Source organism: Bufo bufo, chromosome 2, assembly GCF_905171765.1.
Source record: "Bufo bufo chromosome 2, aBufBuf1.1, whole genome shotgun sequence".
NCBI classification, from domain to species: domain Eukaryota; kingdom Metazoa; phylum Chordata; class Amphibia; order Anura; family Bufonidae; genus Bufo; species Bufo bufo.
In genome coordinates, this window is record NC_053390.1 from 130,646,188 (window position 1) to 130,790,366 (window position 144,179).

At 44.4% G+C, this 144,179-nt stretch overlaps 1 protein-coding gene across 1 annotated transcript; it reads left to right on the forward strand.

The window, feature by feature from the left end:
• The first annotated feature begins 1,368 nt into the window (after window positions 1-1,368).
• On the forward strand, window positions 1,369-119,302 carry LOC120992503 (saccharopine dehydrogenase-like oxidoreductase). The gene is made up of 12 exons (XM_040421518.1): window positions 1,369-1,610; window positions 6,064-6,173; window positions 16,257-16,337; window positions 26,858-26,987; window positions 28,444-28,493; window positions 43,602-43,732; window positions 56,439-56,556; window positions 77,690-77,809; window positions 85,257-85,313; window positions 113,069-113,180; window positions 113,736-113,817; window positions 119,086-119,302. The coding sequence occupies exons 1-12, from the start codon at window positions 1,412-1,414 to the stop codon at window positions 119,189-119,191; spliced, it is 1,296 nt and encodes a 431-aa protein (XP_040277452.1). The 5' UTR covers window positions 1,369-1,411; the 3' UTR covers window positions 119,192-119,302.
• Window positions 119,303-144,179: the final 24,877 nt, after the last annotated feature.

A 144,179-nucleotide genomic window follows, 5' to 3' on the forward strand; every position in this document is an offset into this window, starting at 1 on the left:
AAGCAAATTACATGAACAATTGCAGTTAACATAGTTTTATGCACATTTGTGGAGGACATAATATAAATTACATCTGATGACATTATAAAGGCTCTTAGGAGATACTATTGGGGTAGAGGCGTGTAGTAACACAACTGTGGGGTGTTACACCAGACAACCCCTTTAATACATAGAAAAGGTCCGTCTGGTGTATGGGAAATAGACAGTTCACTGTGAGCAGGCTAAACTCCATGCCTGAAGAGGACCTCACCAGCAGGAAAACCTCTCTGTAGATATCACATAGAAAAGGTCCATCTGGGGTATGGGAAATAGACAGTACACTGTGGGCAGGCTAAACCTCATGCATGAAGAGGACCTCACCAGCAGGAAAACTTCTCTGTAGATATCACATAGAAAAGGTCCATCTGGGGTATGGGAAATAGACAGTACACTGTGGGCAGGCTAAACCCCATGCCTGAAGAGGACCTCCCCAGCAGGAAAACCTCTCTGTAGATAACACATGGAAAAGGTCTGTCTGGGGTATGGGAAATAGACAGCACACTGTGAGCAGGCTAAACCCCATGCCTGAAGAGGACCTCACCTAGCAGGGAAACTTCTCTGTAGATAACACATGGGAAAGGTCTGTCTGGGGTATGGGAAATAGACAGTACACTGTGGGCAGGCTAAACCCCATGCCTGAAGAGGACCTCACCTAGCAGGGAAACTTGTCTGTAGATAACACATGGAAAAGGTCTGTCTAGGGTATGGATCCCATTAGTAAAAAGAAACATAGAATGTGTCGGCAGATAAGAACCATTTGGCCCATCTAGTCTGCCCAATATACTGAATACTATGGATAGCCCCTGGCCCTATCTTATATGAAGGATGGCCTTATGCCTATCCCATGCATGCTTAAACCCCTTCACTGTATTTGCAGCTACCACTTCTGCAAGAAGGCTATTCCATGCATCCACTACTCTCTCAGTAAAGTAATACTTCCTGATTTTACTTTTAAACCTTTGCCCTTCTAATTTAAAACTATGTCCTCTTGTAGCAGTTTTTCTTCTTTTAAATATTCCCTCCTCTTTTACCTTGTTGATTCCCTTTATGTATTTAAAAGTTTCTATCATATCCCCTCTGTCTCGTCTTTCTTCCAAGCTATACATGTTAAGGTCCTTTAACCTTTCCAGGTCCGTAGCAGGCATGGGAAATAGACAGCTGCTGTACAGTCGATTATTTCACATGCCTGGTAAGGACAAGGTCCATATCGTGCATGGAGTTTAGACACAACCACTCTGCAAGGGGCGGGAGGAAGCAGTCACATGATCTCATGACATCATGCCCTCCAAGAAGCTAATACATTCTAGGCTTTACCATTGCCTCAGTGTGTAGCTGTCCCTCACCAGTCGTTCACGCGCCATCCGCTGTCACTATGGCGACCCGAGTCTCAAACCGGCCATACCACATAGTGGTCTTCGGGGCTTCTGGCTTCACAGGGCAGTTCGTTGTGGAGAAAGTGGCCCGGGCGGCTGACGGGGAAGACTTCAGGGGCCAAGAGCTCCGCTGGGCTGTAGCTGGTCGGAGCCAGAAGAAGCTGGAGGAGGTGCTGAGCTGGGCGGCCGAGAGACTGGGTGAGTGCGGGGACATAGCGATAGGAAGCGGGGACATGGGGGACATAGCTGGAGGAAGCGGGGACATGGGGGACATAGCGGTAGGAAGCCCCCCACAAGCTGTGTCGCTGCTCTTCTTCTGGTGTGGGACTACAAGTCTCAGCATGCTATGGCAGTCAGTTTGTATCAGGGAGTCTCCCTCTATTAGATAGAGGCTCCCTGACACATGTGAAACAATATATCCCAGGAAGGTTTACTGATAGCAGAGCAGAGAGATGAGAGAAGTGACAGGACAGAGTTTAGATTACAGGTTGAATTAACTCTTTAGGGTCAAATTGGCTTCTCAAGGAGATCTATATGTTAAAGGCATCCCTTCTTCTGTCTCATTCAGTAGCTATAGAACTATTGAGAGAGATGGATTTTTTTAAATACATTTACACATTTAACCCTCCATTTTAATTATATTATTTACCCCCGTGTTAAATTCACCCCCCCCCCCTCCTGGATGCTTTAATCATATACATAAATAGGATAATTTGGGGCAGGGTATGGCTACTTTCACACTTGCGTTCGGAGCGGATCCGTCTGGTGTCTGCACAGACGGATCCGCTCCTCTAATGCAAATGATGGTATCCGTTGAGAACGGATCCGTCTGCATTATCTTTCACAAAAAAATGTGAAAGTTAGTCTGACGGATCCGTCCAGACTTTGCATTGAAAGTCAATGGGGGACGGATCCGTTTGAAAATTGCACCATATTGTGTCATCTTCAAACGGATCCGTCCCCATTGACTTACATTGTAAGTCTGGACGGATCCGTTTGGCTCCGCACGGCCAAGCGGACACCCGAACGCTGCAAGCTGCGTTCGGGTGTCCGCCTGCTGAGCGGCCAAGCGGAGCCAGACTGAGGCATTCTGAGCGGATCCGCATCCACTCAGAATGCATTGGGGCTGTACGGATCCGTTCGGGGCCGCTTGTGAGAGCCTTCAAACGGAGCTCACAAGCGGAACCCCGAACGCAAGTGTGAAAGTAGCCTAATGAGCTCAGTCCTCCACACCATAGAGCAAAGTGTGCAGATACTGCATATGTTTGGAAAATGTAATAAAAAGTTTGTGAAAGAAAAAAAAAAAAGAAAACCTCCCTGAAATGGGTTTTTGCAGGTTGGGATGTCTGTTGTATACACTCTGCAGTGGATGGGCCATGGTTTGCGCTCCTGCGGATCCGCCACATTAAGTTTCCCCGACAGAATCTGTGGCAAATACTGTCACTTAGTCGCCGCAGATTTCCAGTTCTGAACGGGGCTGAAGTTGGTTTCTTATTCGTCAGTTTCTTATTCACATAATTTCAATTTTTTGTGGGGGTTTTTTAAGTATTTTGAGGAAACCTTAGGCTACTTTCACACTTGCGGCAGAGGAATCTGGCAGGCAGATCCGTCGCCGGAACTGCCTGCTGGATCCGGCAAAACGTATGCCAACTGATTGCATTTTAAGACTCATTAGGATCCTGATCCGTCTCACAAATGTATTGCAAGAACGGATCCGTCTGTCCATTTGTCATACGGACAAACGGATCCCTTACGATTTTTTTCCCCATTTTTTTCTGTCTGCGCATGCGCAGACCGGAGGGACGGATGCAGCGTTCCGGTACTTCGAATGCTGGATCCGGCACTAATACATTGCTATGTAAAAAAATGCCGTATCCAGCATTCCGGCAAGTGTTCAGTTTTTTTGGCCGGAGATAAAAGCGTAGCATGCTGCGGTATTATCTCCGTCCTGATCAGTCAAAAAGACTGAACTGAAGACATCCTGATGCATCCTGAACGGATTACTCTCCATTCAGAATGCATGGGAATGAAACTGATCAGTTCTTTTCCGGTATAGAGCCCCTAGGACGGACCTCTATGCCGGAAAAGATACAGTGGAGGTCAGCCTGGCCTGAACAGGTTCTGGGCATGAAAACTGGCATCAAAGTGGGCGGACGGACACTTTTCACTGATTTGAATAAGTAACTGATGTTTTTAAGGGGTTAAATGAATTCTGGCCAGTGATCTCACACTGCCAACATACAGAGGGTGATGCCCTGCATCAGATACAGTGGAGTTCAGCCTGGCCAGAACAGGTTCTGGGCATGAAAACTGGCATCAAAGTGGGAAGGCCAGTTTTCATGCCCAGAACCATTTCGGGTCAGGCTGAACATCATTGTATCTGATGGAGAACATCACCCTCTATATGTTGGCAGTGCGAGATCACTGGCCCAAATTCATTTAACCCCTTAAAAATATCAGTTACATATTCAATTATGTGAAAAGTGTTCGTCCGTCCACTTTGATGCCATTTTTTATGCCCAGAACCATTTCAGGCCAGGCTGAACTGTACTGTATCTGATACAGGACATCACCCTCTGTATGTTGGCAGTGCGAGATCACTGGCCCGAATTCATTTACTTCCTTAAATCAGACTTTTTTTTTTGCCCACTTTGATGCCCTTTTTTTGTATTCTAACGTCGCTTTCAACTGATGTACGTTAAGCACGGCTCACTGCAACTTTTTCTGTTACTGTTGATAAGGTTTCCTCCAAATTCTTTAAAAAAATAAAAAAAATACAAATGATGTGAAAAAGGCCCCTTGCAGACGAGCGTGAGCGGATTAGGTCCAGATGCGTTGCGAATGCGTTCAGTGAAAAATGCGCGATTTCACAAACAAGTTCATTCAGTTTTGTATGTGATCGCGCTCAGTTGTTAAGTTTTTATCGCGCGGGTGCAATACGTTTTGATGTGTTTTGCACGCACGTGATAAAAAACGGAATGTATGCAAACAACATCTCTAAGGGCACTTTCACACTAGCGTCACGGACCTCCCGCAGGCTATTCCGGTGGGTGAATCCTGCTGCTAGTGAACGCATGCCCCCAGACAACTGCTCTGACCCCATTGACAATAATGGGGGAGGGGTGGAGTCCCGACGGCAACGTACTTTTATTCCGGCGTCCTCTCGGCATGTACTGCCATTATTGTCAATGGGGCCAGAGCGGTAGTCCAGGGGCACGCGTTCACTAGCGGCAGGACGGATCCGACAGGCTGTTCATCCTCTGGAACAGCCTGCTGGAGGTCCGTGCCGCTCGTGTGAAACTAGCCTTAGCAATCATCCATAAAAAACACATCGCATCCGCACTTGCTTGCGGATGCGATTTTCATGCAGCCCCATTCACTTCTATGGGGCCAGCGTTGCGTGAAAAATGGAGAATAAAGAACATGCTGCGATTTTCATGCAACGCACAAGTGATGCGTGAAAGCCAACGCACATGTACACAGACCCATTGAAATGAATGGGTCCGGATTCCGTGCGGGCGCAGTGCATTCGCATCATGCATTGCACCCGCGTGGAATACTCGCTCGTCTGCAAGGGGCCTAAAAAACGGACTAATAAGACACCAACTTCAACTTCAAACCACACTAACATCAGCCTCGTCTGTCCTGATGAATGTGAACGGAGTTCCTGAAACCCCATCCACTTTCATTGGATTTTGTGGCAGAATCCGCATTGAAATCCAGCTCAGTTGTGACTTGTGTGAACATAGGCTTCATCCTAGGATCATGCATTAGGCGCCCACCAAACAACTTCTGAAAGACATTGTGTCCCTCCAGGGCAATGGGCAGAAGAACCTACCTCAGCAAAGGTTTAAAGGGGGGAACTCCAGGTTTTGTGGGGGTGTCTGTCTATTATCTGTCAGGCTGGGCCATCTCCGCTATAAGATGAGGTGAGCCTCGCCTGGCGCCTCTCTTCAGACTGCTCCTGTCACTTCTCTTGGAGAGGATAGATCAGAAGAGCCAGTTCTCATCAGGATTTCCCCTGACTGCAGAGTGGATCCTGTGGATGGTATGTAGGGGTCGTCCCAACCATCCTGGCACAGGGAACGTCCGGCCTGTGCCCTTCCTACGGCAGGAATCGTGCTCAGACTATAGGAACATTTATGGGGGAGACGAGTGGATAGAGTAGCTGACAGCTTCTCAGTCCTTGCAGACAGGGCACCTACCCATTGATTTTAATGTGGTTGTTCTGGTTTTCCACTGACCCACAACAACATGCACTACAGCCATTGAAGTCCGTGAAAAACCACTGACACAACATGGATGGCTTCCGTGTTTCATGGACCATTGCTACAGTTGGAGATGCTCTGGAAATGACTTTTCAGCCTAGCAGTGTTTGAGGAATACGGATTACGCGCGGCGGGCAAAAAACAGACACACGGACCAAACACGGATTGCGGTATGCATGTGGCCTCCTAGTTATGGGCAGCTTTCCCCTCAGTCCTGTAGAAGACTCATAACACATTGTGATACCACAGAAAAGCTTACCGAGTGTCAAACTCAGCTCTGATCATTTTAACCTATTGCTTGCCAGTTGCCAGTCTAGTCTTTGTAACCCTGTGAGAAGTCTTGATTCCAGTACCAGTCACTGTGTCTGTCTATTCATTTGTAGGAAAGCCTCAACTGAAGTCCATTGACATTATAATCTCTGACATTAGTGACGTCCCCTCCCTCGATGTCATGTGTAAGAAGGCTTCCGTTGTTCTCGACTGTGTGGGTCCAGTAAGTATCATACGGCTATACGACGCCAGTCACTGCCACCATTGTCTTCTATCTCTCATACCAAATCCTTTTCTGCTCTGATGACATGGTGCTACCAAAAGCTGAAAACATGATTCCGCCTAAGGCTACTTTCACACTAGCGTTTTTCTTGGATCTATGCTAAACTGACCCCTCTTCAGAGAAAGACGCGCCTACTTGCTGGCACCAGACTTTTAACCTGTAGCCGGCCCCTCCCCTCCCGGCCTCAGGGAGGGGTCCACTCCCCCTCTTCTGGGCTGGCAGCAAATGACCCACAAAACCCTTTAGGGTTCATAGCTCCAGACCAGAGGGTCATAGGGAGATGGTACTGGAACCAATAGACCTGCCTGGGTTCCGGCTACAAGTAGAGCCCAAACCTGGTACCGTTATGTGGTTTCTATGGGGAGATATGGATATCTCTCTACCCTGACCTCGTCTCATTAAACAAAGACCATGGGAACGTACCTCGTGGCCACCGGGACACAAATATGTATCCGGTTTGCGCCTGCGATGGCCAGGCGGTTCATAATTCCTTATGAAAGGTAGGTGCCAACATGTCTGGGAGGTCTCATTAATCCTGGGCAAGGGCAGATACCCCCTGCTGGGGGTTTTCCTGCAATATTCCGTTGGCTCCAAACTGGTGGAGGTGAGGTGTGACCTTCTCCTTGAAGCCTGGACCCCCTGGGGGGGGGGGGGGAGGGTGGAAACTAATTGCATGTACACTGAACATGCCAAGAGGTGCATCAGATGACAAACAGGCCTGGGGCTTTGAAGCAGGGCCCTCCTGTGGAGTTCACTACCTCCGCTATCTGTCAGCACATGGGGGTGTGAGGACATGGCTGACAGTAAATATTAATCCATATTCCTCACATCCATCAAAAATGCCCTGCTGCAGCACTATTTTTACCGATAAGTGACTTAACCCTGATGCACCTCATTATATAGTCAGCGCAGTCCATCGGGTGGTATGGATGTCCTCCATATAATATATCCAGCGCTGATGTTATTTAGTTTTTTTCTGTTCCTGAGACGGTACAGAAAAACAGTAATATGGCCGACAATAATGCCACAAAAAAAATAGTCAGTCCGACAGCTAAAGTCTATTGTGATCTGCCCTTTTGTGTGGAGAATATACAGTCAGGTCCATAAATATTGGGACATCGACACAATTCTAACATTTCTGGCTTTATACACCACCACAATGGATTTGAAATGAAATGAACAAGATGTGCTTTAACTGCAGACTGTCAGCGTTAATTTGAGGGTATTTACATCCAAATCAGGTGAACGGTGTAGGAATTACAACAGTTTGTATATGTGCCTCCCACTTGTTAAGGAACCAAAAAATAATGGGACAGAATAATAATCATAAATCAAACTTTCACTTTTTAATACTTGGTTGCTAATAATTTGCAGTCAATTGCAGCCTGAAGTCTGGAACGCATAGACATCACCAGATGCTGGGTTTCATGCCTGGTGATGTTCTGCCAGGCCTCTACTGCAACTGTCTTCTGTTCCTGCTTGTTCTTGGGGCATTTTCCCTTCAGTTTTGTCTTCAGCAAGTGAAATGCATGCTCAATCGGATTCAGGTCAGGTAATTGACTTGGCCATTGCATAACATTCCACTTCTTTCTCTTAAAAAACTCTTTGGTTGCTTTTGCAGTATGCTTTGGGTCATTGTCTATCTGCACTGTGAAGCGCCGTCCAATGAGTTCTGAAGCATTTGGCTGAATATGAGCAGATAATATTGCCCGAAACACTTCAGAATTCATCCTGCTGCTTTTGTCAGCAGTCACATCATCAATAAATACAAGAGAACCAGTTCCATTGGCAGCCATACATGCCCACGCCATGACACTACCACCACCATGCTTCACTGATGAGGTGGTATGCTTAGGATCATGAGCAGTTCCTTTCCTTCTCCATACTCTTCTCTTCCCATCTTGGTCTCATCTGTCCATAGGATGTTGTTCCAGAACTGTGAAGGCTTTTTTAGATGTCGTTTGGTAAACTCTAATCTGGCCTTCCTGTTTTTGAGGCTCACCAATGGTTTACATCTTGTGGTGAACCCTCTGTATTCATTCTGGTGAAGTCTTCTCTTGATTGTTGACTTTGACACACATACACCTACCTCCTGGAGAGTGTTCTTGATCTGGTCAACTGTTGTGAAGGGTGTTTTCTTCACCAGGGAAAGAATTCTTCGGTCATCCACCTATAGTTGTTTTCCGTGGTCTTCCGGGTCTTTTGGTGTTGCTGAGCTCACCGGTGCGTTCCATTTTTTTAAGAATGTTCCAAACAGTTGTTTTGGCCACGCCTAATGTTTGCTATATCTCTGATGGGTTTGTTTTGTTTTTTCAGTCTAATGATGGCTTGCTTCACTGATAGTGACAGCTCTTTGGATCTCATCTTGAGAGTTAACAGCAACAGATTACAAATGCAAATAGCACGCTTGAAATGAACTCTGGGCCTTTTATCTGCTCATTGTAATTGCGATAATGAGGGAATAACACACACCTGGCCATGGAACAGCTGAGAAGCCAATGGTCCCATTACTTTTTATTGATCTATTTATGTACTGTAGGTACAAACAGTCTAATTTTTACTCCACTCCAGGGCTAGCTTATTTTATTCAACAGTTTTGAGGGGTAAAGTGCTAATTTTTTTGCATTAACCACCTCAGCTCCCCTAGCTTAAAGGGATTCTGTCACCAGGTTTCACCCCTGTCAGCTAAACATATGCTGATGTTCAGGGCCTCATCACGATTCCTAATGTGGGCTTATAAATGTGATCTGTAGCCTTATTTTGCTAAAAAAAAACAGCTTTTACTAACCTGTCACTCAAAGAAATAAGGTGCCTAAGGGGATGTCAGGGGATGTCAACGGATGCAAGGTGCCCGCCGCACCCACCGCCATTCATGCCCAGCGCCGCCTTTCCAGACTTCTGCGCCGCCTCCTAATCCTCTGTGCCGCCTCTCGCTCTCCCTCCTGCTGTAAGATCTCGCGCGTGCGCACAGGGCTCTGCCTGATGCGCCCGTGCGGACTTCTCCATTTGGCTTCTTACAGCGAAGTGCGCATGCGCCGGCACTTCGCACAACCCCCTGTATGACCTGCACTCTGGCGCCAGCCTCTCAGAGCCCTGTGCGCACGAGCGAGATCTTACAGCAGGAGGAGGGGGGAGGGAGGGAGAGCGAGAGGCGGCACAGAGGATTAGGAGGCGGCGCAGAAGTCTGGAAAGGCGGCGCTGGGCACGAACGGCGGTGGGTTCGGCGGGCACCTTGCATCCCTTGACATCCCCTGACATCCTCTTGGGCACCTTATTTCTTTGAGTGACAGGTTAGTAAAAGCAGTTTTTTAGCAAAATAAGGCTACAGATCACATTTATAAGCCCACATTAGGAATCGTGATGAGGCCCTGAACATCAGCATATGTTTAGCTGACAGGGGTGAAACCTGGTGACAGAATCCCTTTAAACCCCCTTAATGACCAGACCACTTTTTACAATTCTGCACTACACTACTTTCACGGTTTATTGCTCGGTCATACAACTTACCACCCAAATAAATTTTACCTCATTTTCTTCTCACTAATAGAGCTTTCATTTGGTGGTATTTTATTGCTGCTGACATTTTTACTTTTTTTGATATTAATCGAAATTGACCGAAATGTTTGCAAATTTTTCTTTCACTTTCTGTTGTAAAATTTTTCAAATAAAACTACATTTATATATAAATTTTTCTCTAACTTTATTGTTCTACATGTCTTTGATTAAAAAAAAATGCAATAAGTGTATATTTATTGGTTTACGCAAAGGTTATAGCGTTTACAAACTATGGTACAAAAATGTGAATTTCCGCATTTTTAAGCAGCTCTGACTTTCTGAGCACCTGTCATGTTTCCTGAGGTTCTACAATGCCCAGTCAGTAGAAACACCCCACAAATGACCCAATTTCGGAAAGTAGACACCCTAAGGTATTCGCTGATGGGCATAGTGAGTTCATGGAAGTTTTTATTTTTTATCCCAAGTTAGCGGAAAATGATATATATATTTTTTTCTTACAAAGTCTCATAGTCCACTAACTTGCGACAAAAAATAAAATTTTACATGAACTCGCCATGCCCCTCACGAAATACCTTGGGTTGTCTTCTTTCCAAAATGGGGTCACTTGTGGGGTATTTATACTGCCCTGGCATTTTAGGGGACCTAAAGTGTGAGAAGTAGTTTGGAATCCAAATGCGTAAAAAATGCCCTGTGAAATCGGAAAGATACTCATTGGAATTTGGGCCCCTTTGCGCACCTAGGCTGCAAAAAAGTGTCACACATGTATAAAATACACCCCAAAATGCATTGCCCTACTTCTCCTGAGTACGGCGATACCACATGTGTGACACTTTTTTGCAGCCTAGGTGCGCAAAGGGGCCCAAATTCCAATGAGTATCTTTCCGATTTCACAGGGCATTTTTTAGGCATTTGGATTCCAAACTACTTCTCACGCTTTAGTGCCCCTAAAATGCCAGGGCAGTATAAATACCCCACATGTGACCCCATTTTGGAAAAAAGACACCCCAAGGTATTTCGTGAGGGGCATGGCGAGTTCATGTAAAAAAATATTTTTTTGTCACAAGTTAGTGGAATATGAGACTTTGTAAGAAAAAAAAAAAATAATCATTTTCCGCTAACTTGTGCCAAAAAATAAAATATTCTAGGAACTCTCCATGCCCCTCACGGAATACCTTGGGGTGTCTTCTTTCCAAAATGGGGTCACTTGTGGGGTATTTATACTGCCCTGGCATTTTAGGGGACCTAAAGCGTGAGAAGTAGTTTGGAATCCAAATGCCTAAAAAATGCCCTGTGGAATCGGAAAGATACTCATTGGAATTTGGGCCCCTTTGCGCACCTAGGCTGCAAAAAAGTGTCACACATGTGGTATCGCCGTACTCAGGAGAAGTAGGGCAATGTATTTTGGGGTGTATTTTTACATATACCCATGCTGGGTGAGAGAAATATCGCTGTAAAAGACAACTTTTCCCATTTTTCTTATACAAAGTTGTCATTTTACAGAGATATTTCTCTCACCCACATGGGTATATATAAAAATACACACCAAAACGCATTGCCCTACTTCTCCTGAGTACGGAGATACCCCATGTGTGACACTTTTTTGCAGCCTAGGTGTGCAAAGGGGCCCAAATTCCAATGAGTACCTTTTAGGAGGGCATTTTTAGACATTTGGATTCCAGACTTCTTCTCACGCTTTAGGGCCCCTAAAATGCCAGGGCAGTATAAATACCCCACATGTGACCCCATTTTGGAAAGAAGACACCCCAAGGTATTCCGTGAGGGGCATGGTGAGTTCATAAAAGATTTTTTTTTTTGGCACAAGTTAGCGGAAATTGATTATTTTTTTTTTTGTTTATTCTCACAAAGTCTCCCTTTCCGCTAACTTGGGACAAAAAGTTCAATCTTTCATGGACTCAATATGCCCCTCAGCGAATACCTTGGGGTGTCTTCTTTCCAAAATGGGGTCATTTGTGGGGTGTTTGTACTGTCCTGGCATTTGAGGGTCTCCACAATCATTACATGTATGGCCAGCATTAGGAGTTTCTGCTATTCTCCTTATATTGAGCATACGGGTAATGAGATTATTTTTTTTTCCTTCAGCCTCTGGGCTGAAAGAAAAAATGAACGGCACAGATTTCTTCATTCGCATCGATCAATGTGGATGAAAAAATCTCTGCCAAAAAAAAAAAAAGTAGGGGAAAGGTGTCTGCCAGGACATAGGAGCTCCGCCCAACATCCAAACCCACTCAGCCCGTATGCCCTGGCAAACCCAGATTTCTCCATTCACATCAATCGATGTGGATGAATAAATCATTGCCAGAATTTTTTTATTTATTTTTTATATACAAAGTGTTTGCCAAAGCATATGAACACCGCCCCTCAGCTCATAAGCCTCGGCAAACGTATCTTTTTTACTGCAGAGGAGAAATCTCATCTTGCAGCGCCGCATACACCGACTTTTGTGTAATCTGACAGCAGCGCAATTCTTCTGTCAGAATGCACATCAGTGCTGCAGCTGGTTCATCGGTTGGTCCACCTAGAAGGTAAAAAAACAAGACAAAAAAAAAAAAACAGGCCACAACGCAATCAATTTATTAACATTAACTTTATATAACATTTGAAACAGAATATTAACTTTTATAAACTTTATTGAACTTTTTGTGATTTTTTTTTTTTTTTTTTTTTACACCTTTATAGGACAAACCTCTCCTTCCCCATGGGACAATGTGCAAAGTGCAAATCACCCAGAGATGTGGCGAAGTACATTATGCACTTTGTCCCAGGTGAAAGGAGAGGTTTGCAGCAGCTCTGTGTGAAAGGGCCCTAATAGCCCTGTGTGCCTGTCCTGTGAGATGCAATCCCTATACTAAGTGTACCTGTGTGTGGTACTTCCGGAAACACCCCCCTAAGCATAGGGCAGGGTGGTCAGGGCAGTCAGGACAGAAATAGCGGGTGTCACGCCTTATTCCACTCCTGCTACAGACACGACATCTTTTTCGGGGTGACGGTTGGTTTGAGGTACCAGCAACGACATTGGGGAAATGTCGCTCGTGTAGACGGCTCACTACACTGGTGGATGGGGCCACGGAACCTCCTGAATACAGGAGGTTCTTGATGATCTCTTCCTGAAATTTGAGGAAGGATCTTGTTCTCCCAGCCTTACTGTAGAGAACAAAACTATTATATACAGCCAATTGAATTAAATATACAGACACCTTCTTATACCAGCGTCTGGTCCTGCGGGAGAGTAAATAAGGAGCCAACATCTGGTCATTGAAGTCCACCCCTCCCATGAGAAAATTATAGTCGTGGACCAAGAGGGGATTTTCAATGACTCCAGTTGCTCGTTCAATTTGGATTGTCGTGTCTGCGTGAATGGAGGAGAGCATGTAAACGTCACGCTTGTCTCTCCATTTCACCGCGAGCAGTTCTTCGTTACACAAGGCAGCCCTCTCCCCCCTTGCAAGACGGGTGGTAACGAGCCATTGGGGGAAGCGCGGTGCCACAGCAGCCAATCTGTTCTAGAAACAAATGCCCGAAGAGGGGCACACTTGTGTAGAAATTGTCCACCCCCACCCCCCGGGCCCACACCAGGCTACAGACAGTGTCAATTCATATATTTAGTCCAGCCCCCAGACTCTTATGAATTAACTTCTATGAGGGAACTGGCCACCATGCTACACAATAAGTGATGTGGATGCATGTGTGACCGTGGAGTGACAGTCTATGGCATGACACATCACATGCCTGCCTGCTCTTGGAATTTTTGCATATTGGTTTTTGAAGCATACATTCATAAAGCGCCAGTTTATCATCAGGCCTCATGACTACTTTATTTTAAATAGACTTTTGGTTGATGTCTGCTGCATATTTTTACTAAGTATTTTTTGAAAATGTGCAGTGGGTAGGTACCAATTACGAGTCTTTTTAAAACATGTTTTTTCCATATGGTGTCAAACAACTAAATAGGTATTGCTCAAGGTAAAGGATTGGTTTAGGAATGATATGGCTGGTATATTTTTTTTCAAACCCTGGTGTGTCTACTAGATAAAGTCTAAAAAAATAATCTACGGCCCTGCTCTACGGGCCTGTCTGTGCGGTGGCTGCGACGGGGAAACTACTGCACGTGCCAACGTACCAGCTTCAACTGCCCTTCTGGTGCTCGCCACTTCACCATGTTCTACGGCAGTGCTGGTACTAGGTCCAGGGAGGGCTGCGCTGCTGGTGTATGCCTCACCACGTAATCCGACAGCGCCAGCCCCACTCTGCTGCCCTTGAAGCGGATCCTGCGCAACCTGTGGTCTAGCAACACTGGGCCGGGTACGCCTGGTGGTATCAGGGACCTCAACCTCATCGTCCGAACTTTGGGTCAGACTGCCACTGCTTTCTACAGGTTCGTATTCTGACCCGCTAGATTCGTCAGATGAGGGTTCCCATTCCTCATCCGACTGGGTCAGAATCCTGAAGGCCTCTTCTGGAAAATACCCCTTCCTTGCCAATTGGTCAACTAAATTTAGGTGGTATTCCCTGAGACTACCCAAGAAAATAAGCAAGCCTGTCTTACAAATGGGAGGCTAGCGAAGTACCGGAGGCCGCTGCGGTTGATAAAAAATATCAAAACTGATTTTTTTTATCGCCGCAGCGCTTGTAAAGTGATTGTGCAGTGATAAAAAAATAATAATAATTTTTGTCACTGCGGCGGGACGGGCGTGGGTGAACGCACGTGTGGGCGACCGATCAGGCCTGATCGGGCAAACACTGCGTTTTGGGTGGAGGGCGAGCTAAGGTGACACTAATACTATTATAGATCTGACTGTGATCAGTTCTGATCACTTACAGATACTATAAAAGTACCAATGCTGATTAGCGATACTGCGGTGCGGTGCGGTGGGCTGGGCGCTAACTGAAGCTAACTACCAAAGGGGCCTAAACTAATCTAAACCTAACAGTCAATACTGGTGGGAAAAAAAAAAGTGACAGTTTACACTGATCACTTTTTTCCCTTTCACTAGTAATTGACAGGGGTGATCAAGGGGTTAATTGGGGTGATGGGGGGGGGCGTGATCTGGGGCTAAATGTGTAGTGTTTGGTGTACTCACAGTGATGTGTGCTCTCTGCTGGGACCAACCGACGAAAAGGACCAGCAGAGAGCACAGAAGCCATTTAACACTTTATATTTATAAATATAATGTGTTAAATGGCTTGTGATTCGATTTTTTGAAAGTCACCAACCTGCCAGCGACGATCATTGGCTGGCAGGCTGGTGACGAACTCCTCCTGTAACTTTTGCCGGCCCACATTGCGCATGCGCGGGCCGGCTATGCGCGTAATCTCGCGTCTCGCGAGATGACGCGCCGATGCGTCTACGAGAAGCAAACCGACCGCCCGCAGGACGCATCCCTGCGCTAGGCGGTCGGGAGGAGGTTAAAATTCGTACTCAGGGAGACATGCAACTTTTCTCAGCAGCTATTTTTCATGCGCAAATATATTAGACCAACCTAAGTGAATATGAACCTTACTGAAAAAGAACCACCAGAGGTCAGACTAAGCGCTCATGGCCCTTGCCCATATTGTGGCCTGCAAACACCCATTGGCTTCAATGGGTCCACAATCTGCAAGATAAGGAACGGTGCGGAGGCACGGATTGGAAGCTCATGGAAGCACTACGAAACATGTTCTATTTTTTTGTGGTGCGGAACGTTTTGTTGTGGGATACCACTCAGAAAACGTAGTCTTCAGGAAGAATCCGGTTTATTGCAGCTAGCTGGGAGCATTAACGGCTTCAATCGCTCAAAGGAAAAGGGGGAGAGGCCCACACTCATCTTATACACATAACCATCTCAACCCAAACTCTCTCTTCCACCTTATTGGATATATCAATGCATGGTGTGCTTTCTCCGTGTTTATTCTACCCAACATCTGCTATCTATTACCAAAACATTCTTCATCCTGTCTAATCTATAGCCCCTCACCCAAGTGAGTGCTACCCCACCTTTGGAATGTGTACCCACACATAAGATCTGGGAATGTAGTGTCTGGCATAATCAGGTGGAATTATACTAAATATTTTTCATTTTCTCCTTCAGTATCTTGCGGATCTCAGACCCATTCAAGTGAATGGCTCTGCATCCGCAAATGGCACTTGGTCGGTACCCGTCGATAAATGTGCCCTATTGTGTAAGTGTGAGCTGCAGGAGGGACCTCCAAGTAGGTGAGAAGTGAGTGTCGTTACCTGAGCCGGTCCCTTAGCCGTCGCCTGTGTTGCTTCTAGCTCCTCGTCCCTTATGTTATAAAGGACATATTGTTCACAGTGTGATGTATATTTCCACTTATGAAGAAGAAAATAATAATTGCAGTGAAGACGCCTGACTTTCCTCTTTCATTTTACATCTTTATTGCTGATAAAAAGACACGGGAAGCCGTCCAGAATCCATGGATTATGTTCTATTGATTTCTTAGACATGATGAAGGATCTGGCTTCTGAATGTACGTTTTCTGTTCTTTTAGTACAGATTTTATGGTGAACCTGTGGTAAAGGCCTGCGTTGAGAATGGAGCGCACTTTGTTGATATCAGTGGAGAACCCCAGGTAAGATTTACCAGTCTCTTCATACACTCCTATGTACTTGTGTGCTTTAGGCTATTTTCTGTCTCTAACCAAGCAATAAATGTGGATTTATGACCTGTGTCCCAAACACTCCGGATATGAGGGCAAACAACGCAGCTGGTAGGTAGCAGGGTATGTCTAATTAGGAGCAAATAGACTATCCTGCACTGCACAGTGTTACTTGTACTTATGTGTACGTTACAATATAGGAGAGACATTGTAACAAATGTGGATTTACTAGCTCCATACCAGTGATATTGTACATTGAATCTCACCTATATTACAATTATCCTGTTTATCGTCGATCTATCTACAACTTGGAGCTTTTTTCGACGTAACAGGCTTGTGCAATCTAGCAAGGACATCCACAAGTGTTAACCTACGGGCTATATATCAGAGTGGATATATGGTTGCCCATCTTGGCATTTAATCTTATTTTATGTGATTTTATTTTTGATATTTTAACTGTATTATTGTGTGACATTCCTGTATTTAAGTGGACATCCGTGTAATAAATTCCATATATTCCCATATAGCGAGTGCCTTTCTCCTATCCATTTTTCTGTCTTCATATACTATTGTCTATCCTCATGATCTTATTGGTATCATGATCAGTATCTTATTGGTGGGGGTCTGACACCCGGGACCCTCGCCGATCAGCTGTTCGAGAAGGCATCAGCATTCACATTAGCGCCGCGGCCTTCTCCCTGCTTTCTCTGCATTTGCCTCTTAATAAATTGAGTGCATTTCTGGCACCCTGTTCAGCCAGAGTAAATCCAATGGGCTGTGATACGCCCTCATGCCAAGCTCCATCCCTTTTATCTCCATTTTAGAAAAGTGGTAAGAAGCTCTAAAAGTCGCAAGTATGGTTTGCGCCATAATTAGCGACTTGTGACCATACTCTTACTCACACACCTATCATGAATGAGGGGCATGGATGCTTGGTATTCTGAAGGCTGGCTTTTATAAGGTGGTGGTGTGATGCTGTCTAATAGCCCATTGATCACACCCGTACTGCTAGTTATGTGCAGCACCAGGGGCGCTGCTAGGGTCTCAAAAGATCCAGGGCCCAACCCCATTGCATATTGCCCAATTCTCTAAGTTGACCGATGCCCCCCCCCCCTTCCCCCCCCCCCCCCCCACAAACACTAGCACTGAAGACATTTTGCTGTACTCTCTATACAGCAGCACATACCTTTCACATCCAGGTGAAATTATGCTTTGGTACCAGGGTGGGGTAAGAGGGGATTGACCCCAGCATGAATATTATTTATGTATATGCTCATGGGGTAATTTTTTGCTTAGGTATCAAAGGAGTCTTCCAGGAAGACCTCCAGAATAAAGGAGCGTGGATGTGGTGTATGTAAGAAGCTCCCTTCTGCCTGGGCAAAACCTATATGTCAAGTTTGTATGAGCAAGTTAATGGAGGAGGAAACTCCGTCTTTAAAGGGCTTCTGTCACCCCACTAGACTGTTTTTTTTTGTTACTTATAATCCCTATACTGCAATTTATGCATACATACTGTAATTAATCATTTTAGTTCAGCAGATTCTGTTAGAAACGTACTTTTAAAATATGCAAATTACCTTGCTACCAGCAAGTAGGGCGGCTACTTGCTGGTAGCAGCCGCATCCTCCTATCCTAAAGACGCCCCCTCCGCATGTTGATCGACAGGGCCAGCGGACGGGATCTTTCTCTGCTGGCCCTGTTTGCATTCAAAATCTGGCGCCTGCGCCGTACCTGTCTTCAGTCGGCGCAGGCGCACTGAGAGGAGGACGCTCGCTCGGCCGCTCCTTCCTCAATGCGCCTGCGCCGGGTGTAGATGTGACGTCATCGGCGCAGGCGCATTGAGGATGGAGCGGCCGAAGGAGCGTCCGCCTCTCAGTGCGCCTGCGCCGACTGAATACCGTTATGGCATAGGCGCGAGATCTTGATAGCAGACAGGACCAGCAGAGAAAGATCCCGTCCGCTGGCCCTGTCAATCAACATGCGGAGGGGGCGTCTTTAGGATAGGAGGATGCGGCTGCTACCAGCAAGTAGCCGCCCTACTTGCTGGTAGCAAGGTAATTTGCATATTTTAAAAGTCTGTTTTTAACAGAATCTGCTGAAGCAAAATGATTAATTACAGTATGTATGCATAAATCGCAGTATAGGGATTATAAGTAGTGATGAGCGGCAGGGGTCATATTCGAATTCGCAAATATTTTGTAGAATATTCGTCGAATATTCGCAAATTCTCGATTTTTTTTTTTTTTTTTTTTTTTTTTTTTTTTTTTTTTACTCGAAAAATCGGAAAGGTAATGATTGTGTAATATGCGAATTTTCGTAATTCGAATTTTCAGATTCAAATTTTTATTGTGAATTTTCAACTTACAACTATTAGACAAAGAAGATTATAGCACTATATTAGCTAAATTGCTCTATATTCGATTTTTTTCGAATATTCGCTATATTGCTATAACTTAATTTTTTCTAATATTCGTAATATTCTAAAACAAGAATATATAGCAATATAGCGAATATTCGAAAAAAACTAATATAGAGCAAAATTCGCAAACACTACTACTCCTAAAGTCAAGTATATTGCAGCCTTCTTATTGGCCCAAAAGCTAGAAGCAGTGAGGGATCATGTGTACTGATAAAAAAAAAAAAAAAAAAAAAAAAAAAAGGGAAAAAATAAATTTGAATATTCGTAATTCCGAATATATATAACTATATTAGAAATATTCGCAAATTTTCGAAGTACCTATATTCGCGATAAAAATTCGAAATTCGAATATTCGTGATCAACACTAATTATAAGTAAAAAAAAAAACAAAAAAAAAACATTTTAGTGGGGTGACAGAAGCCCTTTAATGGACAGCATTAAACAAATGATACGTGAGTAAGGCCTCATGCACACGACCGTATTTTTTTGCGGTCCGCAAAAATGGCTTCCGTTTTTCCGTGATCCGTGACCGTTTTTTCATCCGTGGGTCTTCCTTCATTTTTGGAGGATCCACGGACATGAAAAAAAAGTCGTTTTGGTGTCCGCCTGGCCGTGCGGAGCCAAACGGATCCGTCCTGAATTACAATGCAAGTCAATGGCGACGGATCCGTTTGACGTTGACACAATATGGTGCAATTTCAAACGGATCCGTCCCCCATTGACTTTCAATGTAAAGTCAGGAGTTAATATACCATAGGATCGGAGTTTTCTCCAATCCGATGGTATATTTTAACTTGAAGCGTCCCCATCACCATGGGAACGCCTCTATGTTAGAATATACCGTCGGATTTGAGTTACATCGTGAAACCCAAATCCGACAGTATATTCTAACACAGAGGCGTTCCCATGGTGATGGGGACGCTTCAGGTTAGAATATACTAAAAGAACTGTGTACATGACTGCCCCCTGCTGCCTGACAGGTGCTGCCAGGCAGCAGGGGGCAGCCCCCCCCCCTGTAGTTAACTCATAGGTGGCCAGTGGGCCCCCCCTCCCTCCCCTGTAGTTAACTCGTTGGTGGCCAGTGCGGCCGGCCCCCCTCCCTCCCCTGTAGTTAACTCATTGGTGGCCAGTGGGCCCCCCCTCCCTCCCCTGTAGTTAACTCATTGGTGGCCAGTGGGCCCCCCCCTCCCTCCCCTGTAGTTAACTCGTTGGTGGCCAGTGGGCCCCCCCTCCCTCCCCTGTAGTTAACTCGTTGGTGGCCAGTGGGCCTTCTCCCCTCCCTCCCCCTCCTAATTAAAATCTCCATCCTATCATTGGTGGCAGCGGAGTGTACCGATCGGAGTCCCAGTTTAATCGCTGGGGCTCCGATCGGTAACCATGGCGCTACTGCAGTCCCGGTTGCCATGGTTACTTAGCAATTTGTAGAACCATTATACTTACCTGCCTGCGAGCTGCGATGTCTGCTTCCGGCCGGGCGCTCCTCCTACTGGTAAGTGACAGGTCATGTCACTTACCAGTAGGAGGAGCTCCCGGCCGGACGCAGACCTCGCAGCTCGCAGGCAGGTAAGTATAATGGTTCTACAAATTGCTAAGTAACCATGGCAACCGGGACTTCAGTAGCGTCCTGGTTGCCATGGTTACCGATCGGAGCCCCAGCGATTAAACTGGGACTCCGATCGGTACACTCCGCTGCCACCAATGATAGGATGGAGATTTTAATTAGGAGGGGGAGGGAGGGGAGAAGGCCCACTGGCCACCAACGAGTTAACTACAGGGGAGGGAGGGGGGGGGCCCACTGGCCACCAACGAGTTAACTACAGGGGAGGGAGGGGGGGGGGCCACTGGCCACCAACGAGTTAACTACAGGGGAGGCTGCCCCCTGCTGCCTGGCAGGGGGCAGTCATGTACACAGTTCTTTTAGTATATTCTAACCTGAAGCGTCCCCATCACCATGGGAACGCCTCTGTGTTAGAATATACTGTCGGTTCTGAGTTTTCACGAAGTGAAAACTCAGCTATGAAAAAGCTTTTATGCAGACGGATCTTCGGATCCGTCTGTATAAAAACTAACCTACGGCCACGGATCACGGACACGGATGGCAATCTTGTGTGCATCCGTGTTCTTTCACGGACTCATTGACTTGAATGGGTCCGTGAACCGTTGTCCGTCAAAAAAATAGGACAGGTCATATTTTTTTGACGGACAGGATACACGGATCACGGTCTCGGCTGCAAAACGGTGCATTTTCCGTTTTTTTTTTTCCACGGACCCATTGAAAGTCAATGGGTCCGCGAAAAAAAACGGAAAACGGCACAACGGCCACGGATGCACACAACGGTCGTGTGCATGAGGCCTAAGTCAGAGGCTCGGTTAGCGGTTTGATAAAGCACCGTCCCGGGACTTCTTCCACTGCTGCTAAGGACTCCCCCTCCAGTGACAGTGAGATACTTTTGGGTCTGGAGGAAGAAGGAGAATGGGGGTCATCAGACGATTCTTCTGAAGACGAGGCCACAGGGAGACCACTTTTCCATGTGGAGAACATTAGCTCCTTGGTAAAGGCGGTTAGGGCTACGAAGGGGTTGGAGGATCAGAAGCCACAGCATTCAGTTCAGGATTCAATGTTTGAAGGATTAGGCCCAAAGAAGAGGAAAATATTTGATGTGCATAAGAACATTCATGAGCTGATTGCTAGAGAATGGAAAAGACCGGATAGGAAATTTTTTGTTCCCTCTTCAGTTAAGCGGAAGTATCCGTTCGATGAGGAATTGTCTGCCCCTTGGGATAGCGTCCCAAAACTGGATGCCCCTGTAGTAAAAATGTCCAAAAAAGCTGCGCTCCCCTTTGAGCACATGGGTTTACTCAAGGACCCAATGGACAGAAGGGCAGAAGTGTATTTAAAGAAAAATTGGGAAGCCTCTGCGCCAACTTTTAGACCTGCCATTGCTGCTACATCTGTTGCTAGGTCCATGAAAGTGTGGATGGGGGAGCTAGAGGCTCACATTAAAGGGGGTACCCCTAGGGAGCAATTGCTTTTTTCCTTTCCTGTTATAAACAACGCCTTGGATTTCTTAGCTGATGCTTCTGCGGATACCTTTAGATTTTCCGTTAGGGCCTCTGCCTTATCCAACTCTTCCCGGCGGGCTATTTGGTTAAAGGGCTGGAAAGGAGACGCCAGTTCCAAGGCAAAACTGTGCGCTATCCCTTGTCAGGGAGAATTCTTGTTTGGGCCTGTTCTTGAGGATTTATTGGTAAAAGGCTTCAGACAAGAAAAAGGGCTTTCCCTCTGATAGTCAGCCACCCAAAAGATCCTTCCGTCCCAGATTTAACAATGGGTCCTTTAAGAGGAAAGAAAGAGCTTGACAGTTTGCAGGTCCAAACAAAAAGAATAGGGGTTTTATTTTTTCCGGGTCAGATGCCTCAAAAAAGCAATCCCAATGACGCCAGGGCTCCTGTTGGGGGTCGTCTGTCCCTCTTTGTACACCAATGGCAGAGGATCTCCAACAGCCCCTGGATAAAGTCTGTAATAGGGGAGGGCTTAAAACTAAAGTTCCAGAGTGTTCCAGAGGGAAGATTTCCGGTCAGATCCTGTAAAACATTCTGCCATAGTTTCAGAAGTTTTTTCCCTAATACAGAAAAAAGTGCTAGTAAGTGTTCCATAGCAGGAATGGAAAGAAGGATTTTATTCAACTCTCTTTCTGGTCAAAAAACCAAATGGCTTGTTTCGGACCATAATAAACTTGAAGTGTTTGAACCAATTTTTGCAGTACGAGAGGTTTTGTATGGAGTCCATCAGATCGGTAGTGAACAATCTTTACCCGGGCTGCTTCATGACCACAATAGACCTGAGAGATACATACTACCATGTCCCCATTCAGCCCAGCCACCACAGGTTTCTAAGGGTAGCGGTCCAGTTAGAGAAGATAATTCTACATCTTCAGTTCCGAGCATTACCATTCGGGCTCTCTCAGGCTCCGAGGGTCTTTACAAAGATTATTTCAGAGATGATGGCCCATGTCAGGGAGCAGGACATCATCATTATACCATACCTGAACGATTTTCTACTGGTGGCCCGGTCAGATCAGATTCTCCTGGGTCAGATTGCCTGGTTGAGGGAGGTTCTAGAGAGGCTGGGTTGGGAAATAAACTTAGAAAAATCCAGTTTATACCCAAGCCAGAGATGCAGTTTTCTGGCAATGATTCTGGACTCCACTTCCCAGAAATGCCTACTACCCCTGCAGAAAGCCTTACTGATCAGGTCAAGAGTTCAGCTTCTTCATTCGTCCACGTCATTCACCATAAGAGAGGCCATGTCGGTACTGGGTCTCATGACATCCGCCATTCCAGGAGTGGAATCGGCCCAGTATCATTCAAGGTCTCTTCAGCTAAAGATCCTGCAGCACTGGGACAAGAGTCTCCCCTCTCTGGAGATGGAGATGTCTCTATCCTCCCAGACCCTAGATTCCTTTGACTGGTGGATGGATTTAAAGAACTTACAGAGGGAAGTTCCTTGGACCAGGGAGGTGGTTCTCCCCTTAACCACGGATGCAAGCCTGTCCGGTTGGGGAGCCCATGTGGAGTCCATGCTGTTGCAGGGCAATTGGGACAGCAGTTCTCTTTCCCAGTCGCACAATTTCAGGAAGTTGGACGCGATCAGGATAGCCTTGATACAGAGTCTTCCAATCATCAGGGGCAGAAATCTAAAAATGTATTCGGACAACACGACAGCAGTGGCTTATATCAACTTACAGGGAGGGGCAAGAGCTCAGGGCCTAATGTCTCTAACTTATCAGACTTTCAAACTAGCAGAAACTTCTCTATTATCTCTTTCTGCAGTTCACCTAAGAGGTTCAGACAATAAGATAGCAGACTACCTCAGTCGTCATTGTCTGTACCAGGGAGAATGGTCCCTAGATCAGAGGATTTTCAACAAAGTAGCAGCTTTGTGGGGTACCCCGGAGATAGATCTCTTTGCCACCAGGTCAAACAGAAAAGTAGAGGTCTTCTTTTCTCTTTCTCCGGAGGAGCATCCGAGAGCGGTGGATGCTCTGGCCCAGTCTTGGAAGCAGGGTCTTCTATATGCCTTTCCCCCACTAAAGCTGCTTCCAAGGGTCCTCAAAAAGATCAGAGAGGAGGACGCCACGGTAATAGTGATAGCTCCCTTTTGGCCGAGAAGGGTTTGGTTTTCCAGGCTCTGCAAAATGTCAATAGCAACACCTTGGGTACTTCCAAAATCCCAGGAGCTTCTATCTCAGGGTCCAGTTTTTCACCCAGAGGTGAGAAATCTGCACCTGACTGTCTGGTTATTGTAAAGGAGATTTTAAAGAGTAGGGGTCTCTCTGAGGAAGTAGTAGACACTCTTCCGAGAATTACTTTAGGATTTGGAGGACCTTTTTTAGATTCGCCAAAAGGCCTGTGGATGTTCTAGAGACGCCCGACATCCCGCTTGTGTTGGATTTCCTACAAGAAGGGTGGAAGAAATGACTTAGTCCTAGCACTTTGAGGGTCCAGGTTTCAGCCTTAAGCGCCTTATTTAAGTTTAAGTTAGCAGTTCATCCTTGGATTAAAAGATTTATAATAGCAGTGTCTAAATTATCTCTGGTATGTAAAAATAGAGTACCCCCTGGGATTTAAACTTGGTCCTCTCTGCTCTCACTTCTGACCCTTTCGAGCCTATTGATAAAATCTCCCTGAAGTTGCTCACCCTTAAGCTTGCCATCCTACTGGCCATTACTTGGCTAGAAGGGTCAGTGAGATTGCTGCCTTTTCGGTTGACCCTCCCTATTTGATGATTCTGGAGGATCGGGTTGTGATTTTGCCTGATCTTTCTTTTTTACCAAATGTCTCTTCACGTTTTCAGGAGATAGTGTTATCTTCCTTCTGTGCTTCCCCAAAAAATAAGGAGTCTGAATACCACTGCTTGGATGTTAGGAGGTCTATCCTGCAATATAATTCAGATAGCCTTGGGCTACAAAACTTCAGTTTCTGGTCAATTAAAGTGTAACATTTATTTCTTTATTTAAAAATAATGCGAAACAGGAGAAAAAAAGAAGAAATAACGCTTTTAAAATTTAAAGGTGCTATGTGGATACAAGCGGCAGAGAGATGGAGTTGTTACACCCATATGCCTCCTTTAAATGTATTCTTTTCCCTCTATTTCCTTTTGTCAACACTAAATGTATCACATATTGGAGGATCACCTGACCAGTCGCTTTAGGATAATTCCCTATCTACACCACATTTGATGCGACTGTTGCCACTAAAGTGTCTAAATATGGAGAGTCTGCAGGTGCTCTCCACTAAGACACAATATCCCTCATGCACCTAATTTAAAAAAACACAAAGTATAGCTCCCCCAACATGTTTCACCACTGCTGTGGCTTCATTAGGGGATGGAGCTACTGTCAACGGTAGACAATGGTTGACAGTAGCTCCATCCCCTGATGAAGCCACAGCAGTGGTGAAAGTGTTGACAAAAGGAACTAGAGGGAAAAGAATACATTTAAAGGAGGCATATGGGTGTAACAACTCCATCTCTCTGCCGCTTGTATCCACTTAGCACCTTTACATTTTAAAAGCGTTATTTCTTCTTTTTTTCTCCTGTTTCGCATTATTTTTAAATTAAAGAAATAAATGTTACGCTTTAGGCTACTTTCACACTAGCGTTCGGAGCGGATCCATCAGACGGATTCACTCCGATAATGCAGACGTTTGCATCCGTTCAGAACGGATCCGTCTGCATTATAACTTAGAAAATTTTCTAAGTCTGAAAGTAGCCTGAGCGGATCCGTTCAGACTTTACATTGAAAGTCAATGGGGAACGGATCCGCTTGAAGATTGAGCCATATAGTGTCATCTTCAAGCGGATCCGTCCCCATTGACTTCCATTATAAGTCTGGACGTATCCGCTCGCCTCCGCACAGCCAGGCGGACACCCGAACGCTGCAAGCAGCGTTCAGGTGTCCGCTCACTGAGCGGAGCGGAGGCTGAGCGCTGGCAGGCGGATGCATTCTCAGTGGATCCGCCTCCACTGAGAATGCATTAGGGCCAGACGGATGCGTTCGGGGCCGCTCGTGAGCCCCTTCAAACGGAGCTCACGAGCGGACACCCGAACGCTAGTGTGAAAGTAGCCTTAATTGACCAGAAACTGGACTCTTGTAGCCCAAGGCTATCTGAATTATATTATTTGTTAAATATCCCGGGTCCAAAGGGTCTTGAAATATAACTATCCTGCAATATCTACAGGTCTTGGATATTCTCCTCACGTTTGTTAATTTTGTTTCAGGGAGCAAGGAAAGGATTGTCCGCCTCCTCTCAGTCTATTGCTAGGTGGATTAGACAGGCCATTTCCTTAGCCTACTCTTCTAAAGAGGTTATTCCACCCTCGGGAGTTGGGGCTCATTCTACGAGATCAGTCTCCATATCATGGGCAGAGAACACTTCAGCCTCTATAGAGCAGATCTGTAAGGCAGCTACCTGGAGCTCTCCACATACATTTTTTAGGCACTATAGACTTCAGTTACCTTCTAATGAAGGTCTTTCATTTGGTAGTAAAGTACTTCAGGCTGTGGTCCCACCCTAGACAAATTCTTGCCTATTCTCCAGGGGTGCTGTCATAGGCGAGAAAGAATGATTAGATTCCACTTACCGGTAATCGGTTTTCTTTGAGCCTATGACAGCACCCGGTTAATTCCTGACCCTAGAAAGCTTCCGTAGAGGGGTATGTGTGTATGTGTGTGTAGGTATATGTGTGTGTATGTGTATGTGTATATATATATATATATATATATATATATATATATATATATATAGAAAGAAAAAAAGAAATAATAATAGAGATATTAGGATATGTTGTTCCTGTCCTGAGGAGGTGGAGGCGGTCTCTCCAGGGGTGCTGTCATAGGCTCAAAGAAAACTGATTACCGGTAAGTGTAATCTAATCATTCTCAACCTATATGTGAGATGTACATGGCAAGTGCAGTATAAACACAGCATTATGCTGACCATGGCATTCTGCTTCTATAAGTATTGTATTGTAGTGTGAATTTCCTGTTTAATAATTCTGTCTTCTCCACAGTTTCTTGAGTCAATGTACATGAAGTATGACAGGCAGGCAGCAGACAATGGGGTCTATGTTGTTGGAAGCAGTGGATTTGACTCCATTCCTGCTGATTTAGGGGTTTTATTCACCAGGAACAGTATACAAGGTACTAATAATGTGTTACATTTTGGTTTCATAAATTAGATGGACCCTTCATCAGAAAAGTTTTTTTTTTTTTTTTTGTAAACTCAATATTTATAGATTGTTTTTCTGCTATAAGGGGAGTTTTACCTCTAAGGTAATTCTCATTGTAATAATATGTGGAGAATGACAACCCTGTTGTTCTCTTGATTGGTGCAGATAAGGATGCCCACAGAAGAACCTTGCATTGATTAGTATAATGTGACAGCCACACTACTGGGATAGCAGAGGGGAGGTGCTGTGCTCTAATTCAGTCTCTTATATATGGACTGACTTATGGCTTACAAGAGTGTTAAACATGTTATCTAAGAGATAGTCAGACCTCCAGATGTGGCAGACCTCCACAGTTGATAATACCCACCTGGTCCCCGTCGCTGGATTTGGTCTGTGTGGCTGCAGCTCTGGTACTTCCACTCCCTGTGACACAAGTGGAGCACGTCGCCCCTGTGTCTGGCTGCGGCAGTCACATGTCTCCTGGTTGACGGATGTTGATGCCGGCGCAAAAGGGAGTGGAAGTACCGGAGTGGGAGCAACAAGGACCAATTCCAGCGGCGGGGACCAGGGAGCATCATGAACTGTGCAGGTCTGCCACGTCTGGAGTTCTGATGATCTCTTGGATAACCCCTTTAAGTGAGACTCTGCCATGCTAAAAGTCCAGACAAAGAGGAAGTATCAGACACTGGACAGGAACTAGTATACATGGAGCGAGATCAAAAAATTATATCCTAAAGACCATCTACTGTTTTTTATGGAAAAAATATTCCCATGGGGGTTATTAATATGTGGTGACATGTTTTAATGGAAGCGTCCCTTTAGTTAGCTGATAATTATTTGTAATAAAGTTTCCATTGTTTCTTTTCTAAAAAATTAAACCTAATACCGTAGGTGACCTATGTATGCTTTTGTGCGGTAAAATTCTGGACTCCAGGCCAGGCCCTATTAACATTTTGAGGACACAACAATTGACTATTTTTTACCCCCCCCTACCTTCCTTCCCAGACACATAACTTTTTTATTTTTCCAATCACATAGCCATATGAGGGCTTGTTTTTAGCAGGACAAGTTGCACTTTCTAATTTCACCATTTACTTTTGCATATAACGTAATGGGAAGCTGGAAAAAATCCAAGTTGGAAAAGAGACAATTGGCCCATAGTTTTATGGGTTTGATTTCTACAGCATTTGAATTGCGGCAAAACTGACCTATTACCTGTGTTCTCTGGAACACGTAAAAAAAAGTTTGTTCTTTGCATTGTCACATTCTGACTCCCATAACTTTATATATTTCCATCCACGGAACTGTTTGAAGGCTCTCTTTATTTTGGAGTGATAGTTTTTATGTTACTGCGTACATTGCTTGCAAGGTCAGTGGAATGTGGATAATTCTAAAGAAATGTAAGGATTTTTTTTTCTGATTCTCAGGAACCCTGACAGCTGTACAGAGTTTTTTGTCTTTCAAGTCTGGAACAGAGGTTAGTTTCATTGATTTATTTGATTACTTATTAAAATAAACAATGCCATTGATGTATAGACGGGGAAATATTTCTCTTGGAAAGGGCAAGAAATCTTTGATGCAGATTTACTAATCCTATAGATCAGTGGTGGCGAACCTATGGCACAAGTGCCAAAGGGGGCACTCAGAGCCCTATCTGTGGGCACCCAGGCCCTGGAAAAAGTCTATAATGTACCAATATGCCTTAGAATTTTCCTGCCATTCATCAGCGCAGGGCGCACTATGAGCAGTACAGGCACTGAATGTAGGCAGGCTATTATTGATAAAGTACATGGAATATATACTATATTGGACTGCAGTATTCAGGTTAAATTGCCGTGTTGGCACTTTGCGATTAATACATGGGTTTTGGGTTGCAGTTTGGGCACTCGGTCTCTAAAAGGTTCACCATCAATGCTATAGATGGTGTAAACGTGCAGAAGCGGTCTAGACATGCGACAAACTTATTACAGCGGCTCTGGCTGGATGAGAAATTGGGTGCAGGGGATAGACACTTTTGTTTAGCTTTATACTATTTATTGGTTGGTTTAGTTTGAGACAGAATTTTATGCCAGAATTGTGGTGCAATCTTGGTTACAATTTAGTTCATGCCCCTTTACCCCAAATCCACTTCAAAGTATTGTAATGCGCTGTAAAGGGGATCAGACCCCCCCCCCCCCAAAAAAAATTTAAATAGGGAAAATAAGTAGACATATTAGGTATCGCCGCATCCGTGTCGACGGGCTCTATAAAAATATCACATGACCTAACCCCTCAGGTAAACACCATAAAAAAAAGAATAAACAGTGCAAAAAATAACATTTTTTGTCACCTTAAATCGCCAAGTGCAACACCAAGCAATCAAAAAAGCATATGCCCCCCAAAATAGTACCAATCTAACCGTCACCTCATCCCACAAAAAATGAGCCCCTACCTAAGACAATGACCCCAAAAATAAAAAAACTCTATGGCTCTCAGACTATGGAGACACTAAAACATGATTTTTTTTTTTTTTGTTTCAAAAATGCTTTTATTGTGTTAAATGTATAAAAAATTTAAAAATTAGACATATTAGGTATCCCCGGGTCCGTAACAACCTGCTATATAAAAATACTACATGACCTAACCCCTCCGGTGAACATTAAAATAATAAAATAAAAACGGTGTAAAAAAAAACATTTTTTTGTCACCTTACATCACAAAAAGTGTAATACAAAGTGATCAAAAAGTCATACACACCCCAAAATAGTACCAAACTGTCATCTAATCCCGCAAAAAATTTGATCCTACCTAAGACAATCACCCAAAAAATAAAAAAAACTAGGGCTCGCAGAATATGTCTGTGGATTGAGGCTTCAGTGGCTGAAATAATATCAACTATTGGTATGGTTCTTGGTGTGATTGCAAAATTCAACCCTTTGTGTGAAGGAGGCCATCTACGTAAAAATGGAGAAGCCAAGCTTAAATAGAGGCGGGGGGGGGGGGGGTTAAACATCTATTGTCTGCCACATACAATGCTGTCTTGACACCTTTTTCTGGGAAGTATTTATCACCTACTGACTCCAATTAGGATAATGGAATCAACACCTTTGACCCCATGCTGGGTATAATGACCTCTGACCCCATGCTGGGTATAATTACCAGATGTTGATTCAGTTACATATTTATTCCCAGAGAATTCTTGTACAGTCACTCAGAATTGAGAAAGCTTGTTGGAAGAACGAGTGAAACGTTTTCAAGAAATCTACAGTACGTCCAGTTGTCTTGATTTATTCTTTACAGATATAAATAAACATAAAATAAAGTATACATATTAGGTATCGCCACGTCCGTAAGAACCTGCTGTATAAAAATATCACATGAACTAACCCCTCAGGTAAACACCGTAAAAATTTTTTTAATAAAAACTGTAAAAAACGCTATTTTTTGTCACCTTACATCACAAAAAGTGTTATAACAAGCAACCAAAAATCATATGTACCCTAAAATAGTACCAACAAAACTGCCACCTTATCCCGTAGTTGCCAAAATGGGGTCCTTTTTTGGAGTTTCTACTCTAGGGGTGCATCAGGGGGGTCCTCAAATGTGACATTGCAGCTTAAAATTATCTCAGTGAAATCTGCCCTCCAAAAACCATATGGCGTTCCTTTCCTTCTGCGCCCTGCCGTGTGCCCATATAGCAGTTTACGACCACATATGGGCTGTTTCTGTACACTACAGAATCAGGGCAATAAATATTGAGTTATACAGTATATATATATATATATATATATATATATATATATATTTAGTATCATTGTATTTTTCTTCTCTTCTACATTTTGTCTTTTGAACATAGCACTTTTTATTCCATTCTACCACTTAAGATATTTCCACTCTTCATATTATTCTTATCCCTTATTTTCGAGTATCATTATTATTGAGTTTTATCAAACCCTCGCTTTTAATACCTACAAAAATCCCCCCCCTTTGAGTACAAATTGTACATGTATATACTTTTTTGTTATAATTTATGTTTCTTGTAGACTTGATAGAGGGGTCCTGCGCACCCCGAAACGCGTTGTCTCTCAATAATCCCGTACTTGTCAAATCCGGTTGTGATTTGCGCCTCACGTCCACCAGCTCGTCAGACCACAAAAGTCGTGACGGGCACCGTCAGTATTTCTAGTAATTAACGAAGTGGCGACTTTGCCCTCGCCCTTGGTTCTTTTGGACACGGCAGCTCCAACCTGATACCTAGTTAATCCAGCGGACCTTCATCACAGTTGCACCCAATCGGTGCAACCTAAACAGGTGAGCAGCACATATTCACCTTAAATTGAAGAACGCTGTTTCATCTTTACCTATTTACCCTATGAGCGCCTTTCTCATTCTGTGGCCACATATAGGCAGAGAAAGAGTCAGGCCGTTCTGAAGGGGTGGTAGGGGTCGGGAAGTTGGAGAAGGTGGGTGCGATTACGTCAAAGGACGCACCAGAGTTGGTTGAGTGGCTCACTCAGCCTTACGCTTCTGCACCCTCCTCATCCTCTGTTATCTGCCCCCTTCTCCCTCTCTGCCGTGTGCACCCTCAAAGACACCACCACCACCATAGCCCCTCCACTCGAGTCAGAGGAATTATTTTCCCATCCATTACCAGACCTTGCCAAAAATGGCTGTGCATCGATATCCGATGAGGAAGAGGAGGTAGCAACGGCCGCCACCCAGCGGTATGACGACAGTACCCAGATCAGCCCAAGGAGAGTGGTCCCCACTGTTACTGCCTACTCCGAGATCTCTAATGTCAGTGGTGGTGAAGGTGACGACGACGACATGTCGATGGACGTCACTTGGGTGCCTACAAGAGAGGAAGAGGAGAGGAGTTCAGAGGTAGAGACAGAGCAGCAGATAGGGAGGAGAAGGAGGAAAAGCAGGCAGAACTTGCCATCCACCATGCACGGTCACATCTGGCGCTCCAAGGACACCGGCACATGGCTCCGCAATGTGGACTTTTTTTAACGTGTCAGCTGCTGACAATAGTGTTACCATCATGGATGTCCAAAAAATAAAAAAATGGAGACAGCACGTCCAAAAGGTGGAATTTTATTCCAGATGCAACATTTTGGCTTAGTGATAGCCTTTTTCAAGCATAGTGTTACCATTTTGTCAATAGTGTTACCATCTGCAGCCTGTGCTGTCAACGCATAAGTCTCGGTAAGCCCAACACTCACCTAGGGACGACCACCTTAAGAAGGCACCTGGCCTCCCATTACCGAGCCAACTGGGAGCAACTCCGTCAGAACCTACAAAGCCACACTCCCGGCGCTCCACGTCCTGCCTCTTCTCCTTCTCCTCTGATTTGTCCTCCAAATGTTCGAGCGTAAAAAGTTGATGACGCTGGATAACCCTCTTACCCAATGGCTGACCGATGGCTTGTCGGAACAGCTAGCCCACCAGCTACTGCCATATAAACTGGTGGACCCGGACGCCTTTACAAAATTTGTGGCCATTGGTACACCGCAATGGAAGGTCTCCGGAAAGAAATATTTCTCCCAGAAGGGCATCCCAGAACTATATGGCCACGTTCAGCGGCAATTGAATATATCTCTGGCACACAGTGTCGGTGCCAAGATACATCTGACCACAGACTCGTGGTCTAGCAAACACAGGCAGGGAAGGTACATAACTTTTACTGCCCACTGGGTTAACCTTCTGATGGCCGTCAAGCATGTAATCCGTGGCATCCATGTGGATTTGGTGTTACCGCCATGGATTGCATGCAGGCCTGCCTCTTCTTCTACTCCATCCTCCGTCTCCTCCTTGGCTGACTCCTCCTTTTCCACTGCTACCACCTCTTCTGCTGCACACCTCAAGCTCCCCAGAACCTATTCGATGTGCCATGTGAGACGTTGCCATGCTGTGCTGTGGCTGTTGGACCTGGAAGCCAAGAACCACACCGGTCCTGTGCTGCTTTCAGCTCTGCGATCACAGGCCGATCAGTGGCTAACCCCACTCAATTTAACAGTTGGTAAAGTGGCGTGCGACAATGGTGTCAATCTGCTGAGGGCGCTGAAACAGGGCAAAATGACACACGTGCCGTGCATGGCACACATCCTGAACTTAGTTGTGCAGAGATTCATTGCCAAATACCCTGGGGTCCAGGACGTCTTACGGTAGGCCAGGAAAATCTCTGGCCATTTTAGAAGATCTTACACGGCCATGGCTTTTAGGCCTTTACTCCCATGACCTAAAATATCACTTTTCTAGGCTCCAGCAGGGCACATTTTTGAGAGTTTCCCTTTACGACGCATAAAAATGGCCCCTGATTAAAATACATATTTTTTGTGGGAATTTTTGCCATTTATCCTCCTCTGGTATGTCACTGTCCATGTTGTGGGACTATTTGTGCACTTTAAGTATTTGGTGGCTACAAATATGACCTGAAGGTTTTTCAGGTTCGCCTGCCATTAAAGTGAATGAGGCCCGCCGCGAATGTGTGGTTCGCAAACATTTGATCGCAATCGCGCTTTCGGAAACGTCCCAGGCCGATGTTCGTCCATCACTAATAGGGAATGGTTAAAGGGATTCTGTCACCAAGTTTTAGGCTATAGAGATACGGACATGCACAGCTAGATCGCCGCTAGCATGTCCGCAATATTCCTGTCCTATAGGGCTGTGTGCTTTTATTTTCTTTAAAAAAGGATTTTAGAGATATGTAAATTAGTCTTGTAAGGTGCCCAAGGGTCTGTACGAACCTTCCTGGTGCCCAGCCACGCCCGCCTGTGAAGGAGCCCAGCACCGCCTATGTCCTCCGAATCTCCTCCTTTCGTCACGATAGATTGCCGTAATCTCGCGATGCGCAGTTCCTTCCCTGAGGCTGATGCCAGCACAGGGAAGGAACACTATACCGGCACTGCGCAAGCGCGAGCTCGCGGCAATCTATCGGTGACGAAAGGAGGAGATTCGGAGGACATAAGCGGTGCTGGGCTCCTTCACAGGCGGGCGTGGCTGGGCACCAGGAAGGTTCGTACAGACCCTTGGGCACCTTACAAGACTAATTTACATAACTCTAAAATCCTTTTTTAAAGAAAATAAAAGCACACAGCCCTATAGGACAGGTATATTGCGGACATGCTAGCGGCGATCTAGCCGTGCATGTCCGCAGCTCTATAGTAGGGATCGACCGATATTAATTTTTTAGGACCGATACCGATAATCTGTGAACTTTCAGGCCGATAGCCGATAATTTATACCGATATTCAGTTTTTGTTTTTTTTTTAGAAAAAAAAAAATCCTACACAAATCTGCTGTTAAATTAACATGTTTATTGTTAACATTTAGATTTTTTTGTAAATCTTTCTTTTTCATTGGTGATACTAGTCAAATACAACAAATTGTACCACTTCTTTTTCTTTAAATATCAGTCAAAAGGTAACAACTAACAAGAAAGAACAACAATGTTCAAATGTGGACATCACCTGATTCACCTCCCACCACCACAGGTTGACATGTTTCAAACTGTAGCGTTCTTAGGCTACTTTCACACTTGCGGCAGAGAAATCCGGTAGGCAGTTCCGTCGCCAGTTTTTTTGGCCGGAGATAAAACCGTAGCATGCTGCGGTTTTATCTCTGTCCTGATCAGTCAAAAAGATTGAACTGAAGACATCCTGATGCATCCTGAACGGATTGCTCTCAATTCAGAATGCATTAGGATAAAACTGATTAGTTCTTTTCTGGTATAGAGCCCCTGTGATGGAACTCTATGCCGGAAAAGAAAAACGAAAGTGTGAAAGTAGCCTAAGTTGTAACCTCCTGGACATTCGAAACATGTCAACCTGTTATGGTGGGAGGTGATGTCCACAAGATGAAACCTGTGATATGAAATTAAAAATAAATACAATGCAAGTGCAACGGTAAATTTTTCCAGTGCTGGAATTTATCCTTTCACATTTATGTGCCGAGAGCCCGCCTTGGTACACAATGAGAGAATATTTAGAATTTCTTCAATACTTCCAGTTGAGAAGGAGTACATTGTAGTGCAGAAAGCACAACATTTCTGCATGCTCTCCTGTTAAACGGCTTCTGTTCCTTTCGTAGATTGCTGAGACTTCACTAAAAACACGCTCACTAGGTACAGAGGAGGGTGGAGAGCAAAGGTATCTTCTGGCATAAGAAGCAAGGGTTTTAAAGCGTGCCTCATTTTCTTTCCACCACTCAAGTGGATTGTCCTTTCTATTGATCACTGGTTCTTTCAAATAAAGATGAAGCTCATCATCAAGGCAGATTTTTGGTATAGTTAGAGAATCCTCTACATGAGGCCCCAATAAAACGCTGAACATGGCATCAACTTGGCCATGTTTAAGCCTTTTTTCCATGTGTTTCCTTTTTGGGAATTTGTATGTTTCTGTGGCATCATCAACCTGCTCTTCCAGACTAGTAGTACTAGTAGTAGGCTCTTCCAGACTAGTAACATCAGGCTCTTCCAGATGTGACCTTTCTAGAACCTGCACCTCCTTTTGCATATCTTCTGTCAGCCATTCTTTTGCCTTGCTCAATACATTATCAGAAGAGAAAGCATGATGTTTGAATCGAGGATCTAAAAGACATGCCAACACTACGTTTATATTCTCTTCATACTTCAAAAAACGTTTGTTGAGGCTTTCCTTCATGACCTCCCTAAGCGTTTTAATGCCTCGTGTAGTGGGCCCTTCATTCTCTTGAAGAAGCATCTTCAGCACTCTCACACATGGAATGACGGATGACACACTTGAGTCGTTATGGCTAACCTCTAGGGTCACTTCCTCTATTGGGAGGAGGGTCTGAATCAGATTTGCTACAATCTCCCACTGATCAGCATTAGGGCAGGAATATCCTCCATGTTCACCGGCGTAGATGCTAAGAGCTCGCTTCTGTTCCAGCATTCTTTGTAGCATATGGAGTGTGGAGTTCCACCGTGTTGGAACAGCCTGAATCAGGCTGTTTTGGGGCAGGCCAAGGTCTGACTGAATGCACCTCAGTCGGTGCTTGGCAATGAATGAATGGTGGAAATGACTTGCGCACTTCTTTAGCATTGCAATTATGTCGATCACAGCTCTCTGGCTTGACAGACCATCATTTACTACAAGTTGCAGGGTGTGTGCCATGCAGCTGAGATCTGACACTTCAGCAAGCTTCATTCCTTTCACCATGTTTGCTCCGCTGTCTCGAAGCACAAGCATCACTCGATCTTTGGTTATCCCCCAGTCATCAAGCATGCCTAGAAACATTTCTTTAATGTACTCGCCAGTGTGGGATCCTTGCATCACCTTTGTGTTCAACACCAACTGCCTTTTTGTCCATCCATTATCAATGAAGTGACACGTAAGACTCATTAGTGATTCTGTTGATCCAGACCAGCAGTCGGTAGTGAATGAGAGTGAATTGCCAGCGTTCTCTGGCTGTAACATTGTTTTCACTTTCTGAACCACCTTGTGATGAATCTTTGGCAGCATTTCCGTTCTGTAAAACTTTTCATTTTTCAGCGTGTACCTTGGCTCAACTATGGACATCAAGCGCTTAAAGCCAGAGTCAGACACCATTGTAAATGGCTGGTTATCAGTAACCATCATCTCTGTGATTGCTCTGTCCAGAAGTTGGGATCTTTCATCGGAATTTTGCCACTTTGTGTGTTTCTGAAATAGGTCTTTTATTTTTGGCTGGAGTAAAGTTGGTGTTTGAGATGATTCCCTTTCTTTTTCTGCGTTATTAAATAATTCAACATGATTAATTCTTAGATGGGTCCAAAGATTTGATGTATTCTTTGTTTTTGCAGTTGCAGATCCCATGCTCACATTGATTTTGCATGTGTTGCACATTGCCCGTCCTGGGGAGGGTTGACTAAAATAGTCCCAGACTATACTTTTATTTTTTCTTTGTGCATCCACCTGCATTGAAAGAAGAGGGTAACATGACTACTAGTGCTATTAGCCTTTTAGGAACAGTACAGATTAAGGAACAGCGCGCAAGAAATATGTGGAATTGAGGGGGGAGTAAAATATATATAGAACAATAAAAGCTTGTGAGGTGGAGTGTATGATGTAGTATATGAGCTGAGGTGTGTGTGTATATATATATATATAACACTGTAGTCTGTAACTGTATATGTATAATATAATGAGGTATACTATATTAAATATATATATACCTCACATATACAGTGTGTTAAACCTCATACTACATCATACACTTCTTAGGCTTCATGGCATGCACACATAGCTGTTTTGGTCCGCATCCAAGCCGCATTTTTGGCAGCTCAGATGCATACCCATTAACTTCAATGGGGCCGCAAAAGATGCAGACAGCACTCCGTGTTCTGTCCGCATCCGTTGCTACCTTCCATGGCCCCGCGAAAAAAATATATAACCTGTCCTATTGTCTGCGCTTTGCGGACAAGAATAGGCAGTTATATTAAAGGCTGAGTGTCCGTGCCGTTCCGCAAATTGCAGAACGTGCACAGACGCCATCCGTGTTTTGCGGACCACAAAACACACCAAGGTCGTGTACATGAGGCCTTATACATACCTCATATTACACATATACAGTGTATAATACCTCGCTCAAGTCATAACTACATCATACTCTCCTTAAAGTCCTTATATACCTGATAATAGTATACATAATATATGTGTGTTATATATATATATATATATATACCTCATAGTCATACTATTATACATATACTGTGTGTATTATATACCTCATATTCATACTACATCATACACACATTATAGTATGTAATTGTAATGTGTGTATGATGTAGTATGAGGTATATAATACATATATAACACACTGTATATGTATAATAGCATGAGGTATATATAACACAACTATGTATAGGTATACTATTATCAGGTATATAAAGACTCTAAGGAGTGTATGATGTAGTATGAGCGAGGTATATGATATAATATAACACACTGTATGTGTGTAATATAATGAGGTATAGGAGTCCTTATATATACCTCATTATATTACACACATACAGTGTTATATATCATATACCTCGCTCATACTATTATCATACACTCCTTAGAGTCCTTATATACCTGATAATAGTATACCATCATATACTGTGTTATATACCTCATATAACACATATACAGTGTGTTATATGTATTATATATACCTCATACTACATCATACACGCATTACAATACAATTACATACTATATAATGTGGCACTGTGTATGATGTAGCACGGTCGAGGTATAGAATACATGATATAACACACTGTATAATAGTATATGAGCCTGAGGTATATAAGGTGATTCAGATCGTAGGAAAAATATGACGGCGCACGTATTTATTTTACCATGGCACAACTGTATATGGAGTCTAGACTAGACTGTAATGGTGGCAGCCGCAGGCACTCTGGTTCTCGCCTCTGCCCAACACTGTGACCGCCTCCAATGACGTCAGCGTCTGCTACGGAGTTCCGTTCGGCACGTTGAAGGCAGACACGCCCACAAGCGTAGTCTCTCCTGTAGTCCCGCGATAGTTGGCACTGGCAGCCGAAAGACATGGCCGGACTGACTTCGGACGGGCACATGCAGCGGGCGGCGGGCAGAGGGTGGCGGGCGGCGTAAGCATTATCGGTGGTATCGGCAGTTTAGATGCCGATACCGATAACTTGCAAAAACATGAATATCGGCCGATAATATCGGCCAAACCGATAATCGGTCGATCCCTACTCTATAGCCTAAAACTTGGTGACAGAATCCCTTTAAAGAACAGAGAGCAGCCAGAAACATAAAATGTTGTAAAATGTTTGCGCAAAAAAGTGAGACTTTGTATACCAAAAAACTGGTGTACAAGTTTTTATGATACCCTGGAAACGTGGTAGCAAATGTGATTAACACTGTCACTACTAGAGTTTTTTTCGTTTTTGCGTTTTAATTTTTATTCCGTTTCCTTGAGTCACTCTTTTATATTTCCATTGTTTGAGGGCTTATTTTTTGCAGGAAAAGTTGAAATTTTTAATGCCAACATTAATTGTGGCATAAAATGTAGTGGGAAGTGGTAGAAAAATTCCAAATAGGGTGGAATTGGAAAAATAACGCAATTCCTCCACTGTTTTACGGATTTTGCTCTCACAGCGTTTTGTTTGTGGCAAAACTGACCCATTCCCTTTATTCTCTGGGTCAGTACGATTACAACGAAACCCCATATGTGCAGGTTTTTTTATGTCTAAATAGTGTAATAATAAATGTAAACTTGGAAAAAAAATTTTTTTTATATCACCATATTCTGACCCCCATAACTTTTATATACTTATGTATACTGAGCTGTGTGGGGGCTCATTTTCTTGCAGGACAATCCGTAGTTTTTATTGATACCATTTTAGACTGTGTGTGACTTTTTGATCACATTTTATTACATTTTTTGGATCAAGAAAAGCAATGAAAAAATGACAAATCGGTCATTTTGACCCTTTTTTTCATTACGCCATTTTCCGTATTGGAAATAATTTTTTAGGTTTTGATAGTACGGGTGTTTTCGGTTGCGGTGATACCCAGGAAGTTTATATTTATTGTTATTTAGGTATTTTTTTTATTATACGTAAAGGGTGGTGATTTAAACTTTTTTTTTTTTTTTTTTTTTATATGTTTTAAAATATTCAGTTTTTTTATTTTTCAATTTGTGCTATCAGGGATTTTTAAAATGAGTTTTGGACTGCAGATTGTACATTTCTTATCCTGGCCTGCCATCTGTTTGCCAAAATAACAATTGCAGCATGAACACTATAAGCCTCGCCAGCGAGACTTACAGTGTTCAACGCAACTACCGATGCCCACATTGGCCACATGGGGCATCGATAGCCCAGAAACGCAAGCTTTTGGGTTTTTGCGCATTTAGATGCCGTGATCTCACTTGATCACGGCTTGGCATTATTGCCGATTACAGTAATTAGCCGCAGGTCTCTGCTCTATGAAACAGCGGAGACCTGCCGGCCATGTACAGCGCTGGAGCAATTTGGAGCAATTTTTTATGATAGCATTTTACTCATTTTGGACTAAAAATCATTTTTTAAATTAGTCTTTATTAAAACAATTTTAGCAGTTTTTGTAATGCATGCGGTTAAAAATTTGTAGACTGTCCCTCCTGAGTTCTGTCAGCTGACGGCGTATGTGAAACCTTGTCTCTGATCTCCTGAACTCATAAACACTCATTATAGCTAAACTCTTATCAAACTGATAAGAATATGACTTAACCACCTCCGGACCGCTGTACGCACAGACGCGTCATGGAGGTGGTTGATTCATTCCTCCTGGACGCGCCGGCGCGTCCTCTCGCGATAGCCGAGATTTCCTGTGAACGCGCGCACACAGGCGCGCGCGCTCACAGGAACGGAAGGTAAGAAAGTGGATCTCCAGCCTGCCAGCGGCGATCGTTCGCTGGCAGGCTGGAGATGTGATTTTTTTTAACCCCTAACAGGTATATTAGACGCTGTTTTGATAACAGCGTCTAATATACCTGCTACCTGGTCCTCTGGTGGTCCCCTTTGTTTGGATCGACCACCAGAGGACACAGGTAGCTCAGTAAAGTCCCACCAAGCACCACACTACACTACACCCCCCCCCCGTCACTTATTAACCCCTTATTCACCCTTGATCACTCCTGATCACCCCATATAGACTCCCTGATCACCCCCCTGTCATTGATTACCCCCCTGTCATTGATCACCCCCCTGTAAAGCTCCATTTAGACGTCCGCATGATTTTTACGGATCCACTGATAGATGGATCGGATCCGCAAAACGCACACGGACGTCTGAATGGAGCCTTGCAGGGGCGTGATCAATGACTGTGGTGATCACCCCATATAGACTCCCTGATCACCCCCCTGTCATTGATTACCCCCCTGTCATTGATCACACCCCTGTAAAGCTCCATTCAGACGTCCGCATGATCTGATCCATCTATCAGTGGATCCGTAAAAATCATGCGGACGTCTGAATGGAGCTTTACAGGGGTGTGATCAATGACAGCGGGGTAATCAATGACAGGGGGTTGATCAGGGAGTCTATATGGGGTGATCACCACAGTCATTGCTCACGCCCCTGTAAGGCTCCATTCAGATGTCCGTATGCGTTTTGCGGATCTGATCCATCTATCAGTGGATCCGTAAAAATCATGCGGACGTCTGAATGGAGCTTTACAGGGGTGTGATCAATGACAGGGGGGTAATCAATGACAGGGGGGTGATCAGGGAGTCTATATGGGGTGATCACCACAGTCATTGATCACGCCCCTGCAAGGCTCCATTTAGACGTCCGCATGATTTTTACGGATCCACTGATAGATGGATCGGATCCGCAAAACGCACACGGACGTCTGAATGGAGCCTTGCAGGGGCGTGATCAATGACTGTGGTGATCACCCCATATAGACTCCCTGATCACCCCCCTGTCATTGATTACCCCGCTGTCATTGATCACACCCCTGTAAAGCTCCATTCAGACGTCCGCATGATTTTTACGGATCCACTGATAGATGGATCAGATCCGCAAAACGCATACGGACATCTGAATGGAGCCTTACAGGGGCGTGAGCAATGACTGTGGTGATCACCCCATATAGACTCCCTGATCACCCCCCTGTCATTGATTACCCCCCTGTCATTGATCACACCCCTGTAAAGCTCCATTCAGACGTCCGCATGATTTTTACGGATCCACTGATAGATGGATCGGATCCGCAAAACGCACACGGACGTCTGAATGGAGCCTTACAGGGGCGTGATCAATGACTGTGGTGATCACCCCATATAGACTCCCTGATCACCCCCCTGTCATTGATCACACATTTTTTTTTACCCAAACATTTTTTTTTTATCAAAGACATGTAGAACAATAAATTTAGAGCAAAATTTATATATGGATCTCGTTTTTTTTTGCAAAATTTTACAACTGAAAGTGAAAAATGACATTTTTTTGCAAAAAAATCGTTAAATTTCGATTAATAACAAAAAAAGTAAAAATGTCAGCAGCAATGAAATACCAGCAAATGAAAGCTCTATTAGTGAGAAGAAAAGGAGGTAAAATTCATTTGGGTGGTAAGTTGCATGACCGAGCAATAAACGGTGAAAGTAGTGTAGGTCAGAAGTGTAAAAAGTGGCCTGGTCTTTCAGGGTGTTTAAGCACTGGGGGCTGAGGTGGTTAAAGGGGTTGTCTGGGCTTTTACTATAGATGACCTATCCTTAGGATAGGTCATCAATATCAGATCGGCGGGGGGTCCGACACCCAGCACCCCCCGTGATTAGCTGCATGAGGAGACTGAGAGCACAGTGCGCACATGCCATCTCCATTCTCCTTTCGTGTCCGCTGCTGGCTCCTCAGTGCGCACCGTCTCCTCATACAGCTGATTGGACCCTGCCCCTCTGATACTGATGACCTATCCTGAGGTTAGCTCATCAATGGTAAAAGCCTGGACAACCCCTATAAGTGTTTGGGGTCAGGAGATCAGAAATTAGGCTTCAACTGACAGAACTCAGGAGGGCCAGTCTCCAAAACCTGCATGTATGTAACTGCATGTATCACAAAAACTGCTGAAAATGTTTTTAATAAAGACCAATTAAAAAATAATAATCTTGCCCAAAATAAATAAAATGCAATCCTAAATAAATTGTCCATAGCATTTAAAGGGGTTATCCCACTAATTTAAAAAAAAATCTTTTATGGAAACCATTATTTTAGCTTTATCAATGGAAGAAATGTTGCTCACTAGTGTAATTTTCACCCTTATTTGCAGCTGTTTATTTCTTTACTTTTTGTGGGTGGGCAGCAGCTCATCACATGTGACAATCAAGCACCTTCATCTCCCAGGAGTGCAGGCAGCTTTTGTTAACCCCTTCTCACGTCTTCCTCTCCTGCATAGAACATGGTGATACCATTAATAAATTAAGCACTATCTTATGCAGTGTCCTCCCTCAGTTTTCTCTTCCACTGTCTAGGAAGAGATATAGCCGCATTCTTCTATGAATTTAGAAGCAGGGCTGAGTGAATGAAAGGTGTCTGGACCGCTTCACCTGGTTTACTGTGAGATTGCTACACCAGTAGGAAGGGTGCAGGGAAGATACTGAGCATGTCTAGTCCACTAATGAATGCAGGAGAAGGTGGACCAGAATGTCAGCCACATGAGAAACAGCAGGGGGCAATAATACTTTATTTTAAATGGCCTATTCAAAGCGTATTGATGCTTTTTGTAGGATTACCCCTTTAACTAACCTTGTCGTAAAAGCTAATAACTACCTAAAATCGTGTGGCCATTGCCTGGCGCAGGTGGACATAGTTTTCATATGTGCCTATATATAGATAGATAACTATTCTAAAGAGAAGTTCTATCTGTTAGGACCATGATGTAGCATAGTAAGGCTAGGGCTCCATGGTGAATTTAGGTTGCAGTAAAATTGCAGGTTAATGTGCAATTGTTTTCTTCTGAAATATTGTGATTGTTGCGCATAGTATTGGGAAACATTGAAGTTGCAGGAACCCATGACTGGAGCCCGAGCATTAATTCTGTAGTAAATAAATCACTCACCACGCATACATTGTCATTCTTGGTGTCTTATATAGGGTACTTGTCTTCATGAAGGCACCTGGCAGTCTGCTGTTCATGGAGCCGCAGATCTGAAAAATGTGAAGAACCTAAGAAAGAAATTAGCCTTCAAGCCACTTCCTGTTATTGGTAAAAAGTTAAACATAAGGTAAGTCACTTATTTATCCAAAGCTTTATTTAGTGCATAATTGTAGAACCGGGTGCATTTATTTTCTTTGTTATGCAGCGAAGTCTCCTGTGTGAGTATAAAGCCCGTTTACTTCATTTCATGAAAGAAGGGCTAAATAATTCATCAGGCACTCTTGGTCTAATATTAATCGTTCTGCTCTAAACGTAACTGGTACTATGTCCGCAATATCGTTTTCAGTTTCTCATATTAACCCATTCAACCCCCATGACGTACCTGTACATTAGTGGCTTGTATGGATGGGCTGCTGTGCTGAACCCCCTCCATACTCGGCAAGTGCTGGCTGTACACTGGTCATTTAACCACTCAGATGCTGTGTTCAACAGCGATCGCTGCATCTGTGAGGTTAGGCAGAGGGATGCGGCTCCCTCTGCATTCCTTTCAGATCCCCCGCAGTGAAATCGCGGGCCTACAGCCTGGGCACTGCTGAAGCTTCCCAAGCCTGTCATAGAGCCTTTCATCGTAATTTGCTTGCTGAGCTGTTCACAAGGCACAGCTCAGCAGGTAGAGTGGAAGAATCTCCTTAACCCTTTCGTGACCGGGCCCAAAAAGTCCTGAATGTCTAGGCAACTTTTTGTCATTTTGTGCACATGGTGGTTTAGTGATCGTAGCTTTTTTATTTGTTTGTTTGACTACGAAAATAATTTTTGAGATGTATATATTTTTTTCTTACTTGATACTTAGGACTTTTGATTAGAATGTTTTTTAGAGGTTTAATTTGGAGGAAAACCGTTAATTATTATTAAAAAGTAATTTTTGTTTTAATTATAGCTTTTTATTTCTTAAATATTAAAACTGACACAAAAATGTATTATTGAAATAGGTTCCCTATTTTGTGACGATCGTTTTCATATATAACATGTATAGGTTTGAGTGAACGGGGCGACTATAATGACTGCATTTTTAATATATTTTTTTTTACATTTTTTATTAGTATTTTTTATTTTTACTTATATTTTACATTTTTTTGGCACATATGTCCCCCAGGAGGTTTTTTTTCAATGTTTCCACTGTAACTGGGGCATCCATAGGAGCCCCAGTTACAGGGGAAAACAGCCCCTTGTGGGGGCATGACACACAGGCAGAGCTGATCAGGGTCTCCTTAGACCCTGCAGCTCTGCTCCTGCTCCAGACACCCCCCGGCTGTCACGTGACCGCCGAGACTAACAGAGGAAGCCGCACTAGTCTGCTGCTTCCTGCTCCCTCCACGATGTGCTCAGGTACCGCTCTCCTGCTGGCACAGGAGAAGACAGAAGCGGTAATAAACCGCTCCTGTCTTCTCCTCAGGGTCCCTGCTTTGTCTGTCAGCCGGGAACTGACCTGCTCCTGCTAGATTGCAGGAGCTTTAATCCCAGCACTGATCAGCACTGGGATTAAAGCGTTACCTGCATGTGTATATACGTACTAGCTGCACGGGGCATGTGCAGATAGGACATATATACACAGTTGTGAAGGGGTTAATCATAATAGATTTCTATTATGGTGAATAGGACAAAGGATCAAAAGATCCCAGGTTCTAAGGGGTGTGAAAGTTAAAAAAAATAATTTTGAAATGCAAACAAATTTAAAGTTTAAATCACCACTTTTCCTGTTTTTACATATAAAAATATATAAACAAAATAATATAAACATGTATTGCCACATCAAAAAATTTCAAAACTATTAAAATATGAAAACCTGTGCGATTCACCATTTTTTGGTTATGTTATCCCCTACAAAAATTGAATAAAAGTGATGAAAATGTTGTATGTACCCCAAAAATTATATCAATAAAAACGACAGTTCGTCCCGTAAAAAACAAGCCCTCATACAGCTCCGTGGATGGAAATATAAAAAAGTTATGGCCGTCAGATAATGGCGATGCAAAGAAAATTTTGATTATTTGCCTGAAAGCAGAGAGTCACACTGGACCAGCACTCCTGTCCGCCCTGAACGCACAGGTGGATCAGTGGCTGACTCCGCACCAACTGGAGATCGGCAAAGTGGTGTGTGACAACGGAAGCAATTTGTTGGCGGCATTGAATTTGGGCAAGTTGACACATGTGCCGTGCATGGCACATGTGTTGAATCTGATCGTACAACGCTTTGTGCATAAGTACCCGGGCTTACAGGACGTCCTCAAGCAGGCCAGGAAGGTGTGTGGCCATTTCAGGCGTTCTTACACGACCATGGCGCACTTTTCCGATATTCAGCGGCAAAACAACATGCCAGTGAGGCACTTGATTTGTGACAGCCCGACACGTTGGAATTCAACACTCCTAATGTTTGATCGCCTGCTCCAACAAGAAAAAGCTGTCAACGAGTATTTGTATGACCGGGGTGCTAGGACAGCCTCTGCAGAGCTGGGTATTTTTTTTGCCACGTTAATGGACGCTCATGCGCAATGCATGTAGGCTCATGCATCCTTTTAAGGTGGTGACAAACCTGGTCAGTCAAACCCAAGGCAACAAGGCGACCTCATCCCATATGCGTTTTTTTCTGGAGCGTGCCCTGCGAAGAGTGCTGGATCAGGCCGTAGATGAGCATGAAGAGGAAGAGTTGTGGTCACCATCACCACCAGAAGCAGCCTTGTCGTCGTTGATTGCTGGACCTGCGGCAACGCAGAGAGAGGAGTCTGAAGAAGAGGAGTCAGAGGAGGAAGGTGGCTTTGAGGAGGTGGAAGACCAACCACAGCAGGCGTCCCAGGGGGCTTGTTGTCACCTTTCGGGGACCCTTGGTGTTTTACGTGGCTGGTTGGAGGAAGAGACCTTCAATGACGTCAGTGAGGAGAAGGAACAGGACATGGCTAGCTTGGTATCCAACCTTGTGCAAATGGGGAGTTTGCGTTTGTGCAAATGGACTGTTTGCGGTTGTTTGCAGTGCGTTAAATGGGGAGTTTGGTCTGTCAGAGTTTGGTCTGTCACTGTTAAGCGGGCGTAACCCTTACACTACCTGATCGATACAACATCATACCTGATCGTATGCACACACTGGATGTTTTAAAGCACGTTATTCCAAAACAATTTAGGAATATTAGGTGATTTATGCCGTTTATGGATTAAAACCAGACTCGGCGTCAACTACGTAATTTTCCATGGGAGTTTTGCCATGGATCCCCCTCCGGCATGCCACAGTCCAGGTGTTAGTCCCCTTGAAACAACTTTTCCATCACTATTGTGGCCAGAAAGAGTCCCTGTGGGTTTTAAAATTCGCCTGCCTATTGAAGTCTATGGCGGTTTGCCCGTTCGCGAACATTTGCGGAAATTCCCATTCGCGAACAGAAAATTTTATGTTCGTGACATCTCTATTGATGAGCAGAACAATGAAAAGTTAATATTATAACTTCATACACGATTACTCACATATAATTCCACAATCAATATAATATAAAGTGCAAGTGCCAGCAGGCAACTCAATTAATACAAGTCTCCCCACTATGTGTCATAATCAGCAATGTTCAGCACCCCATTGTACATATATAATATAAAGATGAGCGAACTAGTTTGGGATTCGGTCCGAACTTCTGAGAGAGTACAGTATTGTAGACAAGACGATGCCCCTCTGGAATTCTGGGAAAGATATTTAAATTAGCTTTCCTAAACCTATCTGACGCCGTCAGATGTTGGACATGATCATTTGCATATATTTTACCCAGAAATCCAGAGGGGCGTTGTCTAGCCTACAATAGTCGCCACGCACATCAGCCGGTCTCCATAATAGAAATAGTACTCACCCAGAGGTTCACCCTGATGACTTGTAACTAAAAATGCTGGCTGTTCCCATCTGCTTTTCTCTGATTAAAGGGGTTATCCAAGACTATAAAATGCACCCCATATGCCTGGGTCCCTCACATTGAATATACTTACCTTGCTCCCCATACCGCTGCTGCAGCTTCTCCCCATGCGTGGATGAAAATATCTGGTGCCGGGGGGCAGGAGCAGCTAATGGCAGGCTGTGACGGGGACGAGCCTCCTTAGCATCATCCGCTATGCTAGGGAGGCTCGTCCCTGTCCCTGCCTGCCATTGGCTGCTCCCGCCGACACCAGATGTTTTCATACATGCGCGGGGACCAGGAGCGGGCCCAGGCATATGGGGTGCATTTTATAGCCTTTAAGGGCTTTTGTCCAGAAAGAACTAGTTGCAGATGTGAGGCTGGCTTAGCTAATTTTCTAGCTTTGTTAGAATAGTTTGTTTAAAAAGGCAGGAAAGCATCTCTGCCAATCCACTGTGTGAAAATAATGCAGCGCTCATTGCTGCTGTGTTCTTACTGTTTACCTACTGTTTGTGCACCAGCAAGTAAGTATAATTATAACTCCTTCTTATTCACCTAAAGATACATAATCAGTATAGCAGAGACAGACAGCATCTTCAGCGACTTTATTTCACTATTTTGGATCAACTTCATATAAAGACACTCCAAAGTAACATTTAACTATAAGTGAGACAAGAGACGCTCTCAGTGAAACATGCAAACTAGTTCTCTTTCTAGAAAGACAACCAGAATATCTTGAGAGAGACTTGTCTTACTTGGTTGACTTGCCTTGTGGAGTTCTTTGGGGTGCTCATTATCATTAGGGAGACTAAAAAATAAACACGCGTATCATATGCCAGGCGACAGTACACTTGGTTTCTAGGAAGAGTATATGCAAATCACATATCTTAATTCAGCTGGCATGTGAAAATATTAGCTTTCTTTTCTGCTTTGGAAGAAAAGCTAATTTGAATATTTTTCCCAGAAAACCAAAGGTATGCAAATTAGTTTGCCTAACAAAAAAAAACAAAGAGCTGATATTCTATCTAATGCAAGAAGAATTAAGATATGCAATTTGCGATATATTGTTCCTCGAAACCAATTGAAGTGTCGCCAGGCATACATTACTCATGCGTTTTTTTTGGTCTCCCTCGTGATAAAGAGCACCCTAAAAAACTCTACAAGGCAAGTCAACCAAGTAAGACCCGACCAAACAAATGGCTACCGCTGATTGCTTGGAATTTCTTCAGATCAGACATTCCATCAATGGGTTATGTAGATCCTGTATAAGGCTACTTAACACTAGCGTTTTGCTGGATATGGCAGGATTCAGCAAAAACTCTTCAGTTACTGATAATACAACCATCTGCATCCGTTATGAATGGATCCAGTTGTATTATCTTTAAAGGGGTTGTCAGGGTTCAGAGCTGAACCTGGACATACCTCAATTTTCACCCCGTCAACCCCACCGGACTTGAGCATCGGAGCAGTTCATTCTCCGATGCTCTCCTTTGCCCTGCACTAAAACGCGCAGGGTAAAGGCATTTTTTGGAGATCCGGTGACATACCAGGGCTCTCCATGGGGCTGCCAGGAAGCCCGGTGATGTCACCGGCACTGATGGGCAGAAGTTTCCGCCCGGCAGTGTGTTATTGAAATCAAAAGAGACCTTGCCCTGCGCGATTTAGGGCAGGGAAAGGGAGCGCATTGGAGCATGAGATGCTCCGATGCTAGCCTCAGGGAGGCTGTCTAGGTGAAAATAAGGGTATGTCCGGGTTCAGCTCTGAACCCGGACAACCCTTTTAACATAGCCAAGACGGATCCATCGTGAGCTGCATTGAAAGTAAATGGTGGACGGATCCGTTTTCTATTGTATCAAATTGTGTCAAAGAAAACTGATCCGTCTTGCTCCTCATCCCAGGATGGAAAGAAAACCGCAGCATGCTACAGTTTGCTCTCCGGTATGAGAACGGAGCAGAATGCATTTTGGAGCATTCCTTTCGGTTCAGTTCCGTTTTGTCCCCATTGATGATGAATGGGGACAAAACTGAAGCATTTTTTTTTCGGTATTAAGACCCTATGACAGATCTCAATACCGGAAAATAGAAACGCTAGTGTGAAAGTAGCCTAATACTGAAGTAGTAATAGTCTTAATGTGGTGCCAAACTCCGGGGGTCCAAGGGTCACATCATCTGGTTTGAGCAACTTTGATAATTTCCCCTGGACTGTACTTGGTTTGGATGACATGGATTTGTACTGCCTCGGCCTCTCCAACACTTGCTTTACAGAACCTTTTGCCAGTTTACATGCCTCAGCGAGAGCCTTTAATTCCATCTCTTGTGCTGACACGGAGGGTGGTAGTGGTTCTTTCTTTATCACCTCTGTCAGGGTAGTAATTGCATATCCGGTCTTGTAGACCCCCTCATGATGGTATCTGGAACCATCTACAAAAAGCTAACCTATCTGGGTTAGGTAAAAAGCAGCTGACTCTCCTCATCCAGGGGTACAGAGAGGAATGCATTTGCTAAATCAATCACAGTAAGGCCTCCTGCACACGACCGTATGGCTTTTTCAGTGTTTTGTGGTCCGTTTTTCACTGATCCGTTGTTCCGTTTTTTGTTTCCGTTGTGTTTCCGTTTCTGTTCCATTTTTCCGTTCCGTTTTTCCATATGGCATATACAGTATACAGTAATTAAATAGATAAAATTGAGATGGGCATAACATTTTCAATAGATGGTTCCGCAAAAAACGGAACGGAAACGGAAGACATACAGATGCATTTCCGTATGTGTTCCGTTTTTTTGCGGACCCATTGACTTGAATGGAGCCACGGAATGTGATTTGCGGGCAATAATAGGGCATGTTCTATCTTTAAACGGAACGGAAAACCAGAAATACGGAAACGGAATGCATACAGAGTACATTCAGTTTTTTTTTTGCGGAACCATTGAAATGAATGGTTCCGTATACGGAACGCAAAAAACGGCCAGTAAACGGGGGGAAAAAACGGTCGTGTGCAGGAGGCCTAAACCAGACAGCAGTGTGAGTTATTTGTGAGAGTAAGGTGTGAGGATTTGGGACAACTGAAGTGTCAGCTTCTGTGATGTCATTTATAGCCCTAAGGTCATGAACCATCACATAAATCACAGGTTGACCCTTGACCGTCTTTTTCTTAACTGGGGACATGGGTGTATTGTAAGGAGAAACACACTTTCACAATCCCCCCCTTCCCCGCCCTCAAATACTGCTGAATCTGAATGTCTAAACTTTGCATTTGAGGCAGAGTGAGTGGGTATTGCTTCAGCTTTGGCTTAGCACTCCCTGGCAGCCCTTATTTTTACAGTAGTCACTGGCATCCGACAGACATCTGTTTTGTCAGCTGCCCACAATGAGGAAGGTACTGCAGTTAGTACGTCATTATTGACAGGTTCATTATTATGGTGTAGACCACCATAAAGAACTACACACATAGTGTTTAAAATAGCATTGCTAAGTGAGCTAGTGACTGTAATCTGTGCATCTGAGCCTTACTGAATAACTGCCTGTATAGCTGAGAGGACGTCTGCTCCTAGTAAATTTACAGGACAAGTATCTGAGACTAAAAATGGTGTCACTAGCTGTTTGTCATGAACTTTAACTCACCTTACTATCACAAATCGATTTGTTTGCCGCCAGGTTCAGCTAGCCTTACCAGCAGAGCTGAGCAACAAGAATAGATCTGTCAGTGCAACATACAGGCTTATTTATAACCTTATATTCTTATCTGTTAATGGCCCCTGGATCCTTCCCTAACTGTCTACTGCAGTAAGCCTATTTTACTTTGCATTCTGTATTCAGAATGCTATTAAAGTAAAATAGCGCTGGAGGGGTTAAAAAATAAATAAAAATTTAACTCACCTTAATCCACTTGATCGCGGAGCCCGGCATCTCCTTCTGTCTCGTTTGCTGAACAGGACCTGTGGTGAGCATTCATTACAGGAACAGGACCTTTGATGACGTCACTCCGGTCATCACATGATCCATCACATGATCTTTTACCATGGTGATGGATCATGTGATGACCGGAGTGACGTCACCACAGGTCCTGTTCAGCAAAGGAGACAGAAGGAGATGCCGGGCTCCGCGATCAAGTGGATTAAGGTGAGTTAAATTGTTTTTTTTTTGTTTTTTTAACCCCTCCAGCGCTATTTTACTTTGCATTCTGTATTTAGAATGCTATTATTTTCCCTTATAACCATTTTCCCTTTATAAACGCATTACAATGTTTTGCACTCGCGCGGAAAAATCGCGCGTGTTCCCGCAACGCACCCGCACATTTTCCCGCAACGCCCGTGTGAAAGAGGCCTTAGACATACACACAAACCCACAGACAATGGAGTTCATAAATCCCACAGAATCAACAAGATAACAATATCTGGACAGCAGCTAATACAAGGGGGAAGGCACAGTAAGAATCAAAGGTCTTACTCACCGGTGAAATGTGCGATTCCCTGTTGTCCTATTAGCCGCAGTCCTCAGTTGATTGTCACCTTGAATGCTGCTGGGATCCCGGACGAGCCCCCAATGAAGTTAATGCAAATATTTTCAATATGCTAAAGTAAGGATAACATTATTGTCTGTAGGTGCCAAATTAAAGTTAAAATCTCCTTCAGGGGGAACTTAAGGAGAGTTACCTTCGACTCCTGCATGCCGGATGGTTTATTTATAGCAACAAAGCCTGGGTTTACCCCTTTACAGTCTAAATTTTCTATTCAACACTTTACGATATGTGTCATAAGAATGGGATGTCTTAGCAGAATCCAAGCTGTATACAGAGAATGACCTAAAGAGGACTATATTTAAAATAAGGTCACTTGGCCAAAACTGCTGACATAACACAGCTGACAGCAGCAAAACTTGAGTTCATACATCTTCAAAATCAATCAAAATGTATTTACTTTCCCACATCATATCTGAAATACTTCTAACGTCAGTCTTCACTAAGATTTGTATGATTGGTATTTTGTCAGTACAGAAAACGGTCCTGTAAGGTTTTGTATAACAGTACCCATAATAAATGCAAAACTGAACGATGAGGGGCACACCTAACAATACAAAGAGGAGTGCAGGCCTGGTATCAAAAAAGACAAGCATAAACTAAACTAGAGAAAGAAATACCATAACACAGCCGCACCTCCAAGCATAAAACATGATTTATTAAGACATGATTAAAACCATGGATTCATGGAACAGGCCCCACTGATGGGTAAGATAATGTACTACAATACATCCGAAGTCACAATGCAATGAACAATTCTGCCACAAAATAACAGTGAAATGCCTGCAACTCATGGATGAAATACTTATCATGCAACACAGTCGTAGCACATGGAAAGTCAGAAGCCCATCAGTGAGGAGAGCAGAAAGCCCTTACGCGTATCGCTAGTGCAAAGACTAGCTTCCTCAGAGGTCCATATGAATCCGAATGACTGTTTCAACATTTTTATAATCAACATAATTACTTCATAATTAAACAAAGCTGTGGTCGAACCTATCAAAAAATCTCTCCTAGGGGGGGGAGCCAGAAAAGGGGCGGCAGATGGTGTGTGTTACCCGGAGACTCCCTGGTGCATGGTCGCGCGCAGATGCAAATGCCGGTGTGAGCCGGCGTGTGGTAAAAGCAAGTGTGCCTGCGCAAGATGGCGCCCAAACCGGAAGTCGGCGGCACGATGCGCTCCAAGGACCGGAAACGCATCCCAGCGCCGACGTCACCCTCGGCCGCCAGCCCGCGCCAATACATCCAATGGAACGCAGACAGACAAGGGGCGCATTGGAGCGCAGTGGAGCGCAAAGGGCAAAGGTGAATATTGTTAATACAAACATTACCATAGAGCCATTTAGTATCTATCAATAAACAGATCGATAACAAGAAACAAGATAAATATTAACATAATTTAGTGTTGTGGATCGATCACAAGAGGGCAATTACATGATCATACATACAATATAGTTTTAAATAGACATCCGACATATCCAAATTGTGGGCCATAATAGACCCCCAGCCAGAGCAGTAATGCATACACGTGTCAGACAGTACATGGTCAATAGTGACTACATGATTAGATATAAATAGGCCATTGGGCCGTGATCGACCTGCCAGCAGGCACAGTAATTTATAAGAAATCAAGACACATTATGATTAGACACAAAAGAATAAAAATATATAAATAAACATGTGCATAAGCAGATGGTGCCCTCAATGACAGTATTCCTAATTGGCTTAGTTTGTACAATTGTATACCCCAAACCATATCTTGCACCCCCAATAACTGTTGCCCCGAGTCCAAAAATGAAAAATGATAAAGAATAAACGTTGAAAAATACAGAGATACATATCAAGGGACTCAAGGTTTCAGCGAACCAAGGGATGGGGGACCATGCACCGAGGATAAAGTGGGCCACGCAAGCAGGCGCAAAAAAATATGAAGAGGACCAGCACACACACATCTACATGCTGGATACATATGCAATAGACAATTAATTCATTCGAGCAGAGTAGACAGTTAATTAGTTCGGGAAAAAGTGCACACCATTACAATATTATAGGTAATTCCATAAAATGTCCAAGATATAGACAGTACCATAGGTAAAAAGGGTGTCCCACTAGGGTTGAATATACTCCAGTGGCCAGGGGTAATTAAACCCATAAGTACCCATAATAAATGGCAAACAAAGTGTCTACTCATCGGATTCTTGTAAAAGTTAAAATGATTTAGCATTTTCTTTCTGGCATTTACAAAATAGAGTGCCATGAAATGTGTTACAGAAAAAATATTTCTATAAAATTAGCCTTCACATTGCTGGGAGTCACTGTAGTTGTGTGTGTGTGTGTGTGTGTGTGTTTTTAAATGCATAGGTGCAATTTTGTGTTGTACCCCTTGATTACTTATTTAACCCCTTCGCTACCAGCGCTGTACAAACAAGGCGCGTGCAGAGGGCATCATGGCCGGCAGGTCTCCACTGTTTCAAAAAGCACGCAGTCATTAAAGCCTTTAGATGCTGTGATCAAGTGAAATCACGACATCTAAAAGGTGAAAAACCCGGAAGCTCGCACTTCCCAGCTTCTTACTGGCATTCTCTGCGGCCAATGAGGATGCAGGTAATTGATTTTAATGTGATGGGTCTCACTAATGAGACCCAGGGCATTAAGCTGCAATTCTTATTTTGATCAGCAGGTGGCAGACCACCATAAGAAATGAGCAATAACAATTAAAGGGAACCTGTCACCTCCTAAATGCATGTAAACCTGCCAGCAGTACCTTAGAGTAGCCCGCAGTGTGATACTAATCATACTTTTCATCCTGCAGTCCGATGCTGCATAAGGTCAGAAAACAACCTTTTATCCTCCTTCCGCGCTAATTTGCATGTCAGCTTGAAGTCAAGGGGACAGCGGCATCCTTGCTTCAAGTCAAGGTAACCACGCCCCCTCTTGCCTTTGAGTGACAACCCGCAATTTGGCTTCGCTTTCCTAAGTCTCACGCATGCGCGGTGCCCTCTATTTTACTGGGCGATGAGGTATTGCTGGCTGGTTTACATGCATTTAGGAGGGGACAGGTTCCCTTTAATAGATGTAAAAAAATCCAAGATTGTTTAGAATAAAAAAAAAAAAAGGAATTTGTAGGCTCAAATGCGAGCTTCAAAATCATAAAATAAATATAGAAAATGAAAAAAAATATATAACAGGAAAAAAATATATAACAAAAAATATAAACATCATGGGTATCACCGTGACCGAAAACGACCATACTATTAAGATATAAAAATATTTTTCCAATACGGCTCAAAATGCCCAATTTTTTCATTGCTTCTCTTACACAAAAAAAGTAATAAAATGTGATCAAAAAGTCACACACCCTCCAAAAACTACAACCGGAAAAAAATGAGCCCCGACACAGCTCAGTAGATATAACTATAAAAAAAATGTTATGGGGGTCAGAATATGGTAAATATGCACTTATGACATAAAAACATAAACATATGTGGTATCGTGTAATCTTACTGACCCAGATAATGAAGGGCGCAGGTGATTTTTTTTACAGCAAATGGAACACCGTGGGAACAAAACCCGCAAAACGATGTTGGAATTGTGTTTTTTTTTTCTCCATTTCCACCCCATTTGGAATTTTTTTCCCGCTTCCTACTACATTGTATGTCATATTAAATGGTGGCATTAGTAAGTACAACTTGTCCTGGAAAAAAATGAGCCCTCATACAGCTATGTGAACGGAAAAATAAAGTTATGGCTCAAGGAAGATTGGGGAAGAAAAATGAAAACGCTAAAATCTCCGGTATCCTAAGGGTTAAAGAGGATCTGTTGCCACAAAATGCAATACAATCTGATAGTACAACGTTATAGAGCTAGAGAAGCTGAGCAGATTGATATATATTTTTTGTGGGAAAAGATTTAGTAACACCTGTAATTTGTACATTTATTCCTTTCAGTACAGGAGGGTCAGGATATCAGTGACTGATTGCATTGTGTGTGCATACAGAGATCGTTGTCAGTCACTGGTAACTCCTCCCTCCTGTACCGATTGTTTTGCAGCCCTGTGAAAAACAGCAAAGATATAAATGTATAAATGACAAGTTTTACTGAATCTTTTCCCACAAAACTATATATCAATCTTCTCAATCAACTGTTTAAATAACTCATATTGGTTCTATATTATATCCCTACAACTGGGCGCTACCAATCCTCTGGTCAAATAGGTGTGTCCCCACACAGTTTGATACTATCAGCAGTCATTGGAAAGGCACAATGTGGAAATGTAAGAAGTGCCCCAGGATTGTTATTTCATGAAGAATATAAGTATTTGCTAAAATAGTCATGTCAGAAGAGGTGACGTTATCCCTTTAAACATTAAAGAAACATTTGGATTACACTGATTTCTCTTTTGCAGGCGTTCAGTGTTTTACAGTAATGAGATACAGCAGTATGCCATTCCTTTTTCTGGGACAGATCCTTCTGTCGTCAAGAGGACCCAACGTTATCTCCATGAGAATCTGCAGGAGACTCCTGTGAGTTTAAAGTGTGGCAGTGTTGTCTGTATTCATGCAAAAGATTGGACCAGTTTCTATAAGGTTGATGCTCTAAGTATGTTTCCATCAGTGAGCCTAGTGCAACACTGGTATCGTTTTCAAAATTGTCTTACCTGTAATTTTGCTTTCCTTGAGTCGGAAGGCAGCACATAGCGGGATATTCTGTCCCCTAGTCTCCACCCTAGGACCAGCCCACCTAGAATACTAAATTAAGAATTGGCATGTATGTGCTATGGAAGGTAAACTTTGCAGAATGGCACTTCAGACACTTGGCCTTCTCTGCCCCACGGGGTGGAAGCTCTTCTATGGTATAGCAGAATTTGATTAGTTACTTGTCCTCTAAACAATGTAGATTCTTTCCAAAGCAAATCTGATGGATAGGAGAGACAGCAGGCAGACATTGTCATGTAAAGAATAGATCTTTGGTATCACTGAGGTAACTCCCAGAGTAATGTCATTTAAAAAAAAAAAAACTTAGGTAAAGAACATTGAAGACAACTTCTACTCCATTAGCCTATATGCAGATGTAATGTAAAAAAATAGCTTAGAGGAAGAGATCATGGGTCTGGACCAACGTTTCTGGTGATGGGCGGTTGATTATTTAACAGATAGGCTGCCATTTTATCATAGACATACATTTTTAGGTGATAACATTTAATTCTGTCCGGAAGCTCACTGAGCTGGAGGATCACCCAATATCAACAGCAGAGAGAGGGAAAAATGTACAAGAGAAGAATGAAAAAACCTCTTCCTAAGGCTACATTCACACAAACGTATTTTGTTTCCCTGTATGTTCCTGTTTTTGTTTTTTTTGCAGATTGCATGAGGACCCATTCATTTCAATGGGTCCGCAAAAACTGCGGACAGCACACCGTCCTCATCTGTTCTCATCCGTATGTCCGTTCCATAGCCCCACAAAAAAATATAGAGCATGTCCTATTCTTGTCCGTTTTGCGGACAAGGATAGGCATTGTTACAATGGATCCACAAAAAACAAACGGATGTCAGACGGACATCATCCGCATTTTGCAGACGGCAAAATACATACGGTTGTGTAAATGTAGCCTAAAGTAGAAGCAGAAGAACATGGATCCATGTCTGTAACACTGGAAAAATCCAGAAGGCACAACCGTTTGAGAGATTTCAGTTGCATCCACAGAAGTTCAGCTGAAAAGTCTGACTATATACACAAAAACCTAGAAAATATCAGAACTAGTGTTGAGCGAACAGTTCAAGCATAGTTCGGGTCCGTACCGAATTTTGGGGTGTTCGTGACACGGACCCGAACCCGAACTTTTTCGTAAAAGTTCGGGTTCGTCGTTCGGCATGTATTTTGGCGCATTTTGAAAGGCTGCAAAGCAGCCAATCAACATGCATCATACTACTTGCCCTAAGATGCCATCGCAGCCATACCTACTATTGGCAAGGCTGTGATTGGCCAAGTGCAGCATGTGACTCAGCCTCTTATAAGCTTGTGCGCACGTCGGGACGTGCTCACTCCCGATGTGAATAGAACAGGGTTAGACGCAGCTGATGCTAGGGCGAGAATAGGCAGGGATAATTGAATAACTGGAAGCAAATTTCTCTCCTCCACCTGTGATTCATCTGAACAACTGCAGCTGAGCTGCTTTTTTGATAGGGATTGGCTATTTTTAGAGTGGCCAGAGTGATTTTTCCATCCACATGTACCCGGGCTGACCGCCGGCCGCCATTTTGCGACTTGTAGTGCTGCAGCAGAAGCTGCCACAGTGTGCATTCCAAAGCTCCAAACAAGTCAGACATCTACACCTGGGATTCAGACCAATAGCGATTTAGCAGCACAGTCCAAGGCTATTTTTTTTAAAGGTTGTGCAGACCATTTTGTGGCACATGTTACTGGGCTGATAGGCGGCGGCCATCTTGGGACTAGTGCTGCAGCACAATCTCTCCCAACGTCCATTAATCACTTGTAATAGTGGTCTGTGCCATAGAAATCCTACATCAGGGACTTGGGTGTGCTTGTGTCACCCCTACTAATACCAGTCCACCTGTAATCCATACAGTGAAAAGCCATAAAGTATTCCAGTGAGGGAATTTTTTTTTTATTTAAAAAAGGCCAAGTTAGTTTATCTGGCGTTCAATATACTAGATACAGTTAGGCCTGCGTTTCATACATCTGGAATTAGCAAACTAATGTGCTGGGGTTGGGAAAACATATATGTACCCATACTAGAATCTGTCAAAGAAAGCGGTACTCACATATAACAGTCATTCCATCTGTAATCCATACAGTCAAAAGACTGAAAGTATTCCAGTGAGGGAATTTTTATTTTATTTAAAAAAGGCCAAGTTAGTTTATCTGGCGTTCAATATACTAGATACAGTTAGGCCTGCGTTTCATACATCTGGAATTAGCAAACTAATGTGCTGGGGTTGGGAAAACATATATGTACCCATACTAGAATCTGTCAAAGAAAGCGGTACTCACATATAACAGTCATTCCATCTGTAATCCATACAGTCAAAAGACTGAAAGTATTCCAGTGAGGGAATTTTTTTTATTTAAAAAAGGCCAAGTTAGTTTATCTGGCGTTCAATATACTAGATACAGTTAGGCCTGCGTTTCATACATCTGGAATTAGCAAACTAATGTGCTGGGGTTGGGAAAACATATATGTACCCATACTAGAATCTGTCAAAGAAAGCGGTACTCACATATAACAGTCATTCCATCTGTAATCCATACAGTCAAAAGACTGAAAGTATTCCAGTGAGGGAATTTTTTTTATTTAAAAAAGGCCAAGTTAGTTTATCTGGCGTTCAATATACTAGATACAGTTAGGCCTGCGTTTCATACATCTGGAATTAGCTAACTAATGTGCTAAGGTTGGGAAAACATATATGTACCCATACTAGAATCTGTCAAAGAAAGCGGTACTCACATATAACAGTCATTCCATCTGTAATCCATACAGTCAAAAGACTGAAAGTATTCCAGTGAGGGAATTTTTTTTATTTAAAAAAGGCCAAGTTAGTTTATCTGGCGTTCAATATACTAGATACAGTTAGGCCTGCGTTTCATACATCTGGAATTAGCAAACTAATGTGCTGGGGTTGGGAAAACATATATGTACCCATACTAGAATCTGTCAAAGAAAGCGGTACTCACATATAACAGTCATTCCATCTGTAATCCATACAGTCAAAAGACTGAAAGTATTCCAGTGAGGGAATTTTTTTTATTTAAAAAAGGCCAAGTTAGTTTATCTGGCGTTCAATATACTAGATACAGTTAGGCCTGCGTTTCATACATCTGGAATTAGCAAACTAATTTGCTGGGGTTGGGAAAACATATATGTACCCATACTAGAATCTGTCAAAGAAAGCGGTACTCACATATAACAGTCATTCCATCTGTAATCCATACAGTCAAAAGACTCAAAGTATTCCAGTGAGGGAATTTTTATTTTATTTAAAAAAGGCCAAGTTAGTTTATCTGGCGTTCAATATACTAGATACAGTTAGGCCTGCGTTTCATACATCTGGAATTAGCAAACTAATGTGCTGGGGTTGGGAAAACATATATGTACCCATACTAGAATCTGTCAAAGAAAGCGGTACTCACATATAACAGTCATTCCATCTGTAATCCATACAGTCAAAAGACTGAAAGTATTCCAGTGAGGGAATTTTTTTTATTTAAAAAAGGCCAAGTTAGTTTATCTGGCGTTCAATATACTAGATACAGTTAGGCCTGCGTTTCATACATCTGGAATTAGCTAACTAATGTGCTGGGGTTGGGAAAACATATATGTACCCATACTAGAATCTGTCAAAGAAAGCGGTACTCACATATAACAGTCATTCCATCTGTAATCCATACAGTCAAAAGACTGAAAGTATTCCAGTGAGGGAATTTTTTTTATTTAAAAAAGGCCAAGTTAGTTTATCTGGCGTTCAATATACTAGATACAGTTAGGCCTGCGTTTCATACATCTGGAATTAGCAAACTAATGTGCTGGGGTTGGGAAAACATATATGTACCCATACTAGAATCTGTCAAAGAAAGCGGTACTCACATATAACAGTCATTCCATCTGTAATCCATACAGTCAAAAGACTGAAAGTATTCCAGTGAGGGATTTTTTTTTATTTAAAAAAGGCCAAGTTAGTTTATCTGGCGTTCAATATACTAGATACAGTTAGGCCTGCGTTTCATACATCTGGAATTAGCAAACTAATTTGCTGGGGTTGGGAAAACATATATGTACCCACTAGAATCTGTCAAAGAAAGCGGTACTCACATATAACAGTCATTCCATCTGTAATCCATACAGTCAAAAGACTGAAAGTATTCCAGTGAGGGAATTTTTATTTTATTTAAAAAAGGCCAAGTTAGTTTATCTGGCGTTCAATATACTAGATACAGTTAGGCCTGCGTTTCATACATCTGGAATTAGCAAACTAATGTGCTGGGGTTGGGAAAACATATATGTACCCATACTAGAATCTGTCAAAGAAAGCGGTACTCACATATAACAGTCATTCCATCTGTAATCCATACAGTCAAAAGACTGAAAGTATTCCAGTGAGGGAATTTTTTTTATTTAAAAAAGGCCAAGTTAGTTTATCTGGCGTTCAATATACTAGATACAGTTAGGCCTGCGTTTCATACATCTGGAATTAGCAAACTAATGTGCTGGGGTTGGGAAAACATATATGTACCCATACTAGAATCTGTCAAAGAAAGCGGTACTCACATATAACAGTCATTCCATCTGTAATCCATACAGTCAAAAGACTGAAAGTATTCCAGTGAGGGAATTTTTTTTATTTAAAAAAGGCCAAGTTAGTTTATCTGGCGTTCAATATACTAGATACAGTTAGGCCTGCGTTTCATACATCTGGAATTAGCAAACTAATTTGCTGGGGTTGGGAAAACATATATGTACCCATACTAGAATCTGTCAAAGAAAGCGGTACTCACATATAACAGTCATTCCATCTGTAATCCATACAGTCAAAAGACTGAAAGTATTCCAGTGAGGGAATTTTTTTTATTTAAAAAAGGCCAAGTTAGTTTATCTGGCGTTCAATATACTAGATACAGTTAGGCCTGCGTTTCATACATCTGGAATTAGCAAACTAATGTGCTGGGGTTGGGAAAACATATATGTACCCATACTAGAATCTGTCAAAGAAAGCGGTACTCACATATAACAGTCATTCCATCTGTAATCCATACAGTCAAAAGACTGAAAGTATTCCAGTGAGGGGATTTTGCTTATAAAAAATATTATATTTCATTGTGGTGCGAGTTGAATCGCAACAATGAAGAAAAATACTATTAAGGGACGAGGACGCGGTCGTGGTGGTGTCCGTGGAGCCTCTGTTGCTGGTAGAGGACGTGGCCGTTCGGCCCCAGGCGCACACAGTAGGGAACGAACTCCCTCAACTAGCCGGCAGAATGTACCGCAATATCTCGTGGGGCACAATGCCGCTCTTAGGATGGTAAGGCCTGAGCAGGTACAGGCATTAATCGATTGGGTGGCCGACAGTGCTTCCAGCACGTTCACCACATGGTCTTCCACCCAGTCTTCTGCGGAAAGCGCACAGGTGGCACCTGAAAACCAAGCCCATCAGTCTGTCACATCACCCCCAAGCATATCAGGGAAACGGTCTGAGCCACAAGTTATGCAGCAGTCTCTTCTTCTGTTTGAAGACTCTGCTTCCAGGGTTTCCCAGGGGCGTCCACCTAGCCCTTCCCCAGTGGAGGAAGACTTACCATGCACTGACGCACAACCACTTATGTCTCCAGATGAAGAGGACATGGGAATACCACCACAGCAGAGTCACCGACTCTCTGATGATGACGAAACACAGGTGCCCACTGCCGCGTCTTTTTGCAGTGTGCAGACTGAACAGGAGGAGGTCAGGGAGGGAGACTGGGTGGAAGACGATGCAGAGGACGATGAGGTCTTAGACCCCACATGGACTGAAGGTCGTGGCGATGACTTTCACAGTTCAGAGGAAGAGGTAGTGGTGAGACCGAGACAACAGCGAAGCCAAAGAGGGAGCAGGGGGCCAAAGCAGACGAGCCGCCGCCCCCAGAGTTCGCCTGCTACTGGACATCGCCAACAGGGACCCAGCCCCACAAAGGCAGCTTCAAAGAGTTCCCTGGCATGGCACTTCTTTAAACAATGTCCTACCGACAAGACCCGAGTGACTTGCACGCTCTGCCATCAGAGCCTGAGGCGAGGCATTAACGTTCTGAACCTCAGCACAACCTGCATGACCAGGCATCTACATGCAAAGCATGAACTGCAGTGGGGTACACACCTTAAAAACCAGGCACTCGCTGAGGCTCCCCCTGCTCCCTCTACCGCTGCTGCCTCGGCTTCCGCCTCGAGAGGAATGTTGCCACCTGCCGAGCAGCAAACAGAGGATGTGCCACCGACACCACCACCACCGCCACCGTCAACTAGCGTCTCCACTATATCACACAGCAGCGTTCAGCTCTCAATATCTCAAACCTTAGAGAGGAAGCGCAAATTCCCCCCGAGTCACCCTCGAGCCCTTGGCCTGAACGCCAGCATTTCTAAACTGCTGGCCTTTGAAATGCTGTCATTCCGGCTGGTGGACACAGACAGCTTCAAAAAGCTGATGGCCATGGCTGTCCCGCAGTATGTGGTTCCCAGCCGCCACTACTTCTCCAAGACAGCCGTGCCTTCCCTGCACATGCAAGTGTCCGATAAAATCAAGTGTGCACTGCGCAACGCCATTTGTGGCAAGGTCCACCTAACCACAGATACGTGGACCAGTAAGCACGGCCAGGGACGCTATATCTCACTAACTGCACACTGGATGAATGTAGTGGCGGCTGGGCCCCCGGCGGACAGTTCCTTGGCGCACGTCCTTCCGCCCCCTAGGATCGCAGGGCATCATTCTCTGCCTCCTGTAGCCTCCTCCTCCTACTCGGCTTCCTCCTCCACTGCTTCCACCAGCTCATCCGGTCAGCCACACACCTTCACCACCAACTTCAGCACAGCCCGGGGTAAACGTCAGCAGGCCATTCTGAAACTCATATGTTTGGGGGACAGGCCCCACACCGCACAGGAGTTGTGGCGGGGTATTGAACAACAGACCGACGAGTGGTTTCTGCCGGTGGGCCTCAAGCCAGGCCTGGTGGTATGCGATAATGGGCGAAATCTCGTGGCAGCTCTGGGACTAGCCGGTTTGACGCACATCCCTTGCCTGGCGCATGTGCTGAACTTGGTGGTGCAGAGGTTCATTCACCACTACCCCAACATGTCAGAGCTGCTGCATAAAGTGCGGGCCGTCTGTGCGCGCTTCCGCCGTTCACATCCTGCCGCTGCTCGCCTGTCTGCGCTACAGCGGAACTTCGGCCTTCCCGCTCACCGCCTCATATGCGACGTGCCCACCCGGTGGAACTCCACCTTGCACATGCTGGAGAGACAGCAGCAGGCCATAGTGGAGTTTCAGCTGCAGCACGCTCGCGTCAGTCGTACTGCCGAACAGCACCACTTCACCACCAATGATTGGGCCTCCATGCGAGACCTGTGTGCCCTGCTGCGCTGTTTCGAGTACTCCACCAACATGGCCAGTGGCGATGACACTGTTATCAGCCTTACAATACCACTTCTATGTCTCCTTGAGAAAACACTTAGGGCAACGATGTTAGAGGAGGTGGCCCAGGTGGAGGAGGATGAGGGCTCGTTTCTAACACTTTCGGGCCAGTCTGTTCGAAGTGGCTCAGAGGGAGGTTTGTTTAACCCCTTAAGGACATAGGACGTACCGGTACGCCCTATTTCCCGAGTCCTTAAGGACACAGGACGTACCGGTACGTCCTGACTTAAAATCTGTATTCCGGCGCCCGAGGGGTTAAACGGAACGGGATTTCGGCTGAAATCCTTCAGCCGGCATCCTGTGACAACGCCAGGGGGGGTCATGTGACCCCCCCGTGTCGGCGATCGCAGCAAACCGCAGGTCAATTCAGACCTGCGGTTTGCTGCGCTTTTTGCAGTTTCTGATCCCCGCGGTCCCTGACCGCGGCGATCAGAAACTTTAGAGTGGCTAAAATCTATATTTTTCACCCCCCCCCTGCACCCCTGCATGATTTGATGCCGGCGGGTGGTGCGGGGGGGGGGTGTCGCATGCGGTGGGGGCGTTGCGGGAGGCGGGCGGTGCGGCAGGCGGGATCGCGATCCCCCGCCCGCCTCCCCATGAATGATCGTTGGCTTCTAGTGGGTATACCAGGGTGCCAGCACATTGCTGGCACCCTGGTATAAACGGCTGACATCTGTGCAGATGTCAGCCGTTTAACCCTTTCCATACCGCGGTCCGTACGGACCGCTGTATGGAAAAAGTTAACTGTCATCGGTCAGGGAGCTCCCTCCCTCTCCATCGGGGGGCTGCTGTGCCTTTGCAGCCCCCGATGGAGAGGGAGAGAGCCCCCAGAGAGCCCCCCTCAGCCCTGTGCTTACCCTTCCCCGTCTGCGAAGTTCTGAGCAGACGGGGAGGGTTACCATGGCAACAGGACGCCTGCTCAGGCGTCCTGCTGTCCATGGTGCTGAACAGATCTATGCTGAAAGCATAGATCTGTTCAGTGTAAGTAAAATACAGTACAGAACAATATATATTGTACTGTACTGTATTATACAGACATCAGACCCACTGGATCTTCAAGAACCAAGCGGGTCTGGGTCAAAAAAATGTAAAAAAAAGTGAAAAAAGTTAAGATAAAAAAAAATAACATTTATCACTGAATAAAAATTAAAAAAATAAAATAAACTACACATATTAGGTATCGCCGCGTCCGTAACGACCTGATCTATAAAATGGTCATGTTACTTTCCCCGCACGGTGAACGCCATAAAAATAAAAAAATAAAAACTATGAGAAAATTGAAATTTTGCCCACCTTACTTCCCAAAAAAGGTAATAAAAGTGATCAAAAAAGTCGCATGTACGCCAAAATAGTACCAATCAAACCGTCATCTCATCCCGCAAAAAATGAGACCGTACTCAAGATAATCGCCCAAAAGCTGAAAAAACTATGGCTCTTAGACTATGTAAACACTAAAACATGATTTTTTTTTGTTTCAAAAATGAAATCATTGTGTAAAACTTACATAAATAAAAAAAAAGTATACATATTAGGTATCGCCGCGTCCGTATCGACCGGCTCTATAAAAATATCACATGACCTAACCCCTCAGATGACCACCGTAAAAAAATAAAAATAAAAACAGTGTAAAAAAAAGCCATTTTTTGCCATCTTATGTCACAAAAAGTGTAATAGCAAGCGATCAAAAAGTCATATGCACCCCAAAATAGTGCCAATCAAACCGTCATCTCATCCCGCAAAAAATGAGACCCTACTCAAGATAATCGCCCAAAAACTGAAAAAACTATGGCTCTTAGACTATGGAGACACTAAAACATTTTTTTGGTTTTAAAAATGAAGTTATTGTATAAAACTTACATAAATAAAAAAAATGTATACATATTAGGTACCGCCGCATCCGTGACAACCTGCTCTATAAAATTACCACATGATCTAACCTGTCAGATGAATGTTGTAAATAACAAAAAAAAAAAACGTGCCAAAAAAGCTATTTCTTGTTACCTTGCTGCACAAAAAGTGTAATATAGAGCAACCAAAAATCATATGTACCCTAAACTAGTACCAACAAAACTGCCACCCTATCCCGTAGTTTCTAAAATGGAGTCACTTTTTTGGAGTTTCCACTCTAGGGGTGCATCAGGGGGGCTTCAAATGGGACATGGTGTCAAAAAAACAGTCCAGCAAAACCTGCCTTCCAAAAACCGTATGGCATTCCTTTCCTTCTGCGCCCTGCCGTGTGCCCGTACAGTGGTTTACGAACACATATGGGGTGTTTCTGTAAACTACAGAATCAGGGCCATAAATAATGAGTTTTGTTTGGCTGTTAACCCTTGCTTTGTAACTGGAAAAAAAATATTAAAATGGAAAATCTGCCAAAAATTTGAAATTTTGAAATTGTGTCTCTATTTTCCATTAAATCTTGTGCAACACCTAAAGGGTTAACAACGTTTGTAAAATCAGTTTTGAATACCTTGAAGGGTGTAGTTTCTTAGATGGGGTCACTTTTATGGAGTTTCTACTCTAGGGGTGCATCAGGGGGGCTTCAAATGGGACATGGTGTCAAAAAAACAGTCCAGCAAAATCAGCCTTCCAAAAACCAAACGGCGCACCTTACACTCTGCGCCCCGCTGTGTGGCCGTACAGTAGTTTACGGCCACATATGGGGTGTTTATGTAAACAGCAGAGTCAGGGCAATAAAGATACAGTCTTGTTTGGCTGTTAACCCTTGCTTTGTTAGTGGAAAAAATGGGTTAAAATTGAAAATTAGGCAAAAAAATGAAATTCTCAAATTTCATCCCCATTTGCCAATAACTCTTGTGCAACACCTAAAGGGTTAACGACGTATGTAAAATCAGTTTTGAATACCTTGAGTGGTGTAGTTTCTTAGATGGGGTCACTTTTAGGGAGTTTCTACTCTAGGGGTGCATCAGGGGGCTTCAAATGGGACATGGTGTCAAAAAACCAGTCCATAAAAATCAGCCCTCCAAAAACAAAACGGCGCACCTTTCACTCTACGCCCTACTGTGTGCCCGTACAGTAGTTTACGGCCACATATGGGGTGTTTCTGTAAACGGCAGAGTCAGGGCAATAAAGATACAATCTTGTTTGGCTGTTAACCCTTGCTTTGTTAGTGGAAAAAATGTGTTAAAATGAAAAATTTGACAAAAAAATTAAATTCTCAAATTTCCTCCCCATTTGCCAATAACTCTTGTGCAACACCTAAAGGGTTAATAATGTATGCAAAATCAGTTTTGAATACCTTGAGGGGTGTAGTTTCTTAGATGGGGTCATTTTTGGGTGGTTTCTATTATGTAAGCCTCGCAAATCGACTTCAGACCTGAACTGGTCCCTAAAAATTGAGTTTTTGTAAATTTCTGAAAAATTTCAAGATTTGCTTCTAAACTTCTAAGCCTTATAACATCCCCAAAAAATAAAATATCATTCCCAAAACAATTCAAACATGAAGTAGACATATGGGGAATGTAAAGTCATCACAATTTTTTGGGGTATTACTATGTATTACAGAAGTAGAGAAACTGAAACTTTGAAATTTGCAAATTTTTCCAAATTTTTGGTAAATTAGGTATTTTTTTGTGCAAAAAAAAATAATTTTTTTGACTTCATTTTACCAGTGTCATGAAGTACAATATGTGACGAAAAAACAATCTCAGAACGGCCTGGATAAGTCAAAGCGTTTTAAAGTTATTAGCACTTAAAGTGACAATGGTCAGATTTCCAAAAAATGGCCTGGTCCTTAAGGTGAAAATGAGCCCGGTCCTTAAGGGGTTAAGCAGCAGAGGACAGGTTCACAAGTCGCCAGCCAAGGCACTGTACTGGAGGACGAGGAGGATGAGGAGGAGGAGGTGGAGGGGGACGAGGATGACGCAAGTTCACAGCGGGGTGGCAGCCCAGGCCCATCACTGGTGCGTGGCTGGGGGGATACGGTGGACGATGACGATACGCCTCCCACAGAGGACAGCTTGTCCTTACCCATGGGTAGCCTGGCCCACATGAGCGAATATATGCTCCAATGCCTGCGCAACGACAGCAGAGTTGCCCACGTTTTAACGTGTGCAGACTACTGGGTGGCCACCCTGCTGGATCCCCGGTATAAAGACAATGTGCCCACTTTAATTCCTGAACTGGAGCGCGACCGTAAGATGCGCGAGTACAAGCGCACGCTGATAGAGGCGCTCTTGAGAGCATTCCCACATGTCACAGGGGAACAGGTGGAAGGTGAAGGCAGAGGAGTGGCAAGAGGTCGCCAACGCAGCTGTGTCACGGCCAGCTCATCTGAGGGCAGGGTTAGCATGGCAGAAATGTGGAAAAGTTTTGTCTCCACGCCACAGCTATCTGCACCGACACCTGATACGGAACGTGTTAGCAGGAGGCAGCATTTCACTAACATGGTTGAACAGTATGTCTGCACACCCCTCCACATCCTGACGGATGGTTCGGCCCCATTCAACTACTGGGTTTCGAAATTGTCCACGTGGCCAGAGTTAGCATGTTATGCCTTGGAGGTGCTTTCCTGCCCGGCGGCCAGCGTTTTATCTGAACGCGTATTCAGCACGGCAGGGGGCGTCATTACTGACAAGCGCAGCCGCCTGTCCACAGCCAACGTGGACAAGCTGACCTTCATAAAGATGAACCAGGCATGGATCCCACAGGACCTGTCCCTCCCTTGTGCAGAGTAGTCCTTATTAACTGCCTAAAACATGTCTTGTTGTGCTACGGGCCACTTCTTTATTTGATACAAATTTTATGAAACCCACAGTTGAATGAAACTCTTCTCTGTCTGGGCGCCGGGGCCTAACCAGATGAAAGTGGCCGGTTAAACTAACGGGTGACATGAAGCCATAACCTCTGCCATGCTACCTCTGTCTTCTGTCTGGGTGCTGAGGCCTAAGTCAAATAAAGCGGTCTTCTGCTGTGCTGGGGGATATGAAGCTAATCTCTGACCTCTCTCCTCTGTCTGGGTCCAAAGGCCTAAATCACTGAAAGAGGCCTTCTCCTGTGGTGTGTGATATGATGCCAGAATATGTGCTGTGGGGCCTCTCTCCTCTTCCTGGGTGCAGGGGTCAAATAAACTAAATTGTGGCCTACTCCTGTCGTGGCTGATATGATGCCAGAATATGTGCTGTGGTGCCTCTCTCCTCTTCCTGGGTGCAGGGGTCAAAGTAACTAAATGGTGGCTTCTCCTGTGGTGGCTGATATGATGCCAGAATATGTGCTGTGGGGCCTCTCTCCTCTTCCTGGGTGCAGGGGTCAAAGTAACTCAATGGTGGCTTCTCCTGTGGTGGTTAGTATGATGCCAGAATATGTGCTGTGGGGCCTCTCTCCTCTTCCTGGGTGCAGGGGTCAAAGTAACTCAATCGTGGCTTCTCTTGTGGTGGCTGATATGATGCCAGAATATGTGCTGTGGTGCCTCTCTCCTCTTCCTGGGTGCAGGGGTCAAAGTAACTAAATGGTGGCTTCTCCTGTGGTGGCTGATATGATGCCAGAATATGTGCTGTGGTGCCTCTCTCCTCTTCCTGGGTGCAGGGGTCAAAGTAACTAAATGGTGGCTTCTCCTGTGGTGGCTGATATGATGCCAGAATATGTGCTGTGGTGCCTCTCTCCTCTTCCTGGGTGCGGGGGTCAAAGTAACTCAATGGTGGCTTCTCCTGTGGTGGCTGATATGATGCCAGAATATGTGCTGTGGGGCCTCTCTCCTCTTCCTGGGTGCAGGGGTCAAAGTAACTCAATGGTGGCTTCTCCTGTGCTGATTGATATAAAGCTGATGGTTGTGCCATCTGACATGGTTGCCAGGGTCTGATTCAATGGGGGCCTACTCCTGTGGTGGGTGATCTAAATGCCTGATTCTCTGCTGTGAAACCTCTCTCCTCCGTCTGGGTGTAGGGGTCAAAGTCTTTCAAAGTCGCCTTCTCCTGTGCTGATTGATATGAAGCTGATGGTTGTGCCATCTGACATGGTTGCCGGGGTCCCATTAAATTGTGGCCTACTCCTGTGGTGGTTGATATGATGCCTGATTCTCTGATGTGGAACCTCTCTCCTCTGTTTGGGTGAAGGGGTCAAAGTAACTAAATGGTGGCTTCTCCTGTGGTGGCTGATATGATGCCAGAATATGTGCTGTGGGGCCTCTCTCCTCTTCCTGGGTGCAGGGGTCAAAGTAACTCAATGGTGGCTTCTCCTGTGGTGGCTGATATGATGCCAGAATATGTGCTGTGGTGCCTCTCTCCTCTGTCTGGGTCCAAAGGCCTAAGTCACTGAAAGAGGCCTTCTCCTGTGGTGTGTGATATGATGCCTGAATATGTGCTGTGGTGCCTCTCTCCTCTTCCTGGGTGCGGGGGTCAAAGTAACTCAATGGTGGCTTCTCCTGTGGTGGCTGATATGATGCCAGAATATGTGCTGTGGGGCCTCTCTCCTCTTCCTGGGTGCAGGGGTCAAAGTAACTCAATGGTGGCTTCTCCTGTGGTGGCTGATATGATGCCAGAATATGTGCTGTGGTGCCTCTCTCCTCTTCCTGGGTGCAGGGGTCAAAGTAACTAAATGGTGGCTTCTCCTGTGGTGGCTGATATGATGCCAGAATATGTGCTGTGGGGCCTCTCTCCTCTTCCTGGGTGCAGGGGTCAAAGTAACTAAATGGTGGCTTCTCCTGTGGTGGCTGATATGATGCCAGAATATGTGCTGTGGGGCCTCTCTCCTCTTCCTGGGTGCAGGGGTCAAAGTAACTCAATGGTGGCTTCTCCTGTGGTGGTTAGTATGATGCCAGAATATGTGCTGTGGGGCCTCTCTCCTCTTCCTGGGTGCAGGGGTCAAAGTAACTCAATCGTGGCTTCTCCTGTGGTGGCTGATATGATGCCAGAATATGTGCTGTGGTGCCTCTCTCCTCTTCCTGGGTGCAGGGGTCAAAGTAACTAAATGGTGGCTTCTCCTGTGGTGGCTGATATGATGCCAGAATATGTGCTGTGGTGCCTCTCTCCTCTTCCTGGGTGCAGGGGTCAAAGTAACTAAATGGTGGCTTCTCCTGTGGTGGCTGATATGATGCCAGAATATGTGCTGTGGTGCCTCTCTCCTCTTCCTGGGTGCGGGGGTCAAAGTAACTCAATGGTGGCTTCTCCTGTGTTGGCTGATATGATGCCAGAATATGTGCTGTGGGGCCTCTCTCCTCTTCCTGGGTGCAGGGGTCAAAGTAACTCAATGGTGGCTTCTCCTGTGCTGATTGATATAAAGCTGATGGTTGTGCCATCTGACATGGTTGCCAGGGTCTGATTCAATGGGGGCCTACTCCTGTGGTGGGTGATCTAAATGCCTGATTCTCTGCTGTGAAACCTCTCTCCTCCGTCTGGGTGTAGGGGTCAAAGTCTTTCAAAGTCGCCTTCTCCTGTGCTGATTGATATGAAGCTGATGGTTGTGCCATCTGACATGGTTGCCGGGGTCCCATTAAATTGTGGCCTACTCCTGTGGTGGTTGATATGATGCCTGATTCTCTGATGTGGAACCTCTCTCCTCTGTTTGGGTGAAGGGGTCAAAGTAACTAAATGGTGGCTTCTCCTGTGGTGGCTGATATGATGCCAGAATATGTGCTGTGGGGCCTCTCTCCTCTTCCTGGGTGCAGGGGTCAAAGTAACTCAATGGTGGCTTCTCCTGTGGTGGCTGATATGATGCCAGAATATGTGCTGTGGTGCCTCTCTCCTCTTCCTGGGTGCGGGGGTCAAAGTAACTCAATGGTGGCTTCTCCTGTGGTGGCTGATATGATGCCAGAATATGTGCTGTGGTGCCTCTCTCCTCTTCCTGGGTGCGGGGGTCAAAGTAACTCAATGGTGGCTTCTCCTGTGGTGGCTGATATGATGCCAGAATATGTGCTGTGGTGCCTCTCTCCTCTTCCTGGGTGCAGGGGTCAAAGTAACTAAATGGTGGCTTCTCCTGTGGTGGTTGATATGATGCCTGATTCTCTGCTGTGAAACCTCTCTCCTCCATCTGGGTGTAGGGGTCAAAGTCTTTCAAAGTCGCCTTCTCCTGTGCTGATTGATATAAAGCTGATGGTTGTGCCATCTGACATGGTTGCCAGGGTCTGATTCAATGGGGGCCTACTCCTGTGGTGGGTGATCTAAATGCCTGATTCTCTGCTGTGAAACCTCTCTCCTCCGTCTGGGTGTAGGGGTCAAAGTCTTTCAAAGTCGCCTTCTCCTGTGCTGATTGATATGAAGCTGATGGTTGTGCCATCTGACATGGTTGCCGGGGTCCCATTAAATTGGGGCCTACTCCTGTGGTGGGTGATCTAAATGCCTGATTCTCTGCTTTGAAACCTCTCTCCTCCGTCCGGGTGTAGGGGTCAAAGTCTGTCAAAGTCGCCTTCTCCTGTGCTGATTGATATAAAGCTTATGCTTGTGCCATCTGACATGGTTGCCGGGGTCTGATTCAATGGTGGCCTACTCCTGTGGTGGGTGATCTAAATGCCTGATTCTCTGCTGTGTAACCTCTCTCCTCCGTCTGGGTGTAGGGGTCAAAGTAACTAAATGGTGGCCTACTCCTGTGGTGGGTGATATGATGCCTGGTTCTCTGCTGTGGGACCTCTCTCCTTTGTCTGGGTGCTGTGGTCAAAATAATAGTAAGTGACCTTCTCCATTGGTGGGTGACTTGAAGCCTGATTCTGTGCTATGGGACCTCACTCCAATTAATATTGTTTAATTTTTATTTATTTTATGTTAACTCATCATTTCCCTATCTACATTTGTTTGCAGGGGATTTAACTACATTTTGCTGCCTTTTGCAGCCCTCTAGCCCTTTCCGGGTGTGTTTTACAGCCTTTTTAGTGCCCAAAAGTTCGGGTCCCCATTGACTTCTATGGGGTTCGGGTTCGGGATGAAGTTCGGGTCGAGTTCGGATCCCGAACCCGAACATTTTTCGAAAGTTCGGCCGAACTCGTCGAACCCGAACATCCAGGTGTTCGCTCAACTCTAATCAGAACATGAAACACAGACCAACGAAACCAAGGAGCAATGGTGAGGCTGAAAGGTTCAGAGATTCAATGAAGAGAACAAGGAAGCAGGGAGGCAACTGCGTATTCTCTCTGAATCCCCCTGAAAATGGGAGGATAACAGAATAGATCATATACACCTGCAGACTGAAATGCCCAACGGCTGATAAAAAGGAAGCAAAATGCTTGTAAAATCTAAAAGCTTCGGGGAAATGAACAGATCCTAAAATGGAAAGCTGGACACTGACAACAGCCAGGATAAAACCAGAAACCCATAAATACTGCTACATAGGGAACGCTACAATGGTAACAGAGGAATCAGAAAAGACCCCCTGGTAAGATACAGCATCACCGAGGAACCCCAGGGCAAGCAAAACAAAAGATGCTAGAGAATCCCTTAAGGCTCATCTACTTGATGATGTAAGTAACATAAGCTAGGAACACTCAAGGCAAGACATTTTTAGAGATACCAGAGAACTTATCTGGTAAGCAAAACATCAGATCCTGAGGAACACTCCAGGGATATCAAACATGCCTGATGGCAGTATGGCCTACAAAATCAATGCCAGAGTAGCCCAACGCAAACAATCTAATACTGCCTGGGACACCTCCTATGGAGTGCAATATAATTATGCCTTGGGCCCTGTGGATTGTAATATACTAAATACCATGAACACCACGTGGCATGCAAGTAACTTATGTCTGTTCTTGCTGCATTGAACCAAACCATTACATGGTTAGTATTTGCTGCAGCAAACAATACACCCTGTGCGCTCTGAACTTACTGGAAGCACCATTCACATTGCATGGCCTGTTTTTTAATATACATAGTGTAGGCTGAATCAATTCACATTGCAAGATCTGCACTTGCTGCAGGCACCATCTCACACTGCGTGGCCTGCACGTACTGCAGGAAACAATCCAATTTATGTAGCTTAAACCATTTCAAACTGCGTTGCCTGAATTTCCGCAGAAAGAGTGCACACTGTGGGAGATTTATCAAACTGGTTTTCCAGCTCCTTTGGAAAATGAAAGGTGGAATCTGATTGGTTGGTATGGGCAACTAAGCCAATTCTACTTTACACCAGTTTGATAAATCTCCCCCACTGAATGGCCTCTATTCACAGCAGGCACCAATTACACATTGCATATCCTATACTTACTGCAGGAACCACTTCACATTGCCTGGCTTGTACTTGCTGAAGGAACCAATCCCAATTACATGGCTTGTACTTGCTGCAAAGCACAATTCACATTGTGTAGTCTGAACTTGATGTGAGAAAAGAATCAATAGAAGCAACCATACCACAGGTATGAACTTGCTGCCAGAGAAATGCTGGCAAACTATTTGCCCTGTTACAGCCATAGTCCAAGATAAAACGAAAGAGAAAATGTGGGCACAACATGCAACTAACATAACAATGACGAAATGAAACACATGAGTGAGCTGAGAGAGAAGGTTCACATAGCACCAGTTATTAACTTTGCTAATTCCTAATATTGGCTGGTCCTGGGGTGGAGACTAGAGAACAGAATATCCCTCTTTGTGCTGCCTTTTGGGGAGAAATGTCACGCAGCTGTTACAAGAATTCTGACATGGCTTATTAGATCAGCGGGGTCCTGAGTGTCGGGTCAGCGCTTAGAAGAGGTCTAGCTGCAGCCCAGTCTTTATTCAAGTCAATGGGGCTGAGCTGCAATAACAAGCACAGCCACCATACAATATACGGCACTATGCTTGGTAAGCGCCCGGGAGGCCACCGCGAGACTCTGGGAATATTTAAATTGGCCACCAGCAACCTGTTCTAGAATGTGAATAGGACTGGTTGCCACTGCTGGCAGAGCTGCCTAGGTGAGTATGAGGGGATGGGGCCTCACAACACTGCTCTACAATAGATGGTAATGATGTCATCCTGTCTATAATATGCCATCATGGCTGAGCAGCCTGACAGGAAAACTCGCCAATATATAGTATATGCAAGTGCCTGAGTGTAGTGAGGCCGCGCTCCCTCACCTCCCTTAGGCAGTGGTGGCAACCAGTCCTCCTCACATTGTAGGACAGGTTGCTGGTGGCCATTTGAAATCATTCTCGGAGAATAACTTTAATCTACAAATGATTTGAAAAAATATTCATATATGACCAAAAGTATGTGGGCATATCACACCTATATGGCTTGTTGGACTTCTCAAACATGGAGCCCGACCCACGTTCACGCTTCTGGGAAGCCTTTCCATAAGATTGTGGCATGCCTGAGCATTAGTGAGGTCAGGAACTGATGTTGGACTCTCAATCAGACTTCCAATTCGTCCCAAAGGTGTTAAAGGGATTCTGTCATGACATTTGAGGCCTATAACCTAAACAGGTCTTTACTAATAACCTTAATCCGAAACTGTCCTTATTAAATGTGCCTGTGGCTCTATTAGCACATAAAACAGGTTTTTATAACCTGTCATTCACCTACCTAAGGTGCCCAGGGGACGTCGCTTCATACAGGGTGCCGGGCTGCAGCCATCGTCACCTTCCCACTAGAAGTCAACGCCCTCCCTTTCTATAGAGCCGCCTTCCTCACCTCAGCGCCGCCTCCCTCACCTCAGCACCGCCTCCGAAATCATCCGCTCCCTCAGCCAGATCCCACGCGTGCGCACTAGGTATAACCTGATGCGCCCGTGCGGACTCCTGGCAGCGGCCTCGTTGAGGGTAGTGCACATGCGCCGTCGGGCGCACTTCGCTCAAACCTGCCTTGACCGCCCTATTGCAGCCATCCTCTCACAGCCGCACGGGATCTGGCTGAGGGAGCGGACGATTTCGGAGGCGCCGCTGAGGTGAGGAAGGCGACTCTATAGAAAGGGAGGGCGTCGCTGGGCACCAGACGGAGATGGCTGCAGCCGGGCACCCTGTATGAAGCGATGTCCCCTTGGGCACCTTAGGTAGGTGAATGACAGGTTATAAAAACCTGTTTTATGTGCTAATAGAGCCACAGGCACATTTAATAAGGACAGTTTCGGATTCAGGTTATTAGTAGGGACCTGGCCATATGTTTAGGTTATAGGCCTCAAATGTCATGACAGAATCTCTTTAAGTGGGGTTGAGCCCAGGACTCTCTACAGGTCACTGGTGCTATTCCACACCAAATGTATCAAACCAAATTTTTATACACAGGGGCACAGTCATGCTGGAACAGGAAAGCGACTTCTCCAGACTGTCGCCGCTAAGTTGGAAGAATAAATTGCCTAACATTACCATTCATTATAAATAAGGGGCCTAGCCCATAGCCTAAGAAACAGGTCCACATGCTTAATATACCACAACATTTTACAGTAGGCTCTGTGCATTCCAGGAGGTAGTATGTTATTTTGGGCATCTGCTAAACCTAGATTCGACCATCAGACTGCCAGATAGTGAAACCTGGTGCATCACTATTGAAAGCAGGTCTAGTGGCACTGTACTTTAGGCTACATTTCACACAAACCAGTTTTTCATGGCCATTTTTGAATCCGTTTTGTGGTCATCTGGCCATTTTTAATGGCCGTTTTGCATCTATTTTTTGAACAACCGTTAAAAGCGGACATTAAAAATTGATGATTTTCATTGGCTTTTTTATTTTATTTAAATCCCAACCCCTGAAGTATACATAATGTCCACCTCAGTAGCCGGCAGCAGTAATAATGTTCCCCATAGTTCCCCCAGCAGTAATAATGTCCCCCAGAATGTCCCCCGTCAGTAATAATGTCCCACAGAGAGGCACCCAGCAGAAACAATGTGTAGGTTGTTATTTTAATTATATTTTTTACCCCATCCACTTGTACACGCAGAGGCAGTCATTCCTCTTTTGATGCTGAAGGACCTGCTCTCCCAGCATGATGACATCACCACGTGCTCCTAGCAATCATGCTGGGAGTGTAGGTCCTTCAGCATCAAGGCCTTTTTTCATTAGTGTACCTATTTTTAACAACTGTTAGATGGGTGCACTCCTGTCTAACGGCTGTTAAAAATTGTCCTATTGATTTCAATAGAGTCTGTCTGGCCATGAAAACTGACAAAAATAGGACAATTCCTATTTTTTTGCAGCCGCTATTCACTGGCCAGTAAACAAATGGCCATGTGACTAGCCCCATTGACTTCAATTGGTTCTAAATGTGGCCGTGTGACGGCCAGTACAAAAATGTTTGTCATACATATGAATGTAGCCTTACACCACTTCACCTGACTTTGTGCTTGGTGATCTTAGGCTTGTATGCAGCTTTTCCAGCATAGAAACCAACTCCATGAAACACAGTAATTTGGAAAGATGTCCAGTGTGTCCACATATTTTTGGCCAAACAGCGTGTCTGCCTACTACTTCTATATACTATTTTACACACATACATATTGTACATTTAACATTTCAATTTCACAGGGTCCATGTTGCAGGGTACGTTGTACCAATAAGTAGATATTTGTATCTAAGAACTCTCTGATTTAATACATTTGCAGCAATGATGGAATAATTATTGTTTTCCTCCTAGGTGCAGTATGCTGCTTATGTAGGAGTGGGTGGTATCGCATCTGTTATCCGGTTGATGTTTGTAGGGTTCCTCTTTTTGGTATTAACCAAATTCAGTTTTGGCCGGAAACTTCTGATAAAAGTAAGTATGGTTTTGTTTTTAGATGTGTTGTGTTGTTCCACGTAAATTGCTTGTTCCTGTTAAAGGGGCTGACAGAGATGGAGGACAGAGCACGCAGGAACAATTTGAGAGTGGTGGGATTTCCTGAAGGTGTGGAGGGGGAGAACCCCACGGATTTTGCACAAAAATGGCTGATAGAGGCTCTGGGGGCTAGAGGGGACACCGCTGCGCTCCGTGTGGAGAGAGCTCACAGAATCCCGTTTAAAAAGCCCCTACCCGGAGGCCCCCCTCGACCCATCCTGGTTAGAATTGTATGTTCGAGTGATAGAGATTGGGCGATTCGGCGTAAGAGGGAATTACAGGATATTGATTATAATGGAAACCAGATACAGATATATCCTGACTTCTCTAGGGACACCCAAAACAAGCGCAGGGAATACTACGACATTAAGAAAAGATTACGAGAGATTAATATTAAATACTCCATGCTGTACCCTGCAAAATTAAGAGTGGTGTATAGGGACACGGTAATGTTTTTTTTTTTGATAAATCCAGAGAGGCCCTTGAATGGCTGGACTCTGTTAAAGTATAGATAATATGATGCCGGGGTGGGGCTGAGGGGTGGTGGTTGGACGCGGTGAGATGGGGGGGGGGGGGCGCTGGGTTGCGGGCCCATGGACGGATGGGTGTAATGTAAGAGGTTGACAGGATGCTAGGCACCAGTGAACCAGTTTGGGGGTGGGGGGGTGGGGCATGGGTTTGGCAGGGGGGGGGGGATGGGGGGTGGGACCTGGCCTGGCTGCGGCTGCCCTTGGGGGGCGACGGACGCTTTTTCTACAGCTCACAGTATGACTAATAACAGAGTCATGATATGGAATGTACGTGGACTGGGTGATAGAACAAAACGAGTTGTGGTCTTTGATCTGATTACTCGGCACCTCCCCGCAATAGTGGCCCTACTGGAAACGCACGCTACACCTGATATCCCAGAATACCTAACTAAGAGATGGGCAGGGCATCAGTTCCATTCCGGCTTCTCGTCATATTCCCGAGGGGTTAGTGTGTATGTACATCAATGCATTGACTTTATCCTACTGGATCAGTCGATTGATAGGGATGGGCGATTTATCTTCCTTTATGCTCAATGGAACGGTAGAAGATGTGTCCTTGCTTTCCTGTACATCCCGCCACCATTTGCAATGACAGTCCTTAAGCAGCTGGCGCTTTTTATGCATAATGGGGAGCGGTCCCCGGTATTAATAGGCGGCGACTTTAACTGCGTACTGGACCCGGCGCTGGATAGATTTTCAGCTGCGGGGAAAAGTGCGCAGGGAAAGTACGCATTACTTCGAGGGTTTTGTGAGGAGATAGGACTAATAGACGTCTGGCGATGGCTTTATGGCAACAAACAGGTGTTCTCTTGCTTTAGTAAAGCATATAGTGCTATGTCCAGGATTGATATTGCCTTGGCCAATGGTGAGATGCTCGACTCCATTCTAAAAATGACATACGAGATCCATGGCATCTCCGATCACTCACCGATTTTACTGGTGATGAAGACCGGACAACAAGCTGGTATTATTAGATCATTTAGATTGAACGAGCACTGGTTAACCATATTAAATGATTCTGTAGGGATCGACAAAGAACTCCTACAATTTTGGCAAGAGAATATTGGTACAACACACGTTCACTATGTTTGGGATGCCATGAAGGCGTTTATCCGTGGGCTTTACTTTTCCAGAATAAAAAGGAAAAAAAATGAATTCTTTGAAGAACAAAAAAAGCTGGAAGCAAATATTGCATACTTGGAGGGTTGTATTCGAATACAGCACGATGCGAGCACACGCTCTAAGTTAAAAACGGCTAAAGACCACTATATAACCTTTATGAGGAAAAAAGCTCAGCGCCAATTATTTTTCATGGGGTATAAAGACTTCTGTGAGGGTGGCACACCGGGCAAGTTATTGGTTTCTATTATAGCGAACCAAAAGCCCCCCCAAAAAATTAGACAAATACTGTCGGGTGATGGGCGCAGATTGGAAAGAGGAGTGGAGATGGAGGGAGAATTTTTAAATTATTTTGGTAATTTGTATCGCTCCGGAGTGAAGGATACAGAGGCCAAGATAGACGATTACCTAGAACAGGTCAAGATCCCGGTGCTGTCGGACGTGGCCTCGGCCCCCTTGAGTGCCCCCATTTCCTTAGATGAGTTACAGGCGGCTCTACATGAGACTCGGGGCTCCTCGGTGCCCGGAGCGGACGGACTACCGTTTGGCATATATAAGAGCCATGCAGGGGTGCTCCTGCCTGGGCTGCTGCAGGTCCTGAATGAATCTAGTAAATGTGGAAAGCTGCCCCTGTCTTTGACAGAGGCAACGGTTACGCTGATCCTTAAGAAAGGGAAAAATGGCAACAGAGTTGAAGATTACCGCCCTATATCGCTGCTTAATGCAGACTACAAAGTAATTGCAAAGGTTCTCTCCAACAGATTAAAAAAAGTAATAACTGGCCTAGTCCATACAGATCAGACAGGGTTCATCCCTGGGCGACAGATCCAGACCAATATACGCCGGACCATTCTTAACATTCAGATTGGAGGGGGGGAGGACCGCTCCATCCTGTCACTAGACGCCGCCAAGGCGTTCGATCGGGTGGAGTGGTCCTTCCTCTGGCGCGTCATGCACAAGATGAATCTGGGTCAGGAATTTATTGGATGGGTCAAATTGCTATATAAAGAAGCAACAGCCAGAATTAAGGTTAATGGGGTGCTCACCCCGGCCGTCTCCCTAAAACGGGGGACACGGCAGGGATGCCCCCTCTCTCCACTCCTCTTATCAATTTTCATGGAACCCTTCGCCTGCAGGATACGGGCTGAATCTTGTATAGTGGGGTTTGGGGGGAGAGGGACGGATGATAAGATCTGCCTATATGCAGACGACGTGCTGCTTTATCTGAACGACGGATGGAGAAGTGTCCCAGACGTTATGTGGATAGCAGAGGAATTTGGTAGAGTTGCTGGATATGAGATAAATTGGACAAAATCTGTTCTCTTCCCCCTGAATCGGGTGCCTCCCTTGAATGATCTTAGGGTTAGAATTATTGCTCCAACAGACCACTTAGACTACTTGGGGACAAAAATTAGTAATACCCTCAGGGACTATAATACACTAAATATCACCCCTCTAGTCGGGAAAATAAGGGAAAAAATAAGGGTATGGCAGAAACTTCCGCTTTCACAGATTAATAGGATCGCTTTGATTAAAATGGTTCTGTTGCCTTGGATATTTTACACGGTTAGCTCCTGCCCTGCCTGGATTGACGATAGTGTTTTTAATTTGATTGATCGACTGATAAATGACTTGATATGGGGCAGAAAAAGGGTCCGTATTAAGCTACAATACTTGTGAATGGCTGCAAGTGATGGCGGCCTAGGCCTGCCCCATTTCCAAATCTACTACTTGTGCTCACAACTACAGTGGTGCGTCAATACCGGGGATGGAGTACTATTATCCCATATTTCAGGGCAATGTCAACAGCATACATATAATATATTCAGTATATTGGAAGCCGGACTTCTGGAGCGTGCAGATATTTGTTGCCCCATAGGGGCCGCGCTACAGAAGACCTGGAACAAAATCAAGGTACTTATCCAGGCCCCCCAAATTGTGGATTTCTCCCCGCTATGGGATAACCCTGCGTTAACAGAATTTCTGATACTAAACGAAAATGATTATTGGACTCGAAGAGGTATCACGTTATTTTCACATACAGTGGGGGAAATAATTATTTGACCCCTCACTGATTTTGTAAGTTTGTCCAATGACAAAGAAAAGAAAAGTCTCAGAACAGTATCATTTCAATGGTAGGTTTATTGTAACAGTGGCAGATAGCACATCAAAAGGAAAATCGAAAAAATAACTTTAAATAAAAGATAGCAACTGATTTGCATTTCATTGAGTGAAATAAGTATTTGAACCCTCTAACAAAAAAAGACTTAATACTTGGTGGAAAAACCCTTGTTTGCAAGCACAGAGGTCAAACGTTTCTTGTAATTGATGACCAAGTTTGCGCACATTTTAGGAGGAATGTTGGTCCACTCCTCTTTGCAGATCATCTCTAAATCTCTAAGGTTTCGAGGCTGTCTCTGTGCAACTCTGAGCTTGAGCTCCCTCCATAGGTTTTCGATTGGATTAAGGTCCGGAGACTGACTAGGCCACTCCATGACCTTAATGTGCTTCTTCTTGAGCCACTCCTTTGTTGCCTTTGCTGTATGTTTTGGGTCATTGTCGTGCTGGAACACCCATCCACGACCCATTTTCAGTTTCCTGGCAGAGGGAAGGAGGTTGTCGCTCAGGATTTCACGATACATGGCTCCGTCCATTTTCCCGTTTATGCGAATAAGTTGTCCTGTGCCCTTAGCAGAAAAACACCCCCAAAGCAAAATGTTTCCACCCCCATGCTTGACGGTGGGGACGGTGTTTTGGGGGTCATAGGCAGCATTTTTCTTCCTCCAAACACAGCGAGTTGAGTTAATGCCAAAGAGCTCTATTTTGGTCTCATCAGACCACAGCACCTTCTCCCAGTCACTCTCTGAATCATTCAGGTGTTCATTGGCAAACTTCAGACGGGCCTGCACATGTGCCTTCCTGAGCAGGGGGACCTTGCGAGCCCTGCAGGATTTTAATCCATTGCGGTGTAATGTGTTTCCAATGGTTTTCTTGGTGACTGTGGTCCCTGCTAATTTGAGGTCATTAACTAACTCCTCCCGTGTAGTTCTAGGATGCTTTTTCACCTTTCTCAGAACCATTAACACCCCACGAGGTGAGATCTTGCGTGGAGCCCCAGAGCGAGGTCGATTGATGGTCATTTTGTGCTCCTTCCATTTTCGAACAATCGCACCAACAGTTGTCACCTTCTCTCCCAGCTTCTTGCTAATGGTTTTGTAGCCCATTCCAGCCTTGTGCAGGTCTACAATTTTGTCTCTGACATCCTTGGACAGCTCTTTGGTCTTTCCCATGTTGGAGAGTTTGGAGTCTGCTTGATTGATTGATTCTGTGGACAGGTGTCTTTTATACAGGTGACTAGTTAAGACAGGTGTCCTTAATGAGGGTGACTAATTGAGTAGAAGTGTCTAACCACTCTGTGGGAGCCAGAACTCTTAATGGTTGGTAGGGGTTCAAATACTTATTTCACTCAATGAAATGCAAATCAGTTGCTATCTTTTATTTAAAGTTATTTTTTGATTTTCCTTTTGATGTGCTATCTGCCACTGTTACAATAAACCTACCATTGAAATGATACTGTTCTGAGACTTTTCATTTCTTTGTCATTGGACAAACTTACAAAATCAGTGAGGGGTCAAATAATTATTTCCCCCACTGTATATACACGAAAGGGAAAATTTAATTAATAGGGGAACTGTTTCAACAGACACCAATAACTGCATTAGAACAATACAGATACTTTCAAGTACAACACGCATTAGCATGCACGCTTAAAAATATACCCTCTATAGTAGCCACTCAGAGGTTTTTATTATTTTGTTACAATATAGTCGGGAATAAAGTTAAGATTTCACTATTATATAGGAGATTTATTGAGGAACTAAGTACGGTCACTAAATTTAAAAGTGTAGATAAATGGAAGGTGGATATTGGGGAATGTAACTCTTCACAATGGCGGGAAATATATCAAAATATCAAGAAGGCTTCGCCTTCAAAAGAACACCGGATGACACAATTTAAAATTATACACCGTTTATATGTTACCCCGAGTCTTTTATCCAAAATGTATAGTAACAAGGGACAAGAATTCAGTTGCTTGAAATGCTCCCTGGTAGCCGCAGGGTTAGTACATATGCTGTGGGACTGCCCAGTTATTAAGCTCTTCTGGGGCAGTATATTCCAGGCGATGGCGGTACAAAGTGGGAATAGCCCCCCCTTAACTATCCAAGTAGTGGTGCTTGGACTCCTCCCGGCTGAGTACAAAAAAAGATCTACCAAAAATTAACAGGCTTATTGGCTGAAGGGATTATTATTGGCCAAGGTAATAATCATGAGACAATGGGTGAAAGACAGGTCGCCATCAATAAATGAATGGCAAAGCTTAATGACACGAATAACCGATTTTGAGGGCATGAAACGGCGCGGGGTGAGCTATGCCACAGAAATGGCGTATAGATAGGGGAAATGGCGAGAATGGAATACCCTGACTGGAACTGATGATTACCCACCCGCGGTGGCTATGTCATAATACCAAACAAATAAATTGTCGCGCATTCTTAAATAATGAATACCAACATAACATTCCATATTACATAGGATCTGATATTATGAAGGTTTGAAAAATACCCAATAGAGGGGCATGAGCGCCCTAACGCCCCTCGTGGCGGCCGTACCAGGCCAGGTACGCTGGGTGGGGGGATGCACGGGGGGTTTTTGGAACTCAGGGGCAGGGATGGGTTTTGGTTCTGCTACATGTGACAGAGAAGTGATATTAATTGAGGGTACTTTGGGACTTAGATGCCTTTATATGTATATACGCTGTTTAGCATCGATGCGATGCATTGCTTTAAATGTACCTGTTATATGTACCCATCCGCTGTGACCAGATAACTTTTTTTATATTGGTTTCATTAAGAAAAACAATAAAGATACTCAAAAAAAAAAAAAAAAGGGGCTCTCCCATTACAAAGATTTATTCTCAATTTACAGGATAGGGGATAAGTGTCTGATCAGCAGGGGTCCACTCCTGCTCCATTGAAACAGTGGTTTGGACAGCTCCTACCTGATCTTACAGTTATGCAGTTGGTAAGGGGACAACCCCATTATGGAAATGTCTTTAGGGAAAATAAGACGGACCCTACTAAGTAAACTGAACATTTGCCATTAGAGAGCTTAGTATTTATTATATCAGAAAACAGACATATTCAGAAGTGCTGTATAAACCTCACAACAGTTAGATACATTTTAAAAATAAAAATGTCTACATACTGTTCATACTGCGCATTTTTTTTTTTACCAATTACAAAGATGTGACTAAGCTGACCTAGCGCTTTCTTAGCTTCTCTTGTGCCAATAACACTTGTGTTCTAAAGTCTGCTGTGGTATATGGGCTTTGAAGTCGTGGTGACTGCCAAGAACAGTATCCGATTTCATCTGTAGTTTTTACTCGGGTAGAATCCAATAGTAAAAAAGATAAATGGCCTGCTTCATTTGGCTCCATATTACAGATGGTATTATGCCATACATGCATAATATAGTGCTATATTTAGAACAACGTCTGGTGGCACATGCAGAGAGTCCGTGTGCCTTTGTACTACTCTGCCCAGTACATGAGCCCACATATCTTAAGAGCCTACAGGATTCATAGATGTATGGAAGACTTTTATTAGCAAAAAGTGCAGTAAAAATTTGAATAAACTTTTTAATTGATCGTTTTCATTGATTTCTGTCTTTCTTAACAGTACCCCACATTCTTTTCTTTCGGCTTTTTCTCTAAAGAAGGACCAACACAGAAACAGGTAATGTACCATTCAGTGATTTATTTTTTTCTGTAGGAAAATGCATGACAATAAATACAGACTTGGATTATGGATTCTGCTGATGGGGAGGATTCAGCCGTAGAGGACGTAGGTCACAACAATGAGCTTGCTAATGCAGTTGAATGACCACATTCTCAGGCCCTAGCTAAGATCTGATTACTTTTTGTGATTTTACTATAAATCATTTCTATTGTAACAGGCCAGAGTATACCCACAGTCCAGACTATTCCTGGGGATAAAGTGGCCAAGGCTAATTTATACTCCGGGGTATATATTGGCCTAGGCCAAAATATACCCGGGGTATAAATTAGCCTCGGCCAATTCATACCCCTCAGGCCATATTATACCCCCATCAGTAGGATTATGTGAGTATACACAAGAATTATTTAATTTTGTAACATTTTATTGGGGATTCAGCTTTGTCTGGTAAGTTAAGTGAGAAATCTCACTGACTTAAATTTTAAAACTCTAAGCACACAGACTTTTATTACTTCAACCAGAAAAACTTGACCGTTCATAATATAATAAAAGTCATAACATCTTAAAACTTCAACTTCTAAAGGTGGCTTTACATGAGGCGATTATCGGCCGAATGTTTATGGGTCACCCAATCAGCGCATGACATATCATACACTGATCAGGTGACCCCAGAATCCCAGCGGGCATAGGAGACAGTGCAAAATTCAAAAGTTGCAGCCAGAGAAGTGAGAAATGGAGGTTGGCAGAGACATGGGGGAGGGCCAGGACATGCTGGGCGGTGACTATTTACATTTTTTTTTTCTCAGTGATTTTTCATTAGCGATAATTTACTTATCGCTCAATGCAAGGGACAACTATCCGGGACAACAAAAATCACCCAATAGTCGTTCCGTGCTTTCAGGATATGTCAACCAATCCATGGAGTCACCGACATTTGTGTAGATGATGATGTCGCAACTCAACAGATTCGCTGTGGCCATGATCTCTGCATCAGTTGCTCAGATTCCATCAAGAGACATTCCAGAGATGTTCACATATTCATTCACATTTTGGTTCAAGTAGTCAAGTAGTCAGTTTTCATGTGGTGGATGACTTTATATCGGAGAAAGGAGTGGTTGTCCTCTGTTCCTGTCAGGATGTATTTGATAGCCCGGAAGTAGCAGTTCCCATCACCTTTGGTTTTATATGTGTGCAGTGGTTGTCCAAGGTTCCTTGTGCATCCATAGTGTACAACCCTACCAAACGTAAGGCCAAGAGTGGTGCTAAGATACTTCCTTCCTGAACTTGGTAGTGAGTTGAAAGTCTTAGTTTGCTTGTATCTGTAAAGAATAAATCAAGGTAACTGGACTTACTGTAGATTTCTTGAAAACGTTTCACTCGTTCTTCCAACGAGCTTTCTCAATTCTGATTGACTGTACATTCTCTGGGAATAAATATGTAACTGAATCAACATCTGGTAATTATACCCAGCATGGGGTCAGAGGTCATTATACCCAGCATGGGGTCAAAGGTGTTGATTTCATTATCCTAATTGGAGTCAGTAGGTGATAATGACCTCCCAGAAAAAGGTGTCAAGACCTTTGACCCCATGCTGGGTATAATTACCAGATGTTGACTCAGTTACATATTTATTCCCAGAGAATTATTGTACTGCTCGTTGGAAGAACGAGTGAAACGTTTTCAAGAAATCTACAGTAAGTCCAGTTGCCTTGATTTATTCTTTACAGATATACCAGGACCTGGATGAATGAGAACCTTCACAGACTTAGTTTGCTTGTGTTTCTTTGTGGCAGAGTCACTGGGACAATCATCATGGGATTGGGGTGGTGGTGTCTCTTTATCCTGGTAAATCTTAAGGTTGCGGGCGTCTTAGGTATTGCTCAGTATCTTGCCAGTCTTATTGTTCTTAAGTTTTACTCATCCCTTGGTCAAGGATTCCACAACTAAGTAGAGTCCAATCCAGCGTGGTTCCATCTTTGAACCCATGTGATGAATACGGCTGTATTCTTGATATAAACGATGGTACCAGCAGTGATTTCTTTGTTGCTGTTGTGTCGGCGATCAAAGGCATGCTTCTGATGTTCCTGGGCAGAGTGGATGTTGGTACTGATGGTTGAGCTGAGCTTTTTAAGAATGGTTGTCAGTGTATTTAGTAAATCAGGGTTGGCATCATCTGAAACAGGCATGGCGTCCACAGTGTCATTTTCTGAGGGATTGAGGTCTATAGGAAGCATTCATCATATGTCTACTTTATGTTGGCATTATTTTAGTAATGTAATTAAAAAATTTTAAACGTTACTTAGAAGGTTTAGAATTTTTAAGAAAATTTCAAAATCTATTTTTTTAAGGACCAGTTCAGTTCTGAAGTCATTTTGAGGAGATCACATAATAGAAACCACCCATAAATACCCCATTTTAGAAAATACACCCATCAAACTATTCAAAAATTGGTTTAAAAATGTTGTTAACCCTTTAAGTATTCTACAGGAATTAAAGGATAACTGTCATATTTTTTTTTTATTTGCTAATTTATTAGAGCTAGTCATGTATACCTGAGTTAGTCTGTCAATGATTGCCAAAAGATCTGTAATTACCTTATAATAACAGCTTTCATTAATGTCTCCTGTCCCTTTCCACTGCTCCCTTAAAAGGCCGTTACTATGGCTCATCTGTCTCCGACTAGGAAGATCGAGGGGCGGTCCTTCACACTGAATGCCAACATTAGGCTTCAGAGTGAGGAGGCGTGTCTCTCAGTAATCCAATCCGATTGGCTGGCAGCAAGCTGCTGGCTACAGCAAGTTTGTATGTGATCTGAGGTAAAGCAGTTTTGGCCTCAGAGAACTGGCAGAGGAGCCATCTTGAGAAGATCCTCATAATGTAGGATTAAAAATAGCCATAACTAAGGGGGAAAACAGTGGTAAATGAAGAAACTAAAGATTGCTTTATGCATAATGCTGCTGCAGCAGTAACATATGCTAAAATAGATTTTTTGATGAAAATATGACAGTTATCCTTTAACCCCTTAAGGACATAGGACGTACCGGTATGCCCTATTTCCCGAGTCCTTAAGGACCCAGGACGTACCGGTACGTCCTAACTTTAAATAGGCATTCCGATGCCCCAGGGGTTAATCTGAACAGGATGCCGGCTGAAATCATTCAGCTGGCATCCTTTCACAACGCCAGGGGGGGTCATGTGACCCCCCCGTGTCGGCGATCGCATCAAACCGCAGGTCAATTCAGACCTGCGGTTTGCTGCACTTTTTGCAGTTTCTGATCCCCGCAGGACCGCTGTATGGAAAAAGTTAACTGTCATCGGTCAGGGAGCTCCCTCCCTCTCCATCGGGGGGCTGCTATGCCTTTGCAGCCCCCCGATGGAGAGGGAGAGAGCCCCCCTCAGCCCCGTCTGCGAAGTTGTGGCAGACGGGGAAGGTTCCCATGGCAACAAGACGCCTGCTCAGGTGTCCTGCTGTCCATGGTGCTGAACAGATCTATGCTAAAAGCATAGATCTGTTCAGTGTAAGTAAAATACAGTGCAGAGCCCTATATAGGGTTCTGTACTGTATTATACAGACATCAGACCCACTGGATCTTCAAGAAACAAGTGGGTCTGGGTCAAAAAAAATTAAAAAAACTGTCATGTTACTTTCCCCGCATGGTGAACACCATAAAAATAAAAAAATAAAAACTATGAGAAAATTGAAATTTTGCCCACCTTACTTCCCAAAAAAGGTAATAAAAGTGATCAAAAAAGTCGCATGTATGCCAAAATAGTACCAATCAAACCGTCATCTCATCCCGCAAAAAATGAGACCCTACTCAAGATAATCGCCCAAAAACTGAAAAAACTATGGCTCTTAGACTATGGAAACACTAAAACATGATTTTTTTTTGTTTCAAAAATGAAATCATTGTGTAAAACTTACATAAATAAAAATAAAGTATACATATTAGGTATCGCCGCGTCCGTATCGACCGGCTCTATAAAAATATCACATGATCTAACCCCTCAGGTGACCACCGTAAACAAAAAAAAAAAAAAAAACGGTGTAAAAAAAGCTATTTTTTGCCATCTTACGTCACAAAAAGTGTAATAGCAAGCGATCAAAAAATCATATGCACCCCAAAATAGTGCCAATCAAACCATCATCTCATCCCACAAAAAATGAGACCCTACTCAAGATAATCGCCCAAAAACTGAAAAAACTATGGCTCTTAGACTATGGAGACACTAAAACATTTTTTTGGTTTTAAAAATGAAGTTATTGTATAAAACTTACATAAATAAAAAAAAAATTATACATATTAGGTATCGCCGCGTCCGTGACAACCTGCTCTATAAAATTACCACATGATCTAACCTGTCAGATCAATGTTGTAAATAGCAAAAAAAAAAACGTGCCAAAAAAGCTATTTCTTGTTACCTTGCCGCACAAAAAGTGTAATATAGAGCAACCAAAAATCATATGTACCCTAAACTAGTACCAACAAAACTGCCACCCTATCCCTTAGTTTCTAAAATGGGGTCACTTTTTTGGAGTTTCTACTCTAGGGGTGCATCAGGGGGGCTTCAAATGGGACATGGTGTAAAAAAAAACAGTCCAGCAAAACCTGACTTCCAAAAACCGTATGGCATTCCTTTCCTTATGCGCCCTGCCGTGTGCCCGTACAGCGGTTTAAGACCACATATGGGGTGTTTCTGTAAACTACAGAATCAGGGCCATAAATAATGAGTTTTGTTTGGCTGTTAACCCTTGCTTTGTAACTGGAAAAAAAATATTAAAATGGAAAATCTGCCAAAAATGTGAAATTTTGAAATTGTGTCTCTATTTTTTATTAAATCTTGTGCAACACCTAAAGGGTTAACAAAGTTTGTAAAATCAGTTTTGAATACCTTGAGGGGTGTAGTTTCTTAGATGGGGACACTTTTATGGAGTTTCTACTCCAGGGGTGCATCAGGGGGGCTTCAAATGGGACATGGTGTCAAAAAAACAGTCAAGCAAAATTAGCCCTCCAAAAACCAAACGGCGCACCTTTCACTCTACGCCCCGCTGTGTGGCCATACAGTAGTTTACGGCCACATATGGGGTGTTTCTGTGAACAGCAGAGTCAGGGCAATAAATATACAGTCTTGTTTGGCTGTTAACCCTTGCTTTGTTAGTGGAAAAAATGGGTTAAAATTTAAAATTAGGCAAAAAAATGAAATTCTCAAGTTTCATCTCCATTTGCCAATAACTCTTGTGCAACACCTAAAGGGTTAACGACGTATGTAAAATCAGTTTTGAATACCTTGAGGGGTGTAGTTTCTTAGATGGGGTCACTTTTAGGGAGTTTCTACTCTAGGGGTGCATCAGGGGGCTTCAAATGGGACATGGTGTAAATAAACCAGTCCATAAAAATCAGCCTTCCAAAAACCAAACGGCGCACCTTTCACTCTACGCCCCGCTGTGTGGCCGTACAGTAGTTTACGGCCACATATTGGGTGTTTCTGTAAACGGCAGAGTCAGGGCAATAAAGATACAGTCTTGTTTGGCTGTTAACCCTTGCTTTGTTAGTGGAAAAAATGGGTTAAAATGAAAAATTAGACAAAAAAATGAAATTCTCAAATTTCCTCCCCATTTGCCAATAACTCTTGTGCAACACCTAAAGGGTTAACAATGTATGCAAAATCAGTTTTGAATACCTTGAGGGGTGTAGTTTCCTAGATGGGGTCATTTTTGGGTGGTTTCTATTATGTAAGCCTCGCAAAGTGACTTCAGACCTGAACTGGTCCCTAAAAATCGAGTTTTTGTAAATTTCGGAAAAATTTCAAGATTTGCTTCTAAACTTCTAAGCCTTATAACATCCCCAAAAAATAAAATATCATTCCCAAAATAATTCAAACATGAAGTAGACATATGGGGAATGTAAAGTCATCACAATTTTTTGGGGTATTACTATGTATTACAGAAGTAGAGAAACTGAAACTTTGAAATTTGCTAATTTTTCAAAATTTTTGGTAAATTAGGTATTTTTTTTGTGCAATTTGACTTCATTTTACCAGTGTCATGAAGTACAATATGTGACGAAAAAACAATCTCAGAATGGCCTGGATAAGTCAAAGCGTTTTAAAGTTATTAGCACTTAAAGTGACACTGGTCAGATTTCCAAAAAATGGCCTGGTCCTTAAGGTGAAAATCAGCCCGGTCCTTAAGGGGTTAAAGCAAAATAGAGGTGAAATTTCAAAATTTCACTTTTTTTTGCAGATCTTCCATTTTAATAATTTTTTTCCTGTAAAACATCAAGGGTTAACAACAAAACAAACCTCAATATTTATTACCCTGATTCTGCAGTTTACAGAAACACCTCATATGTGGTCGTATACCACTGTATGGGCACACGGCAGGCCGCAAAAGTCAAGAAGCTCCATATGGTTTTTGGAGAGCAGATTTTGCTGGAATGGTCTTAGGGTGCTATGTTGCATTTGAAGTGACCCTGTGGTACCCCCACAGTGAAAACCCTCAAAAAGTGACCACATTTTTGTAAGCTACACCACCCAAGGAATTTTTAAGGGGTGTAGCGAGCACTTTGACCCAACAGGCATTTCATAGAATTTATAACCCTTGGCTGTGAAAATGAAAAATTACATTACAAGAACTTTCTTTTTCACTAAAGATAACCAGAGAATATCCCCCCACAATTTCCTACCCATTTACTCCTGAATACACTAACACCCCAATTGTGGTCATAAACTCTTATTTGGGGATAAGCCAGTGCTCAGAAAGGAGGGAGCAGCATCTGGATTTACTAACTTGGAATTTTCTGTCATGGTTTTTAAGAGCAATTTATTTTTTGTTGTTTACTGAGCTGTTGTAGAGACGGTCGTTACGGATGCAACTATACCAAATATGTCTAGTTTATTTTTTATTTTTACGTTTTACACAATAAGAACATTTTTAGAAAACAAAATCATGTTTTTATTTTATTATTTTATTTTTTTGTCTAATGGTCTTGTGTGAGGGCTTGTTTTTTGCAGGATGAGGTGATGTCTTTATTGATACCATTTTGGGCTACATACAACTTTTTGTTTGTGTGAGGTGACATTAAAAAAAAAGCTGTTTTGGCAAAAATGTTATTTGTTTTTTTACGCCGTTCACTTGATGGGGTAGATCATGTGATATTTTTGTAGAGCGAGTTGTTACGGACGCGGCAATACCAAATATGTTTTTTTTTTTTACGTTTTACACAATAAGCATTTTTAGAAAAAAATCATGTTTTTGTGTTAAAGTTTTCTTAGAGCCATATTTTTTTATTTTTCTGGCTATGGTCTTGTGTGGGGGCTCAATTTTTGCTGGATGAGGTGACATTTTTATTGCTACCATTTTGGAGTACATGCGACTTTTTGATCGATTAACATGTTATTTGGGAGGTGAGGTAACTAAAAAAGTTGTTTTAGCTAATGTTTATTTAATTATTTATTTATTTTTACGACATTCACCTGATGGGTTAGATCATGTGATATTTTTATAGAGCTGGCCATAACGGATACGGCAATACCATATATGTCTATTTTCTATTTAATTATTTATTTTTTTACATTTTTTAAAGACTTAATTGGGGATTTTTTTTTTCTACATGTGAAACTTATTTTTTATTTTTTTATTTTACACTTTGTGTCCCCCATAAGGTCATACAAGACCTTTGGTGGACATTTAACTTCACTTTTTTTTTTTACTATTGATTTCTCCTGTAACTGGGGCAGACATAGTAGCCCCAGTTACAGGGGAAATACACACACCAGAGAGGCTGTACAGCATAATACTATACTGTACAGCATCAGTGCAGGGCTGATCGTGGTCTATGGAAGACCCGACAGCTCCTGCACTCTCCCAGCCCTGGTGGTCACATGACCACCGGGCGGGGACAGGAAGCTGCATAGCGCTTGCCCATATTGCTTCCTTTGCTGGTTGGGCTCATTTTTCCATCACATTATACACTGCTCGTTTCCATGGTTACCACCACCCTGCAATCCAGAACTGATGACCTTGCTTGCACTCTATGGGGAAAAAAAGCACTTGCCTATGTGTGCCCCCATGGTCCTGGCCACCAGAGAGGCTGACACTTTTTTTCCCATATTGTGCAAGCATGGCCACCACTGATGGTTGACAACTCTGTATCATCCTCTTCATCAACCTCTTGAGACAGTAATTGTCGTTGACTCAATGGCAACTGTGTCGCATCATCATCCACCTCATTACACACTAATTTCCGTTCCCCACCGTCATCTTCTTGTGACTGTGGATGCTCTAGAGTTTGGGAATCCGGGCACAAGATCTCATGTCCCTCTTCAAGCGTGCTTGGTGAGAGGGCCTAATCAAGTAAAGACAATGAAAAGAGTTCCTCTGAATATCCGAGTGTGGGATCACTTGTTTGGTCAGACTCTCCATGGTGGGAGGAAGGATGATCAGGGTGAGGATTCTGTTGACCAGATTCTTGGCTACTGAGACTGGACTTGGTGGAAGACAGGGTGGTGCTTAACTGACTGGAAGCATTATCTGCTGCAATCCAACCGACCACCTGGTCGCACTGGTCTGACTTCAAGAGTTTTGTCCTGCGACGCGCTGCAAACTGGGACATGAAGCTAGGTATCATGGATGATTGTTTTTCTTGTGCTCTGGCAGCAGGCACAGTTTCAATGCGCCCAGAACCACGACCTCTGCGTGAACCATCAGCATCACAGCCACTTCCCCGTCCCTTAATGCTCGCCTTCTTCATATTAAATGTTATATGCACTCTTCACACAAGATGTGGCATGGATGTCACAGTTAACAGTAAGCACAGTATATGGAAAAAGTACGTAAAAGTATGGAAAAATGAAAGTAGATTTCACTTATATTTTTTCTATCTCTGGCCCTGACACACACAAGGTATTGCACAGATGTCAGAAGTCACTGCAGATACCCTTCTATAGGAAAAGTACGTAAAAGTATGGAAAAAGGAAAATAGATTTCACTTATATTTTTTTCTATCTCTGGCCCTGACACACAGAAGTTATTGCAGAGATGTCACAAGTCACTGCAGACACCCTCTATAGAAAAAGTAGTGAAAAGTATGGGGGGGGGGGAATGATGGCTATATTATATTGCTGCCACCACACACAATAGTCCATAAAAGGACTTTTGGGTCTTTGAAACATTTTTCAATAAATAGATTGCGATCACACTCCCTACACTATCTGTTCCTTCCTAAGTGCTGCTGTGCCATGTTCTTTCCATTTGGTTATGATAGATTGGATGGTGCTTCTGGGGATCATCAAAGATTTGGATATTTTTTTATAATCTAACCCTGACTTGTACTCCCTTACTTGTTTGGAGAGTTCCTTGGTCTCCATGGCAGTGTTTGGTTAGTGATGCCTCTTGCTTAGGTGTTGCAGCCTCTGGGGCCTTTCAAAAAAGGTGTGTATGTAATGACAGATCATGTGACACTTAGATTGCACACAGGTGTACATCATTTCACTAATTATGTGACTTCTGAAGGTAACTGGTTGCACCTGAGGTTTTTATGGGTTTCCTAACAAAGGGGGTAAATACATACGCACATGCCAATTTTCTGTTTTCTATTTCGGAACAATAGTTTTATTTAAATATTTTTCTCATTTCACTTCACCGACTTAGACTATTGTGTTCTGATCCATCACATAAAATTCTGATTAACTAAACAGAAATTAAGGCTGTAATGTACCAAAATACAAAAAAGTCTATATTTTTGCAAGGCACTATATATAGATTAGATTATTATTATTTATTTTTTTTTTTTCTGCCCTGTCTCCCTGCTGTTTTTACATGGTCAGTTTGGTGAGCAGAGATGCAGGAGCGCAGGCACAGTCAGGGCTCGATAACGAAGTATATAAGTATAGAGGCAGGGCAAATATACTATGTATATCATATACTGTCAGCACTCATTACACTGACAGTGTAAAAATAGTCGAGAGACAAGGCAGAAAATATATACAGTACAGACCAAAAGTTTGGACACACCTTCTCATTCAAAGAGTTTTCTTTATTTTCATGACTATAAAGGCATCAAAACTATGAATTAACACATGTGAAATTATATACATAACAAACAAGTGTGAAAAAACTGAAAATATGTCATATTCTAGGTTCTTCAAAGTAGCCACCTTTTGCTTTGATTACTGCTTTGCACACTCTTGGCATTCTCTTGATGAGCTTCAAGAGGTAGTCCCCTGAAATGGTCTTCCAACAGTCTTGAAGGAGTTCCCAGAGATGCTTAGCACTTGTTGGCCCTTTTGCCTTCACTCTGCGGTCCAGCTCACCCCAAACCATCTCGATTGGGTTCAGATCCGGTGACTGTGGAGGCCAGGTCATCTGGCGCAGCACCCCATCACTCTCCTTCATGGTCAAATAGCCCTTACTTTCAAAGTTTTCCCAATTTTTCGGCTGACTGACTGACCTTCATTTCTTAAAGTAATAATGGCCACTCGTTTTTCTTTACTTAGCTGCTTTTTTCTTGCCATAATACAAATTCTAACAGTCTATTCAGTAGGACTATCAGCTGTGTATCCACCTGACTTCTCCTCAACGCAACTGATGGTCCCAACCCTATTTATAAGGCAAGAAATCCCACTTATTAAACCTGACACGGCACACCTGTAAAGTGAAAACCATTTCAGGGGACTACCTCTTGAAGCTCATCAAGAGAATGCCAAGAGTGTGCAAAGCAGTAATCAAAGCAAAAGGGGGCTACTTTGAAGAACCTAGAATATGACATATTTTCAGTTGTTTCACACTTGTTTGTTATGTATATAATTCCACGTGTTAATTTCATAGTTTTGATGCCTTCAGTGTGAATCTACAATTTTCATAGTCATGAAAATAAAGAAAACTCTTTGAATGAGAAGGTGTGTCCAAACTTTTGGTCTGTACTGTATGTGTATATAGATAGATACACATGTTTCTCACCCTATAAGACACACTTTCTTCAACCCAAAAGTAGGGGGAAAATATCAGTGAGCGCTTCTATTACACCAGGTAACAAAAAAAATAAAAACTTTTCGTCTGCTACTGGGCAAAAACCATTTGTCCTATACTAAATCGAGTGCTTGGATTGCAAATTCAAAGTCCGAATTGTTATAACACATCACAAAATTTGGCTATGCATAAGTATGCCTAAATGAATTAAGCGCTTGGAAAGCATTGAATAATTTTCAAGAGAACGAGTTTTACCAGCAGTAGTCCCCCATCATGTTGGGATTCTAACAGCCTTGATACCTGTTCTCCATTGTAGAAATATCTATATGGAACCGCTCTCCATGTTCGTCACTTACGTGTCCCAAATTGGGTGGGAAAAAGTCAATATGGGAATGTAAGAAATGCACTTTCAATGACATTCGGCAGCCAAGTTGTTCATATGCTGTAAGCATGTTGTCTACTACTGTAATTCAGCATAGTTTGCAGCTCGTCTGTTCCCAAGGAAGTTCTGCACTACTAGCACAAATGCACCCCAAGCTGCAAGTTCCAGAGGGTTGAGTTTTGTTCTGAATGTGTCATCATGCATTAGTTTGTTGCTTTCGGGGCCAATAAAAATTCTGACCTTTATTTTAGCATCAACCATTTCCATCACGATCAAGTGCAATTACAAAATTTTTCATTAAACCAAGTTTAATGTGAAGTGGTGGAAGATAAACCTGAAGTGGATCGACCTGTGATTTGTGTCGTACATTGTACTGACCAACTGTGTGCGCGACTCTAAAAGGACACTGTCTCATTTTGTAATGATTGTTGTCATCACGACTGTTCCAAAGGCACAAGAAACACATATGCTTTGTGTACCCTAACTGTAGGCCAAGCAGCAGTGCTACCTCTTTCAGGTCAGCACAAATTTTCCATTTATTTTATGAGTATTTGATCATTTTCAAAATTAACTCCAAAGAAGCATGGGTCTCTTTCATTCCAATCGCATGAGCCAATGGAACAGATGTTTTTTTGTTACCTTTGTGCAACAAGACAGCTTTCAAACTTGTTTGCTAGAGTCTGTGAATAGCCTCCATTCATTGGGAACATGTGTACCATCTAAATCCATCATAAGACCATTTACATCAGTACAGAAACAGACATCGCTTTCCATTGCATAGTATGCAGCTAACTTGGTGTGTCGATGACGAAAGTGTGAAGTTGTGGTGCCTCGTTGTAGCAAATTCCATTCCTGAAGTCTAGAAACTAGCAGTTCTGAATTTTCTTTAGATTATGACAGATCTCTTACCAGATCATCTAAATATGATTGGCTCAGCAAGTGCGGCTGACCCTCCAGTTGTTCTGGAACAGGAAATACATTGTGACAATCAACATCTTCTTCTTTATCAGGATCAGAACCGTCTGTTTCAATTGCCGTTCCTGCTTTGGAAGGGGCAGGCACTGGATTCTCTACATCGTGTGGTACTGGTTTAAGAGTAGACTCACAGTCAGGATACACAATTTTTGACTTGTTTCCCTTTAAATATCTGCCAATTTTAGTCATGCAAAAGTAACAGTCTGAATGGTGAATTTTTTGCTCACGCCAAACCATAGGCACTGCAAAAGCCATTCCTTTCCTTTTACCATTCAACCACTGCGTTAGCCCAGAGTAACACACAGTGCAGCAAACATGAGGTGCCCAGCTTTTATCTTGATCTCCAATTTTACAGTCAAAGTAATACTTGGAAGCAAGACGCACTCGCACATTTGCGTTTATCCATCTTAAGTTTCAAAATTGATAATACTATAACAGATCACTTTAGCAAAATCTGTCCAGCTTGCCTTATATACTTATTGCTGACATCAGCCTGAGTGCTTCCGAACAGGTCTGGACACGCCCATTGGAATATTTACAATATAATGCATTAATATTATAACTATAATTATACTATAACTTAAAATCTAGACGTGTCAGGCAAATTCCGAGTTCATATTTGGAATCAGCACGCTCATTTTAGTATAAATGTTTTTCTCTCAGTAGCAAAATCAGTGTTGCACGGTGTTATGAAGCACTCAGTAGTACAATAGGACCAGAAAGCAGAGAATAAAGCACTCCTTGTGCTGGCTGTACTCACTCCTCCCTGGTCGTCTTCTGCTGGCGCCTCACACTATACTGTGACCTGCGTACAGTGTGAGGATGTAAGTGCTCTCTGTGATGTCCTATGACCCAATGTCGCACAGCATGACCATGCAGCAGGAAGGAGGCTGAATCTCAGGAGCAGCGGTGATGGAGACTGAACAGGAGAGGTGAATTGATTTTTATTTTTTTATTTTTTTGTCTGATCTGAGGTCTGATTAACATTGGGGGTCTGATCAGAGGTCTGATTGGGGTCTGATTAACATTGGGCGTCTAAGCTGAGGTCTAATAAACACTGGGTGTCTGACTTTATAGAGCAAAATAAATATGGTGTGTGTGTGTATATATATGTCACGGATGTAGTAGGGTAGAACACCAAAAGACAACAAGGAAGAGGAAAGACACTAGGCCTCACCACTAGGGAAGGAAAAGGGTCACCACCTATAAAGCCCTGCTCCTGGCCCTAACTCATATCCGTATGGGCACCTCTCGATGGTAGAGATGCCCGTACACAGTAACCTGGAAAATCCTGGTAACCCTCGGATGCCCTAAAGGTAATGACAGGGCAGAGACAATCCGTTCCTTCCCTGGTGAAGGAACCAGTGTCTCGCTGAGGCCTAGTAAACAACCGGGGGGGGGGGGGATGCAAAACACAACAAACGGAACACTTAACTTCTGAGGATGATGAATGAACAGGACTTCAACAAGAACCACATTCCAGCTCTTCCAAAGCCAAATTAAGCTATCTAGAGCAAGGAGTGATGGGTAAAGTCGGACTAAATAGGGAGAGGTAAAGGTCACATGATCCACACCTGAACAGGAGGTGTGGACATACCAGCAACACACAGTTAAAGTGAAACCAAAAGAGGCTGTCAGATCACTCATGTGCAGTCAGTCTTTCAGACCTTCTAACACCTGTTACAGGTGTGACAATATATATTGCTGGACAATTTATATATATATATATATATATATATATATAATGTGTGTGTGTGTATGTATGTATATATATATATATATATATAGTATATACATTTATATACACATTTTTGTAAATATTTTATCTTTTCATGGGACAACACTGAAGATATGACACTTTGATGCAATGTAGTCGGTGTACAGCTTGTGATACATTGTAAATTTGGTGTGCCCCCAAAATAACTCAACACACAGCCATTAATGTCTAAACAGCTGGTAACAAAAGTGAGTACACCCCTAAGTGAAAATGGCCAAATTCTGCCCAAAGTGATATTGTGCCCTAATCAATATTTTGTATAGCCACCATTACTTTCCAGCACTGACTTAACTCTCTTGGGCATGGAGTTCACTAGAGCTTCACAGGTTGCCACTGGAATCCTCTTCCACTCCTCCATAATGACATCATGTTGCTGATGGATGTTAGAGACCTTGCGCTCCTCCAACTTCCGTTTGAGGATGCCCCACAGATGCTCAATAGGGTTTTGGTCTGCAGACTAGTGTTGAGCGCGAATATTCGAATTGCGAATTTTTTTCTCGAATATCGCAATTTCGAGATTTCGCGAATATTTAGAATATCGTTCTATATATTCGCGAAATATAATATTCGTTTTTTTTCTTTTTTTTTTTATTATATTTTTTTCTTTCCCACTTCCCTAAAGTTGTTCTTACCTGTCCTTTGGATTCCTGGCTTCCTGGCTGCTCCTGTCAGTGGCGTTTTCAACTTACAGCTATATTCCATATTAGCTAAATTACAATCTAATCTATATGTGTATTTTACGAAATTTCGCAATAGTCGCAATTGCGATGCGAGTAATATAACACGAAATATTCGCATGAAGATTTCAATTTAGCACTGCTATACTCCATATTCTAGCCTAATATGGAATATAGCTGTGCTAAGTTAGCACTGCTATATTCCATATTAGGCTAGAATATGGAGTATAGCAGTGCTAAGTTGAAATCTTCATGCGAATATTTCGTGTTATATTAGTCGCATCGCAATTTCAACTTTTTCAAATGTTCTTAATATTGCTCTAACTTCGTCTTTTAGAAATTTCGTAATATTGCTCTAACTTCGTCTCTTAGAATATTACGAATATTCTAAAAGACGAAGTTAGAGCAATATTACGAAATTTCGTAAAATACACATATAGATTGTAATTTAGCTAATATAGTGCTATAATCCCTTTTTTTTTCCTGTAATTTTTTTTTGCCTCTTCTGAACTTAAGTTTTGTAAAATATGTACACTATTAAAAATTATTACTATAGTATATTAGCTTAAATACAATCTATGTGTATTTTACGAAATTTCGTAATATTGCTCTAACTTCGTCTTTTAGAATATTACGAATATTCTAAAAGACGAGGTTAGAGCAATATTAAGAACATTTGCAAAAGTCGAAATTGCGATGCGAGTAATATAACACGAAATAGTCGCATGAAGATTTAAACTTAGCACAGCTATATTCCATATTCTAGCCTAATATGGAATATAGCAGTGCTAACTTAGCAGGGCTATATTCCATATTAGGCTAGAATATGGAATATAGCAATATTACGAATAGAGCAATATTACGAAATTTCGTAAAATACACATATTAGCCTAGCCATAGTCATTAGCATAGGAACGTTGCCTTATACTATCAAGATAAATTTTCGCAATATGCTAAATAATATAATTGGAATAATTGCGAATATTCGATTTCGACGAATATAACACGAATATTCATGCGAATATTCGCGAAATATCGCGAAATCGAATATGGCACCTCCCGCTCATCACTACTGCAGACATGCTTAGCCAGTCCAGCACCTTTGCCCTCAGTTTCTTTAGCAAGGCAGGGGTCGACTTGAAGGTGTGTTTGGGGTCGTTATCATGTTGGAATACTGCCGTGCGGCCCAGTTTCCAAAGGGAACCTTGAATGCCAACATGTACTGTGACATACTGAAGCAGAGCATGACTCCCCCCAATCATGCTCTGCCTTAGTATGTCACAGTACATGTTGGCATTCAAGGTTCCCTCAATGAACTGTAGTCCCCCACAGCCGGCAGCATTCATGCAGCCCCAATCCATGACACTCCCACCACCATGCTTGACTGTAGGCAAGACACACTTGACGTTGTACTCCTCACTTGGTTGAGCCCCCCCAAACCGCCCATCCCCTTTAACCTCTGCAGAAATGCTGGCAGCACTATGTCTTTTTTTCTTTTTAATAAATATATATTTTTATTTTCCAAATCATGAAAATAATACATAAAACAGTAATAATCACGACGGTATGCCTAGCATGGCAATCATAAACATCCTTACAGAAAGAAAAATTCTATACAACATCCTAAGAACAGCCTCACGACAATATATAATAATAACTATATCCACCCCCTCCCCCCCCCATTGGCTGCTGTCCACTCCATTCATCAATGTGTAAGGTAATATTAATTATGTCTATGTAGATCTGCGTGCAATTCTCCGATTCCTTTCAATGTCCTCATAAACTCTAATTCTTTGGAGGTATGAACCCCACTCTCTTGTTGAGGGCGGGGAGACAGAGCCCCAATACTTTATCAATATAGCTTTGGCGACCATCAATCCCCGCATCCAAATCCGTCTGACCTGGACCGGGACTTCCCCTTCTAACCCACATTCTCCAAAGAGCATAACCCCCGGGTTATAATTCATTGAGCTCTCCCTTTGTAGGGCAACGAAAACCTCATCCCAATAACTTCTTATTTTGCTGCAGCTCCAAAGCAAGTGGACATAGTCCGCATTAATATATCCACATTTGGAGCAGCAGCAAACCCGATCTTTATTTTGGGGAAATTTTCCTTGGATTTTAGGGGTATAATAAAGTCTGTGGAGGATCTTAAATTGGATTAACCTGTGCGCACTGGAAACTGACGCCTCTCTCACATTCCTATAAATAGTAGACCACTGTAGTGGGGGGCAATTCAGCTCTTGCTCCCACTTAACTGTGCTTTTGAAAGGTGTTACAGTTGCCAGTGCGATTCTGAGTTTTGCATAAAGTCTGGATAGCTTCACTTTTTCATACTTCTGAGCGTCACAAAAATCAAAAAATATATTCTCTCGTGGAAAAAAGAGGCCTCTATTCCTAGAGGCTTCAAATATATGTTTCAGACGTGAATACATAAATAAATCTAATGGTGAACTATCAGTAAAACCAAATTCCAAAAGTGATTTAAACTGACCCATATAAAAAAGGTCAGACACCCTGTTGATGCCATTACGTACCCAATAACGAAAATCTGTAATTTTGAAGAACTCCTCCAGCTCCCTGTTCTCCCACAGAGGGGTGAAACCAAACGGACCGGAAGATTTAAGAATCTTCTTCAGTCTGTTCCAAACCCTCTGCAGTGAGCACGGGATCAACCAGGACCTCCTCATTCCCATAAACCCATTCTCCAAACATACAAAAATATTATCAACTGGTTTATCAAAAAGCTTTGTCAAATATAGTGAAAGTAAACTCTCCTTAGAACAGCAACAACGCTGAATCTGTGCACACAAATAATAACCTTGAAAAAAGGGTAATGACAGCCCACCATCTGCCTCCGACAACCATAGATATCTCTGCTTTATGCGAACCCTCTTCCTTCCCCAAATTAGATCATTGATCATAGCCTCTAACCTATGAAAGAAAATATCATCTATCCAAATGGGGGAGGCACACAACGGAAATAAAACTATCGGGAGGATAATCATTTTAATCAGAGCTATTCGATCCGTCTGTGCCAGTCTCAGCTTCCGCCAAGCGCAGATTTTATCCCTAACTTTATTCAGAACGGGGCCAGATTAAGATCATAAAACCTATTTATAGGGAGCCCAATCTTAACCCCCAAATAATCTAGAGTGTCATTGGGGACCAAAACACGAACTCGCCTCCCCTCGTCTACAGCTTTCCGGTTTAGCGGGAGGAGCGATGATTTTGACCAGTTAATTCTATAGCCTGATAGTTTACCATATTCTTCTATTACCTCTATGACATACGGGAGAATTTTCCACCCCTGGTCCAGGAACAGAATCACGTCATCGGCTTATAGACTTATTTTATCGCCCGCTCCCGCTACTCCAAAACCGTCTATACGACTATCTAAGCGAATCCGAGAAGCCAATGGTTCAATAAAGAGAGCGAAGAGGAGAGGAGAGAGGGGGCAACCCTGTCGCATCCCTCTTTGCATCGTAACGGGGGAAGATCTAATACCATTGACACTAATACATGCAACAGGATGTGCATATAGCATTTGAGTCATTTCCAAAAAGGGGTTCCCAATGCCAAAATGGGACATTGTAGCCCACAAAAAAGACCACGCCATCCTGTCAAACGCCTTTGCGGCGTCTAAAGACAGAATGGAGTGGTCTATACTACCCCCCACAGACAGATTCAAATAAACCCTATATAGACTCATCTGTATTTGCCGTCCCGGAATAAAGCCCCTCTGATTGGGGTGTATCAAACCCGCTATGACCCTTTTTAGACGATTAGACAGAATTTTGGCGAAAATCTTATAATCCGTATTCAGGAGTGATATGGGTCTATATGACCCCATATCACACGGATCCTTGTCCTTTTTCAAGACCAAAATAATCACTGCTTCCCCAAATGATGGAGGTAAAGCACAGCATCCGCGAGATTCATTCAGGACCAAAAGCAGGATCGGCAAGAGTGCGCTAGCATGGTACCTATATAGTTCAAACGGCAATCCATCTGATCCAGGGGCTGATTTATATTTTAGAGAGGAAAGAGTCGCCTGGAGTTCCTCTAACAGAATAGGGGAGTCCAAGCGCTCTCTATCTTGAGAACATAACTGGGGGAGCTCTAATTTTTGAAGATATTGATCCATAACGGTGCGACTAATCATGGACTCAGATTTATAGAGGGTAGAGTAATATCTCGCAAATTCCTCCCTTATCTCCTCTGCAGAATTCACTCCAGCACCCTGTAAGTTCCTAATTTCTCTTATACTGGTAGACTCCCTCTGATTGGCCACCAAACGAGCCAGAAACCTACCCGTTTTACCAGATTCGCAGAAACGATTCTGGCCCTGAAATAGGAGCTTATGCTGTGCTTTTTTATATAGGAGCGTCTTAAGCTGTAAATTGGCCTCTTTTAAATGTTTAATAGATTGCTCCGTATAGGAGTCAATTAATTTGGCGCGTAAACTCCTTATTAAGTCTGTCAATTGTTGTTCCCTATGCCGTACTTCCGTTCTGAACCTATTAATTTTACTAAAGTATAAGCCCCTTATATAAGCCTTCAAAGCGTCCCACACATAGTGAATATGTGCAGATCCTACATTAAGGTCCCAAAATTCCCGAATATCTTGGTCTATTCGGGATTGCTCCCCTATCACATCAAACCAATGCGGGTTCAGTTTAAAAGTTCTACCTATATTTGGAGCCTCCTTAAACACAACAAGAACTGGGGAGTGATCGGAGATTCCGTGGGGTTCATATCTCATTCTCAGGACTCGACCGCACAGATCACGACTTGCGAACGCCAGATCTATACGGGACATTGACCCGAATGACTGGCTAAAACATGGAAAGATTTTTTTATTGCCATATAGGTGGCGCCAGATATCGACCAGCGCCAGCTCCTGGCATACAGCAGTCAAGGGGGATCCCGCGCGGCCGCGCCCGGAGCACGACGAGAACCGGTCCAACTCAGGGTCAGGTACTGCATTAAAGTCACCTGCCACTAAAAGCGCACATTGATTTTTTGTGGATATATACTGAACTAACAGTGCGAACACCGTTGCATTAAATGGTGGGGGGATATAAATAAAAGCCAGTATGACCTCCTGCCCTTTCCAATACCCGTGGAGAAATACAAATCTACCCTCTTTATCAATCAAATTATCTAGGGGTTGATACTCCATCCCATGATGAATATATACGCTAATCCCTCTTGCATAAGAAGAGTAGCAAGCGTGGTACTCAAGAGAAGCCCATTTCCTTTTCAGTGTGTAAATCCTATCTGCTATAGCATGGGTCTCCAGTAGTACCACAATCGCCGGCAGGTGACGGACTACAAGGTCAAACACCACCGTCCTCTTTACCCTGTCTCCCAGCCCTCTCACATTCCAAAATAGAATGTTACACGGCATATCCTATGAAAGAAAAAAATAAAAATAATTTCCAAAACCCCCTTCCTTAACGGAGAAGCACGCATATCCACACAGCCAACGACGGCAGCCAATCCCTCCCTTGAACCCACCCTCAAAAATCCCCCCTATCTGGTTGACAGGGCATTTCACAATACCCATCAACCTCTTTCCTTCCACCAAACCTCCCCCCTGCCACCTCCCCTCATTAACCTCCCCCCTCACCCACCTTCCGCACCGTTCATAGACCCTTTAAATCCAACCATTGCGCCACTTCCGTCTTTGTGGAAAAAAACCGCACCGAATCATTATATACCACTCTCAGTTTAGCGGGATATAGCATTGAATAGTTAATCTTAGCTGCGATCAATCTTTTTTTCACTTCGAAGAAGGATCTTCTTTTATTTTGGGTTTCTCGCGAAAAATCAGGAAAGATTGATATCAGATTACCATTAAAATGTGTGTCTGCTACTTCTCTTTTGCGTCTAAGGACCCAGTCCCGATCCTTTGAGCAAACAAATTTTGCCAGGATAGCCCTAGGAGGGGCCCCTGGAGGCGGTTTTTAAAAGGGGATTCTATGGGCTCTTTCCACACAGAAGGTAGACACATCATAGTCTGGTCCCAGACTCTCTACCAGCCATTTCTGAATGAAATTCGACGCGTTATCCTGTTCTACCCCTTCTGGGAACCCTACTAGCCGCAGATTATATCTACGAGATCTGTCCTCCAGCTCTACCACTTTCCTTCTTAACCAAGAGCGGTCTTCATCTACCTCTTCTAGTCTATTCTTTAATTGACCATTCTCCGCGGTGACAGAGTTGACTGCAGATTCCAATTCCTTCACTTTTAGTCTCAACTTGGCCATTTCATCTCTTATTATGGTGACATCACCTTGAACTACTGCAAGGGAAGAAGTCAACTCTGCCACCGAGGTATTAGTAGCATTTACTACTCCCAGTATATCCTGGAGTTTTTTATTAATACTATCAAAACCTTCACTATGGGAAGAGCTGGCCTTTGATAAACCCCGTTCTAACTGATCCATATTTTCTAATCCAGACTCGGTCTGGGCGGCAGACCTATGTACCCCTCCTCTAGTTTTAGGTGGTGGTGACTTCAAAAATTTATCTAATCGGGCCTGTGGGCTCCCCCCTGATCCTCCTTTTGGGGAAGTCACTCCTTCTGATTTACGAAACTTTGGCGGCATTTTTTTTTTTTTTCTTCTTTTTTTTTTTTTTTTCTTCAGCTAAATAGGTGAGCTACAATTAAAGACACACTACAATACAAAAAGTTATAAACCCAACGTGTCCCCACAAAAAGCCGGTTGTTACTAGTATCAGCTACACCTAATCAGGAGAAGATAACTTACAAGTAAGCATAACCCCGAGGGAAAGCGGGTACAAAATGGATACGCACCCCTAATACACAAAATAATTGCACACTAAAAAAAAAAAAAAAATTACATCCCCCCCAAAAAAAGGGGCTATAAACAGTTGCAGGCAATTATATAGAAATCTTCCCCTAGAGCAGAGAGCGGTTCCAGGACGCTAACAGACAAAATATAGTTGTAAATCATTCTATAAGAATCATGTTCGTGACAGTGTGGCAGGGCCACTAAATAACTAGAAAACTTGTTAACATAATTAAATAACTTATTGCAATAAGGATTAGTGTGTTAGTCCAGTCCACTGAACACAACATCAAAATACCCAGTAACAACACCACTCTTGGTTTCTGAATAGCTTTCAGCCACCCCGCTACAATACCAAGGGCGCCCAAACAAGGCCCCCACTGACATGATTATTTTCAACAGGACAGTCCATCTAGACGGCCCATCAAAATGGAAAAAGCAAAAAGGGTCCTAGCCTCTATCAGTGCTTCATCTGTAAAGAAGAGGGGAAGGGGGGGAACCGTTCCTTATGTTCCCAGGGCCCAGCTCCAGTGACCACAGCAAGACATACAGCTGACAGTCCCACGGGGATCCAGTAAGGACCACGAAAATATCGTGGGTTGAAATATCCCCCATTCTCACAGCGCCCCCCGCCAACCACACCAGATCACAACCGCCTCCCAAAAGAGTGTTAGCTTGTTAGTCAAGGGCAAAAAAAACACCCCAAATTCACCCCCCCGGTCACCGGACCCAAGCTCTCCACTCCACCCACGGAGACCGCAGCTCAGCAATAACGCAGGCTCAGCAACTCCTGCACCCGCAACACCTCACAGGCAGCAAACCACATGCAGCGAGCCACAAGGGCGCCACCGATCCGAGGCGATGCTCACCATGAGGTGGGTCACATCCAGAGGGCAAACGGAGGGCAGAGCAAACACATTACAGCGGGCCAAGGCAGGTACCGTAAAGCAGGCAACAAGCGGCAGGACGAAGCTGCAGGTAGCGGACCACATCAAGTAGCTGGGGGGCGCTCAGAGCAGATAGCAGCGGGACCCAGCAGGCAGAGGGACGGAGCGGGAGACGGCAGGTCCCATCGGGTAGCAGGAGACCACTCAGAGCTGGTAACGGAGCGGCAGGCGGCAGGCAGAACGTAGTTCCATCGATCACATCCGGGCTCGATTAGACAGGGCCGGTCTAGGATCGGCGTTAGCGTCAGCGGTCACATCCAGGAGCGAGGTGGAGCGAGGTGGGGAGAGAGAGGAGAGGGCAGCCAGAGGAGGAGCGCGGAACCCCTACGTCATGCCGCAGTACTCGCCACCAAACAACAGCAGCACTATGTCTAATTTCAAAAGACAACCTCTGGATTTGACGCTGAGCACATGCACTCAACTTCTTTGTTCGACCATTGTGAGACCTGTTCTGAGTGGAACCTGTCTTGTTAAACCGCTGTATGATCTTGGCCACTGTGCTGCAGTTCAGTTTCAGGGTGTTAGCAATCTTCTTATAGCAGGGTTGCACAACCCGCGGGCCATATGCGGCCCCCAGAGCCAAGGTTTGCTGCCCCCGTCCTTCTGGACAGAAACACAGATGATCCTGCGATCAGCTGTGTTTCTGCCATGAGCGCCGCACGACCGAGAATTACAGCTCCTGCTCATGCACTGTAGCAGGAGCAGGACGAGTCCCCGGCTGTCAGTGACAGCACGAGAACCGAGGAGAAAGCAGAAGCAGTGTATCAGAGCTTCTGCCTTTTCCTCAGATAGGTGAGTGGCGCTCTGTGCAGTTTGGACCAGGCTTGGGGGCAGAGGAGTGCAGAGCTGAAGGGTAAAAAATCTCCTATTGTCTCCCAAAGGTCTTTCAGTGACCTTTTGGGGACAAATTATGTGGAAAAAATATATATTAATACATTGTTAAAAAAATATAAAATTATGAAAAAAATAAACATAAAAACACAAATGAAAGAAAAGAAGAAATAAAATGTGTCAAAAAAAAATACAGATAAAATAAAATAAAAATTAAAAGAAAAACTGCAAAATATAAGAGTATTCACTGCCCCCCCCCCCCCCCCAACAGGCTTTTTATGATCCCCCCTTGTGGGACATATTATGTGGCAAAAATATATAAAAACAATAATAGAAAATGATTTAAAAAATAATAAAAAACTAATAAAAAATTTAAATAAAAAGTGCAAAATAAGACGGTGTTCAATGTCCCCCAGCAGTCTTTTTATGACCTTTTGGGGGACATGTATGGCAAAATATATTAAAAAAATAACTAATAAACCAATTATAAAAAAAAATCTACAATAAAATATTAATAAAATAAAAAGGGAAAAGGGAAAAATTAACAAAGTGTCAGTGTGCCCCAAAAGTCTTTTTATGAGCTCTTGGGGGGATATATTTTGTAGTAGAAATATAATAAATATTAAGTTTAAAAAGAAAAAACACCCACACCAACCAAAACCGTCACCATTATCACCCCATTCACGTGAAACTATACATATTATAGGAAACAAAGAGAGGATTTGCACCAACAAGAAATGCTACTGACTAAACAGGGGAGTCATACATGCAGGTATTAAAAGCTGAGACTTCCGCCAATATGTTCCAGTAAGGAAGATATCAGAGCCCATCACTGCACCACGTCACGGTCACTCAGCATGGCAGAGGGTCCTAGCCGCTGCTCTAACTATGGTGTGAACACGGTCTGGGGGTGTTGTAATTCAGCACACAGCCAAGCCTCCACACAAAGGCCCAGCATGAATACTGTGGCAGTGCAATGTGAATGAGGCCAGGCCGTGAGCCACACCTATACCAGACCATGTGATGGAGGTTACCAGGTGCAACAGAGTGTCCAAACACACCCAAATCTAACAAGACAAAAACACAGAAATGAAGTGGCAATTCTGGAGGAGCTGCTCAGCCCCTGACACTGTGGCGTGTCTATTTAATGGAGGAGCAGCCCCACCGCATGTGGACCGCAATAATCGATATACATATTATATAACAAAACGACTGACACAAAATAGGGAACTAATTATAATAATTTATTTTTGTGTCAGTTTGCATATTTAAAGTGTAAGGAGCTATAGTTTAAAAAAAAACACTTTTTAACAATGTTTTGTACAGTTTCCCCAAATAAAATTAAAAAATAAATTATAAGGCCCTATGTGTAAAGGAAAAAATTGTTGCAAAAATTATTTTGGTAGTCCCAACACATAAAACATAAAAAAGTTACAACCGTTTGAACCACCACATGCGCTAAATCACAAAAAAAGTGTCAGTACAGGCGTAGTTATTAAACGGTTAACCGAAGAGCGCTTTCCCCACTAGTAAGGGAAAGTGCTTACTGGCATCTGTAACTGGGGGGCCGGAGGTGGTAATAACCAATAAACGCCATCCTCTGCAGAGAAGGAAAATGCTGATTTATGAATAGGAGGCAGAATGGAAGGAAATGTCACCACTTTTCCGGGTTTTTCCTGTAAAAAAGATTTTTTAACAAGTTTCTGCAGCATGGCTTCTGAAACAATAGATTCATACTTACCTGCTCCATGCCACCCTGGTCCTTTGCGCTACCCCCTCTGCCTCCATCTTCCGATTCCTGCACTGTTTACACTTGGCTGTGCATGGGCATAGTCATATATACCGCTCCAGTCAATGACTGGCTTCAGTGGTGACGTGCTGCTTGTTGACCACATTACTGCTGAAGCCAGTCATTGGCTTGAGAGGTGCACGTGACCATGCACTGCCAGGTGAAAACTGCGCAGGGACCAGAAGATGGAGGCATTGGGGGCTGTGCAGAGGACCGAAGCAGGCGGGGGGCAGCTTTCAGAGGCCATGCTGCAGGAATGTGTTAAAAATTCTTTTTTACTGGGAAATCCTTTTAAGTCCCCAATACATTGTGAGATATTCAGGTCAATTACTTGGAACAAGTGTTCATATGAACGCTTATTCATGATAACTGGCCTGTATAATCGTGCCGCACATCTCTCTTTGTAATCAGGGATGTTCTACCGATCATCAATATAACTAAATGAAGGAGAAATGACTGTGAAAGTGATCATTCCTCCCCAGTCACTTTACATTGGCCTGTGTAATAGGCCGATGCAAATGAGCGCCGATCAACTTTTTAGAGTTGATTTGACAATGCAGCCCCCAGACCAAAAAAGGTTGTGCGTCCCTGTCTTATAGCCTAGGCCATCTTTATGTAGAGCAACAATTCTTTTTTTTTAGATTCTCAGGTTCTTTGCCATGAGGTGCCATGTTGAATTTCCAGTGACCAGTATGAGAGAGAGATAACACCAAATTTAACACAACTGCTCCCTATTCACACCTGAGACCTTGTAACACTAATGAGTCACATGACATCGGGGAGGAAAAATGGCTAATTGGGCACAATTTGGCCATTTTCACTTGGGGTGCACTCACTTTTGTTGCCAGTAGTTTAGACATTAATGGCTGTGTGAGTTATTTTGAGGGCACACCAAATTTACACTGTTATACAAGCTGCACACTGACTACTTTACATTGTATCAAAGTGTCATATCTTCAGTGTTGTCCCATGAAAAATATAATAAAATATTTTCAAAAATGTGAGGGGTGGACTCACTTTTGTGAGATACTGTATGTGTGTGTATATATATATATATTAGAATATATTGTCCTCACAGTTCAGTATTGCGCTGCGCTGTGAAGATGGATAATACTTACACCATAACAATAACACTTCACACCCAGTTTTTTCATACAAATTCACTTAATAAAGTATATTAGAGAAGACTTTCCTTGTCACTTCCTCTACAAATTGCAAAAAAATAAAATTAAATGACCGTTACACTTTAATACCAGAAAGACCCACAATAAAAACTTTTGCAAAATAAAAACTGCCACTGCTGAAACTTTTGAATACATTATCACTAAACCACATGTGAAAAGAAAGAGGGGCTTCTGCTTTAGTTGATACATTCAAATGTCTGCCACATAATACTAAATACGGCCGAAGGAGACCTTTGTGGCCGGACACAGCCTCTCCCTGCAGTTACAGCGGTCAGCGGGGTTTTTGGGATATATGAACATACGACAGATTGGTTGCAGAAATTACTATGATTGAAAATCAGTTCCAGTCATTCAGTGGTAAGCCCAAACAACCCCTCTAAAGAATGAGATAATATGTTAACACATACTGTAGTGGGCTAATGGCGTTACCAATGCATTTACATATACAACATATGTATTTTCTTTTTCATGTACTTTTGGATAGCTAGAGCTGTATGTAGTTATACACAGACACTTCCCCTTGTACTCTCTTCCCTCCGTGTCCTCTTTGTCTGTCAGTCATATATGAGTGCATTAGTCATTTCTGTATATGTTGGTTATATTACCTGTACTCTACTTGAATTAGTACATAAGAAGTTGGAATCCCCATATGATATCCCACAGTGCACTGTGAGAGCTAGCAGTGGAAGATATGATCCCACCACCAATATAAAGGAAAAAAAACACAATGCAACAGCACTCTGCAAACACAAAAAACGTACAATAATGCCGTAGTTATAGAAAATATTCTGGTGCTAATGCTACGCTTATTTTCTATATTCAAGATTCTTGGCAAATACATTTTGTACAAAATTATTTGGGCCGTCTGCCAAATGTCAATGCGATCTCTATAAGATGGGAACCTAACACTAAATACTACCTGTTATGTGCCATAAAGGCCACCTAAAATTCAGGGAGTGCAGGTTCCACATGCATGCTGGGTCCACTACCAATATGTCAGACTAAACTAACCAACCAGGGAGTCCATTTAAAAAACTGGTTCCTCGGTCCTTGACCACATCAACAAATGATCGGCTGATTCATGCCACACACTTTCAGTTTCGGTCATCAAAGGCAAAAAGAATTAGTGTGGTTGGCCACGTTTTCAGCAGACTAGGACTGCTCTGGGCCATCGGAAACAATCACTTGTGCTGTTTTTTTTAAACGATTGCCAGTCGAAATTGATCATTTCGGCCAACTTTAGTCTCGTTTGTATGGCCAACTTCACCCTATTTGGTTTTCCATGAATATCAGTGGTTGGTACAACCCAGGTTTCATTTTCAAGAAAAAGCTTTATTGGTAATTTAAGATAATGTGAATATGAAAAGATGGATGAAAATATCTATTACTAAATGTATTGACAGATGGATGAATCTTCTTTCTCAATGACATTCTTCGGGGAAGGTTACAGTCAGGGCCAAGACCCTCAGCAGGGAAAACCTAATGTGAAAATCTGCACACAGGTTTCAGGACCAGGTAAGGTTTTCAGTTTTTTCTTTGTTAAACTGAAGTTCTACTTTGGAGCCACCTTAACCATTATTATCTCTAGTGTAATGTTTTCTTGGCTTCTGCTCAAAAGTGGCTTCAAACATTTATCACTAAGGCTAGCGCTAAACAGGGGCAGCACGGTGGCTCATTGGTTAGCACCGGTGCCTTGCAGCACTGGGATCCTGAGTTTGAATCCGATCAAGAACAACATCTGCATGGAGTTTGTATGTCCTCACCGTGTTTAGGTGGGTTTCCTCCAGGTACTTGGGTTTCCTCCCACACTCAAAAGACAGCCAGTAGTCTGTTTCCGGCATTAGTGCCGAGATTCGGCTGGACAAATACTACTGCAAGCATCGTTATTTGTCCAGCCGGATGCAGGTGGGATCCCCGCTGGGTTCCATTATAGTCAATGGGCTCTGGCAGGGAAAGGTAGTGTGAAACTGGCGGGAAAATAATGTACAGTAAGCATTCAGCAGATATGTGTTCTCTCTTGTTAAACTGAATATAATATTAATAGTATTTGTTCCACAATATGCTTTACAGAGGTTGCGTATGTGACTACTCCAATAGCCATGGTTCAAGCTGGACTGACCCTTTTAAAGGAGCCAGAATCTCTTCCAAAAAGGTATGTGCAATCCTGCAGCAGTTGAATACAGATGTGTAGTTTATTTCATACTAGCATATAGGGGAGATTTATCAACACCGACAGGTGGTACGCCCCTGCTGTACTCCGCTGGCAGATGTGCTTAACTCCTGGCAAGGGGCAGGCCTCGTCACAAACTAGGCAATTCCTTGTGAAGTCCAGAAATCCAGATTTCAGTCTTCATTTACGGCAGAAAACTGGCATAAAAGAAGATAATTGTTCTTAACCTTCTCGGAAAGTGGTGAAGGCTGCATAGAAACCCACTTTCGACTAAATTTAGTCACAGTAGTGTATACAAAGTTACACCCATTATTTCTACTTTTTTTCCCCCCAAATCTACTGTATACTGCTGCAGTTCATCTATAGTACATACACTACACTTCTCTATATATGATATTGTCTGTAAAGTGCTGCGGAATATAAGTGAGCAAAATAATAAAATATATGATGTGCTGTACAATCTCTTGACCAGTATTTCTGATGCAGTTAGTCACTGTAATTACAACAGTTATCACTGACACGCAAAAAAGAACGAAACACTAAACTAATGCATGTTTTCACTAATAGAAGTACTAGCATTGGCCAACAATACATGTTACCAGCACTACATATGTACCTGTATGTCCTTTGTGACATTTGCAGATCTGCAGAACACAAACTTTTATTTTTAATGAAAACGGATACCCAAAAATTAGAACGACGGCTCCACCATATTTGATAATAGGAAAAATCTTTATTGAATGAACATTTATCATACGGTATGTAAAACATTTATCACATGTAAAAACAGCAGTAAACAGGCATATTTCGGTGAGGAAAGAACCCTGAAGGGGACTGGGGGATCGACACACACGGGCATAATAGAGCGCAAGGAACGCCACATAAGGACCAAGAACAAGAAACCCCGGACATACAAATCCGATAGGAATATAAGTAGGTAAATGTGGAAATCAAGGAATATGGTAAAATACCCAAAACGAGCGCGCCGATCCCTCAGTCTCCTCCTCCCAACGTCGTCTCGCCAGTGAACTGGCTTCTTCCGGGGAAGAAGCCAGTTCACTGGCGAAACGTTTTTACATGTGATAATATCTAAATGTTCATTCAATACAGATTTTTTTATTATCAAATATGGTGGAGACGTAGTTCTAATTTCTGGGTATCAGTTTTGTATAGTGGAGGCTCTTCAGTTGAATTTCTCCATGACCCGGTGCTTATAATTGGTGGGTGTTAATGAAAACAGATGTCAAAGCGCTCCCCTCCAGGCTTCCCCCCCTCTCACTGACGTCACAGGGGGGCTTCTACAACTCTCACGCAGGCACACTCGGCAGCGCTTCTGGGGTCTGTGAAACACTATAAGCATCGAAGGGGTGAGGTTATTGATGGTAAGTATGTGTCACCGAGGCTGCTGCTCTCAGTGATGTAAATCCCGGAGGTAAATAGCAACCAGTGATGTTAGATTGCTGAGTTTGTGGTAGCTGGAATTTGGGTCCGGGATTTAGGAGTGACCGAAGAGTTTGGGTGGGAAGGTCACTCTGATACTCCATCTCGGGTGTTACCACCTCACCCAGCTGGAAGCTAATTTAACCACCTGCCATCTGGGCCATTTGCCCCCTTCCTGACCAGGCCAAATTTAGCAAAACTGACATATCTCACTTTGTGGTAATAACTTTGGAACGCCTTAATTTATCCAAGTCATTCAGAGACTGTTTTCTCGTGACACATTGTACTTCATGATAGTCATAAATTTGAGTCAAAATATTTCACCTGTATTTATGAAAAAATCCCAAATTTACCCAAAAATTTGAAAAATTCGCAATTTTCTAAATTTCAATTTCTCTGCTTTTAAAACAGAAAGTGATACCTCATAAAATATTTATTATTTAACATTCCCCATATGTGTACTTTATGTTGGCATCATTTTGGAAATGTCATTTTTTTAGGACGTTAGAAGGCTTAGAAGTTTAGAAGCAATTCTTCAAATTTTTAAGAAAATTGCCAAAACCCACTTTTTAAGGACCAGTTCAGGTCTGAAGTCACTTTGTGGGGCCTACATAGTGGATACCCCCATAAATGACCCCATTGTAGAAACTACACCCCTCAAGGTATTCAAAACCGATTTTACAAACTTTGTTAACACTTTAGGCGTTCCACAAGAATTAAAGGAAAATGGAGATCAAATTTTTAAATTTCACTTTTTTGGCAGATTTTCCATTTTAATAAATTTTTTTCTTTAACACATCGATGGTTAACAGCCGAACAAAACTCAATATTTATTACCCAGATTCTGCAGTTTACAGAAACACCCCACATGTGGTCATAAACTGCTGTATGGGCACACGGCAGGGCGCAGAAGAAAAGGAACTCCACATGGTTTTTAGATGCCATGTCCCATTTGAAGCCCCCTGATGCACCCTTACAGTAGAAACTCCCAAGAAGTGACCCCATTTTGGAAACTAGGGGATAAGGTGCCAGTTTTATTAGTACTATTTTTGGGTACATATGATTTTTTGATCATTCATTATAACACTTTATGGGGCAAGGTGACCAAAAAATTGGTTGTTTTAGCACAGTTTCTATTTATTTATTTTTACAGCGTTCACCTGAGGGGTTCAGTCAAGTGACATTTTTATAGAGCAGATTGTTACGGACGTGGCGATACCTAATATGTATACTTTTTCTCATTTATTAAAGTTTTACACAATAATAGCATTTTTGAAACAAAAAAATTATGTTTTAATGTGTCCATGTTCTGAGAGCTATAGTTTTTTTATTTTTTGAGAGATTTTCTTATGTAGGGGCTCATTTTTTGCGGGAGGAGGTGACGGTTTTATTGGTACTATTTTGTGGGACATACGCGTTTTTGATCACTTGGTGTTGCACCTTGTGTGATGCAAGGTGACAAAAATTGCTTGTTTTGACCCATTTTTTTTTTTATTTTTTTTTTTACGGTGTTCACCCGAGGGGTTAGGTCATGTGATATTTTTATAGAGCTGGTTTTTACGGACGCAGCAATACCTAATATGTATACTTTTTTTTATTTTTTCTAATCTTAACTTTTTTTTTTCATTCCTTACTTGGGGACTTTTTTTTTTTACATGTGAAACTTTTTTTTATTTTTTTATTTTCAACCTTTTATTTTTATTTTTTTTATTTTACACTTTTCGTCCCCCATAAGGTCATACAAGACCTCTGGGGGACATTTACTTCACTTCATAGCGCTTCCTTCTCTGCATGCACAGCGCTCGGTGAGCGCTGTGTCTGCAGCGATCCGGAAGGCAGGGACACCTGGGAACTGTCCCTGCCTTGTCTTAGGGTTGCCCTGCTGTCACTGACAGCGGGCAACCCGATCAGCAGCTGCACGATTAGCGTGCAGCTGCTATTTCTGAAAGGACGTTTTAAAACGTGCTTTCAGAAATAGACGTCCACCCATAGGACGTTTATATCCTATGGGCGGACGTAAAGCGGTTAAAAGACACACTGTCAGTATGTGTGTGGTGTTGGTCTGCAGAGGACTTGGGAGTATTCCTCTCCACAGTGTTCCGGAGAAGGGAAAAGACAAGACTCTGCACAAAGGTGACTCCTGTATTTCTGCCTGTTTAAAAATTGAACTGTTATGACACATGAGGGCTGAAGATAAGTGCTTTATGTGACTGTTGTGTTTTTTTCCAATCAAACCCTTATGTTGCATCCAATCCTGCCGACTGCCTACCATTTGTACAGCTAACCTTCACACCGCGTATAATGGAAAGCAATAACGGCATTCATGACAGTGATGTGAACCCGCCCTCAGATGTATTTTACAGAATGCCTTTGTTTTTAATGCAGTTGGAAATAAGAGTCTGAACTACCAACGATTTACAAATATTTAAATCCCTCATAACACCCTCCTGTGTCACCTAGACCAGTGGTCCCCAACATTTTTTGCACCAAGGACCAGTTTCATGCAAGACAATTTTCCCAGGGATCGGGTGGGGCGGGGCTTAGAAGGTGGGTGGGGCTTAGGTGGTGCTAGTCGGCACTGACTGATTCACGCGCATAACAAAACACAAGGTGCATATTAAAATATATAACACTATATAAACTGACTGGTCTCTGCTGCACTGTACCGTATTTTTCGCCCTATATACAGTAAGATGCACCTAGGTTTTAGAGTAGAACAATAAGAAAACAAATATTTTTCATTACACCTCAGGTCAGACCAGCAATCAGACCCCCAATGTTAATCAGACCTCAGATCAGACCCCCAATGACTCAGATCAACCTCCCAACCTTTAGCCATCTATCAGCCCCCCCATGTCAGCCATCAGTCAGCCATCAGCCCCCCATGTCTGACATAAGGGCTGATGGCTGACCTGGGGCCATAAGCCCCCCATGTCAGCCATAAGCCCCCCATGTCAGCCCCCAGGTCAGCCATCAGCCCTTATGTCAGCCCCCAGTGCAAGTAAAATAAAAAAAATAACACTTACCTCTCCTGCTCCTGGTCACCAACGCTATCCTCTTCATTCTGCTGTCGGCTGTGTATCGCAGTGCACAGTGTGAGGTCACAGATCGACCTCACGCTGTGCGCAGCCCTTCATAGCCGAGGACCAGGAAGCGGTGAGTACAGATCCTTCACCGCTTCCTGGTCCTCCTGTACTAATGAAGCGCTTCCATAATGGAAGCGCTTCGTTAGTACCGCGTTAAAGACGGTTGAGGACCGCAGACCTAGACTTTGCATAAGATAATTAAAAATCTCGAACAAGCTTCCACAGTTAGCTAAAATAAAATATTATGTTTCAGGTGCCTCTTTCTCCAGTGTTGTTTCTCTGCACTGCGTGGTCCTACTTATGCTTTTTTACAAACTGCAGCGGTGACATACCAGTATATGGCATGTGACCGCTGCAGCCAATCGCTGTCCTCAGCAGTCTAATGCTTACTACTCAGTTGCTGAATGGGTAATGCAAAAATGTAATTTTTGTGTTTGCAGAATCCTCTTCTTTTAGGATGTCTGTACATGGTGCTGTCTGGTTATAAAAGGTAATCCACATGTGGATCCTTTGGCCAGATAGCACCATGTACAGGCACCCTAACTTTGCCTAATCTATTGATAATTATTATTGCACATGGCTGGGGCCTGTATATTGTGGACCTGCTGTAATACAGGAACGGGGCATGCGTTCTCGTGTACATGAGCCCTTCTAGAGTGTCTGTAGACCATTGCTGCTTAGTTTTTGGTCTTTTTTCATCTCTCTAAACATTTTTGTCTTCCAGAGGAGGAGTGTACACACCAGGAGCAGCATTCTCCAAAACCAAGTTGATTGACCGCCTCAACAAAGCTGGCATTCATTTTACTGTGCTTAGTAAGATAGATACTTGAGTAATACATTGCACTATAGCTATCCACATGACTAATTGATATAGTACAGCACTTAGGAACCAAATAATACATTTGTTTCTTTATTCCTCCTTTGGAAATGATTTACAGTATGTTATTAAAAAATGCACTATACAATGAGAAATGTTACCATGTCTTGTATTGGAAAAGGGTTTTGATATCACAGCGTTCACTGTGAGCTAAAAATGACATGAGGTCCTCATTCTGCAGTTCAATACGATTACGGTGATACCAAACTTGTATAGTTTTTATTTTGTTTTATTACTTGAAAAAAAATTCAAACCTTTGAAAAAAAACAAAAAACTAAATTTTCTTTGCCATTTTCTGACAGCCATAGCAAAAAGCTTTTTTTTTTGTGGCACTAACTGTAATTTTTATTGGTACCATTTTGTGGTATGTACGATTTTATTGGTCACTGTTATTAAAAAAAAAATTTTTTTGAGGGGGGGAGGGGCAAGGTGACTAAACAAATGGTGAATTGAGATTTTTTTTCACTTAGTGTTCACTGCGCAGGAAAGTTTTTAAATATTTTAATAGCTCAGGCATTTTCAGACACCGCAAAACCTAATGTTTTAATTTTATTGTTTATATATTGTGACACAGTTAGAGGTTTGGTCTGGGAAAGCAGGTATTTTCCTCCCAGCATGTGCTGCTGGGCTGATTTACAGCCAGGTGAGGTCAAATACCAGACCGGATTTTAAGTGCCGGTCTGGGTTTTAGCAGCACCTGGCTGTCTTTAACCCCTTAGGGACATAGCCTTATTTCACCTTAAGGACCAGGCCATTTTTTGCAAATCTGACCAGTGTCACTTTAAGTGCTGATAACTTTAAAACGCTTTAACTTATCCAGGCCGTTCTGCGAATGTTTTTTCGTCACATATTGTACTTCATGACACTGGTAAAATGAAGTCAAAAAAATTATTTTTTTTGCATAAAAAAATACCTAATTTACCAAAAATTTTGGAAATTTCAAAGTTTTAGTTTCTCTACTTCTGTAATACATAGCAATACCCCCAAAAATTGTGATGACTTTACATTCCCCATATGTCTACTTCATGTTTGAATTATTTTGGGAATGATATTTTATTTTTTGGGGGATGTTACAAGGCTTAGAAGTTTAGAAGCAAATCTTGAAATTTTTCAGAAATTTACAAAAACCCAATTTTTAGGGACCACTACAGGTCTACAAACTAAGAAGACAGGTTGGCATCAGCAGGAGCTGCTCAAACCCACATGCAGTTGTGCATATATATAGGGGAGCAAATCCTGCACTTGTGGCCCCTTGCTAATGGCAATCCCCAGCAAAATGCATACAATGGAGGATGCCCGCGGCGAACCACAAGTACCACAATAGACATCCTACACAAGGTAACAAGTGCGGATGTGATAATTAATATAACAATATAACAAAACAATAACAAACATAGGTGCACTCTGCAGTCTCACTAATTCTCAAACTGATTTTAAAATTGAGAGATTAGTCAACATGTCCTACGGTGTAGAACATGTCTTAAGCCCGGACACCACGACAAGGTTTCTCAAGTAGCCCGGGACCCTACACTCTCCTACCTGAGCCATATGGGCAATACCAGGAGCCAGTGGGCAAATTACAGGAGCATAGGGCCGACTCGCAAACAACTCACCAGTTACCTCCAGCATGTGGCCATGCTTGCAATGGGAGGAGGGAGGAGTCTGTGAGTCCCACTCAAGACTTGCTGATATAGCCCAGGCTTCACAGGTGCACCTAAATGTGACCTGTAGATGGAAAACAGGCACATTTAAATAGGAGTTTATACACCTCCAGGAATCTATATATACAAACTAAGAAGACAGGTTGGCATCAGCAGGAGCTGCTCAAACCCACATGCAGTTGTGCATATATATAGGGGAGCCCTATGCTCCTGTAATTTGCCCACTGGCTCCTGGTATTGCCCATATGGCTCAGGTAGGAGAGTGTAGGGTCCCGGGCTACTTGAGAAACCTTGTCGTGGTGTCCGGGCTTAAGACATGTTCTACACCGTAGGACATGTTGACTAATCTCTCAATTTTAAAATCAGTTTGAGAATTAGTGAGACTGCAGAGTGCACCTATGTTTGTTATTGTTTTGTTATATTGTTATATTAATTATCACATCCGCACTTGTTACCTTGTGTAGGATGTCTATTGTGGTACTTGTGGTTCGCCGCGGGCATCCTCCATTGTATGCATTTTGCTGGGGATTGCCATTAGCAACGGGCCACAAGTGCAGGATTTGCTCCCCTATATATATGCACAACTGCATGTGGGTTTGAGCAGCTCCTGCTGATGCCAACCTGTCTTCTTAGTTTGTATATATAGATTCCTGGAGGTGTATAAACTCCTATTTAAATGTGCCTGTTTTCCATCTACAGGTCACATTTAGGTGCACCTGTGAAGCCTGGGCTATATCAGCAAGTCTTGAGTGGGACTCACAGACTCCTCCCTCCTCCCATTGCAAGCATGGCCACATGCTGGAGGTAACTGGTGAGTTGTTTGCGAGTCGGCCCTATGCTCCTGTAATTTGCCCACTGGCTCCTGGTATTGCCCATATGGCTCAGGTAGGAGAGTGTAGGGTCCCGGGCTACTTGAGAAACCTTGTCGTGGTGTCCGGGCTTAAGACATGTTCTACACCGTAGGACATGTTGACTAATCTCTCAATTTTAAAATCAGTTTGAGAATTAGTGAGACTGCAGAGTGCACCTATGTTTGTTATTGTTTTGTTATATTGTTATATTAATTATCACATCCGCACTTGTTACCTTGTGTAGGATGTCTATTGTGGTACTTGTGGTTCGCCGCGGGCATCCTCCATTGTATGCATTTTGCTGGGGATTGCCATTAGCAACGGGCCACAAGTGCAGGATTTGCTCCCCTATATATATGCACAACTGCATGTGGGTTTGAGCAGCTCCTGCTGATGCCAACCTGTCTTCTTAGTTTGTATATATAGATTCCTGGAGGTGTATAAACTCCTATTTAAATGTGCCTGTTTTCCATCTACAGGTCACATTTAGGTGCACCTGTGAAGCCTGGGCTATATCAGCAAGTCTTGAGTGGGACTCACAGACTCCTCCCTCCTCCCATTGCAGGCATGGCCACATGCTGGAGGTAACTGGTGAGTTGTTTGCGAGTCGGCCCTATGCTCCTGTAATTTGCCCACTGGCTCCTGGTATTGCCCATATGGCTCAGGTAGGAGAGTGTAGGGTCCCGGGCTACTTGAGAAACCTTGTCGTGGTGTCCGGGCTTAAGACATGTTCTACACCGTAGGACATGTTGACTAATCTCTCAATTTTAAAATCAGTTTGAGAATTAGTGAGACTGCAGAGTGCACCTATGTTTGTTATTGTTTTGTTATACCACTACAGGTCTGAAGTCACTTTGCGAGGCTTACATAATAGAAACCACCCAAAAATGACCTCATCTAAGAAACTACACCCCTCAAGGTATTCAAAACTGATTTTACATACGTTGTTAACCCTTTAGGTGTTGCACAAGAGTTATTGGCAAATGGGGATGAAATTAGAGAATTTAATTTTTTTGTCTAATTTTCCATTTTAACCCATTTTTGCCACTAACAAAGCAAGGGTTAACAGCCAAACAAGACTGTATCTTTATTGCCCTGACTCTGCCATTTACAGAAACACCAAATATGTGGCCGTAAACTACTGTACGGCCACACAGCGGGGCGTAGAGTGAAAGGTGCGCCGTTTGGTTTTTGGAAGGCAGATTTTGCTGGACTGGTTTATTTACACCATGTCCCATTTGAAGCCCCCCTGATGCACCCCTAGAGTAGAAACTCCCTAAAAGTGACCCCATTTTGGAAACTACGGGATAAGGTAGCATTTTTCTGGGGACTATTTTTAGGGTACATATGATTTTTGGTTGCTCTATATTACATTTTTGTGAGGCAAGGTTACCAAAAATTGAAATTCTGAAATTTCATCTCCATTTGCCATTAACTGTTGAGGAACACCTAAAGGGTTAATAAAGTTTGTATAATCAGTTTTGAATACCTTGAGGGGTGTAGTTTCTTAGATGGGGTCACTCTTAGGGAGTTTTTACTCTAGGGGGGCATCAGGTGGGCTTCAAAAGGGTCATGGTGTCAATAAAAAAAGGCCATCAAAATCGGCCTTCCAGAAACCATGTCGGTCCTTTCCTTTTGCGGCCTCCCTTTTACTGATACAGCAGTTTACGACCACAAATGTGGCATTTCTGTAAACTGCAGTATCAGGGTAATAAATATTAACTTTTGTTTGGTCGTTAATAGGGATGAGCGAACCCGAACTGTATAGCTCGGGTTCGTACCGAATTTTGGGGTGTCCGTGACACGGACCAGAACCCGAACATTTTCGTAAAAGTCTGGGTTCGGGTTCGGTGTTCGGCGCTTTCTTGGCGCTTTTTGAAAGGCTGCAAAGCAGCCAATCAACAAGCATCATACTACTTGCCCCAAGAGGCCATCACAGCCATGCCTACTATTGGCATGGCTGTGATTGGCCAGTGCAGCATGTGACCCAGCCTCTATATAAGCTTGGGTCACGTAGCGCTGCACGTCACTCTGCTGATACAAGCGTAGGGAGAGGTTGCAGCTGCGACGTTAGGGCGAGATTAGGCAGATTAACTCCTCCAAAAGACTTCATTCAGTGATCGATCTACAGCTGTGGATCATTGAAGTGCTGATATTCAATTGCTCACTGTTTTTAGGCTGCCCAGAGCGTTTTTATATCACTTTTTTCTGGGGTGATCGGCGGCCATTTTGTGGCTTGTGGTGCGCCAGCACAAGCTACCACCAAGTGCATTTAACCATCAATAGTGTGGTTATTTTTTGCTATATCCTACATCAGGGTCAAGCTTTCATCAAGTGCATTTAACCATCAATAGTGTGGTTATTTTTTGCTATATCCTACATCAGGGTCAAGCTTTCATCAAGTGCATTTAACCATCAATAATGTGGTTATTTTTTGGACATATACTACATCAGGGGCAAGTTGAGCCTGTCACCCAGCGCCTAAAAAATAGGCCTCACATTTTTATTCATCCAAATCTGTACTGTTTTAGCTGGTCAAGTTATTGTTTGTGACCGTCAAAGCACAGTTTTTGTTCTGGGTTGAAAAAAAATTCCCAAATTTGCAATTCTCAAAATTAGTGGTTTCTGCTGTATCAGGCCTACTTTAAATCTATCCCTAAAAGGGTATATTAGATTCAAGGTGCTGATAGGGTCATTCTCAAAAACTTAACACACACGCTACAGTGCAGATCCAAGTCTAATTCTGTGATTAAATGTATACCTGTCACCCAGCGCCTAAAAAATAGGCCTCACATTTATATTCAGCTAAATCTGTCATTACTGGTGTGCCTGTATTAGTGTAATACGGTACCTAAATAGATAGCCAGATAGTGTTAGGTGTCTGTAAAAAAAGGCCTGAATTTTAATTCAATACATTGGCCCTAATAATATTTTTCTTATTGTGGTGAACGGTAACAATGAGGAAAACCTCTAGTAAGGGACACGGACGTGGACATGGTCGTGGTGGTGTTAGTGGACCCTCTGGTGCTGGGAGAGGACGTGGCCGTTCTGCCACAGCCACACATCCTAGTGTACCAACTACCTCAGGTCCCAGTAGCCGCCAGAATTTACAGCCATATTTGGTGGGGCCCAATGCCGTTCTAAGGATGGTAAGGCCTGAGCAGATACAGGCATTAGTCAATTGGGTGGCCGACAGTGCATCCAGCACATTCACATTATCTCCCACCCAGTCTTCTGCAGAAAGCGCACAGATGGCGCATGAAAACCAAGCCCATCAGTCTGTCACATTACCCCCATGCATATCAGGGAAACTGTCTGAGCCTCAAGTTATGCAGCAGTCTCTTATGCTGTTTGAAGACTCTGCTGGCAGGGTTTCCCAAGGGCATCCACCTAGCCCTTCCCCAGGGGTGGAAGAGATAGAATGCACTAACGCACAACCACTTATGTTTCCTGATGATGAGGACATGGGAATACCACCTCAGCACGTCTCTGATGATGACGAAACACAGGTGCCAACTGCTGCGTCTTTCTGCAGTGTGCAGACTGAACAGGAGGTCAGGGATCAAGACTGGGTGGAAGACGATGCAGGGGACGATGAGGTCCTAGACCCCACATGGAATGAAGGTCGTGCCACTGACTTTCACAGTTCAGAGGAAGAGGCAGTGGTGAGACCGAGCCAACAGCGTAGCAAAAGAGGGAGCAGTGGGAAAAATCAGAACCCCCGCCGCCAAGAGACTCCGCCTGCTACTGACCGCCGCCATCTGGGACCGAGCACCCCAAAGGCAGCTTCAAGGAGTTCCCTGGCATGGCATTTCTTCAAACAATGTGCTGACGACAAGACCCGAGTGGTTTGCACGCTGTGCCATCAGAGCCTGAAGCGAGGCATTAACGTTCTTAACCTTAGCACAACCTGCATGACCAGGCACCTGCATGAACTGCAGTGGAGTAAACACCTTAAAAACAAGGAAGTCACTCAGGCTCCCCCTGCTACCTCTTCTGCTGCTGCCGCCTCGGCCTCTTCTGCTGCTGCTGCCGCCGCCTCGGCCTCTCCCTCCGCCTCTGGAGGAACGTTGGCACCTGCCGCCCAGCAAACATGGGGTGTACCACCAACACCACCACCTGCGTCACCAAGCATCTCAACCATGTCACACAGCAGTGTTCAGCTCTCCATCTCACAAACATTTGAGAGAAAGCGTAAATTCCCACCTAGCCACCCTCGATCCCTGGCCCTGAATGCCAGCATTTCTAAACTACTGGCCTATGAAATGCTGTCATTTAGGCTGGTGGACACACACAGCTTCAAACAGCTCATGTCGCTTGCTGTCGCACAGTATGTTGTTCCCAGCCGGCACTACTTCTCCAAGAGAGCCTTGCCTTCCCTGCACAACTAAGTATCCGATAAAATCAAGTGTGCACTGCGCAACCCCATCTGTGGCAAGGTCCACCTAACCACAGATACGTGGACCAGTAAGCACGGCCAGGGACGCTATATCTCCCTAACTGCACACTGGGTAAATGTAGTGGCGGCTGGGCCCCAGGCGGAGAGCTGTTTGGCGCACGTCCTTCCGCCGCCAAGGATCGCAGGGCAACATTCTTTGCCTCCTGTCTCCTCCTCCTCCTACTCAGCTTCCTCCTCCTCTTCTTCCACCTGCTCATCAAGTCAGCCACACACCTTCACCACCAACTTCAGCACAGCCCGGGGTAAACGTCAGCGTTACAATACCACTTCTATGTCTCCTTGAGAAAACACTTAGGGCGATGATGGAAGAGGAGGTGGCCCAGGAGGAAGAGGGGTCATTTTTAGCACTTTCAGGCCAGTCTCTTCGAAGTGACTCAGAGGGAGGTTTTTTGCAACAGCAGAGGCCAGGTACAAATGTGGCCAGACAGGGCCCACTACTGGAGGACGAGGATGAGGAGGAGGTGGAGGTGGATGAGGATGAGGATGAAGCAGGTTCACAGCGGGCTGGCACCCAACGCAGCTCGGGCCCATCACTGGTGCGTGGCTGGGGGGAAACACATGTCACGGAACCATGAACCAGACGTACAACAAGGGATAAGTGAAAATAAGAAGGCTTTATTGAAAATAAAGCTGTAAAGCAAAAGTCCAAACGGATGGCGAAACCGAAGCAGAGTCTTTGCGAAGCCAGAGGTCAGGAACCAGAAGGGTAGTCAGACAAAGCCAGGATCAGGAACCAGCAGGGTAGTCAGACGAAGCCAGGATCAGGAACCAGCAGGGTAGTCGGACGAAACCAGGATCAGGAACCAGCAGGGTAGTCGGACGAAACCAGGATCAGGAACCAGAAGCAGCAGCAGTCTAGAAGCATGTGAACACAGGAGGACCAAGCAAGGAACTGAAGCCACAGACCTCCTATATATATGAGCTGGGCATCCAGCTCCTCCCAGTGGGAAGGAGAAGCCGCAGAGTGGGAGGCTACAAGAAACCCAGAAACCAAGATGGCCGCCAGCACATGTCAAACGAAGGAGAACAGCAAGAAGGTAAGACCATGACAGTACCTCCCCCTCAAGGGCCCCTCCTCCGCGGAGTAAAGAACGGTTTCTGAGGGAAGCGTGCGTGGAAGGCTCGGAGCAAGGCAGGAGCATGGACATCTGCGGAGGGAACCCAGGAACGCTCCTCTGGACCATAACCACGCCAATGGACCAAAAACTGCACCCGACCGCGGACCAGGCGTGAGTCCAGGATATTGCTCACCTCATACTCCTCACGATTACCCACTTGGACCGGACGAGGCCGAGGAACCGAGGAAGTGAAACGATTACACACCAGTGGCTTCAACAGGGAGACATGAAACACGTTGGAGATCCGCATGCCAGGAGGAAGCGCAAGGGCATAGGCTACCAAGTTTACCCTGCGAAGCACTCGGAAGGGACTAACAAAGCGAGGCGCCAGCTTGGGAGTGGGCACTCGAAGGTTGAGGTTGCGGGTGGACAACCATACACGGTCTCCGACCTGGTAGGAAGGAGCAGGCGCTCGTCTGCGATCAGCCTGGAGTCTCTGGCGCTGCGCAGAGACCTCAAGGGACTTCTGGATCAGTACCCAAGAAGCACGTAGGACGGAAAGGTGATCCTCCACAGCCGGAATATCCTGGGGAGAGAATACCTCCGGTAACACGGCAGGTTGGAACCCATAATTGGCCATGAAGGGAGACGTCCCAGAGGAAGAGTTCACCGCCGTGTTCCTGGCAAACTCAGCCCAAGGCAGGAGGTCAACCCAATTGTCTTGGTGATCGGAGACATAGCAACGAAGGAATTGCTCCAAGGCCTGATTGGATCGTTCTGCGGCCCCATTGGACTGAGGGTGGTAGGCCGAGGAGAAGGAGAGATGAATCCCCAACTGGGAGCAAAAGGCGCGCCAGAACCTGGACGCAAACTGACTCCCCCGATCCGACACAATCTCCTTGGGCAAACCGTGCAACCGGAAGACCTCCCTGGCAAAATCGTGGCCAACTCTTGTGCAGAGGGTAACTTCTTGAGAGGAACACAGTGGCACATTTTGGAAAACCGATCCACAATCATGAGAATGACCGTATGGCCTCGGGATGCAGGGAGGTCCACAATGAAATCCATCCCCAGGTGTGACCATGGGCGCTCCCCGGTGGCTATGGGTTGCAGAAGGCCCAACGGAAGGTGCCGAGGGGACTTACTCTGGGCACAAACGGAGCATGCCGTTACATATGCGGCGATGTCGGAACGTAGGGAAGGCCACCAGAACAGACGTGAAACAGCCCAGGACAGCTGATTCTTTCCAGGATGCCCCGCGGTCTTGGAGTTATGGTAGGTTCGCAACAACCGAGTGCGCAACTCCTCAGGCACAAAACATCTGCCGTTGGGTCTCCCAGAGGGAGCACCAGATTGAGCCGCCAAAATCTGCTCACCCAGGGGAGAGGTCAGGCTGGTGCGAATGGCGGCCAAGATCTGATTCGGAGGTATGACCGAAGTCGGAATCGACTCCTCCCTGGACAGCTCGGAGTACTGCCGTGATAAGGCATCCGCCCTGATGTTCTTGGAACCAGGTAGGTAGGAGACCACGTAATTAAAACGTGACAAGAACAGAGCCCATCTGGCCTGACGTGGTGTCAATCTCTTGGCCTCAGAAAGGTAGGTCAGATTCTTGTGGTCCGTCAGGATGAGGACCGGAACCACCGAACCCTCGAGCAAGTGCCTCCATTCTTTAAGGGTCTGCACGATGGCCAATAACTCCCTGTCACCAATCTGATAGTTGCACTCCGCGGAAGACAGTTTCCGGGAGTAAAACCCACAAGGAAGCAGAGGACCCTCTGGTGTTCTACGCTGAGACAGAAGGGCGCCTACTCCCGTCTCAGACGCGTCCACCTCGAGGACAAAGGGCAACCCAGGGTTGGGATGCGACAGAATCGGAGCCGACACAAAGGCAGACTTTAGAGCCTCAAAAGCTCGGATGGCCTCGAGCGGCCAGACCTGGGAATTACTGCCCTTCCTGCTCAGATCCGTGAGAGGCTTGGCTAGCATGGAAAAGTCCCTGATGAACTTCCGATAATAATTGGCGAAGCCCAAAAAGCGCTGCAGGGAACGAAGACCACTGGGCTGGGGCCACTGTAAGACAGCCGAAACCTTCTCAGGATCCATGGAGAACCCCTCAGCGGAAATGATGTAACCTAAGAAGGTTACCTGGGATCGGTGAAATTCGCATTTCTCAAGCTTACCGAACAGCTTGTTCTCTCGTAACCGTTGCAACACTCGTCTGACATCCAGAATGTGGGCCTCCATGGATTCAGAATATACCAAGATGTCATCCAAATAGACCACCACACACTGCTGCAACAAGTCACGGAAAACATCGTTGATGAATTCCTGAAAGACTGCGGGCGCATTGCACAACCCAAAGGGCATAACCAAGGATTCATAATGACCGGTCCTGGTGTTAAACGCGGTCTTCCACTCATCGCCCGCCTTGATCCTTACCAGGTTATATGCCGCCCTCAGGTCGAGTTTGGTAAAGACCGTGGCCCCTTTAAGGCGATCGAACAGCTCGGAAATCAAGGGTATCGGGTAAGCGTTCTTGATCGTGATGCGATTGAGACCCCTGTAATCGATGCAAGGCCTCAACTCACCGCCCTTCTTTTTCACAAAGAAAAATCCAGCCCCTGCCGGGGACGAGGATTTGCGAATGTGTCCGCGTGAAAGCGCCTCCCTCACGTACTCCTCCATGGCCTCATTCTCCGCTACCGACAGTGGATAGACTTTGCCACGAGGAGGAGCGGCACCAGATTGTAACTCTATGGCACAATCGTATGGGCGGTGCGGAGGTAGGGCAACCGCGCGCACCTTATCGAATACATCCCGGTACTCCTCGTATTCAGGAGGCAACAGAGAGTCCGAGGAAGTACACAGCAACTTGACAGACCCATGGATGCAACTAGCCCCACACTGCGGTGACCACGAGAGGATCTCGGCCGATCTCCAATCGAAAGTCGGATTATGCTTCCGGAGCCAGGGGTACCCCAAGACCACCGAGTAGTGTGGAGATGAAATAACCTGGAGGCAGACCGACTCTCTGTGAACGGCACCAATGGCTATCCCCACTGGAAGGGTCTCATGAGTCACGTGTGGCGGCAGAAGGGGTCTGCCGTCTATCGCCTCAAGAGTCAGTGGGGAACCTCGAGCCTGCAGAGGAATGGAATTGGCGGCAGCGAACACATTATCAATGAACAAACCACCAGCACCAGAGTCCACCAACGCCTGGGTCGTCACCGAGCCCCCGACCCAGGAGAGGACAACAGTGATCAGTGGTTTGTCAACACGGGAAACCGGGGACGAGGAGACTCCACCCAAGATCTGCCCCCGACAGGATCTCAGGTGCGAGCGTTTCCCGGACGGTTCGGACATGCCAACCGAAAATGCCCACCGAGACCACAGTACATGCATCGGCCCTCGCGTCTCCGGAGTGCCCTCTCCCCCTCGGACAGGCGAGCAAACCCCAGCTGCATGGGTTCACCCCCAGACAAGTCATCCCCAGGAGGCGTGGGAGGAGAGGGAGGCACGGGTGGGACAGCAAACGTAGGCGCCAATCTGTTAGAAAACCTCCGCAGGCTCTCCTTAAAGGAAGGTCTCTCCCTGAGTCTGGTGTCAATCAAAATCAGGAAAGAAATAAGAGACTCGAGCTCCACTGGTAGGTCCTTAGCTGCAACCTCATCCTTCAAGGCATCCGAGAGACCATGAGAGAAAGCAGCGACCAGAGCCTCATTATTCCAGCCCACCTCTGCTGCCAGGGTACGAAACTCAATGGCGTATTTAGCTACGGATCGTGAACCCTGTCTGATGGACATAAGGAGCTTCGCAGCAGAGGCAGCACGAGCCGGCACATCGAATACCTTCCGAAGAGAAGCAACAAAACCGGAAAACTCGGCAACCACCGGATTGTTGTTCTCCCATAAAGGGCTGGCCCAGGCCAAGGCCTTGTCCGAGAGCAGCGAGAGCAAGAAGCCCACCTTTGATCTCTCAGTGGGAAAGGCATGTGGCAGCAACTCGAAATAAATGCCCACCTGGTTAAGGAAACCTCGGCACTGAGTTGGCTCTCCCCCAAAGCGCTGTGGAAGAGGGGCAGAACCGGTCATACCCCGAAACACCGCAGGTGCAACAACAGGTGTCGGGGTAGACTCTGGCGCAACAACCGGAGCGGCAGTAGGAGCGGGCCCAGGAGCGACAACCGACCCATCGGCAACGGGAGCGAAATGAGCCGTGCGTTCAAGCAGGGTTTGCAACGCCACAGCGAACCGACCCAACAGGTGATCCTGCTGATCAAGTCTGGCAACCAGCGTGGGTAGCGAGGATGGCCCTGTACCGTCAGAATTCATGGCTTGGTCCTAATGTCACGGAACCATGAACCAGACGTACAACAAGGGATAAGTGAAAATAAGAAGGCTTTATTGAAAATAAAGCTGTAAAGCAAAAGTCCAAACGGATGGCGAAACCGAAGCAGAGTCTTTGCGAAGCCAGAGGTCAGGAACCAGAAGGGTAGTCAGACGAAGCCAGGATCAGGAACCAGCAGGGTAGTCAGACGAAGCCAGGATCAGGAACCAGCAGGGTAGTCGGACGAAACCAGGATCAGGAACCAGCAGGGTAGTCGGACGAAACCAGGATCAGGAACCAGAAGCAGCAGCAGTCTAGAAGCATGTGAACACAGGAGGACCAAGCAAGGAACTGAAGCCACAGACCTCCTATATATATGAGCTGGGCATCCAGCTCCTCCCAGTGGGAAGGAGAAGCCGCAGGGTGGGAGGCTACAAGAAACCCAGAAACCAAGATGGCCGCCAGCACATGTCAAACGAAGGAGAACAGCAAGAAGGTAAGACCATGACAACACAGGACGATGACGATACGCCTCCCACAGAGGACAGCTTGTCCTTACCTCTGGGCAGCCTGGCACACATGAGCGACTACATGCTGCAGTGCCTGCGCAACGACAGCAGAGTTGCCCACATTTTAACGTGTGCGGACTACTGGGTTGCCACCCTGCTGGATCCCCGGTACAAAGACAATGTGCCCACCTTACTTCCTACACTGGAGCATGATAGGAAGATGCGCGAGTACAAGCGCACGTTGGTAGACGCGCTACTGAGAGCATTCCCTAATGTCACAGGGGAACCAGTGGAAGCCCAAGGTGAAGGCAGAGGAGGAGCAAGAGGTCGCCAACGCAGCTGTGTCCCGGCCAGCTCCTCTGAGGGCAGGGTTAGCATGGCAGAGATGTGGAAAAGTTTTGTCACCACGCCACAGCTAACTGCACCACCACCTGATACGGAACGTGTTAGCAGGAGGCAACATTTCAATAACATGGTGGAACAGTACCTGTGCACACCCCTCCACGTACTGACTGATGGTTCGGCCCCATTCAACTTCTGGGTCTCCAAATTGTCCACGTGGCCAGAGCTAGCCTTTTATGCCTTGGAGGTGCTGGCCTGCCCGGCGGCCAGCGTTTTGTCTGAACGTGTATTCAGCACGGCAGGGGGCGTCATTACAGACAAACGCAGCCGCCTGTCTACAGCCAATGTGGACAAGCTGACGTTCATAAAAATGAACCAGGCATGGATCCCACAGGACCTGTCCATCCCTTGTGCAGATTAGACATTAACTACCTCCCCTTAACAATATATTATTGTACTCCAGGGCACTTCCTCATTCAATCCTATTTTTATTTTCATTTTACCATTATATTGCGGGGCAACCCAAAGTTGAATGAACCTCTCCTCTGTCTGGGTGCCGGGGCCTAAATATGTGACAGTGGCCTGTTCCAGTGGTGGGTGACGTGAAGCCTGATTCTCTGCTATAACATGAAGACTGATTCTCTGCTGACATGAAGCCAGATTCTCTGTTACGGGACCTCTCTCCTCTGCCTGGGTGCCTGGGCCTAAATATGTGACAGTGGCCTGTTCCAGTGGTGGGTGACATGAAGCCTGATTCTCTGCTATGACATGAAGACTGATTCTCTGCTGACATGAAGCCAGATTCTCTGTTACGGGACCTCTCTCCTCTGCCTGGGTGCCTGGGCCTAAATATGTGACAGTGGCCTGTTCCAGTGGTGGGTGACATGAAGCCTGATTCTCTGCTATGACATGAAGACTGATTCTCTGCTGACATGAAGCCAGATTCTCTGTTACGGGACCTCTCTCCTCTGCTTGGGTGCCTGGGCCTAAATATGTGACAGTTTCCTGTTCCAGTGGTGGGTGACGTGAAGCCTGATTCTCTGCTATGACATGAAGACTGATTCTCTGCTGACATGAAGCTAGATTCTCTGTTACGGGACCTCTCTCCTCTGCCTGGGTGCCTGGGCCTAAATATGTGACAGTGGCCTGTTCCAGTGGTGGGTGACGTGAAGCCTGATTCTCTGCTATGACATGAAGACTGATTCTCTGCTGACATGAAGCTAGATTCTCTGTTACGGGACCTCTCTCCTCTGCCTGGGTGCCTGGGCCTAAATATGTGACAGTGGCCTGTTCCAGTGGTGGGTGACGTGAAGCCTGATTCTCTGCTATGACATGAAGACTGATTCTCTGCTGACATGAAGCCAGATTCTCTGTTACGGGGCCTCTCTCCTCTGTCTGGGTGCCTGGGCCTAAATATGTGACAGTGGCCTGTTCCAGTGTTTGGTGACGTGAAGCCTGATTCTCTGCTATGACATGAAGACTGATTCTCTGCTGACATGAAGCCAGATTCTCTGTTACGGGACCTCTCTCCTCTGTCTGGGTGCCGGGGCCTAAATATGTGACAGTGGCCTGTTCCAGTGGTGGGTGACGTGAAGCCTGATTCTCTGCTATGACATGAAGACTGATTCTCTGCTGACATGAAGCCAGATTCTCTGTTACGGGACCTCTCTCCTCTGTCTGGGTGCCGGGGCCTAAATATGTGACAGTGGTCTGTTCAAGTGGTGGGTGACGTGAAGCCTGATTTTCTGCTATGACATGAAGACTGATTCTCTGCTGACATGAAGCCAGATTCTCTGTTACGGGACCTCTCTCCTCTGCCTAGGTGCCTGGGCCTAAATATGTGACAGTGGCCTGTTCCAGTGGTGGGTGACATGAAGCCTGATTCTCTGCTATGACATGAAGACTGATTCTCTGCTGACATGAAGCCAGATACTCTGTTTTGGGACCTCTCTCCTCTGCCTGGGTGCCTGGGCCTAAATATGTGACAGTGGCCTGTTCCAGTGGTGGGTGACGTGAAGCCTGATTCTCTGCTATGACATGAAGACTGATTCTCTGCTGACATGAAGCCAGATTCTCTGTTACGGGACCTCTCTCCTCTGCCTGGGTGCCTGGGCCTAAATATGTGACAGTGGCCTGTTCCAGTGGTGGTTGACATGAAGCCTGATTCTCTGCTATGACATGAAAACTGATTCTCTGCTGACATGAAGCCAGATTCTCTGCTATGGCATGAAGAGACTGATTCTCTGCTGATGTGAAGCCAGATTCTCTGCTATGGGACCTCTGTCTAATTGATATTGGTTAATTTTTATTTCTTTTATTTTTATTTTTATTCATTTCCCTATCCACATTTGTTTGCAGGGGATTTACCTACATGTTGCTGCCTTTTGCAGCCCTCTAGCTCTTTCCTGGGCTGTTTTACAGCCTTTTTAGTGCCGAAAAGTTCGGGTCCCCATTGACTTCAATGGGGTTCGGGTTCGGGACGAAGTTCGGGTCGGGTTCGGATCCCGAACCCGAACATTTCCGAGAAGTTTAGCCGAACTTCTCGAACCCGAACATCCAGGTGTTCGCTCAACTCTAGTTGTTAACCCTTGTTTTGTTACCGGAAAAAACGGATTGAAATGGAAAAGTGCCCAAAAATAGCGGTTTTGGCACCGTTTTTTTATTTGACCGTGTTAATCTGGGGGGTTAGGTCATGGGATATTTTTATAGAGGAGATTCTTACGGACGCGGCGATACCTAATAAGTCTAAATAAATTATTTTAGTTTTTTTGAGTGTCTCAAGTCTGAGAACCAGTTTTTTTATCTGCTAAATTGGGATATAAATTTAGTACTCCATGGAAGTGTGATACTCCCTGAAGCAACCAATAACGCAGAGGCCCGGATGATCGGGGCACGTGTCACATTGAGTTGTGGTGTCCTTCCGTAACCCCCTCCTGTGACACACTCTGCATCTTTTTTGGGTTCGTCCCTTCTTTCCAGTATGGGGGACCACACCTGGAAAGTGTTGGCCAGGGACGATCCGGGCGCCTACAGTTCCCGAGGTACTCCGGCCTGCTCTTTCCCGGTCCGAAAAGATCAGGGCCTTGAGGACTGCCTCATAGAACTGAAGGAATGTCCCTGTGCTGCCCGCGCTTCGGGATAGTACAAAAGAGTTGTACATGGCAACCTGTACCAAGTAGACCGCAAATTTTTTGTACCATGCCCGGGTTTTGCGCATGGCGTTATATGGCTTGAGGACTTGATCAGAGAGATCAACTCCTCCCATATACCGATTGTAGTCGACGATACAATTGGGCTTGAGGACCGTTGCCACGGTACCTCACACAGGGACAGGGGTGATGCCGTTACCATGAATTGTGGTCAGCATAAGTACATCCCTCTTGTCCTTATACCTGACCAGCAACAGGTTTCCATTGGTAAGGGCACGGGTCTCACCCATGGGGATAGGTACCTGGAGGGGGATTGCAGGGAGGCCGCGTTGTTTTTTCTGCACGGTCCCACAAGCGGACGTGGATCTGGCGGCAAGGGACTGGAACAAGGGGATACTGGTATAAAAGTTATCCACGTACAGGTGGTAACCCTTATCCAGCAGTGGGTGCATAAGGTCCCACACAAGTTTCCCGGTAACACCCAGAGTGGGGGGACATTCTGGGGGTTGAATCCGGGAATCTCGCCCCTCGTATATACGAAATTTGTAAGTGCACCCTGAGGTACTCTCACAAATTTTGTATAGCTTCACGCCATACCTCACAGATGAAGACAGAAGAGATGCCGGCTGCGCGAACAAGTGGATTAAGGTGAGTTAAATTATTTTTAATTTTTTTTTAACCCCTCCAACCATGTTATAAGGGAAAATAATAATGACCGGGTCCCCATCCCGATCGTCTCCTAGCAACCGTGCGTGAAAATCGCACCGAATCCGCACTTGCTTGCGGATGCTTGCGATTTTCACGCAGCCCCATTCACTTCTATTAATTATTTTGGTGGACAAAAATTTTTTATTCAGTGTTCAGTGCTGCACTTATATGTGGTAAAATCTTTTGTGACTTATTTCAGTGGAAAAAGCCCCATAGAAATGAATGGGTCCGGATTCAGTGCGGGTGCAATGTGTTCAACTGACGCATTGCACCCACGCGGAAAACTCGCCCGTGTGAAAAGGGCCTTAGTGGAGTATATCAGTAGAAAAAGAAAAAGATATTCGGCGTTCAGCGCTGCAGTTATATGCGGTAAAATCTTTACTGACTTATTTTGGTGGAAAAAAATTTTTATTTTGTGTTCACCGCTGCAGTTATATGCAGTAAAATATTTTGTGACTTATTTCGGTGGGAAAAAAAATTATATTCAGCGTTCAGCGCTGCAGTTATATGTGGTAAAATCTTTTGTGACTTAATTCAGTGGAAAAAAAATTGTATTCAGCGTTTCCTGCTGCACTTATATGCGATAAAATATTTTGTGAATTATTTCGATGGAAAAAACAAATTGTATTCAGCATTAAGCGCTGCAGTTATATGTGGTAAAATCTTTTGGGAATTATATATGTGGAAAAACAAATTTCATTCAGCATTCAGCGCTGCAGTTATATGTGGTAAAATCTTTAGTGACTTATTTCGGTGGAAAAACAAATTGTATTCAGCGTTCAATGCTGCCGTTATATGTGGTAAAATCTTTTCTAACTTATTTCAGTGGGAAAAAAAATTGTATTCAGCGTTCAATGCTGCAGTTATATGTGGTAAAATCTTTTGTGACTTATTTCGGTGGAAAAAGTATTTAGCGTTGAGCGCTGCAGTTATATGTGGTAAAATCTTTCATGAATTATTTTGGTGGAAAAATAAATTTCCACCTCCTCCATTAACTTCCTTCTCTCTTCATTCTCATCCACAACACACACACTGACTTGACACCACACCCAGCTATATATATAAGTGGTGCCAGCACCACCTAGGGGCGAATAAAGGTAAATGACAACCTGTTAAAGGGAATTACAGTATGATACCACAATACATTTGATATGACATTTAGCAAGAGTTTAAAGTGCTCACATATAGCATCAAGATGAATCAGGCGTGGATCAGCCAGGATTTTCACACCCCAATGCCTGATGCATCAGACTAGATCATCCATGGTGCCACACCAACAATTTGACAAAAGAGACCGGTTTCTTCTGGTTACCTGTTCAGCTACTATTTTGATGCTGTTACACGTCTGATGCCAAGTGCTCCTTCTTTCACCCACCATCTTCAGTGGGTACTGGTATTGCCACCCAACTCCACAGTATGTCAGCTTGCCACTATGTGGCTTCCTGATGCTGCCACCACCTACAGACTCTTTCATTGTGCCGCTCTGTGGTTTGCTCATGCTGCTGCCACCTCCAGACTCTGTCATTGTGCCACTCTGTGGCCTCCTCCTGATGCTGCTGCTGCCACCAACTCCAGACTCGGTCATTGTGCTGCTCTGTGGTCTCCTCATGCTGCCGCCACCTGCAGACTCGGTCATTGTGCCACTCGGTGGCCTTCTCCTAATGCTGCTGCTGCCACCTACAGACTTTGTCATTGTGCCACTCGGTGGCCTCCTCATACTGCTTCCACCTCTAGATAATGTCATTGGGCCATTCTGTGGTCTCCTCATGCTGCTTTCACCTCTCCATGTCATAGGTCCACTCTGTGGACTTCTCATGCTGTTCCCACCCTCCCCACATGACTGGTCCACTATTTTGGCTTTCGGCCTGGCTGACGTCATTATTTATTTGACACTTCTTCTGATCTGTCAGAAGGAAGGAAAAATGAGACGCACAATGGATCCTGTCTGAGTAGCAGCTTTAAGGCCTGTATGGTCCCATCAGAATTGGCTTATGATTTGGTAGCCAAAAGCAGAAGTGCACAGCCCCATAGAAATGAATGGGTCAGGATTCAGTGCGGGTGCAATGCGTTCAACTCACGCATTGCACCCACGCGGAATACTCGCCCGTGTGAAAGGGGCCTAAGCGTTTAATAGAACAGGTTCTGAAGACATCTATGTGGAATCAGCTGATGAGGGTGTAAATGGACTGCACTTCTTCTTGACGCTAACATCTACTGCTACAGAGGGATCTGGATAGATTGGAGGCTTGGGCAGAGAAGTGGCAGATGAGGTTTAACACTGACAAATGTAAGGTTATGCACATGAAGGAATAATGCAAATCATCTGTACATACTAAATGGTAAAACACTGAGTAACACTGACATGGAAAAGGACCTAGGAATGTTAATGAACAGTAAACTAAGCTGTAGAAACCAGTGTCAAGCAGCTGCTGCCAAGGCCAATAAGTTAATGGGTTGCATCAAAAGGGGCATAGATGCCCGTGATGAGAACATAGTCCTACCACTTTACAAATCTCTGGTTAGACCACAAAAGGCGTACTGTGTACAGTTCTGGGCTCCTGTGAACAAGGCAGACATAGCAGAGCTGGAGAGGATACAGAGGAGGGCAACTAAAGTAATAACTGGAATGGGGGGACTACAGGACCCAGAATGATTAGCAAAATTAGGGTTATTCACTTTAGAAAAAAGATGACTGAGGGGAGATCTAATTACTATGTATAAATATATCAGGGATTAGTACAGAGATCTCTCCCATCATCTATTTATCCTCAGGACTGTGACTGTGACTGTGACAATGGGACATCCTCTGCGCCTGGAGGAAAAAAGGTTTGTACACAAACATAGAAGAGGATTCTTTATGGTAAGATCAGTGAGACTATGGAACTCTCTGCCTGAGGAGGTGGTGATGGTAAGTTCACTAAAAGAGTTCAAGAGGGGCCTGGATGTATTTCTGGAGTGTAATAATATTACAGGCTATAGCCACTAGAGAGGGGTCGTTGATCCAGGGAGTTATTCTTATAGCCTGATTGGAGTCGGGAAGGAATTTTTTCCCCTTAAGTGGGGAAAATTGGCTTCTACCTCACAGGTTTTTTTTGCCTTTCTCTGGATCAGCTTGCAGGATAACAGGCCGAACTCGATGGACAAATATTTTTCGGCCTTATATACCATATGTAGTGTCCCACTAGGTAGGAGTGGGCACTACACAAGGGTCAATTGGGTCACGTGTTACTTCTACTCCTAAGGGACAGTAATATTATATTTGACCATGTATGTTAATGTATTTTCTATGTGTTTCTCCATGCAATGTTCCCCCATAGCAGGCCTATGAGGGTGTAGTTAGGCATCCTAGACACTAGACGGAGATAGGGAGCCCCTAATAAAAATGTTCAGGCCCAGACAGGGGAGAGTTAGTTCAGTCCAGGTGGCTAGAAGTGTATCCTAGTCAGCCTGTAGTTCCTGAGGCCAAGCTTAGCTCAGAAGATTACCCCAGAAGAAGGACTTACCTCCTGGGAGAAACCTGCAGTTATCCTCCAGCAAAGCAAAGGCAATACAACCAGCTCAGACAAGTAAGCTGAGGGGCAGAAGTACTATAAAATAGACGCAAGGGTCAATACGGGAGGAAGATTATTTACCAAGGATTAAAGCCAGCATTTAGGTATCCGGGCCTTGGGATACAGCCAGACAGAATAGCTGTGGAGATAGTGCAGCCGGGGCTGTGAAGCATTAATTGTATTACCCCCCAAGTATCTTGCAAGATTATACCTGCCATATTATTGAATGAAAGCCTGCTTGTGGAACATTGATATAAGGAACTGCATCATCATCTCTGTACAATGTTTGGACTGTTTTCCAAGTAAAGCAACGTTTGGTTTACCATACCAGCTGTGTACCTCCATTACTACTCTTATAAATTGGTGTGCCACCGTAACAGGCACTGGCGTCACGATCCTTAAAGGGACCTTGCCCCAGGCACTCAAAACACCCGTAATATCCAGGGCACCTCATCCACCATCAGGCCTGGTCCCTACATACAGAGTGTGCCCCAGAGGAACTTGTGTCATCCTCTCTTTCACTGCCGCATGCCTGCCCAGGGTTCTCCAATACAGTGAGTAACCCTCGATTGCCCATAACCGTGACCTCACTAATCGCAATACCCTGCAGGTCTGGCGTGCTGCATAAATTGGCGTCACGAACAGGATACGATCATATCCGTGCCATTGTTGGATTACAAAACTGTGTGCCATTATCCACCTAAAAGTGACTAAGCCCCACTGTTTATTGAAAATTGCTGGGCCAAAGAACTGTACTAATTTGCGGTGTGAAACTGTGCTTTTTATGGACTGTTTTGCTGTTGTAAAGCCACCGCTTGCTGTCAGTGAATAGACAGCGTTTTGCTTAAAGATGGCCGCTTAGCTTGACTGGATTTATTGCTGCGTCATCTTCATACTTTGCTGGCGTGAAAAATTGGCGCCTTCTGCTGAAAGTGCGGGAAAGGCTGTATGTCCGCGCCACCGCCCTGTCTACAAATTAGCATGTCTGCTATAATGGACTCCGCCTCCCCTATGCTGGAGTCCAGAGCAATGGGAGGATCTGACTACAATTATTGGTGCCGCCCTGTCGCTCTCCAGAGAAGGATCGAGCATGTTGAAGAGTCAGGACTGCTCTAATATTATGTCGGCACCTGTTGGATTACAAATGGATCCTAATACTATGGAGCAAGAGGACGCTCCACCGGCCTACTCTCCGGGACCGGAGAGACCCACCTGCCCGCCACCGAGGACGCAACGGGAGACCTATTATGGCTCCTGGAGAGACTTTTTCCAACCCTCATTTAAATGGTCGGCACTGATGGCGGAGATACGGGAGGCCGCAATAAAGAAAACAACCAAGACTAAAATCTACTACGAGGAACTGGCAAAGACCGTTCATGAGCGCCACACTGACACCCAACCCCGCCTGGAAAGGATAATGGGGTTGGTTGTGGTATTCGACAAGGACCGAGGCTACGGTTTTATTCAAGACTACACTACCGGCAGAGACTTGTATGTTAACCTGAGGTCCGATAAGCAGAGCTACCGCCCAGAGCAGATGCATAACCTCCACGAGGGAGAGGAGGTGGAGTTCACCCCTGCCGAGGGCCTGCGAGGCCCCTACGCCACTGCTGTGACCCGTCCAAGAAAGAAAGCGGAGGACTGGGAAACTGATGAGGACTACACTGGCTGCGAGCGTGAACCAGCGCGCTCTCCAGAACCGGCCCATCATGCCTTTCAAGAGCGGGGCTCTTTCATTGGCCCGAACGTCTTTTGGCAACCAACAGGGGTGGAAAAGTGGGTGAGCCCGTATCCGTGCTGCCCCGCCGAGAAAAGACCATAAAAGAATTAGAAAACTTAGAGCGATTCCATGCCACCCTGGACAACATTCGTAAAGGGAGAAGACCAGACGCGCCACGTGAAACTGCAGCAGCTGCGCAGGATGCGCAAACTTCCCTACCTGTACCAGCGGCAACCTCAGAAGACAGCGATCCCGAATCCGAGAGCCTGGATGACAAGATTGTCCGTCTGTAAGAACAGCTGCGTGGACTGCGCTGGATTGCTGCTGCTAGGATCCGGACTCCACCTAGGAAAGAAGAGATTCGTCTCCAGTACTCGGACATCGCCGGGTCAGAGGTAAGGGTACCTGTCCCTACCAGCCGGCCACCTTTAGTGTCAGCACCTGCGGTGAGGCCCTCCTATACTGTGCACCGTCATGCAGAGCCAGTTGTCCAGGAACCCACCGGACCGCTTGCAGCAGCGGTATCCAGGCCAGTGCAGCAGCCCACAATTGTTATGCCTGCACCGGTGCGGTCAGCCACCGTGATTACCCCTAGGCCTATGGGCCAATACCAATTAGGGGTCCTTTTATGCTGCAATTGCCCCCCAATACTGTGTTGTGGGCACATCTGCCTGTTGACGCTCACTACAGGCCCAGTTTGAAAATGGAGCCAGGGAGCACCACTGTTATGCCAAGTGGATTTGACATGCCCCTGTGAGTAGGCCTGATATTGCTTCTTTTGCCAAGGGACCTTACTAAAGAGGATTTAACCCTTCCAGGACTGGAGTCCTTTGTTTTGGTCCTCTGTTGCTGCTGCCAGTTACCCACGGCTCAGTGGAGGCGGTAAACCACTGAAATACCAAACGTAGCAAGGCCATATTGTTTACAGGACCTCATGCCTGCTTTTTCTCAGAGCTAAAAACCCAGTTGTGCCTATTTTTGTTGTTTGCACTATTAACCCTTTAACCCCCGTTTCAGGTTGATTAAAGGATCTTGCAGCACTTATTTTTATATGCCATTTTAAATAATGTGGATTACTTTTATGTGCTGTGACTTTTATTATGCCTTTTAAATTCCAAGGAAATGCGCCCAGGGATAGACTCTAATGCACATGAGCCTCTGAGATCTTGCTACTTTAAGGAAATGTGCCCAGAGATGACTCTAACGTATGTGGGCCTCTGAGATTTAGCTATTTTAAAGAAATGTGCCCAGAGATGGACTCCATTGTGTGTGAGCCTCTGTGATCTTATTCCTCCGCCCTTGCTTCATATGCGGCTACACTTAACACTCGTACTGAACAAATTACAAGAAGGAAACCTGGGTACGGACTCATGTTGTTCTTTGAGCCTCCCAGAATTGTTATTTGATGTTTGCATTTTCTATGGACTACTGTTTTATTATGGACAATTGCACTTCTACTTTTATTATGGACTATCCTGGTATCACTGATACGCTACACCAGGTCAGCGCCCCTGTTCCCTTACATTATCCTGAGAGAAGAGAACGATGCCCCTTTTCACCGTACTTGCTCCTAAGCCAGCAGAACTGCCTGATATATATATATATATATATATGTACTTGCAAATGTAGATGTATTTTCCTGCTTTGCACTATTTTTCTCTTTCAGGTGCAGTATCCAGCTGGGCAGGGCCCCTTTATGTTGCGCCGAGGACGGGCAACGTTGTAGCATGGGGGTATGTAGTGTCCCACTAGGTAGGAGTGGGCACTACACAAGGGTCAATTGGGTCACGTGTTACTTCTACTCCTAAGGGACAATAATATTATATTTGACCATGTATGTTAATGTATTTTCTATGTGTTTCTCCATGCAATGTTTCCCCTGTGTCATGCATAGCAGGCCTATGAGGGTGTAGTTAGGCATCCTAGACACTAGAGGGAGATAGGCAGCCCCTAGTATAAATGTTCAGGCCCAGACAGGGGAGAGTTAGTTCAGTCCAGGTGGCTAGAAGTGTATCCTAGTCAGCCTGTAGTTCCTGAGGCTAAGCTTAGCTCAGAAGATTACCCCAGAAGAAGAACTTACCTCCTGGGAGAAACCTGTAGTTATCCTCCAGCAAAGCAAAGGCAATACAACCAGCTCAGACAAGTAAGCTGAGGGGCAGAAGTACTATAAAATAGACGCAAGGGTCAATACGGGAGGAAGATTATTTACAATGTTTGGACTGTTTTCCAAGTAAAGCAACGTTTGGTTTACCATACCAGCTGTGTACCTCCATTACTACTCTTACAAATTGGTGTGCCACTGTTACAGGCACTGGCGTCACGATCCTTAAAGGGACCTTGCGCCAGGCACTCAAAACACCCGTAACATCCAGGGCACCTCATCCACCATCAGGCCCGGTCCCTACATACAGAGTGTGCCCCAGAGGAACTTGTGTCATCCTCTCCTTCACTGCCGCATGCCTGCCCAGGCTTCTCCAATACAGTGAGTAACCCTCGATTGCCCATAACCGTGACCTCACTAATCGCAATACCCTGCAGGTCTGGCGTGCTGCACATGTTACTATGTTACTATCTACCTGTAAGGCTGAGTTCATACTTGAGTTA

Coding starts and splice junctions, on each gene's coding strand:
- LOC120992503 (XM_040421518.1), top strand. CDS start 1,412: ATGGCGACCCGAGTCTCAAACCGGCCATACCACATAGTGGTCTTCGGG. Junction 28,494..43,601: donor CTTTCAAGTCTGGAACAGAG/GTTAGTTTCATT, acceptor TGTCTTATATAG/GGTACTTGTCTTCATGAAGG. Junction 77,810..85,256: donor GCCGGAAACTTCTGATAAAA/GTAAGTATGGTT, acceptor CTTTCTTAACAG/TACCCCACATTCTTTTCTTT.